At 47.2% G+C, this 144,179-nt stretch overlaps 2 protein-coding genes across 4 annotated transcripts; both read right to left on the bottom strand.

Annotated features, from left to right (window-relative positions):
• Positions 1-37,900: 37,900 nt before the first annotated feature.
• LOC144119221 (uncharacterized) lies at positions 37,901-42,712 on the bottom strand. The gene is made up of 2 exons (XM_077651896.1): positions 42,374-42,712; positions 37,901-39,842 (listed from the first exon to the last, which is right to left on the bottom strand). Exon 2 carries the CDS (start codon positions 39,504-39,506, stop codon positions 38,280-38,282), a length of 1,227 nt encoding a protein of 408 aa, XP_077508022.1. The 5' UTR covers positions 39,507-39,842; positions 42,374-42,712; the 3' UTR covers positions 37,901-38,279.
• Positions 42,713-46,753: 4,041 nt separating this feature from the next.
• Positions 46,754-107,815, bottom strand: LOC144121936 (uncharacterized). Of its 3 annotated transcripts, none has more exons than XM_077655389.1 (5): positions 107,708-107,815; positions 61,929-62,117; positions 59,560-59,703; positions 56,868-58,046; positions 46,754-47,999 (listed from the first exon to the last, which is right to left on the bottom strand). In XM_077655389.1, the coding sequence occupies exons 1-5, from the start codon at positions 107,799-107,801 to the stop codon at positions 47,854-47,856; spliced, it is 1,752 nt and encodes a 583-aa protein (XP_077511515.1). In that variant the 5' UTR covers positions 107,802-107,815; the 3' UTR covers positions 46,754-47,853. The 3 variants fall into 3 exon arrangements, with proteins under 3 accessions (XP_077511515.1, XP_077511517.1, XP_077511516.1); XM_077655391.1 differs by lacking the exon at positions 107,708-107,815 and adding an exon at positions 65,592-65,776 and having other exon boundaries at positions 61,929-61,998; XM_077655390.1 differs by lacking the exon at positions 107,708-107,815 and adding an exon at positions 65,592-65,741 and having other exon boundaries at positions 46,755-47,999.
• Positions 107,816-144,179: the final 36,364 nt, after the last annotated feature.

Below are 144,179 nucleotides of genomic sequence, written 5' to 3'. Positions count from 1 at the left end.
TGCAGCTGACATTTTACTGATGACGCTGGCGCTTCCGATGGTAGCTAGTGTCTTTACTGGCCTTCCCTTTTGTGTCCTTTTAGTAGCAGCACCTTTTCTTGTGCCTATCACTGCACTTTTTTCCGTGGCAAACTTCTTTCTCGTGCTTGCCTTTCGCCTTCTGGTGGTGGCAGGTATCTCGTGCTTACTTCCTCCTTTATGTGTCTGCTTGTGCACTTTTGTCCTCTTTTTTCCCTACAGTCTACAGTCCAGATGCTGTCAAGAAAGCTCTTTTCTACAATGTCGTCCGGCACCTCGGCTATCTTCATGGGCTGGTGAATGTATGTTCTCGCCTAATATGAACGAAATCTGGCAGCTCTCTCCATGCTTCTGACGCGTTTCAGCCAAATGCGAATGGTTGACACCCTTACTCCCAATCGCAACATTCCCGCTAGCGCTACTTCTTTTGGGGATGTGACTGAGCACGCAATGGTACGAAAGGTAGCGGCTTCACTCGCATCGCTGGCCGCAGTGCTCACAAGCGGATGTCTGCCCAGCGTCCTCATCCTCGATATGGGTCCGTTTTGTTAAGCCGAAGTTCTCGAGCTCCTCCATTTTCATTAGTGACCATTCAATCTCCTCCGTGTGATAATGTTCTGCTTCGTGCCCGTCAAAGGGGCCTTTTTACGTCACCCCGTTGCTTGCCTTTATCCCTCGCAAGCTGCAATTGACGCGCCTGCTGCTGATAACAAAATTCAAGCTACCCGTCCTGTCAGCTTCCCTGCATTTCCAACAAGCGAAACCTCTGTAACTTCAAATTCCAATGGTGCTTCATTCAAAGATGCTGCTGTTTCAGATATTAAATTCAAGGCGTAAATCAGTGAAACGGCTGTGGAGATACCGGAGACACCGTCCACAAGCGACGCGTCCTTTTATATTGCGTAATGACACAGTTTCTCCACTGGTGTGCACTCGGTCACATCGTCACGTTCGTCTGAAACTTCTCGCTCTTAGTCCATCCTGATATACTGGGGTCCAGCTCGCAGAAAATGTTAATTACGAATGGTGAATGTTCTTTTTGTACTGGTACTGTTTCGGAGATCCAGCAGTGACCACCGGCATCTTATCACTGAAAAAGCCTTCGAGCTCATCGCAGTTCTCCACGCCGCCATCTAACATTCGCTTGATCACGACAGACGTTTCGCTAGAAACAAGCGCTAACTTCTGCCCACAGCTACCTCTCTCGATGCAACTCTTCTGACAGTCGCGCTCAAATGACGCTAAATAGTTAGCCATATGCTGGGGCAATGGCGAAAGGTCACCGCCTGTCTTTCAAGCGCCGACAATTATCCCCTTGCCATTGACATAATGTTTCATGCATTTCCATACTCGTCTCATGGCTTTCAAGCTCCAGCTATGCCAATTTTCGTACGCGTGCAAACTCCTTTTCGTGCTGCTCCTGCCTCCACATGAGCTATTTCTTTACAATCTCGTCGAACAAGCAGCGCTCATGGCGTTGAAGCCTTTCGGCTTTTCCTTCATTTTTTCCAGTATGACTGTCATTCCAGGTGCTATAAGCCGCTAAAACCGTTACCCCCTGCGCTGGACGTTAAAAATGTCCTTCTATTTTCGCGACGTATTCTATTCATTCAATTTGCGAGACGTAGTAACGCCCCGCTCTTCACAAAAGTTGATAATCTCCGTCACCTTAAGTTTTTTCATTGTTCATAATAGCTCCTGCTGGTTGCCGCTTTTTAGAATTCACTTCCTATTTACTATTATCAAACTCCAAGCATACCACGCGCATGCAATTTGCTACATTGCCGTGTTTATTCTGCGAGGACCCTACATACTGCGCGGGTCCACGCGGGACGGAGAGGCCAAGGGGCACCGTTTGATCTAGAACAAAACAAGTATATTGGAGAAATACATGTTAATGAGGACATAATGCAGAGGCTGGGCTGTCCAAGCTTACATGCTGCTGCGTAGGGGCCGGAGGCTTCCTCAGAAGGAACGGAGGGGTTGCCGAGTGGGCAACCTCCCAGCCTGTGCTCCTCCTCTTCCGCCACCTTGTTTGTTCGCTCACACTTGTTTTCCGCCCCGAAGGCTTGGCCGCTTCGGTGTCAGAGGTCCGACTGCCAGCGGTCTTGTCTCGGACCTTCTCGTCACCCAGACTGACTGGCTATATTTTTCTCGTTTTTTTACGTCCATTTCGGCGATCCCTCTTTTCAGGCAGGAGCGTCTCCCTCGCCCTCCTCTCAGCACTGACAATTGCTGCATTTCCCGTCTTCCCCTGCATTTTCCCACCAGCCTGGGCCTTTCGTTCTCTGGCCGTCATCACTGCCACTCTTGCCGAGGGGAGGGGAGTGCTTGACCAGTTGAACGCTTAAATATGGCGGCCAGGCTGATCTATAATGAGCCTTGGCCCCCGACACCGGGAGATTTCAGGCGTGATACAGTCTGCTGTTCAAGAGGGTCCGGGGCCCCAGAAAGGGAAGATGTCGTCGGAGGTAGCGATCCTCCTGGGACGCGCAGCGCACTGTGACAACTCTGTCAGCGCCAGCTTTCGCTCCAAAGTGCTCCGACTTGGCTTGAAGGAAACAAAACCATCTCTAGAGCTTTACGCGTCCCTTCTCTTGTCTACGATATTGTGTGCTAGGGCAATATCAAGAATTGAGAGGAAATCATTACGTACTCACTGCGCCGAGGTGGCCGACGTGGATTGATCCCGCAGCTGCCATCTACTCATGCGTCTAGGCATGGCACTAATTTTGCGTGTGAACTCATGAACATACCATGAGAATGAACATGCATTAAGTTGGCAAATGCTGGCCTATGTGATGGCACAATATAGCGAACAAAACCTGGGCAAGAGGGCGCTGCCGACGCCAGTGAACAGCTCCCTGTCCGAGCGACTACTCGTAGTTGATCGGGCAGGACGACGAGCTCCCCTATTGACCTGCGCGTGTCTGCTCACAAAACGAACTTGTTTTACGCTCGCGCGCTCGTTGTTTCGGGCTCGCTCTTGACGCCGATATGAGAAACTTGCTTCGCGTACGGGCGCGCTTTGCCCTCTTCGAAGCCTTTATGAAAGAACAGCGCGCCCGCTCGAGCGTTCTTCTTGCGCTTGGACACTGTTGTCCAAAATTATTTTGCGCGCGCTCTCGTGCTTGCGGCGTCAGCTGGCGTGAGCGGCTTGAAGCAAACTGCCCAAAACAGCGTTGTTCTTCTCGCGCCTAGGGAAGCAGACGATGAAGTGACTCTAGACCAGAACGCCGGCCCTTCGCCTATTCAATTTTTTTATGTTTTACGACATTATAATGAAACCAGTGTTTCTTTTTTGGTGACGGTGATGGAAGTGAACGCTGTTGAACTTAAGTCCGGTCGGTCAGCTGCTGCCGCCCAGAGGCACGTCTTGGCCTCCCGAATGACGCAAGCAGCCAGGCCACCGTTTAGTACTCAGCCACCAGTGATGACTCTTCGGCTGACAACGACTTCATCAGAGTCCTAAGCAAGAAGGCCAAACGGAGATTTCGCAAAGGTAAGGACTGGTCGTCGTCGAGTACGTCCACGATAACTACGGAGCGAGGATCATCGGCACATACTATCCTACCTGTGCCAGAGACTCCCACCGACAATCTCAACCACAACAATAGGCAAGCCATGTCTGCGTTCCTGGAGGCTCGAGCCCCGGGAGCAATTAAAGATGTGATGTTGAATCGTTTTAGGAATGTCGTCGCCATTGATGTCATGAACCGGAACGCGCTTGAGAATTTGAGCAACATCAGAACGTTCGGCGGCATCAGTGTTCGTTCCCATGTCCTTCTGGGCAGTGGCACTACGGCAGGAGTCATTTACGACGTCGACGTAGCCATCCGCGACTCTGATCTGCCCGTTTTGATTCAACCAGCTACCGAGGGTGTAGCCATACTGCAAGCTGAGCGCCTTGGGAGGACAAAGTGCATGAAGTTGACCTTCCAAGGCGACTGCATTCCGAAGTACGTGAAGGTTGGGCACTTTCGGCATGCAGTTAGGCCTTTTGTCCCGAAGCCTCTCCAGTGCCGGAAATGCATGAAGATAGGACAGTGAGTAGCGTGCGCAATTTCTCCATCGTGTGCCCACGGTGCACTCAGCCACACAGCGGCGATTCTTGCCGGGCAACAGTCCTTACGTGTGCCAGTTGCCGCGGCCCTCATGACGCTGCCTCAAAAGATTGTCCTCGCCTGAAAAAGGAAAGGGCGATACTAAAATGACAAGAGACAATTCCACGCACAGAGAAGCTGCCGCTAAGGTGCGACGACGACGTCGCCCTCGTCACAGACCTTCTAAAAGTGTAGCAAGCATTGGAAAGGATCGTTCAAGAATTTCCGCAACTTGTCCTCCCCCTCCGCATACTACTTTAATGATTGGGAGCAATATGACTGGCGAGGCACAGACGGTTGTCGCGGACGGGCCTTGGCCATCCCTGGCTGAGCTACACATACCCGCAGTGACCAAGAAGGTATTGTATACTCAGAGTCCCGAGCCGATTGCAAATCAAGCACAACTCCCAACTCCTGTCCAAGACCGGGACCGCCAAGTGACTCGGCCATCGCTCCCGAAGCACCCAGAACACACCCCAGCACCGCGCACCCAATGTGTTGAGCCTACTGCTGGTCGGGTAGTAGGTCAGAACCCGGACCAGGTCGCAGACTAGCAAGTAATTTCAATGCTAAAGCCAATGGTGTATGCCATGCGTGCGCGGCTTTCCAGCATGCACATACCAGCTGCACAGAATGTACTGCGATGCTGGATTTGTTCAATCCAGTGCTTGGAGTTGTCCAATAGCTGGCACAACGCAACCCCCAGCCTCAGCCTTCCGAGAACTCCGATGCTTACGTTGTCGTCAACATTATCAGCCTCAATGGCAAGCAGCCTTTCTTGGCGCTGAAACGTCTGCGCTGCTTTGGGATGGAGGGCCCTCGATCTGTTCCACTCAGATCGCAGCAGTCGGAAGCCTTCAAGGTGTGCAGGCTACAGCTGCGGTGGCCTATGACTTACAGTGCCTGTGTCATTACCTGTCGTGCTTGCTACGGCCCGTCTTTTTCTACTTCTTATTCTTTTATGCCCCCTCATCCCTCTCCCCCAGTGCAGGGTAGCCAACCGGAACATTTTACTGGTTAACCTCTCTGCCTTTCTTCTACCACTTTTCTCTCTCTTGTCATGCCTAGTTCTCTGTCGAGAGTGAATAACCACATGATGTATGAAGCGAAAACTAAATTACAGCTGCGCTTCCTTCGAACGAAACTGCAGCAAGAATGCGGTAACGCTTTTTTTCATGTATTCTTATTGTGCTTGCTCAGCTCGCTCAGCTTTTGTGCTTGATGTGCTGGTCACGCCTTCCTGTATTTTTTTCTTTTGTCTTTGTGTGGAGTTTCAATAGCTTTGTCACTAGGATGCTCACCCTGATGTCGCAGGTCGGATCTCGCCGCACTTCGATTTGTGCGAAATGCGAAACCACATTTCGCTATGTGGGTGCGCGCTAATGAATCCATTTTAGGAAGTTAGTTTCAGCACGGGTGTACGACTGATATAACCAATATGGTAACGCACTGCCGTTTCTACCGTGTCGCACTTCACTAGCCGCTTCTGCCGTAGAGTCTTAGTTACCGTAAATGGCGTATTTATAATGAATATATGAAAAATATCTGTTCATCCGTAGCCATCAAAAACGGCTGTGCCGACAATCTACTACAGCCTTGGGTCATTAAACTGAAAAAAACCATTGGCACGACTCACCTTTGATGCGCACCGACAGGGCACGTAACGCTATTGCGCGGCAGCCTGAGGTCTACAGTCCGCGGACTAATCTGCAGAGCCACACTGCTACCGCATGCGTACGATACCATTCTAGTTAATATGTGGAAATGCGTCTGCCACCTTCGCCTTCGCAGTTGTACGCGCAGCCAATCTGTATGGTGTCGGCCGAATAAGTGCACATAAATTAATGGTCCACCAGCGCACCCTCCAGTACCCACAGGCGATTGATCACTAGTATTACTTTCTAATTAACACTGCACCGCCCTATACTGCACCAATAATTCACCTGAATTGAACGATTCCGGCCATGCCCGTACATTTTTGATGACAGCACATACACCTGCAAGCGAATTCGTCATTTAAGGCAAGCTGGCTTGTCATCTATAAAACTGGCCATAACTAAGCATAACCGGTGCACTGTGCAGCCGTCAAGCATCCGCTCACAATCGCAGCACCCGCGAGGAGACTAGCGTAAAACGGCAACTAGAAGAACACTTCCTAGCCGTACGCACGCAGCGCCTGTGCACCCAGGTCGTGCCGCGACGGGCGTCGAGGGGGGGGGGGGGGGAGGCATGTTCCTGGTTCTGACTCGCTCCCCTCCTCAACCCAGGGCGTCGAGGGGGGCCTGCTCATGGTGATGACTCGCTCCCCTTCTCAAGCCAGGGCGTCGAGGGGGGCATGCTCCTAGTGCTGACTCGCTCCCCTTCTCAAGCCAGGGCGTCGAGGGGGGCATGCTCCTGGTGCTGACTCGCTCCCCTTCTCAAGCCAGGGCGTCGAGGGAGCATGCTCTTAGTGCTGACTCGCTCCCCTCCTCAAGACAGGGCGTCGAGGGGGCATGCTCCTGCTGCTGACTCGCTCCCCTTCTCAAGCCAGGGCGTCGAGGGAGCATGCTCTTAGTGCTGACTCGCTCCCCTCCCCAAGACAGGGCGTCGAGGGGGGCATGCTCCTGGTGCTGACTCGCTCTCCTCCTTAAGCCGACTGAATGAATGTCGAGCCATTAACAGAAGTTGGGGAGCTGAAAGGATTCCAAGAAAAGTTGGGGGAACCTGAAAGACCCTTACAAAAATGCTGGTTGAAGACGTAATGAAGTTCCGAGCGGACTCTACATGCTATCTTGAATTCATGTTGAGACCAGGAAAGTGTTGCGTTGGTCGATTGTTGAGGCAGCGTAGAATGTCAACAGAAAAGTGGCCACTGTGCTAGAGTTGAGCATTCTCAGCACAATTTCTGCATTGCTGTCATGTTGAAATTACTGAGGTGATTAAACAAATTATTCTGAATCTCGGCTGTGGTAAACAAATTGTTAGGAATACATAGCATCAGATAGACAACCTACCGATGCAATTTTCGGCGGTATATTCACATTTATTGCGGCAATTTCGCGTTAACGTGACGCTGGCAGCCCCAGTCGTATATTGCTACACACACAAACAACACACGTGTGTGTGCTTGTATTTGTGCCTACATAAATAGATGCTTAAATAGGTGTATGTATTTATGCATACATAAATAAATACACTCTCGCCCATATAACCATCAGATAAAGAGCATGGAACAGTACTTCACACGAGGCTATGACATGAACTGACCATTAGTTCACAACTTCATCTTAGGCGCTATATCAGCGTCACCCTTATATACTCCTACACAGGGGTGTCCGTATCTGCGCAGGTTGTTGCCTTCTGATCAGCAAAGTTGTATTAGTTATTACTGTTACTATTTATCTATTTTAAGTGTAGCATAAGTAATCAACATCACATGGAACGTTCTGTTAACTGAAGACATTAATTGAAAATAAACAGAAATTAAGCACCCTTTTTATGAAAGCGCGTACCAATCCTCCAAAGAGGGCATACCTGAAAGAGCATGTGCACCACTGGCACTTTTTCCTGTGGAAGAAAATAGTCTGAGCGGTTTACCACATTCTTAACAGGTGCTGCATGCATTCTTAATATGCATAGTGATACAGGTTCTGTTTACACGATACAAGTCAAAGTTAGTCCTGATTTAATTTAGTTAGGCTTATGACTGCCACAATTCAACATATTTCAACATGAGTCAACAGAAAGCACACAATAAATTATGTGTTGACTACGTTCAAAAATAAATTTGTTAAAATCGCCATGACTATTGTCAATAGCCTGCTGGTTTTGCTCACTCGCTATTGTGATGCAGAAGGCGCTAAGAGAAATCGTGCAAGTAGATCATGCGTGATCTGCTTCATTTCCCTGGCGACCATAGAAAACGTTGTTATTCACATCGTCGTCATCATGAGCCAACCTCTGGTAATTTGCTGTTCACAGAGCCACCAAAAAAAGCCGAAAACAGAACTAAACCTGCAGTAGAACGTTCTTGCGAGCTAGTTGGTTCATTTCGAGGAAGGGTAAAACTGGGCGAGTAGGGCATGGAGAAGAGGCATGGAACACAATGCTAGCGCACGCGTGATGGTGTAATCGCTTCTTTTAATGTTGTCTTTTTCCTAATCACGCAGTCTTAGCTTAACTGAATTTAAAGTATCTAAGGCTTGTCAATACAATGTCTGAATAGCAGTTAGCTAGAAAAATACTAATGGGTGAGCTTCCGCAGGATTTCGAAAGCCGAGAACTATTATGCAAGAAACAAGATATTCTCTATCGAAGAAACCCGCTCGTTATGAACAGTTAGATGATGTCACGTGTTAACACAGAACATTGTCATGTTCCACAGTGCTTATAACTATCACAACATATTCAATTTACGCGTAGCTTGTTATTTATGTGAGATCGCCCCCTAATCTATTGAAATATGCAATGCAGAGGAGTACTTCTCCTATCAGAAACTCTTTGTAAGGAGTCCATTTCCACTTTTCAGCTTATGCACCTATGGACCTAAATATACGATTTGTATGTTCTGTAAGAACTTTTCAAGCTGAAATTAAACTTATTCTCCGATATGGACTACGTTTGTATAAACAACGAAATTTTTGTTTAGCAGATGCTGAGTAGGCTCAACATACATTGGGTTCATGTTGTTTTCCAGCTGATTAAACAAGAGGTCAACAAGGCGTGAACTGAAGTTCAAAAGTTATTTTGTGAGGGGTGCTTCAAGCCATAAAGAGTCGCAGAGAGCCCCGTGGTCGTCCGATTGTTTTTAACCGACCCGCACTTCCGATGCGCCAGGGCGCGTATAGCCCAAGCGCCAGACATATAGCGGAGAGATATCGGCTCGCGCATGCGCAGACCTACTCCGGCTGCCGCGTGCTGCTCGGCACAACGGCGCATGTGTCCATCGAGTTGGCACTTTCTTTCTGCACAGGGAGAGAGAAAGCTCGCGGACGCGCGCAAAACGGCCAGTGATCGCACCATGGCGCCGTAGCTCCCGATCAGCGGCTCAGAATTCCGCTCAACCGCTATAGGAGAAGCATAGCGCTGTGGTCGCGCAGCAAAACTTTAGTTTCGGTCACTGTATCCGGCACTCCGCAAAAAGAACTTGTGCTGAAGTTCCTGTTGTAGTGTTCTGATACAGATTTTGCTGAGAGCATCTGAAATCGCTCATTTAGGTGTCACCAACAGTTTTCCTCTCAGCTGAGAATTATGTGACTATATATATATATATATATATATATATATATATATATATATATATATATATATATATATATATATATATATATATATATATATATATATATATATATATATACAAGGTAAAGGCGCTGGTGAACATTCTTAAGGATCGCTTACACCCAAAAAACATAAATACCTACGAGCGCAGCAGATTGGACAGCCGTCGCCGTAGCTCAGTTGGTAGAGCACCAGACGCGATATTCGGAGGTCGTGGGTGCGGACCCCACCGGCGGCACGGTTGTTTTTCCTGCAGTTTATAAGTAATTTTCTTTAAGCGATAGATTAATTCAAGTATTATTATCCCCCTGCTTAATAACGCGGATTAAAAAAAAATAAACATTCCCCTATGCACCTTCGTTTCGGTGAATATATATATATATATATATATATATATATATATATATATATATATATATATATATATATATATATATATATATATATATATATGCGAAAATGGCTTTAGATGTGAATTTATAATGGATGTCGGATTGCTTTATGGTTACACATCATCGCTCCTTCTACCTTCCAAAGGCATGTTGAACAACACTACAGCCACTACGGTGGGAGCATTTAACGATTCCTGTTCCCTAGTGAACCTTCCCTGCGATTAAGTGTATTTTCCAGTATCCATGGCAGAGCATGATATGTCGCATTCCCATGTAGGATGCAAGGAGTTGCTCTGCCCTAGAACAGATTTTCATCGTTTAATTGGTAGCATTTCATCGCTTCTCCACACAGAACAAATCCCGAGTACTGCGACGTTGGCCGTACTACGCCGCAAACTGCTAGTGGACCATTGAAATGCGAAAAGCAAAAGTGCAGGATTTGAGAAAGTTGAGATCCGTGTAACTCGAAGATACAAGGCTCTAGAGTAGACAGGACAAAGGAAGAACGAACACGGACAAGGCGTTCTTCGTTCGTCCTGTCCACCCTTGCGCCTTGTATCTTCGAGTGATGCACCAACTCGCCCAACAGTCGATTCTTCGGATGTACGTATCTCCGGAAGAAATGCTAGCGCAAGAAAACAACACGCACGAAAATTCCAAGACAGACAAAGGACGACCGCTTTGATCTTTGCTGTTGTTGCAGTCGCGTAAGACACTGATAAGTGCACACTTGATTTGCATCCAGTTAGACCAAATTTCTTCTGTATTGCAACAAAGCAAGACGTACCGAAGCAGTCATTTCAACGCCCACGTGAAGAGTAACGTTTGCTACTATGCGTTTAGAAGATCTCAAGGTTTTGCTGGCGTCGCTAAAGTTATGCTTACCGGCCTCGATCATCCACTATTGCTTGTGTATAGTACGAGGTTCTATTAACGAAGTCACAATATCCATGCTTGCGTGGCCTAATAGGAATGGGTGTGCCATCATTCGCCACCGAAATTTGTGGCAGATAGAATTATTTTTCATAATGCTCTTGGATTGCTGCCGCCTCTTCTTGAGAACGTAGCGTAATAAATCATTTCAGTTAGTGCTGCACCAGTGCCCGACAAATTATGAACACACAATTTTTCAGGTTGCTCTTACAAACTCCGAACTGATTACCTAAGGCTCTGTATTCGCCACAGCTTGTCATTTGTACACAAATTTCAAATTTCTTCTTTCTTCTTGATTGGTGGTCCGACACAGTACAGTTTCAGCGAAATAAATCGTGCCATAAGTTTGACTAGTTCCTTGAACAAGGCGCAGTTCATTCTGAAGTTTTCTTTGCAATCACCATCGGTGAACTCTGTTGTGACGATACGATCTTATGTGTCCCCAGAACATGTCTTCATCGACAGGGTTTTCTTCTATCGGTTCATTTGAAATAATTCTTCCAAAGGACCGAGATGTGAACTACGAAAAAACGGAAAGTTCCCATACGTTTTTACATGCAGATTTTAGAGCGCTGCTCGTAAGCGTCCGTTCCTAGGTTCAGCTGCGTGGCCACTCTCGATGTAACCGAGCCAAAGCGTAAATAAATGAAAATAAGGATTGCCTCGACTGTGATTCCAACCCGCGGCGCAACGAACAGATCAGCTCGCTGAGCATTTTACGACACCAATACGCGATCGCCGCCGCCGATCACGCCTCGTGTTAGGATAAGATAGGATGGGATCACTTTATTAAAATGCCGGCAACCGATCGTTTAAAGGGTTGTGATGTTGGCCAAGCGTCGACCCGGGGTTATGCCCTACTACGCACTAACCCCGTTCGGCCCGTTTGTGGTGGGTCGTGAGGCTTGTGCTTTTCAAGCGCACTCCGAGCCTGCTGGACGGCCCTGCCATTGTGTTGTTGCCTTCGTGACATGACACACATCCACGACGGGCGGTTGGCCAGGGTTCTGTGAGTAGAGCCCAAAAAAGAGGGTAAACTGGTGCCAAGCTAATGATTGTTCTTTGGGTAAAATATCAGAGTAATTAAAAAGGAAAAGAAAAACAAAATATCGGGAGGGAATATCTGAGAATTCAATATATGAAAATTTCCAAACTATTTTTAAATGCGAAAATTTTGGAAACAATTAGCAAGGGAATCTGCCGGTACCTGTTATGTAATTGTGGAGCTATTCAGCACGTTCTCGCGCTGTCCATTGCACATCGTCGTCTTCTTTAACTAATACTGGTACCTGACTAATGCACGCATGCTGTCGCGCTGTGCTTTGCACATTGTCGTCTTCATCAATAATGCTACTATCGAACTAATATCGTCGCCAGACGTACTAACGACAGAGCAAAGAAAAACAGTCTGCAGAGACTGAAAAGACCAGGGTAATGCGGCAACCGATCACGCCTCGTGTTAAGGCCGTCGTACGATTGTTTTTGAGCGGATTCGGCACGCATACGGCTCGCACGTTTTCAGCCTGCGTGCGAGCGTGGGGCGGAAAGGAGTTGACGATCACTTTGCTACTTGCGAGTGTGCCGCACGGTTCCAGCGTTCTGACTGCCGCTCCTGGCACTCCTGGCAGTGCCATTCGTCTAATCGCGTGCGGCGGTATAGGCATAGGTGTTTGTAGCAAAGCACGCAGATATCTTGGGGCAGAAGTTGTCTGTATTGTTTGCGGTGTAATCGAGACATGTGTTGCGTCCTAGTTTTTTTTTCTTCAGGATTTTCGTCGAAGGTATTACAGTCTACGGCTGTGATGGTATGGATATCGATGCAGCCGACGCTGACTGCCGTGAATCAATTCGCGACAAAACTTTGCAACATCGCCGGCTAGCCTAATAATCTTAACCGATGAAGTGGGAAACGATACGTATCTGTACAATTTCTATCGAAGACACTGACAAAAAGCATCACAGCGCAATCGCGCATTTCTTCTCGTTTGATCGCCATATGTCCTCACAACAGTCTACAATGTCTGCCCCAAAATAACAGAAGGCCGCCTCCTCAGATAGTTACGCTGCCCCCACGATTTTTGAACGACCACACGATTGTTATTGTGAATTCTCGATCAGACCAGGCTACAGTACAAACTGCTAACAGCGGTTCGCAATTACAACCGAGATAATCAGTTTTTCTCATAGTTAAATTAGATACGTAAAATATTTAGTCAGTTATTTGAAATAGCACACTGGAGTGTTTTTGCATTATTGACAGAAAGAAAAATAATTCCACTCGTAAACTTTCCAATGCATTTCCACAGCAGTTGCCAATGGCCTCCTACTCACTGTTATTGCAAAAGACACTCACATATACTGAGTGTATAAGGTGTGTGCGTGTGTTTGTGTCTGAATTGTGAATCCAATAAAATTCACATTTAGCACAGTGCTGTCAAACACAAATGCAAATCCACATGAGAAATTGTTTCCAACCATTTGGAACATGTGAATAAAGTTGTAATTATTGCAGTTCTGCATTTCACATCGCAGTGACAATGCAACAATAGTGATTTATTGTTGTCACGTTCTTCAGGTCATTATGAAAGCCAAATAGAAATAGCACTTTGTGACTACAAAGAGCTTTAGACGTGCATCACTGTTAAGACGTGCATGACTTTATTCTACGCAGTGACAGCGGATGACCAGGTTGTCCTTTAGCATTTTTTCCTGAGCTCGTATTGCAGTTGCACAAGCCAGAATGCAGCGTTGAAAGCAAGTAAGCGAAGTTATGTTGAAGGCCATGTCATTGTTACCATGTACAAAACAAGCTAGCGTATACTCTGTGCAACTCAAAACAATTCTCAAATGTTGTTCTGAATGCAAATCAAAGGGGGTGCCTTTTTATTGCATGAAGTCTATACATGCCATTCTAATAATATAAGCATAATGAGAGGATGGAGCCAGTAAACTGGATGTAAGTAGAAGATGTGCAGGAACTAATATGGAGGGATTACTTGGCATCAACTGCTGTTTTAGGCTGAGAAAGAATAATTTGTATGGTCTCGTACACATGATACGATAGCCATATTATCTGTTCGTCTCGAGCAAGCACTAACATCTCAGGCAGAATTTTTAAAATTAGATTTTTCAGTATGAACGCTATCAAGTCGCACAGTACAATGAAATTAAAAATAAGAAATTTAAGTATGAGACGGGCATATATTCGTATGTTCTCTGATACACTTTAAAGCTACGTATAAGAGTTATTTTCACTCATCAGTAAATTGTAGCGTGATTGAACGAAAAGGTGGCCAATTCCCAAGCTATCAAGCGAACGTGGGCATTGCTACCCGGTGTTCGTGCAACTTAACATATGTTGAATTTTATAGTGTGCTATTAGTTGGCGACTATCAGCATCTTCAGGGCTGCAACCTGCTTCCTGTCTTGTTATTGCTTTCTGTTTCACAGAGCTTGATCCGAGTGTACTTTCGAGTGAACAGGTGAGAAGTTCGCATCTCGAACGAGCGCTAAGAGACGAGGACGACAGAGCAAGAATTGCTACCCTGTGCAGTGGTGTTGTTTCCCATCCTCTGTTCCTAAGGTAGTTTTACCAGTTTCACAGGGCTCATTTTGGAATCTGTTGTTCAAAAGTGGGGCAACAAAAAAGTTGTTCAATAAAAAACAAAAAAAGAACTTACATTATAGCCTCATAGTGTCTACACGCAGCCCACAATGCTAAGTTACCACATTTTAAATAGGGTACACTGCGAATGAAAAGAAAAATGTAATGCTCCGGTTTCAGGCATGCACGGTGAGCAAGAACAGAACTAGGCGGCATCGCAAGGAGGGAAATCTGCTAACGCAAGCAGCAACAACCATTTAATTCAGTCCCAGGAGTAACGGAATATGTTCAATTTTATTGTGGTCCCTGCTTCGAGAGGTCAACGCTTTCATTGATACTACAGGACTCTCAGAAGTGGGGAAACATGGTCATTGCAGAGCCAACCACCATGCACCAGCACTTAGCACATTTAAAAAAAACTGACATAAGACTTGTTATTCTCGCTCTGCAATGTGTGCTGCAATGGTGCGGTCGTAACAACAAAAATATGTCATTAGATAAGTGTGCCATGAAACGAAGCCGATCTCTGAGCAAGCTGCAAATATGAAGCTATATCTGAGCAAATAAATTTCTGCACGCGTAAAATGCAAGAAGGATTAAGGAAACCCGGGAAACGTTCTACACCGCCGACACACTGCTGATTGTGCCCACCATCACTTTCACTCAACACGTAAGTAATCATGTTCGTAGCAAGTCGTCTCCACATCAACTAGGACAACACAAGAAAGCGAGTCTCTCCTCGATCTGCTGATAAAGAACTCCTCCAAACCAATAGCTGACTCAGGTGTAATATCATGTGCACTCAGTGACCACCTTCCAATGTTTGTATGTGTATACAGGACTGGATCGGTAAAGTACCGAAAAGAAAAAGCTATGTATCAATATATAACTAATGTTACCATCACTTTATTTTACAATTCACTGGCACAAGTTAACTTAGATAGCGCTGACTAAATCAGAGACGTAAATGAGGCTTAAAATAAGTTTCTCCAAGTATTTACGCAACTATACCATTCATGCTTCCCATTAAAAGTGCGTGGAACAAACCGTAAAACTAGGAAACCCTGGATAACTTCTGAGTTACATCATGAAATTAAACTGAAAGGAAAGCTTTGCAGGATTTTTTTAAACACATCTTCTGCAGATGACTTGAGTAAGTTTAAGAAATATAGGATTAGGTTAACAAAAAAGGGGGTCTGGCACGCACAGAATACTACGCGACGCTTCTCGAATATAATAATGGTCGCCACGATTTGCTGTGGTCAAGATTAAATTGCTTACTAAGGCGCGAGCAGCCGTACCCTGCCCCACAGCACATTGATGATAAAGATATATCTGGAATAGAGCTAGCAGATGCCTTTAACCACTTTTTCACAACTCTCTCTTATACCAACCCATCACATGATTCCAATAGCAGCATTAGTTCCTACAATAATAGTACTTTATTTTTGAACACGGTTACGGCAGAAGTTATATCAGTCATACAGAACCTCAATAACAGCCACACCTGTGACATTGATGGCATTCAAATCAGGCCTATGAAGCATGCAGCAGTTATTGCCCCTGTTCTTGCGAATATATTTAATTTCTGTTTTACTACCGGTATATTTCCTTACAAAGTGCAAATATCCAAAATAACGGTTTTGTATAAGAAAGGTGACCGCCTCAATTTAGGAAATTAATCAAATTGTAGATGAGTATCTATACTCCCTACCTCTTTGAAGGCTTTTGAAAAAGTGCTACATACAATGTTGGCTCATTTCATTTTCAAGTGTAACCTTTTATCACCAAATCAATTTAGATTTTGTAAAAATTAATCAACCGAATTAGCGCCACTCGAGCTAAACGAATATATACTAACACAGTTTGAAAAGAAGGCCTTCGTTATTGGTGCCTTCGTAGACTTTTTGAAGGCATTTGATCAAGTGAACCACTGTACACTCCTAAAAAACTTAAGTGGTATGGTATTCGAGGACAGACCCAAATGCTTCTGAAGTCATATCTATCGCACAGAAACAAGCTGCGTGCATAAAAAATATGAAACCTTAACTAAAACGTATTACTTCTGGTGTCCCACAAGGCAGTATATTGGTACCCTTACTCTTTAATATGTATCGAAATGATATCTCTAACACTAACTCCGCTGCGAAATTTATTATCTACGCTGATGACACAAGCATTTATTTTTACTGGAAATGATCTTGATCTCCTAGTTCAGGAATGTAATGAAACCATGAATGAATTACAAAAATGGACTGAATCCAAATGCATGCGTATAAATGTTAATAAAACACAAGATGTTATTGTTCGTACAAAAAACAAAGCGCTTCCTTCCTCCACCGAGGTTAAACTAAGCTCACGGTGTATAAATTTGGTTGAACAATTCAGACGTCTTGGAGTAGTTTTTTTCTTGTAACAAGACATAGGATCACCATGTGGACCATATAGCAGTGAAGCTGGCCCAACTAACTGAGGTCATAAGTCGGCTGTGATATGTTATTCCAAGAAAAATAAAGTTACTCCTCTATAATTCCCTTTTCTGCTATTATTTAAACTACTGCCACATAGTCTGGGGTACAGCCACAGATAGCTGTCTTCAATGTATCTATATTCTACAGAAAAAGTTCCTTCGATTTATTTACAATGTCCCCTGGGACTCTCCAAGCGCGAATCTCTTTTTACAAAGTGGTGTGGTAAAAATTTACAACTTGTATAAATATCGTCTAAGTATCCAGTTTAAACGAGAAACACGTAGGAATGTAAGCTACATACGTAACCTTGCTGAATTACATACCCAAGAAGCCAGCTACACGACAAGGTATGCGAAGACTTGGGTAGTGCCGACTCCTCGAATAAATTCAGCTAGAGAACGCCCCCAATTCACTCTTCCTTCCCTGTTAAATGCATAGGCATATAAAAATTTTGATCTCTTTAGTTCGTCAAAAAAAATCTTTGCGTGCTATGTATGATGACATGTAGAATATGTTTATTCTTTTTCTTTGTTATCAATCTGTGCTTATCGAGCGTGAATGTCGATTCAATATTGTATAAAGCTGTTTCACTTTACTTTTTAGTTTCATTATTGTATACCTGTTAATACGTTGACCAATTGCCTTTGTTGTATAAGCCTTGCTGTCAAGTCGCTGCCCAGCGAAAGGTGGCTGCGGCTTTGTAAAGCTGTATCTTACAGCTTTTTCTGCGCCTCCGCTGTCTGTACCTTTTCAAGGCAGAAATAAATTTGATTTGATTAATGAGATATAAAGATAACAGATAGACGTGTGCATGTGCATTGGTGACATCTCCATCCCAAGACTTTGAGATTGACGCGGCTGGTGCGGCTGACCCAAGGAGTACTGCTGAACATCTGCTTAACATCAATAAAGCCGAGTTTGCGAGCAGCTCTGCAACAATAGCATTGTGAACACATCTTTCAGCTTTGTACCACTGATGTTCCAACCGAAACGGACCGAGAGGAAAATCAACGACAAACACTGTCATGGACTATGACGCGATTTAAGATCTCTGCAATTATTTGATTACCATGGAAACAAAGATCCCACTTCAACTTCATATTGCCAAGCCATTATCTGATATTCACTTAACACGGCTACGCAAAAATAAAAAAAAAACTGCAATCGCAAAGGTTTCTTTAATTTTTATTTTTGTTTTTCTTCAAGACTCATTATGCACAACTTGCTTTGAGGACAGTTTTGACTGGGTACCAAGTATATTAGTTGCTTGCATGCAGTAGCATAAGCTGCCGGCACCCGTTTTTTGTAACCTCAAGTGAAATTTTCGTGTATAACAGACACTTGAGTTGGCACATAATATGGCGCACGATATGGCACACTGTGAACCAGCTGTGATTTAACAACGGCAATGATTCTTGTTTGTAATCGCGTGATACCATGCTGTCACAACCTAAACCGAAATAAATAAAGGAAGTGTTCACTCACCCGTTCATCATGCAAATTTTTATTGCAGACATATATCCTCACAGGCGGCAGGAAATAATAATGAAACGACTCTCCCCAAGATACATTTCCACTGCACACCGATGTTTTCACCAAGGATTCACACTCAAGAGGCCTCATGAAGCACACAGCAAACCGAGAACCAACAGTTGTGACCAACCGGAAACGAGGCAGAAATGCGTGGTTACAGAAGTGCAGAAACAGTATAACCCCGCAGCCACGTACCCGGTTTCGGCGGTTTCCCGGCTGCTATGCCTTCATGAGCCAGTCCGATCCAAGCTTCCACAGAAACCTATGCAATACAGACTCGGTAGTTGCATCGCAATGAAGGCAGCGTTCCCACATGCTACATCGATGATGGCACTTCGCGACAGGGGTGAACCCTGTGCCGTCATGTGCCAAGCCTACACCTAGGACACGCAGAATAGCGATGGCACAGCAACCAAAGCGGGACTTTAGTATCATCGGCGATCCATCAGGCCGCCACCATGTGCAGAGGCTTTTGGAGCCTTGCTCAAAAAGCAAGGCTCCCGACACGAGCACGCATAGGGTCGGCGTGAATCTTGTGGCGCCTGTAGGTTCAGTTCCGTCGCCTCTGGGGCGCTGGCGCGAATAACTGCAAGCACGAAAATGAAACTATTGTCATTATGTATTGCGATACATATTGTTCATAAATTTTTGAAAAACTCACATCCCACATAAAACAAGGTATAAAATAATATGCAATGTATGGCCATCTGTCTAAACCACCTTTTCAGCAAGATTGTAGGGTATGATAAGCACTACAAAGACACTTACATATGGCACTTATTCTTATAGATAACATCTTATGAGCAACGTATGTTAAGACGTTGCGCACTTCCTGGACCTCTACCACACTTTAAATATAGATCCTGAGCGAGGAAGTAAAAAGAACATTTTTTGCAGGTACATGAGCGAGTGGAACTGAGGGCACAGAAAATTGTTTCTTTAAATATTGTGCAAATTAATTTTATTGAAAAAAACTATTAGTGTGCATATAGCTTTTTGTAAGTGCACTGTTCACAATCCTCTTGTGCTCTGCAACTGTTTGTTTTCTTTGTGCAGATGTGCTGGCACGCTTTGCTTTCATCGCTGTACAAACAGCATTTTCACCATTAAGGTGGGCGCCTTGGTCATCGTCGGCATGATGCCATATGCTGCATTTTCGGCACGTTAGCGCGGTTTGTGACCTTCGCATAGATGATTAGGCCAGACTGCGCTGTACAATGGTTTGTCACTCCAAAAGTCCTTCGCTTCCTGCTACTTGGCCAAACTCATTGTTTTCTGATGTGTGCTTTCATGACAACAATTTCAAAGTCATTGTGCAAGTTAGTAGAAGCCCAAAAAATTAATTTTCAAGTCCTCTGCACGTAACTTCACCGTCGCAAACGGTACAACGAATTTAGGCAAGATTCTTGCATCTGCGCTTCTACAAAACAAAGATTATGAAGGCATTCGGTAAATGCCTCTCGTAGTGCTCTTAAGTTTGCCAAATTAGTACTATTTGAGTTCAATAATTGTCGCTTCATTTTTCCAATCAACGTCACAAATTATTGATTGACGTTTCAAATCTCTTCAAGCAACGTAACAGGGTGCTAAAGGTAGTGCTGAGCAACACATTTTGAAGCTGAAAAAGGTAATTGAAAGTGTTGAAAGTGATTCAAGTTAACTTTCATTTCAGGAGGTACGCTTAGATGCTGACATTTTTACGCATTGTGTGTTTTCCTGCGTTTTATGGTACCTAAGCCGCTAAAGATACTATATGCCAAATACAGGGCTGCAATTTCTGTTAATTGAGTCCCCCAAATAGTCGATTCGCTCTCATATCAACAGACTATTTAATGTATTTTTTAGGAACCTAGGAATCCAAGAAAAATACACCAGGGTTTTTTCACCTAACAGCACCGTTGAATGAAAACGAATAGAGTTAACTTTTTTTGGCGTTCCGAGTTCAGGTAAAGAGAATAGAATTTGCTTTACTGTTAGCTCGTCTGCACGTGTTTCATATAGGGTTTTGTATTGATTTGCAACATGAAGTTACGTGTATGTTGTGCACGTCCTATTTAAAGACGGCGCAAAATCAGTTCCATGAAACGTTCCATTTTCTTAGTATGGGCTTAACCTGGGCTTTGTTGCTCGTTATTTCATGCAGAGTGCCATTTTTTTCCATCAAGGTGTGTTAACAAGACGGACCAAATCGCGGCCCGTCCTCGCGTATCGGTATGACGTGAAACTAAGCCATTGATTTCCATTGCTCTGACTAAGTACACAACTTCCGATTCACGATATGGCCAGAAAACCTTTTCACAGTTCACATCCTTAGGGGAGACTTCTGTATTACCAGTAATTCTTCTGAGTCTGGCTACGATCACGTTTCTAAAAATGAATCGAAGCCTCTTGTCGAATCGAAATAGGTGAATGGGAAAGGCGTGCTACTATTGCTATACCTAGTTCAGCATCAAGAGGTGTGTTGGGTATGTACTGCGCCTGTGAACACCCCTTATGGCTTATCATCTTTCCGCACTTTCTAACATCCGAAGCTGTAGTGTTACTGTGGCTCCAGGTTTACGCACAGCGCAATATTTCTTTACTTGCTCGTGAGGAGATCGAGATAGAGAAAAATAATTGGAAAAGAGCGACATATTAAGCGCCCAAATATCCTGGGCATAGAGCCCCAGAGCGTGGTGGTCGTCCGGTTTGTCCCACGCCAGCCCGGTAGTCAAGGTAGAAGGGCGGGAGAGAAGAAAAATGGAGTTCAGAGGGCTACTGCGAACTCAAACAGATATCACCAGATCAGCATAGGGTGAGAGATATTTGGGGCAGGAGGGTCACATCGCCTGTGAATGAGTTGCATGCGAGCTGGGTTGGGAAGGCTGTTGGTGTGAAGCTTGCGGAGAACTTCAGTCTCGACAACGCTGAGTTTAGGTTACGGTATTGGAGGCGTCTTAAAGGAGTCACGAAGCTCAGTGAAGAGTGCCTTCATGATGCGTTTGTAGGGGATAGCTTTGACATAAGCCAGATGATTGGACCAGGGAAGCGCTAGCGGCTGGGTAAGAGCGCCGCGGGCATCTTGCGAACCAGTTCCTTGCCTGCGAGCCCAGTATGGGCAAGGATCCACCTAACTGTAGCCGTGTCGGGGTAGGGAATATGAAGGGCTTCAGTGAGGTTGGCCTGGGGGGGGGGTGGGGGGGGGGGGGGAGTCTGCAGGCAGACTGCGTGAGTTTGAAGGGAAAAAACTTGTGCAAGGTTTTACCACTTGGAGGGATATACAGAGGCATTAGGGCGGAAAACTGGTCTAGTTCAAATAGATTCATATTAAAAGATTTGATAGTGGCCTAGCTCGGCTATGCCACGATATACGTAGCGAAAGCTGAAGCGTAGCTTGGTTAGCCTTGGTTAATCTTGATTGCGAGTCCAGGATAGTCTGGTTTTCTGAGTAGTTGTCATGTGGTTCCTCGCGCGGTTGGTCACGTGACTAATCACGTGTTTGGTCTCGTGGTGCGGTACGAGGACGGTCGAAATGCGAGCACCGTGAAACAGCGAGTTCGTGGCCAATGAAGCTTTCGCTACAAAAACGGCGCAAAAAACACGGACCAAAAGACCAGAGGACAAACACGGCGCTGTCCTCTAGTCTTCTGGTCCTCTAGTTTTTTAGTCCGTGTTTCTTACGCTGTTTTTTTCAATATCTACACGCAGGCTTGACTAGTAACACAAGGTTCAGAGTGCAGCGCTGTGGCTGTATAGTGGCTAAGGAATGCAGCTGAAGTACCCGGACTGGGGTGCATATACAGCCCGTTCATCTAAAAAACTCCAGCTAGTTTTTTTATCGTTTTCCTTCGGTGTTGTAGTCTGCTCACCAGTCGGTTGCAAGAAACAACGCGCATCGGAAGCGTTGGGCTGATATTATGTTCGCCTTTACCAGTATTTATAAACACTGTAGAAGTCTTGTCTCCAGCGCACCAGCAGTGTGTTTCTCGACAAAAGAAACAAAATCTTAGCGCCGATGCTCTGCTGGCGGCCCGGTGCTTTTTTCTTTCTCGTACGCGCATCTACGTGGCGGAGCCTGACAACGAACGTTGTCAGTCAAAAACACTAATAGTTTTAAATTTCGCTGCTGTGCTCAGCAGAACACAGCGAGAGGGTTGTACATGCCTGCTCACTTCGGTATATTGAAGCATGGTGTTTTGGCGCACAGTAATTGCATGTAAATAATACTTCGTGTAGTCGATGTCTTTGTATTAAGCAAAAGTTATACGTTACTGTGCTCCTCACTTGGGCGTCCTTTATTAATAAGAGGAGGACGTACAGGCTTGAGAACAACAGGTCGGAACCATAAATCGTGTTTAGCGTGCCGGAGATTTGTACACCAGCAAATAGAAAGTGCTTCACCGGATGACTTATGTGGCATCAACCAACATAATCGGCTAGGATATGCACACAAGCTTTTTGGCGAGGAATCCGAAGTAGTAAGATTACTGCTGGCTCATTATCCGCACAATATCAAAACATGTAAAGCTTTGTCAAGCGAAAAAAAAAATATTAATTTGCACAATATGTCTCCCAAAGTGTCAACTAACCGCCTGTTTGGTGGAACTAACCCCTTAAATTAGCTGACAAAGTTGTTTGGCTTTCACATCTTTCAATGAGATTAGGTTCTTTTCAAGGCTTGGGGTGCTAGCGCTTTGCTTTGCGTTTAGTACAGTGCACAATTGATAGGCCGTACTTCTGCAGTGTTATGCAGGAACCAGCTTCCATTTATTGTCGTGTTCTCCTTGAAATGAGCACTTATTTTTTTACGAGGCTAACCCTTCAAATGCACAGCAGTAGTAGCACTTCGTAAGTTTATGTGCTCTCGTAGCTACCAAGCGAAAATATTTTGGCGCGTTCTTCGTGTCAGCCTTAAAAACAGATATCTCATTCTCAGACATGCAGCGAGCAGATTAGCAGATCATTCACCTTGTGCAGCCATGAGTTGAGCAGCAAATCCTCCAGAAGTTGCACTAAATAGCGCTTCAACAGACTAAACACGAAAAGATATTCAGATGGGCGTAGAATAACTTCTCGTCTAGCACATTCAATCATAGGAACTAACTTTATTCTGTCGCAACGAAATAACTAATTTCTTCCTGCCCAGAGAGGTTTTTTGCGGGCCGAAGGGAAAATTTAATAGTTGCTTCAACAATTTTGCACTTGTTGCTTAAGAAATGCTTTTTGTGCCGCCTATAGTGAGGTTTTAAAGGCATCCTCTGGGAATTACAGAAGTGGACGCAATATCGGAAAGGACAGTGATCGGCCAGCAATTATTTCTTCGTCTCTAATTGTTTTGCAGGCTGTTTTATAAAACCTTTAAAAAATTACATTTTGCTCGCTGCGGCGTCTTTCTGTGGTGAGTCCGTGTAACCTGGCTTCCTGTTTTTCAAATGGAAGAATGCTGTAGCTCTGAGATGCAGCTGTGAGGTTCACTTCATTTCATTCTGGTCTGCAAGTTTATACGCCCGTAGGACAAATGTGCGCTATTCACTCGTGTAAATATAAAAAAGTGGCCAACTTTAAAAATTCTTTCTTGGGCTAGGCGCTCATCGCCTCGACAAAAAAAAATCTTGGATACGTGGATGCCGATGCAGGTTGGCAAAAGTGTTTTCGTTGATAATAACATCCATAGACAGACTTCTAAGCACGATCAGGTACAGCTCAGCTAATTTGATATTGCATGTACCCAGTTAGGGTACATCCAAAACTAGTTATGAGACAGCGGTAGTGCTTGTGATTTTGCTTTTGTTCCTTGTCTTTACGGGCTGTATTTGTCAAACAAGCAAACTTGTAACTGTCCTGTGATCTATTTATAATCGGTGTATCAATATAATGCTTAACTATTACTAATGGTTACCTATGGAATGGGTACTATTACGAATTCTAGCCATTGTGTGGGATTGGAAAAGTTGGCGGCTCTGGAAAGTACACAGTTACACCAACAAGCAGGTGTCACGCGTTGACGCACGCTTCACGTGGCCTTGTATAGGTCCAGCCGGGCTGGGGAGCTGGAGCGGTGGTTCGGGTGGGACAGAAGGTCACGTGAAAAGTTCGCTGCTCTTCGCAGTGCTAAATCCTATTCTTGAACTAGCAAATATCGCAGTTAATCTCTTGGCATTTGTTGCGATACCGCGTTTTTCGGAAGAGTTTTCTACAATATTTAAAAATAGGCTTTTATTTTAATTAGAAGAGCACTTTTCCGGAACAGTTTTGTAAACGTTGTAAAAACTAAGACATGCTAACTAGTAACCTGGTTAACTGATGTGGAAGAATGAACGTATCCCACCCTAGGTAATATGCATATCAGTTTCTAGAATTTCAATAATGGAGTTGCCATCGGCGCTGTGACCCACCAATTTTGGCTTTTTCGATGCTGTACAAGTTCTGGAGAGGTTCATTTGCTTGAAGGTTTTTAAAATCACATGCATTTTATCGCGATGTAAGCAGACTTTGTTTGACGAAGCGCCGAGCTAACTGCGGTCTCGAGACGAGCTACGGCGCTGACAATTTGCTATGACGAAAAAGCGCTCTCTAACTCAGGAACCTTAATTTCAAAATTGCTGGACATCTGACGTGAAAGGCCCGGTAGATTGCGTACGCAGTGGATAAATTTTAACAAGAAACTTAGCTTGCAATTTATCTCTACTACTAATGAGGCAATAACAGGGTAGCATCTGTTTAAGAGGAAAAGGGAGAACTCGTTGCACGGCGTGGAATACATGCTGTTCGAGAAATTGACTGTCGCGATTGTTTTTTTTTACGGAGGTTGCATACATATCTTCCAAATGTTTCACCACCTCGGCCTTTATTCTATGTGCGAAATTTTTCTGTTGTCGTGGCTGCAGGTTCCAGTGGTGGCGTCGAAGGTGAATGTGTTGCAGACACAAAAGTTTAACCGTAGGCAAGTGCCTGCCGAGCAGTCATTAGAAGGGCATCGGTTTGGGCCGCGTTGATGCCCCTTATTACCAGCGCAAAGTAGAAAACACGGACAGGAAACGCAACAAGGACACAGCGCAGTCTTACACCGAAATTGTATTCAATACACGCAGACCTATGTACGAACCAATTGAGCAGATAGCGCGCAGTTAACTCACAATAATAATAATTGTTTTTTGGGGAAACGAAATGGCGCAGTATCTCTCTCATATATCGATGGACACCTGAGCTACGCCGTAAGGGAAGGGATAAAGGAGGGAGTTAACGAAGAAAGGAAGAGTGAGGTCCCGTAGTTGAGGGCTCCGAAATAAATTCGACCACCAGGGGATCATTAACGTGCACTGACATTGCACAGCACACGGACGCCTTAGCGTTTTTCATCTATAAAAACGCAGCCGCCGCGGTCGGGTCCGAACCTGGGTACTCCGGATTAGTAGTCGAGTGTCCTAACCACTGAGCTACCGAGGCGCGCAGTTAACTCACAACTGGGATCACATATCGGGGAGGCCGAACACGAGCAAAAAAAAAGAATAAGAGGGTACCATAAAAAAAGAAGCACAGACAGTGTAAAGAAGAAAATCCAGCAGGCATAAGATCACATGACCTTAGTTTTAGTAATGCAATCACTTGGCGCCCCAGAATATATACACTAGCTGTGTACTTCATGCGACGCGCGAGCAGGGGTTGGGGTCACTAAAGTGGAGCCAGCCTCACAGTTACCGCTGCTTGTATACTTTCTTTCGCTGGTGGCCTGACCACCGTTTCTGCTAATTAACAGGTATTCCTTGGATAGAGCCACGTCACTATTCACAATGAAAGGCAATTAAGGTGCCTAGCTGTGCCAGCGAGCACGCTCTGTTCCTGCAGGTCTCATTTGGGCAGTGTGTCGTCTCGCCAAAGTACAGGCGGTCCCAACTTTAGATGGAACGGATAATTTGCCCACAGAAACGATTTGTGCAGTGTTGTTCAAAATACATTGTGGACCTTATCCGTACAGAGCAAATTCATACCCTTTCAAATTGGATCTGCCAGTACCATCCTGGTGCACGAATTCTCGGCTGTGATTGTTTCGCATACTTCTCTTGCGGCGCTTGACCAATACCTCTGCTTGCATAATCGTGTTATTTTGTTTGGGGCAGTGAACACGACACTTATGTTGGCGCCGTGGCCGTATTCTGTGGGGGGGCATCAAGGACGCCACTGACGGAGCCGCATTTTCTCATTGGTATACTGTCTGTTGCTGCTATGTTGTCGCTTGCGCTGCAACCTAATTTAATACAAGAATAATAAGTCGACTGACCACGCGTCATACCAAAAGCCATAAACTGAGTGAAAGCGGGAATAGATAAGGCAGCACTGTCGACTGTATAGGGTGTGCGTGGCTGGGCTTTTGCAGGAAATGTTGCGCAGTGGCCTTGTACTTACGCGTCCATACCGAACAAAAAAATAAATTAAAAGCTTACGTAGCACACACTCGTGCTTTTTTTTTTTACCTTGACTCGTGCCGCTGATGTCCCTGATTTTTCAAAACGCTGGGGAAGAACAGCTGCTGTTTGTGACGCAGTGCGCTGATTGTTGGCGAGCGGCTGGCATGCAAGAGGCGTTGTTATAGCGAAGTGTACACTTCACGACCAAATTTCAAAGCCGTACCATCGCTGAAGAGTTACCTCAACTTTGACTTTCAATAAATGAATAAATATTGCCGCGACGAGGACTCGAACCCGTGGTGGCGCGAACAGATCAACTTCACTGGCCGCTGCATGCGAGCACTATGCTCTAACTGCAGCCGATCACGCCTCTTGTTAAACTGCTAAACAATCTCGCGCTTTGCATTGCACATCGTCATCTTCATCGTCTTCCATCTGCGGTACGAGCACACCACATCAACTTAACCTCGATCAGAGCTTAACCTGAGCCTAACACCGTCTCAAGCCGTGCCCACGGTTCAGCAAAGCCTAAACACATGCTTTCACACGTCTACTCGGTTTAATCACGTTAAATCGCTACCATTTTTATAGTATGAAATGGGTTCGTCTTTCATTCTCGGCAATTTAAGGTGAATAATGTCTAGAAAAGAAGGTAAACCTGATACCCAGCGTGAAGCCTAACGCTTCTAAAACCTATCTGAAAAGTTTCGTCTTAATGTTATCCAGCGGAACAAAATTACGTGACGATCAGACCGTTGACGGGCCTACCGACCGACCGACCGACCGACCGACCGACTGACTCACTCACTCACTCACTCACTCACTCACTCACTCACTCACTCACTCACTCACTCACTCACTCACTCACTCACTCACTCACTCACTCACTCACTCATTCACTCACTCACTCACACTCTCACTCACTCACTCACCCACTCCCTCACTCAGTCACTCAGTCACTCACTCACTAACTCACTAGCTCACTCACTTGCTCACTCACTGTAAGTTATGGCGATTGAATATCTCGCCTCAAACACTGCAACAAACAGAATATGTGGTAGTGCAGACGGAGGAAAGTCTCACGCTCCACTAATGTAACGCGACTGGTGAAGGAGCCAATTTTACACCATCGTTATCATCAGCCTGACTACGCTCAGTGCAGAGAAAAGGTATCTCTCCAATTGACCCTGTCCAAATTTGCCGGCTGCGCCCATGGTATGCCCGCAAACTTCATCTCCTCTGCCCACCTTACTTTCTCCCATCCCTGCTACGCTTTCCTTCGCTTGGAATCCACTTCGTTACCCTTAAAGGGGCTCTGAAAAAAAAAAGATGGAGGGTTGAGGTTTGCTACAAAATGGTTTCATTAAGTAGTGTGCAGACCACTGAGCGTTCATGCCACGTGCGATGCCTCAGAAGCGAGCTGATAATTTACAATACATTTTAAAAGATTCACGATTTCGCACCTCGCGGCGGCCAGCGGTGGCGGCTTTCGAGCGAAATCTGGCAGACGACGTCACATATTGCAGATGACGTCAGGAGCCGGGGGTTCCCATTGGTTCGCCATGCCGACGTGAACAAACGCCAGACCCCGCAATTACCGAAATAAAAACGCTGGATACTTAAAATTTTTGCTTTTTCGGAAACGTTCCTAATCTAAGACAGGAAAGTAGTCGTTTATACGCCTGTTTACGCCGTTATTGTGTGTGCAGCATCAAAACTTAGTGCTGCACTTCCGGTTTTCAATACTGTCGCTTGTTCGTAGCACTTGCGTCACTCCGCCGCCGCCGCTGTTAAATCGGGAACTATGCCCAACGTCTTTCCAACGTGCTAGAAGGAGACGCACTACGGTCGCCTAATATAGACACGAAAAGTACGCTCGCTAACAAACGTAGTAGAATTCTGAATTTTAGAAACGCTGCTAGTGCTAACGTTCCAGCGATATCGGTCGCGACCTCCGTCGCATGCGCGACCAGAATGGATGGGCCGCGCTGTGTTGTCGGTTGTAGAGTTAGGGACCGGCAAGGTGTTACCATTCGGCACGCTCTGCCGAAAGATGAAGGCACGCGAGCTGTCTGGCTCCAGCGCATCGGACTCTCCCAGTCCGACAAGCGCAAGAGTGTCTGTGGTCGGCATTTCTCGCCTGAACACTACTGCTACAACCCAGAGTTCGTGCGGCGAACAGGTGTGAATGTGAAGAAGCTGAGGCTAAAGCCGAGAGCTCTGCCGACGTTATTTCTTCCAACGACGAAAGTAAGTATTCCTGTGTGCAAAACTGCAGTGTGGCACTTTAAAAGTTAACGTACGATGCAGTGCGTGAGTCACAACAACAACAGCACGTACCGTATCTATATATATATATATATATATATATATATATATATATATATATATATATATATATATTAACTGCCTAGCGGACAGGTGAAATGCACCTGGCACTATAATAAACATACGTGTGCCCGTCGTGCGATTTCCGTGCAGGATCAACTGTGCCGTACGTACGCGTACATGCTTGATTTGGCCGCAGGCCGCTGTCCTCGCGACAGCAAAAACATTTCAGAAGTAGTGGTACCGCAAAAAAATGCAACAGTGCCTTTCGAAGCTTTCGTCAGCATGCATTTTGTTTGGAAGGAAAATGCGCGTATAGCCTGCCAGTTATGGGAGAATTTTTCTGTCCGCAAAAATTTCATGCGTGCAGAGACATGCCGGCCATTGTAAGGAGGTCGGGAAAAGCAATGCTATAAAGTCAGTTCCCCACTCAAAAGCGCTATAACAATTAAGCAGATACTGAAAACAGCTGGGTCTACTATTTTTGCGTTTGTTTGCTTTTGTAATTATCAGTTCACTGAATAAACTGTCTAATGAAATAGATTTCTCTTTGTGGCACTAATTGATAACTTCGTTTTCAGTATTCAGTAAACAGAAAAGGCTTCTTTATATAGCACTGTGCAAAATAGAGCAAGTTATTTACTTAAATAACAAGTAAATTTGCATGTTCTTCATAATATAAGCCAAATGAACAACACTGCATCAAAAGGAAAATTTCTTCTTGCATTTGAGTGCTGGTTCACCTTGAGTTTTCTTGATATTGTGCTTTATCCTGCCCCGCAGTTTGTTTCTTACATAAGAAAAATCAGGTAGCTCAGCCTTGTTTAATATACACATCGTAGAGTATAAAACTTTTGCTTCCTTATGATGCGGTAAGACCCTCCATTTGGTTTCAGCGTCAAGTTCTAACAGAGGCTGTGGTAGAAAACAGGGAAACAACTGGAGCATCTACCAGCCAGCTAAGAACTGCAGTAAGTTGTAGCCCAAGTTGGCTGCCGGTGACACTTGTCTTAGTTCTTTTACAAGCTACGAACTGTTATCAGTTACTGTGCAAGAGCTCCACTTATTAGCATGATTTATGACATAACACGTGCCTTACACACAACCATATGTAAACTTTTCAATGCTGCTGTGCTGTGGACATTCGTTTCATGGCATAATGGAAAATCAGTGCTGTCCCACTGATTCGACGCTCCCAAGGCACCCCATTCTGACTCTTTGTTTGCGATTGCCGTCGTTTGCTTCCTACACATGGCAGACAACGGCATACACCGAGCAGATGATGTTCACAAAAGTTAGCTGTACAACTCACAGCGCTGCTTGTTTGTGGCTGTTACGATGTTAAGCTTAAGAGAGGCCTTCCTTTGCTCTGCAAGAGCATCAACATGCTTAAGAAAATGGAAGGAGTACTGCTATACACACCAGTCTAGTGAGCATGCCATAAGTTCACGACCTTCAGATAATTATCTTCCTTTTTAGGAGCCACTTCGTAACTGCACGTGCCCTGCAATAAGGAACACGGTGGGAGCACAGACCACAGAGCAGTGGCCTGATGTGCCCAGCACACCGCTGCGAGTTTCTTCTGGTAAGTAGGATGCACTCCGCAACATGGTAGGGGCTTCCAGCCTGAAAAAACTGGAAACCACTACTAGTCAGGTAATAAGTGCACTATTCAGGTAATAAGTGCAGAAAAGTGCTGCAGCTACAAAGGTAAACATCAGCATCAAACCTCTTGTTGCGGCCAGGACACAGCCGAGCCAACTGCAATGCTGCCTTCCCCGCTGTCGCCCCTACCAACCAGCTTCAGAGCGCAGGGTGCGCCAACGCCACAGAAGCAAAAGGAAGCGAGTGTGGTGTCGGAGAAATTTTACAGTTTTGATTAGGATTGAGGTGAACAGCGAGCTACAGAGCTCGACACCACATACATGCCTTCATTTCATACAAGTGTAGGCAGGTATGTGAAGTGTATGGTTAATACTGTAACACTTACACCAGCATCTGCTCCTGTCACAGCAACCTTATGGTCACTGTTTGGTAGCTCAGCCTGAGACTGTGTGGTTAATTCTTGCCCTTAGTGAACAATTTTTGATGCATGCAAAATGCTGAAGGCATCCATATGCCGAGAAATGTGAGATCATATTTAAGAGCTCCATTTAACTGCAATAATTCAAAGCCCTCAACTATGGTGCCTTTTTCTTTCCCGTTTTTCACTCCTTCCCTCATACGGCATGAGTAATATCCGTTCAAAACGACACACGAACGGTGCTTTCCTTTTTGCTCATAGCCAATTTATATGTGCATGTGCTGAAGTGCACTCTGAAATAGGGTATATGCAGTGTTTGATGTAGGGTAGCATGTCAATTACTTCAATAGGTGTTGAAGTCATAATAACCTCAGCGTTAGCGCCAAACGGGCCTATGAAACGTGAAATCCACCAGGAATGTTTACTTTGACAACATTCATTTTGCATTGTAGGAGGGCACTTGTGGAAACATCGGACAAGGGAAGCTCAGTAAAAGGTCCAACGTTTTGTATTGCAAGGAAAAAAATATATGATGAGTGCATGGCAACTGGAATGCAGTGAAATGCTATTTATTTTCAGTTCACGTGCAGATGTACCTGTTCAAGGTGAACGAAAGTTCATTGCATTTGTGAGGTGCCTGCAAGAGCTAGTGGGCATCTGCCGCACTTGCTGTCATCCCTGCCTCAGTCACTTCACTGTGGAGGGCACACTTCTCACAGCGCAGGCTGTGTGTGCACTAGGCCATAGTTACACCTGGGACAGCCAGCCACATGTGGGTGATAAGGCAGCTGGCAACCTACTAGCTGCGGCAATACTGTTCTCCGGATACCCTGTGGCCGCATCACTGCATTTTTTGTTGAGGTCCATCAATGTAAAGACCATCTGCGAGAGAACATTCCACAATTATCAGCGGGCCTACTTGCTGCCCGCTGTAAAGAAGGTAACGACTGCATGCTGTACAAAGCTCTGTGCAACTTCATAGCCCGGAAGGAGCTCCAGTTTCATCAGAGAAAGAAAACATACAAAAGCAATAAATCAGTCAGTAATGATGCAGGCCTAGTTCGTTTGTTTTCTGGAAGGAATTTGATGCAAGTAGTATCTTAAAGTTGTAAGGATACATGATGTGTATAGCTGCAAGTGAGGCTTGGCCATGTACAGGTTCCAATGAGCTTTTACAGTTAGTATGGCAGACCATTTTTCAAATGAAAATATGCGTTGGAGCTGGCACTGTGAACCTTGGCTAGTGGCTGTCGGATTCATACTCTGTACAATGTTTCGAGATTTAAAACGTCCTACTTTCATTGTTTCATCAATGCAAAAACATGTTTTCTTTACAGATTTTAAATATTGACAAGTTGGCACTGAATTTAGAAGAAAATTGAAATTATCCCTTCTTAGAGCTGCCTTTTCAAGCATTATTTACCAGCATATAGCCTTTACTGAGGCCCTTAACTTTCCGCGGTAGAAAATTAAAAACCATGCTAACTGAGAACAATGAATTGTGATTTTACGTGGGAGGTACCAAGTAATGCTTCAGAATACATACTACAGTGTGAACTGTTTTCAAGCTTTTCCTGGTAGCTAAAGTGATTTTCGTCATGAGGCTTGAGAGCAGCTTTTTGCCGGCCTTGGGGCAAAGTACTATGCGCAAGTGCAGAAAAGGCGGCTATGGATGAAGAAAGAAAGTACGGTGGATCGCAGCGACAGAGAAGGCCCTAAAAGAGTTGAGCAGAGTAGGAGAAGAAAGGGCAAACAGGTGCCGGCCTGGCAGCTTTCAAAACCGAGCAGTGGCAGCAAGGTAGTGATGTCCACTGCTGCCGCATCAGCGGCGGCTACATGTCTTAAATGTATTGCAGGCTTCACTTCCCTCTATTGTGGCATCCAAATCTTAAGAATCGCCTCCTTGGTAGCATGTCATCTGCATTTTTTGGAGGCTCTCGGCAATGGTTGGCCAGCCGTGACATAACAAGGTTACGTAACCTAAAATGTAACAGGCGGATGCAAGCATGAACCATTAATGGATATATAGCCTTAAGATAAATCATTGATTTTTTTTATCATACTGCCATACCAGCTGATCTACTGTCGAAACAATAGCACTAAAAAGAGAATGTGGCTGCTAACAAATTTGCGAAAAATGCATGTCTGTGATTTTTCAAGGAACCGCAACAAACCAGGGGCCTTAGTCATGAGTGTAAAACCCTAAAATATGGAGTCTATATCATGTACTGAAATATGGGGCTCATATATGTCCCACAAGTGAGCTGTTTATTGATTGAGGAACGAAATGTAAAGTATGTGTTGTCTTGCATGAAGCTTTTCCAGGAGCAGCAGGCAACGCTGACAGAAGAACTGCAAGGCGTACATCTTGAACTGGCTGGTTACGGTCGCTGTGACTCACCAGAATACAGCACCAAATACCTGACGTACAGCCTGCTCGCCGTTAAAGTGGGCAAAATTGTCTGAATGGAACAAGTTGAGTTTAATGAGGCGAGTTTTCATTAGCTGCGAGCAAAGAGCAAAGAGCAATGCAATCACGTCACAATGCTGACACAAAGATTGATCACCTGACTTGTTTGTAAAAGTCCCTTGGTTTAAATTCTACTGCCACCGAAAAAAAGAATCGCGGCTACATTAGAAAACCCATTCCATTTAGTTAAAATACCATCAGTCATGCAAGCAATGAAAAACCAGAAATTAAAAGAGGATTATGTAAAGGTTTCAGAGAAGGCCTGCAGACTGCACAGTAATTATGCTCCTTTACGCGAAAAGTTCAAGTAGTAATCAGAAACATACAAAACTGACAAAATTCTTGCACTGCTCACTGCATGTTTACATGAGGAATGAAAACTTGTTATAAAAGCTAATGAACAGCACCGTGGCAACATTGATTTGCTAATGACAGTGCTCTGTAAGTAATTCAGGGGAGGTAACACAGGACGTGAACATGTCAAGGGCAATGGTACGACTGAAAGCGATGAAGATAAAACTAAATTAAAAGTAAATACAGTTTAAAGCGAGTAATTAGGTATCAAAAGTAGAAAAAACATCTGTCTTTGTCAAGTAGCAACTGCTCACCAGGCACACAAGAAGGAAGCCACCATGAAAATAATATTACTATAGGGCACTTGAGAGACCCCTGAAGTAAAACCGCACCTTCCTAATATTTCTCAGCTGAAGCCGAGATGAAGAGGAGGAAATGGTAGAGAACAGGTAACTGACAGTCCCTTAGCATAATGAACAGGATTCTAAGAGAAAACAAACACAGCTGGGTGAAACAGAGTCAAAGAAGCAGGTGACATGGGGAAATTTGCAAGCCGCAGCTGGCACTGGACAGGGTTAGTTGGAAGTAACGGACACAGCTGAGCTGATAATTGTAAGGAATGAAAGAAGCTGCTCAATGAATCAGCATGTTGTAACTTTTTGTTTCTTTCACAGTCACGTGCAGTGCCAGACAGTGTGGTGATGGAAAAGGAAGGTCTCGGAAAGTGCCTGGAGACCCTTGAGAATGCAGGTGTCACCGTATGCTCTCTGACCACAGGAAACACTCTAGGGTTCTGTACATTGCTACGGCATGAAAAGGCGACGTGTCATGCATTGCTAATACCCTTGTCACATGGGCACTTCCAACTGGCCAGTGAGCTCAGACGCAATGGCCTCATGGCAGGGACGAAGTTGCGCAGAAACCAGCAAGCTACGCTGGGTGTGGAATATTGCAGTTGCTCAGTCGATGATCGTGAGTGTAATCTTTGAAGGAGCTTGTCTGCTTTCCATAGCTGGTGGGATGATGCACTGGAGGCCCTGCAGGAAGTCGATCAGTTCTTGCCCAGAGCGTGTCACCAAGATTGTCAATAGCCACTGAGCTGTTAAAAATGTGCCGCTGCCACACGACAAGCTCGAGCACTGCTGGAAGATTCCATTTTTCCCCACAAACTTTTGTGGCACCATTGCACCACCAATATTTTTTGGCTTGCAAACAATCAGCCTGCAAATTTTTTACCTTGAAAAGGCTTAAACTGGAATGGTTATTGTTAGAGCAATAATTTCCCCAAAAATGAGAATTGTTTTCAGCGAGCTGTAGTAGTATTTATGCAATTTCGAGCAAGCCAATTTGGATGTTTTTGTAAGTCTGGAAACTGACATTGTTACCTGTAGTGTTTTGTGGTTGCCCAATTTTTTTCTCTGCAAAATAAGCTGTATTTTTTAATTGCAGTAAATTTCCCCGCTTTTACTACTATGAATTCACTCATTTGAGCCTGGCTGTGGTTCCCGCCTCTGCTTAAAGCCCTTTCAAATCTCACCACATTTCTCCACTCCTCTGTTCGTTGAATGGCGATTACAGCTGCCCATGTAGCAGCGTCCAATAGACCTTTGAGTTGATAGACCATCAGTTAAGGGGATTTCAAAATGGAACTCTGACCGGGATATGCGTAAGCCCTGATTTTGTGCTGCTTGTGCAGACAAATATTGTTCACCGCAATTACAGTGCCTGGCTAGTTATTGTAGTCCATTTTCTGACAGACATCCCGGTGGCAGGCGTTTTTGCCGGTTGGAGAAGCCAGGCATCAAGCATTGGTTTGATGTATGGCATGGTGCTAAAGGTAATTAAGGCATCGTGTTGTTAGTGCGAGAGGCCCAGTATATGCTTTGCAAGCAGGGTAATTTTATCTTTGTTCTAAGCCTCAAGAAAAATCTCCAGGCATGCAGCCGCACACACAAAATTTTTGAGGGATGGATTGTGAGCATTATTTACCACCTCTACTGGGTGGCTGCTATGGGCCGCGGAGATAAGGACATCGTGGTCAGCATGTAGAAGAGCTTGCTGAACCATGTCTGCCGCAAGCACAGCGGCCATGAGGGACCCTACCAAAATTAGATACATGGCCCTCATGAAAAACGCCAGTGGATGAAGCGAAGTAAGAGCTGGTGCCGAATGCTGTTACATTAATACTTGGTCAGTGATGAATTTTAGGCTCAGCTAAAGATAATAAAGCAGCGTTTGACCAAATATCTTTTCTTCCAGACTCATAAGCCGTCCAAGAGCTAAAGAAAATTGTGAGCTCCCCTTTGTTGCTGCCTGACATCCGTCAGCTGTCTCCTGACGTGCAAACGTTTTCGTTAGAGTCGTGCCACAGCCTGCATATACCTTTCGCTCCCAAGGCAAACGCCTTCTCGGAGGAAGGAATGCAAGCAAGGTACATGCGCACTTTTACCTGTGGCATGCAAGCAGATGAGATGACAATTTCTCTTCATTCAGGACTCAGCTGGCTGTGATGCACTACAACGAGAACTTTACGAAAGTGCAAGTGGAAACAGCTCATGGTGAACATTGGTGGAAGGTGAAAACATCCAAGGCGAGAAAGGGGCACTTCACTCTCTGCCCACTGAGACCACATACAGTAAGCAGACAATTGCTATAACTCGGGTAGCAGTATTTCACCGCAGCCACCAGTTGTTATAGGCGGGTAGCATGGGCGGTTGTTGTAATGCAAGGTAGCGTGTTTGGGCCGGACAAGGGATGAGGAAGGATGGAAACTGACATTTGGGAACGACGAAAACACAAACAGGTCTACTGGTAGGAAACTTAATTACATATTTTACGAAAGAAAGAATAAACAATCAAGTATTAAGAGTTAATAGCGTCGAGCGGCTGGATCAGCCTTATCACCAAGGCCCAGAGCCTTCGTTCCTACTCAGGATGCTCGTTAAGTACACTAAGGTTTCGCCCTTTCACCAGGCGTTATCCAATTGAACACGAGGCACAGATCGGAAGAGTCACCCCACAGAGCACGCGGAGCCCCGTGGGAATGGGCGAGGAGGATGCGGAGGTCCACTGCTACTTCGCCCGAAGCTGTACGTCCATTCAAACACAGGCACTTGTGAGCCACGGGTAATTTCCTGAAGGCACTGTTCCCTTCTTCCCCTGTTTTCTGACCTCCGTCCGGAAACAGACAAAGGGAAGGTCATCTCTTCCTTCCTGAAGAGCGTGGTAAAGATTTCGCAGGCAGGTTCCCAGCACATACTTTTTCGTGGGGTCCTCGCGGGGTCAAATCACCTTTAGAAGTTACCGCTACCGCGTGGTCATCCCAGCCGATTGAATATTCGCTTTGATCTTCAGCTGGCGCGCATCCCGTTCATAACACAATATATACCTTAAATATCTGTAATATTGTGGCAGTGAAATCAATTTTCTGGAATTGTAGCCTTTCCATATGGCTCATTAGATTTGCAGTAATACCAAAGGAGTTACTAGCTTATCATTCAGTGGAAACACACATGCTGAATAATCAGCAACTCGATGCTAAATGCACAAACTTGGGTAGATTCTTCGCCTAATACCGCTGTTCTGTACTCAAACAACATCCAATTCGGTGTTTTTCTCCGCAGGCTATGTTAATAACCTCTTGCTCAGTGTTGTCGAAAGTTGCGAGGGCTCCTCCTACAAGCAAAACTTTCTGAGAATTGAGCCACCAACTCTACACCACATGACAAGCCACTAGAACAGGACCAAAAAGCAAGACCTCATTTCTAAAAGACATTCCCGATTTTCAAAATCCCTACCAGACCCGCTCTCACTACCTGCCCTACCATCGGCATTATCATCGTGAGCAACACCTCTCAGCACAACCTGGCAGAGTCCTCCAGTCTGGCCCACAGAGAAAGCATTCGACCGTTTAATATCTTGGCAACATTCACCCTGCCCTGTGTTTGGACACTACATAGACTATATCACTGCCATCTTGCTGATCTCGCACTCCTATTCCTGTGTGCCAAACTACCCCCCTCTCTTCAAGTACAGTATGCCTTTGTGGAAGGTGATCAATATTTATTGGAGGTCCCAGCAGCCGCGGCTGGTGAGCAGGCGGAACAGGCTGTCGATGTTGCTGGCCAGGCCGGTTGCCGAATGTGTTCTATTCTGCGCGAGCCAGGTCACGCTCCCAGCTTCATCTTCATCAGCGCTGCTGGCCATGCCCCCGCCGCTACAGTTGCTCTTCCCCTACTGCGATGCGCGAAGAAAGAAAAGTAAATACGATATTTACAAGTTTCTTCATGCCAGTGAAGTTCGTGTGAGAGTTCGTGATGGTCGCCGGCAGAAGAAACGAACTCGGGCTGACGAGCCTGGCTGCATTGCAAAGAGCGAGGGGGCCAAAGGATGAGAATGATGACGCAATGAACAGGCTGAAAAAATCGAGGAATTCGAGGCGAGCTAGGCGTGTTTCAGTCGTAAGGTCTACTGGTGGTGCCGCCAGTTGGGTTGATGTTGGCCGGGAAATTTCCATACAGGAAATGCAGCCACGTGGGGATTTACAGGAGGGATGCGGTGTTCGCTGGCCCAGTCGTTGCGGACGAAGGTATGGCGGGGGGAAGCCACAGCGGTGGAAATGAAGACGATTCCTTGGCTGCTGGCGACAGAGAAACGACGGTGCACGACACTGGGCTGGAGATCTGCTGCGTGGGGCTTAGGCTGCCATTTAGGGAAGTGGACGAAGCGGTCGACAGGATGGACCGGCTGTCTGCAAAAGCGAGCCCACTGTGGCATTGGACCGCTTGCTCGAAACAGAGGGCAAAAGTCCGTGATGTAGAGGTCAGAATGGGAAGGAAGCAGTGGTGCTGAGTTCATTTGCGGTAGTGGATGGGGCGCGCTGTAATGTGTTGGAAGCATGGAACCACCTTCAGTGTCTTTCTCGTCTGTTTCGGAGGCACAGTCACTGGTGAAGGCGTCAGGTGGGCAGGAATCTGTGGCAGCCGGTTCGGGTGGCGTGTTATGCGTATCAATTATCTGTTGTGGCGTGCATGCATGCCCCGCGACAGGAAGGACACATGGGCTCACTGTGGTTGGGCAAGAGGTAACAGGCGAACAGGCGACTAGAAGCGAGTTGGGGCCCGGGTCGGGAAAAAGCTCTTCTGGTGATGGTCCAAGGGCAGGCATCACGGTTGGCAAGCAGGGCTGGGCAGGAGCCGCTGCGGGACGGGAACTCGCAGGTGGATGGCCGTCCATAAGGGCCAGTGGAGCAAACTTGGGAGAGACCGGGATGGGGAGCGGCTCCGATGTAGTAGCTGGCAGAGGGAAAACCGAAACCGCTATGAGGAGGGATTCGACCAGTCGTCGCAAGTTGAGTGGCGGCACTGCTTCTGAGCCCGGCACAGCAGCGCAGAGAGTCGGCGGGAGCTCCAAGCCAAAATACGTCGTCAGGCCGTCCTTGAACTCGACGTAAATATCGGGGCCAAGAGGTGGCCACTGTTGCTTTGCCAGCAGACTGGGTGGGAGTTCTCGGCTGGCATGGTTATAGCGCAGCAGCTCGCTGGACACGTGGTTGATGTGAAAGTATAAGTCCAGCAGCACCAGCCAAAAAACGAGGTCCCTGGCATAAAACGCAGGCAGTCCAAGCATCCGAGGAAGGAAGAAGCGCTGATACAGCTGGAGGAACTCACCGGATGTGATCGCAGGCGTGTACATGGCGGCGAGAAGTAGTTGCCGAAAACCAGGCGCGAACAACGGGCATGCAGCGGGAAGGCCAAGTGGAGGGACAGTACGAGCAGGAGCGCAGAGCCGGTGGGGGAGGCGTTGCGTGCATCGAAGCTGTCGTCCAGACGAGTCACCAGATGTGGAAGGTGATCCACATTTATTGGATGGTACCGGTAGCCGCGGCTGGTGAGCCGGCGGAGCGGGCTGTCGACGTTGCTGGCCAGGCCGGTTGCCGAATGTGTTCTGTTCTGAGCGAGCCAGGTCGCACTCCCAGCTTCATCAGTATTGCTGGCGATGCCAGCCCCGCTACACCTTCAATGATTCCAGCTGCGCAGAGTGAAGGAATCCAATGTGTATCAATCCCAGTGCATCCACCTTTTCAGCTGACCTGTGCTGTTATCTTCAGCTGTGCTAACACTGAGAAACTTTTCCCCTGGCGCCATCAGCCCCCACTATACGCTCACTACAGGTGACTTGTGGGGTCTGACGTCCCCAAAAAATTCAGACTATTGTCAAATCTAGAATGGGAATGGGTGCACAGTTTTTGAATTGTTTGTTTTTATTTAGTTTTTGTGTGGTTGATTTATCGCATTGTATTGCATTTCCTTTTTCTTCTTCCAAGTTAATTTGCAACCTAGAGTTTATTTTTATTATGATTTGTTATTGCTTTTTTTTCATGTCTGCAGTAATCTGACTGTAAACGTTTTTCATGTGTGTATACAATTTATCCCTGACCTGCAAAAGCCTCCACTATGAGGCTATCAGTATGTTGTAAACAAATTGAATAAAATGAGGGAGGGCCGCGAATAAATTTCTGCTAACTAGGGTTCCTTAACATGCACTGACATCGCACAGTTCACAGGCGTTCGCATTTTACCTCCATCAATATGTGGCCAACAAGCTCAGGATCAAACCCGCATACCAGGGTCAGCAGCTGAGTCGCGTAACTATTGAGTCGGCAGAAAGGTTGAAGATGTTCTTTCCTCACTTGATGTGAACAGGAAGGTCCAAATTTTTACAATATTGTAAAGGCTATGTTCGAAGCCCATTTCATACCACATGTCATGCGAATATGATCTACGAAAGTGCAAAATGCGATATGAGGAAGAAAGCCCAGCAAACTGGTGGAGGCTTTCATAACAGCACTGCCCAGATTGGCAGATACATGCAGACACACAAACAGAAGAGAGAGTGAGAAACTGCAGGTTGATGCTAAGCTCACCCTGCAGGGTGCTGTCATTTTCTAGCGTGTCCCACTGCTGGGCTACCTACGAATGTACTGAAGCCCTTCATCTGCTCACTTTACCACCATTTTCAGCTGCATCCTGAGCGGCCTGTTTCGGAAGCTGGTGCATGTTGCTTAGCTGGGCCCCAGCATTGGTGAGACTAAGGGTGATGAAGAATCTTAATGGTATACATGACTAGGCACCAGATGATGTGATATCCAAAGGGACAATAAATAAGGTAGTTTCCTAGAATACAAGTTAGGAATTGAAGTGCAAAACACCACTTTTCTGTAAGCAGTGCACACCACCAAAATTGCAGAAAAAACCGCAGTCCTGTTCTTGCCCATTGTAGACCACTAGTAAACTGGCGACCGCCACAGTGGCGCAGTGGTTATAGCGCTCGGCTGCTGGCCCGAAAGACGCGTTTTCTATCCCGGCCGTGGCGGCCAAATTTCGATAGAGGCGAAATTCTAGAGACCAGTGTACTGTGCGATGTCAGTGTACGTTAAAGAACCCCAGGTGGTCGAAATTTCTGAAGCTCCTCACTATTTATTTATTTATTTATTTATTTATTTATTTATTTATTTATTTATTTATTTATTTATTTATTGATACTGTCAGCCGTAAGGCCGTTACAGGGTGGATGCATACAATTGAATACGTACACACAGCCACAAGTACACAAAGCCACAAGTACAAAATTTATACAACTTAAAATCATCAATTATTTTGCCAGCAGATAAAGCCTTCCTCATAGCCTGAGTTTCTTTGGGACGTTAAATCCCGATAAACCAGTAACATTACATGACGGCCAATATAAGAGCCCTATCTACTGCAGAACTGGTTCAGGTAAAAATAAATATTTAGTGGCAGACAGAACCTGCAATGCACAAATGATGGTGACACACAAAGGAAGGAGGAATGATTAGAGTAGATGTAAAAAAAACGAGATGACTACTGTGTCCTTTCCTAATAAAAACTCACAGCTGCCATACATCTAAATACTGCACCCATGGAAAGCAGCCCAGTCGCATCTACCCTTTGACCATTCGTGTCCTCGTGACATCCAAAATCTATTCAATGTTTTCCAGCAGGCACGAGTTGCACTTTGTGCTGCATGCTGTAATCCTACTACATTGGGGAGAAAAAAAAAGTGGTGTATTCACGATACCGCCTGCACCGATAAAGCTATGCACAAAAGATTAAACCCATAAAGCGCATGTATCTGTAGGCTCTAGAAGGGCCTATATAAACTTGTTGCTGCTTCGCCGAAGGAATGCCTCTGGTCAACAGTATCAAAACTGTTAACGACAAACATGAGCCAACGGCGACACTAAGCAGCAAATAGACAGTAATCTGCAGTTAATGGAAAATGTGAACATCATGGCATTAGTGGACCATTACCTGCGCTATTGGGCAGGGTGCCGAAAGCCCATGTAGCTGGCTGAGGGAAATTACCTCCGAAAGCTGCACACGACGCAGGCTGGCAGCACCACACGGTTGGCTCTGCCGAGCGTCCCCCATATTCATTGGGTGAATGCCCGGTACGCAAGGAACCGGTTAGATCTCAAACAACCAATGGTTATGGTGAACATATAACTGTGTTTCAGTTGTAAGACACTTTTGGCTTACCTGTGCAGCTCCTCGTCCTCTTCCAGGTGGGCGCCGTTCTCCCGCATCGCCCAATAGACCAACCTGAGAACCTCTAGGGTGCAGCATACGCTCTGGAATGCGCGATGCTGTGTGACGCACCCTTCCTCGCACTCCGCAACTACTGCCGGAACGTCGAGGCAGCAAACTTGCTCCAGGGGTGTCGGCATTAAACCGCAGAAGCCGCAACTGTACCTGCGCTAGCCCTGAATGTTTATCTGCAGAACATAGCTCGACGGGCGACAGCTCAAAATATTGATGAAAGCAAGCACTCACGCTAGCTATTATTTACCATTTTGTATGACTTACATTACTTGTACAACTAAGAATATGCGTACGATCATTACCAGACGCATCACTTACCCGCCAACAGCATCACCACCTCCATCGTCGGGAGAGTCTGGTGAACCCGCCGACGAATCGTTTTCGTCGTCGTCAAAATTCAACGCCGGCTTTTCAACGGCGTATTCTTGTATGGCTCGAAGCTCATCTCGGCACTTATCTGTATGAAGCGTTGCTTGAGATCGGGGTCCATAAAACGACAAATAAGCAAATCTCGTCGATGGCAGACGATGCGATGATGCGCCAGGCGTGAAGCGAGCGAGCGAGAGCGGCTACCAGAAGTAAACAATGATGACGTATTCGTAGGCGGAGAGTCGCGCCAGCATGTAGTTTTTATTTTTTATGGCTCCCTTTGGCGTATGAGTTGAGAGGGAAAAGGCGGACTGTCATTTTTAATCACCTGCATCTCTGGTGTTGCCAGAAATACGTGGAAAATTTTTGCGGTAGAAAGATGGGCGGTTCAGTATTTATCAGTGTTCTGGCTTTTCTTACACTCGGTACAAACCCCTTTCTGGGTCCGTTTAAGGACGAGCGGTTATCTTGCCTTCACATTACATGACCTGCCCAAGGCCATTTCTTCCTCATGATTTCCACTAGGATGTCATTAACCCAAGTTAGTTTCCTCACCCAGTCTCGCTTCTAGTCTCTGAATGTTACACCTATCGTTTTTCTTGCAATAGGTCGCTGCGTTGCCCTTAATTGAAGCTAAACCCTTTTCGTCAGCCTCCACATTTCTGCCCCGTACGTGAACACTGGTAAGTTACAGCTGTTGTATACTTTTCTATTCACACATATTGGTAAACTGCCATTCATGACCTGAGAGAGCCCCATTCTTATTCTTCTAGTTATTTACATCTCATGATCCGGATCAGCGGTCACTACCAGACCTAAGTAGACATCTTTAGGACTTCCAGCACCTCGCTACCAGTTGTGAACTTTTGTTCCCTTGCCAGACTGTTAAACATTACTTTTGTTTTCTGCATGCTAACTTTTAGACCTACCATCCTGCTCTGCTTAACTCATTGCTCATCATCATCATCATCATCATCATCAGCCTTACTACTCCCACTGCAGGGCAAAGGCCTCTCCAATGTCTCTCCAACTAACCCTATCCTTTGCCAGCTGCATCCACCCTTTGCCTGCAAACTTCTTAATCTCATCCGCGCACCTAACCTTCTGCCGCCCCCTGCTGCGCTTACTTTCTCTTGGAATCCACTCCGTTACTCTTAAGGACCAGCGGTGATCTTGCCTTCGCATTACATGCCCTGCCCAAGCCCATTTCTTTCTCTTGATTTCGACTAGGATGTCATTAACCTGTATTTGTTCCCTCACCCACTCTGCCCGCTTCTCGTCTCTTAACGTTACACCTATCATTTTTCTTTCCATGGCTCGCTGCGTTGTCCATAACTTAAGCTGAACTCTTTTCGTTAGCCTCCGCGTTTCTGCCCTGTAGGTGAGTACCGGTAATATTAAGCTGTTGTACAGTTTCCTCTTCAGGGAAATTGCTTCATTGCTCATGCTTTGCAATAAATCTCATGAGTGACTCAGCAAGGTGATGTCATCAGCGAATCGAAGATTATTTAGGTATTTTTCATTAACTCTTATCCCCAACTGTTAACAATTCAGGCCTCGGGATACCTCCTGTGAACAGGCGGTGAATAGCTTTGGCGAGATCGTGTCTTCCTGCCTGACGCCCTTTCTTATTGGAATTTTATTGCTGACTTTATGGAGGACTGTGGAAGCTGTCCAGTTCCCATATATATCATCCAGTATTCACACATAAGGCTCCCCTACACCGTCATTCCGCAATGCCCGCATGACTGCCGAGGTTTCCACTGAGTCAAATGCTTTCTCGTAATCAATAAAGGCTATATATAGGGGTTCATTATAATCTGCGCGTTTCTCTATCACCTGGTTGATAGTTTTAATATGGTCTATTGTGGAATATCCATTACGAAAGCCTGCCTGATCATTTAGTTGATTAAAGTCTAAGGTTACCCTGACTCTATTAGCGATTACCTTAGTGAATATCTCGTAGGCAACAGACAGTAAGCTGATCGGCCTGTAATTTTTCATGTCTTTGGCGTGTCCTTTGCCCTGCAGTGCGCGTAGTGAGGGTGATGATGATGAGAGTACTCTATAGTACCAATAACAATGATTGCAGCGAGAGAAAACAAATGTGAATACGAGGACCGGAAATAGGGAGTGGAAAAAGGAAGGAAAGTCAATGCCCACAGACGCCGCCATTTTCGCACTGTGAAAAAGTACTCCTTACGGAGTTAGAATACTTTTTACCGCTGTTCCAAGCGAAGCCAAATGGTAAGCTCGGTTTGCCGATGCCTTGTGGCGTATTACAACTGGCGATTCGAAGCAGATCCCCGATTCTTTGAAGGAATACAAAATCCGTCTTTGCCAATAATAATCTAGAATTTGAATCGAAGTCACCATTTTATGCATGTTTTTCATTTTTTCGGAGCAAGAAAATGTGCTCGGGATCGCCCATGGAACACATCATTAGACCCTTAAGTCTTCACCGCCACCCCTTGCGCTATGTATTTGCCGTGCTTTTGGTGTTCTGGTCACTAGTACGTGACGCTGCTGTTGTACATCAACGTCTTAATCTTTCTGCCGTTAGTTATGCGCTGTCAAATTCTCTACTGCTATAGTATTGCCCTCGTAGCCATGCAATAGAGCCGGCCGAATCAAGAAATAGAAGTGCTCGTCGATGTCGCCAACTGTAGCTTTATGTAGCCGCACACCGAACTGACAGGGCAGTCTGAGCGGCTTAACACATCAGTATGGACGAATAGTGGTAGGCGAGTCTTGTGGCACGTCAAGCGCCGAGAGCGGCCCAGAGACAATGAGCTCACCGCCTCGCACGGAAGTGAGAAGGGCCAAATAGAGGCAAGGAACTCCTAGTGCGCCAGCAGCCTGGAAAGTAAGCGTCAGAGGGCGGCGCGATCTCAAGGCGCTAAAGCAGCCTTGCACACCAAGAGCGCTGCAAATCTCCAAGATAATGGACGTTTTTAGCTTACAGAGACGTACTACTGGAGACATGTGCACCGGTATACCGAATGCCTTCCGCGTACGCGCATTGACATGCGTGCGGCCAGGCGGGGCCATTGCGCGTACGCGGAAGGCTTCCGGTTAACCGGTGCACGTCTCCGGTAGTACGCCTCCGGTATGCTAACAGGTCTAATAAGAGGGAGAAGGCGGCGTCACGGGCAGTAATCATAGGACATGGCTGATAAACATGTGCGGTTACGACCTATTATGAGTCGTCTGAGAAACCAACCCGGCTTTAATGCAATGCATTGCATGTTAGAACCTCTCGATGTATGGAAGCTTGTATGGCCCGTTCTGTTTCGTGCTGTCACCCGAGCAGCTGGATAAGTGTACTTAGGGCTGCAATCCTGGGTGGTGCTATAAGACGGCTAGCTTTAAATACTGCATTGCAAAAACTCAATCCCGGCTAGCTTAGTCGGGCGGATTTCAGAGTCGTGGGCTGCAGCCCACGTTGGGCGTGTATGTACAGGGTTGGTCAAACGTTTCCAGGCCACAGGATCTGCTTTTGGGCGGCAAATCCTGCCAAATATAATAGCAATAAGCCTATCAACGTCCTCACAGGTGAGAATGACAGTTCTCCTATCCTGTATAGAGACCCTGTAAAGCTGACCCTCTTACCTGGGAACTTTTGACCGACCATCTTACACAAAGAAAGAGCGCCTGCCCATACTCTGCGCGGAAATAAGTTAGCCTTCATCTTAGGGTCAGTCTTCCTGCTGCTGCCCTATATTTAGCCTTTTAAACTGCTAGAATTGATTTCGTTTCATTCATAGCATGAAGGCTGAAATGCTACAAATTAAATGTGCCTAATTTATAGGGAAACGCATCGGCTTTGAGACATACCTGTATAGAAGATGTGTTTATAAAATGCGTTTACTTAGCTGCTTTGACACAAACGTTGCGCATAAAATATTAAATGCTTGAAGACTACCGTAGGCTGATTATACTTGCGCCCTCTTTCATGTAGGTGAATTACCTTAAATGTAACTGTCGGTAGCACGGGCTGTAGACTTAGCGCAGATAAAGCAACCATCCACTTACCATGATAGTGCTGATACCAGATCATCTGCGTAGGCGACTCTTACTATATTGAACTGAAAGCAAATAACACGTGCTCAGTGCACAAAATTCTCATCAAACATGGAAGAAGGTCATAAAAGGAAACCCCTAGGCGCACGTGAATATTGTGTTGTGCATTTAAATCGAAAACATGGCTCACATTCAGAAGTCAAGTCCAACAGCATCTGTTTCTTTGTGTAGAGAAGTTTTGAAGACCTGCAGCTTTAGTTAACAGATACAAATTTATTGCAAACCAAGTAAGAGACACAAAGTTAGGTTTGTCATTTCTTTTAATATGCAGCCCTGCAGAATTTTCAAGTAACAAGATTTATGCCCCGAAATTATGCAGGCGTGTTCGAAATTTGTTCCGTCCCCACTAAACTGATAAACGCAAGCTGTACGCAGCCAGATGAGGGCCGAAGTGAGCGTCATAGTTCAGGTGCCACCCCACCCCCCTTACTCCGTCTTCTCCCATCCTTTTTCTTGGAGTTCGTGCTCTGCTGTGCCCTGCGAATTTCCATCCCCACCCACTTTTGCAAAATACACTACTTTGTCCTCTTCCCGTGCTGGAAACAATTATTCGTACATGTAAAAGATGCCCTAGAAATATATCCAGGGAAGAAAGCACTATCGTCTTTTAAAACTAGTAAGGTTTCAGTGGATTTGTCTTTCGGTCTTTTACGCAGAACCTTCCTGTGTGAATTTTCACATGTAGTATTTTAAAGATTTCCATCTATGACTAAGAATTTACACGTTTTAAATTTCAGTTCTCATGCCTCGCATTCTTATGACAAATAAACGATATGTCTAGAGGTTATCAAGCGCCTAGCTGGCTGTTGAGTACTTTAGCCAAGCTCCACACAACATCATGCGACAAAACGGCGTCCTCAATCAGACACACCGGCCTTCGTGCTGAAGGCTTTAGCCGCATGAACGGCGCTATTAGCTGCCGCTGTTAAAAAGACACCAGCTTTAACAGAACTCGCAAGCAGCAGCTAGGCCCTGCACTTATGCGCCCGTTCTTTCCTTGTTTTTCTATCCAGAAAGGACAAAATCCCGAAGAGGCATCCGACGCAGCAGTGAATGGCAGCTTGGAGCTGGTACAGTCCGTCGTAGCTCCCCATGGTGTCTCGGAAAAAACCTGAAGAAAGAGATCCAACTTTACACCACCAACAACTAGTGTTTCACTGTGAGAGACACTGTGGGGAAAAATTTGTTTGCTTGTATAGCAGACCGCACACCGTATCGACTGGAAATGTAAGCATGTCTTCAACCACTGACTGTGCTCTGGCTCTTCATATAGACAAATATGATTTTTTTTGTTGAAATCGTGACCTTAAAAGCGCCAAGAAACTTCATTGAGTTTTTCAACCAACGGCACAGGTATGTAGCTTATTGAATTTTACAAAGCTTGGAATACCTTAGGAACACTCATTCTAATATTGTTTCGTTCCATATTCCTCATCTTCTGTTTGTTAATGATCTAGAATGTCGACTCAACAAGAAATTGAATACACCAAATATTTAATGTAACTCCTCCTCAGTGCAAAAATACCGTGAACAAGTCGTAAATTGTGAATGATCAGTAATTTTTTGAAGCCTTCGTGGTTTCGCAAGAAAAAATGGCGCGCCAAAAAGAGGGCTTTTGAAGAATAACAACAAGCGCGTTATTTTTCCATCGTCAATCCACCAACCATCTCAAGTAGCCACGCTTAAATAAATTACGTTGCCGTGAATATATCAACGAAGTAACACGTTTTACCGCGCCAAATATATTCTCTGTCGCATCTTACAGAAGCTTTTCGCATGGTTTATGCTTTCATGGAGCAGCTACCAGAGTGACGTCTTAGGTCATTCATTATTGGTGTGCCAGCGCCACACACGAAATAATGGCACGATGGATACTAAGTGAAACGGCGAAGTACGCTATCTTTATAAGCGGGGCGTCGCTTTTGTTGGTTCACTTGATTCGAGGAAGAACAGAGGCGATCATTTCAGGCATCCTGCAATATCCTATTACTGTACACTTTTCGCCACTCTCAGTTTAGCAGTAGTCGGACCCGGATACATCATGAAATAGTTCAATATATCGCTTATTCGATATATAGAAATGCAACCAGAAGCGCTTCTCTGTGACGTAGAACCGAAGAAACACAGCGCCCACACTAGTGACGCGCTTCTTGAAGAGACGTGCCTACTGCCCGCTAGCTAGTCGTGCAGCACTCACCGGGCGTTGCTAGGTCTAGCCTGCTTGGCATCGAATCCGCTGAGGACGACACTTTAAAAATGATAAACTGCCTGTCAAAAGATGTGTAATCCGGTTGCTTGTGCCCTGTAAGTTGAATGTTCGTTTGTTCTAATTAATGCGGGGTTTAGGTTCAGGTCATTTCAGAATTTATTGAATATGCAATTGTCTCGGTGAAGAGGGTTGAAGGTAACGCAAAAGGTCCACTGATTACGCCCTGTTGCCAGCGTTTGGTCATTTCAAGCGCCTGCGGAACAGTGCGAATGGGCACAGGAAGTACAGAAACAACGGAGAGCGTTCCGCGACGCCATCGGCACCGAAGCATGCCAGGCGAGGGCCACCGTTGGGCCTTAGTTAGGTTGGCTTCGAAGCATGATAGCGATGCGGCGTAGCAAATGTGTACTCCAAGCCGAAGGCCAACCCCAAACACACCCCATTTTCAACCCATCATGCGGTTAACACAGCGAGCGCTGGTAGCATGCAGGTGACCAAGGCCGCGCAGCCGACCCGTCTCTGCACATGGAAAGTCTTCTAAAAGCGACGTTAGGAGAGGCACTACATTCGGGACCACCTCCCGCAGTTTGATAAATCGAGCGAGTAGCAAAATAGCAATTCGACGTACAGGGTGACAATTCTTCGCTTTTAGGCAGAATTTTCAAGGGCATAATCTGTGTGTTCTGTATAGCCGATATTTTGAAATATGCGGACACGACTGTACTTCTTTCATAGTGACCTCCTATCCCATTTGTTATATCTGAGTGTGATGGTAAAAGGCGCTGCAGAACTCGTTAAGAAATATTTTCGGGCGCTCCTCTCTGACTGTTTTCTACGGTCTACATCATGACACACGTACTCCCACTGCCGCTGCATTAAAAAATCGTGCTCACTTATAAGATTTATCTCACCGCCGTAAACTTTCCCAAGACGCGCTCTTAAAAAACGCTTAATCAGTATCCTTCACTTCCGCCCGACCATCCCGTCAGCTTTCTTTTCATGTTTCGGTCGTGTGCCGTGACAGTCAAGTGCATCGCGTGTCGTTCTTCCGCACTTCTTATGTCCTTCATACCGCACACTATCATTGAGTGCAACAGCTTACTAGCGTACAAAGACATTGAACCTAACGCAACAAGATTTCATGATCTAATACGCAGGGACGTTCATATTTAAATACTTTTTCGCCTTATTTGTTCCCTGTTGTTTTAAAATTGCATCATTTTTGGTGCCTAAAAACTTTTGTTATATTTTTCGTTTCTTCTACGCCGTTATTAATTTTTCCTGCGTGGGATTTTTTTAAATAATTTTCTGTTTTGTGTACTTGTGAACTTAGTATCAGGAGTAAGTTATACTACTATGTTTTATAACTAACCTAGTGATTGTACCTTTTTCTAGATCTTGAAGTTCCTAATAATACATTGCACATTACCCCCATTGCTCTGGAATACGCTGAAAATAGGGACTTCAGGAGTATCTTCAATAAAGAAATACAAATGTCCCACGAACGTGGAAGAACCTATATAGATATCTCGCAACAAAAAGCGCAATTCGATTGGCCGCGCTTAATTCTAATGTAATAGACACCGCTTTTTTAAAGGCTACTTCGGTAGTTTCTCAATATGCAAGTATTTCAGTTAATTATTTACTGTAGGTTCGGCCTATTGTCTTCATAATTCTCGCCAAGTCCAGCAGCCGTGCTATATTTCTTCCCTGCATGTCAGTTTTGAAATTTGCTTAATTATAGGAAAAAACAGCGCAGCACATTCAAACACAAAACGAGAATCGGAACACGAGACACAAGAGCTGACTGTGAACTGAAATTTATTGACTGAAGGTGGACATCTTATGAATGCGCGGAACAGATAGGAAAATGAAGGGAACGAAACAGTCGGGGAAAATTATACAGCGTCGAAGAATACACGCGCGAGGATTCAATAAAATTCAGTTTACAGCCAGCGCTTCTGTCAAGTGTTTTTTTCTGTAGTTCTGTTGTTTTATGTGTTAGCGCTGATATTTTTTCTAGAATCAGGATACACGCACTCGCCAAAAAAGCAGCTTTAATTGATATTTACGCTTTGCGCGGTGTCTCTTGGCCTGAATTCATGGCATGAGCAGGAACGTGTTTGCGACGTTATTAATATTACCCGCACGTTTATGAGTGCTGTGCACTCTCTAAGGCTCCGTTTACGCTTGTTTCAGGTCCTCTGCGGAATTTAAATACGGCACTTCGGTTTGCTGTTCTTGTCGTTTTCAAATAGTACCAATCTGTATTTGAAGAAAAAAAAGAAACGACGTTGGGCCAGAGAGGGGAGACTAAAAGGAATTCGGTGTAATTTCAACTCAAATTTCGCAAAGAAACCCTGGAGCTGCGATTTGTGACAAACTCACACATGCGGACATGAGATTACATTGCCGCTTAAGGTGGTTTGAAGGAAGTAATGCTTCGTGCGAGTATTTTACGTAGCCGTCCTCATGGATTTCTTTCTATTGATGGGCAGCTTCGGTAACCCATGTGAAAAAGCAACTCCACAGTTGGGGAACGCTAAAAACATTTATTGATCGCTGACATTACAATGGCCACTGCTGCTTCTCCAGCCACGCGTACCAAACGAGACCGTCCTCGTTTACTCCGAGGACATGGCGAAGCTCTTCCGCCGGGCTGATCCCAACACGTCCGAAGAGAAGAAGCTGCGCTTTCTTATGAGGGGCATCAAGGAGCAGATCTTAGTTTGAAGCCCGCTCCGAACAGTCGGCGAATTTGTTTCCGAAGCCAATTCGATGGGGAAGATGCTCGACACCCGATCCAGACAGTACGAGCGTGCGCCGTCGCTGATGGCTACCAGCGGTGTCGATGCTTCTAGCCAGGACGTCCTTCGGGATATCACTGATCACAAGAGACAGCGACGGGCTTCGACGAGCCTCTTCAGATCACAGCTCAAGATCGCTGTCACTTCCTCTTTTTAGGCGGCGCGTGCTTCAGGTCAGCGCTAAGCGAACATGCGGAATGCACTGTGTGGCCTCGTGGTGCTTCGGCCCCCGAAGCACCATACTACTGGGCCCGGTCGCCGTCACCACGACGTTCTTCCGCCGACATTACGCGCGGAAGGTCTCCTAGACCACGTCGGTAAAACTAGAAGCGGCAACCTTTGGGGGAAGGTTGCTCCCCGTACGACGCACCGACGATCACCAGCCCGATAGCACGCCTCGACGCATCAATTCTCCGCCGCAACAAAACCGCCTGGCGCCGCTCCGCAGTCGTGACCTGACTCCGCGACGCTCCCGTACATCTACGGCTACAACTGCTGATCTGAACACTTCAATCGACGGTACCGAAGTCACCGCACTCGTGGACACCGGCGCCGACTACTCGGTAGTCAGTGGACCTTTTGCCGCGACTCTGAAAAAGCAGCCACACCCTGGACGTGCCCATAGCTTCGTACTACTGGGGGCCATTTGATCACCCGAGCTTGCAAGTGGACGTCACGAGTGACCATCGAAGAGGACACGTACCTGGCCGCCTTCGTCGTACTCGACCAGTGTTCCCGGGACGTAATCCTCGGAATGGATTTTATGACAGAAAATGGCACGGTCTTTGACCTTAAATCGAAGCCAGTGACCAAGACCACAATCCACAGTGCTTCCGAACGTCCCGCGGCTCTTTACATCCTTGATGACGTCACCATTCCACCCCTTTCGAGCGCTGTGGTGTCTGTCGGCGCGGAGGCGCTGCGGAAGCTTGAAGGTGTCGTAGAAAGCAAACAAATTATGCTTTTCGACCGCTGCCTGGCTGTCGCCAGAGGGTCCGCTTGCCTCGAAAACTGAGAAACCGAAGTGCCTACGAATTTTGGAGGTGAGCACCGACATGTCAGCCTTGGGACCACTGTGGTCCGCATTCATGGTATCGCCGACATTCGACGAGCGCCCAACCTTGCCATGGTGTCGTCAACTGAAGTTCCCACCGGTGTTCACAACTTCCAGTACGACATTAACCCCGCGCTTTCGCCGCAGCAGCGAGGCCAAATAGATAATCTCCTTCAGCGCTACGGTGATAACTTCTCGACTTCTTCCAGCGTTGGAAGAACACACTTGGCAAAGCATCGGATAATTACGGATGACACCGTGACCCTATTAGATAGTCACCTTACCGTGTGTCTTCCACTGAACGCGCTGAAATCAGCCGTAAAATTAAGGAGATGCTTCGAGACGACGTCATTCGGCCCTCTCGTAGTGTCTGGGCAGCAGCTGTCATCCTCGGGAAGAAAAAAGATGGTACATTGCTGTTTTGTGTTGACTACCGTCACCTAAACAAAGTAACTAACAAAGATGTTTATTTCCTTCCTCGAATTGACGATGCTCTCGGCCACCTCTGCTATGCAATATATTACTCATCCGTGGACCCCAACTCCGGATAATGGCAAATCGAGGTAGATGAACGGGACCGAGAAGAAAAGCATTTATTGCTCCGGACGGGTTCTGTGAGTTTAAGGCGATAGCATTTGGTTTGTGCTCTGCACCCGCAACGTTCCAACGGCTGATGGACAAAGTTCTGGCAGACTTGAAGTGGCAGACATTCCTCGTCTACCTTGATGACGTGGTTGTGTTCGCCCCAACGTTTGAGGAGCACCTTCGGCGCCTCGAAGTTGTACTCCAAGCCCTAAAGTATTCTGGGCTAATAACGTTAAAAAAATGAGAAATTCCACTTTGCTTACACTGAGCTAACGTTCTTCGGTCACGTAGTCAGATACGATGGAGTTCGGCCGGACCCAGACAAAACCAAAGCTATTGCCAATTTCTGTCCACCGCAGGACCCAAAGGCAGTCCGCCGCTTTCTAGGATTATGTGCTACTACCGTCGCTTTGTGAAAGGTTTCGCTTGAATTTCCGAGCCCCTGACGAGTTTGACGAGGACAGACACGCCTTTCGCGTGGGATGCCCCTCAAGCACAATTTCCGAGCCCCTGACGAGTTTGACGAGGACAGACACGCCTTTCGCGTGGGAAGCCCCTCAAGCACAAGCATTCAAAACGCTTCAGCGCTACCTGCAAGCACCTCCAGTTCTGGCTCTCTTCGAAGAAAGCAAAGATGCTGAGCTTCATACTGACGCAAGCAACGTAGGCCTGGGTGCCGTTCTGCTCAAATCCACAGCAGTCGAGAACGAGTCATCGCTCACGCCAGCCGCTCTTTGTCTCACGCTGAAGCTAACTACTCGGCAACTGAGAAAGAGTGTGTCGCGATAGTGTGGGCGGCGTCGAAATTTCGACCCTACCTTTATGAAAAACGTTTTACTGTAGTTACGGACTGCCTTGCGTTGGCTCGTGACCCTCGAAGATCCGTCAGCCCGCCTTGTCAGATGGAGTCTGCGCCTCCAAAAATACTACATGGAAGTGGCGTACAAGCCCTGCCGGAAGCACTCGGACGGCGATTGCCTCTCGCGCGCCCCAGTCGAATCCCCAGCGGAGGACGGCAACTACGACGACGACATCCCCTTAAATGCGATCAGTGGAACAGCATCGCTGAAAAGTAATGCTCCGAACCGGAACTTCGGGACCTCATGGAATTTCTTAGCGGTAGCCGCCCGACTGGCCCGAAGGCTTTTAAGCGCTCGGTAGCGTCACTCTGCGTTCGCCATGGTGTGTTCGTGAAGAAAAATTTCGCCGCAAATATTCAGCAATACCTTAATGTCATACCTACGAGCATTTGTGACGAAATTCTTCTAGTTCACATAACAAACCGGCTTCTAGACATTTGGGAGTAGCACCCACGTTTGCAAGGTAAAAAAGAACTATTACTAGCCCCGCCTTCAGTCGGACGTTGCGCACTACGTCAGAACGTGCCGAGGCTGTCAGCGTCGCAAAGTGCCCTCAATAAAACCAGCTGCATTCGTGAAGCCTATAGCACCACCATCGCGGCCTTTCCAGCAGATCGGGATCGACATGTTGGGCCTATTCCCTCTTTCTCATTCAGGAAACAAGTGGGTTATCGGGGCAATCGTTGCAACTGACTTCCTGACACGATACGCGGAAGCATCAGCTCTGCCAAGCGCCACAGCCCTTGACGTGGCAAAATTTTTCATCCATCAGATCATTTTGCGTCACATTGTACCGGAGATCCTAATCACCGACAGGGGTACAGAATTCATGGTTGACCTCCTACAGCATATTTTACGCCAAAGTCATACAGACCACCGAAGGCGACATCCTACCACCCTCATACGAACGGTTTAACAGAACGATTAAACAAAATGCTAGGTGACACGCTCTCAATGTATGTCGACGTTCAGCACAGAACTTGGGACGAAGTACTCCCATAGTCACCTTTTCATACAATACAGCCGCACAGGAAACGATAAACATGCCACCGTTCGGTCTAGTTTACAGCTGCGGCTTGATAACAATGCTCGACGTCATGTTACCGCACATGGACGACATCGACAAGAATGCGAATCTTCCCACCTTCCTGCACCTCGCTGAAGAGGCTCGTCAGCTGTCCAGAGAGCGGATTCTCGAACAACAATGCCGAGATTCTCAATACTATAACCTCCAACACAGTGATGTTCGGTACACATCAGGAGACCGTGTGTGGGTTTGGTTTGCCATTCGCCGACGCGGACTTAGCGAAAAGCTCTTCTGTCGGTATTTCGGTCCCTACAAATTGACCAGGCCAATAGGAGCCCTCAACTATGAGGTTGTTCCTGACGGCTTTCAGAAATATCGGCGATCTCTGCACACTGAGGTGGCACACGTTGTCCATCTCAAGTCTCACTACGGGCGGTAGCGGTAGAGCTGGATTTTCGCGCGCACATCATGCTTCCCCTAGTGAAGTTTTATAAACACAGAGGCTACGTATCGGGACAATGATATTTCTTTCCGGGGGCAAATGACACAGTGCATTTCTCGTGTTCGCTTAGCGCTGGCCTGCAGCACCCGCCAACTCAAAAAGAGGAAGTGGAAGTGACAGCGATCTGGGGCTGTGATTTGAAGACTTTCGTCGAAGCCCACCGCTCTCTCTTGTGATCAGTGATCTCCCGCATTCACGCATGACACTATGCGCACCGATTTTAAATAATTGAACAATGACTCTATGAGTATTTAGAGAAAAGTAAAATTTATGTTTACAAGTTTCTTTGTGGGCAGTTTGTGGCCATAGGCAAGGTTGCACAAACTTTGCCTAGTCCGCGAGTATATTTTTTTGCTGGAGCACCACGTAATTGCTTATTCAAAATCGTATTAACGACTCTTTAGAAGCGGCACTCTTTACGTCCAAGCTTGGCACATGCACCAAGGATCATTACACGGCAATATGCTTCCACACTAGTTGTAAGGTACAAAAAGTTAATGGTTTTTACTTTCGACCAATTTATGCACTATTCCGCCTTCATATCATATTGCGTTTATCAGTGTAGAGAAGCCAATATGTCGCGCTTACTTTCGCTCTTCGTTCCTGCAAAGTCTGATAGAAGTCTTCTTATCAGAACGTACTGTGGTGCGCTAGAGATTTATTTGCTTAAGTAACACCAAAAGTTGGGCGAGTTTGTTTAAGCTCATATTTTAAAAATGCGCAAACAACTGACGAGAAAAACACAGGACGAAACGGCGATCAGCGCCTGTGTTATCGTGTCGCCCTGTGTTTTCCCCGTCAGCTGTTCGCGCTTTTTTCAAATATGAACTTATTCCATTATCCATTCTCCGTCTCCTGCTTGAACATACAGTACGCACTATAAAATAAATAAAATAAATTTAGAGCTCTTAGAAATGAAAGAAACAAGTTCTCACCTATAATGGATGGATTGCACAGGAGCAGAGGCAGTAGAGTCACTCCAGCGAATCCCCAACTTGCAGCGACACTCTGTATTCCAAAATAATCGGCAATCACAACGGGCTTCATACTCATTAGGCATCCTACGAGCATCGTGGCGCATGCGCAGACAAGAATGTACGACAGAAAGGAACTTGTGACCGGCAGGGCGAACATTGACGCAGCTAGCAGGAAGAAAGTCGCCGACACTAGTGTGGTCCTGCTGACCACCCTGCAGTCGCCCACCAGGGGCAATGCGATACGCCCTACTAATTCCGCTGGAGCACAGTACATCACAGATAGGTCGGCGTGGCGACGGGCAGATCCCTTGTCGAGCGCGTAGTCTACAATTGTCGTCGGAAACACGGCCACCGTGTAATCAAGCGCAACAATACCCAGCACGACAATGTAGAACCTTGGCTTTGATAACATCTGGGCAATGTGACGGAAAACCGAAGGTGAATCGACATTACTAGCACAGCAGCCGACCTGTTGTGAAGCAGCGCCGCAAAAACATTTTTTGCTGTTGTGAGCCATGGAAGTTTGATCTGTGTTTCTCGGACACGGCTTCCTTGCGTCGCTACTCTGGTCATGAAGGGTCTTCGTCGCGTGCGACATCGCTTCTGGTGGGAGATGAGGTGTGCCACTTGGGGCTGTTTCACGATACACACCTGCTGACGACTTACATGGTTTCCCAATGCTACAATTACTTTCTATGGCGTCGTTTATTGGTGTGAGGGAAGGCTTCTTTGAGTATTTCGAGTAGTAAGTTGGTCGCTGCAAAGGGCGACCAGAACTTAGAGCTTGCACTGGCAAGGTTTTGCTTGAAATTGTTGCAATTCCGTTCGCCTCTTCAGGACTCGCGTCGGTTTCGCTAGCTGTGGGTTTCTTTTCATTATTCTTCCGGCCACTTTTGTGCCATGGCGGCTCCTTGAGAAGCATTGTGAGTGCCGTGACGTTCATGGTAAGGGCGGCGTACACAAGCAGAGTTCCCCTGACACCGTACGTTTCCTTTAAAGAGGTCAGTATCACTGGGTAAACAAGGGAGCATAGCGTGTATCCCGCGAACTTGAGGCCGCTGGCTATACCGCGGTATTTGTCAAAGTACATCATGACCACGATGATGAGAGTCACGCAGACGATCCCGACGCCAGCCCCTTGGAAGGAAGAGAAAAATAGATAAGGTAGTGAACACGCACACTTTTCTGGGACAATTTGGCCGCGTTTAACGTGGTATACAGCTAATAGGTGGCGAATGGTCATTCAGTGGTCTTTGCCTATCCGATGATGATAACCTCTCTGCTATGGTGCTTATATGGTTTGTGAATGTGGGCCCCGTTGCACACATTCGGTGGCAGTGCTCACAGAAACTCAGCCTCCCCTGCTACCGGCCCGCGTTCTAGGAACTTTTGACCAGCCTTGTAGATTTTTCAGCCTTAGCGCGGATTGCATATATGCTTCTGACTTCCCCGTCCAGGAGTAACTCGGGTCATTCTTTCTATTGTATGCTGGAAGGGGTCTCTTATATTAATTAGGGGGGCACTTCACATTACAGTTACCCTTCCTTATACTAACATAGTTTAGCACGACGTAGCTGGTGCAGAATACCAGTAATTTCTCTTGACGACCACGATACAGGCATGAAAATCTATTCGTCTGTTGAAAAAGAACAAAATCTAGCAAGGAAATAGTACCCTTAAAATGTATGGCCCTGAATGCGCCGCGTTTCCCAGCACTGCTCGCATAGTCAGCCGGCATCACAATTGCAATCTATGCGGGGCAAGAGGCCCTGAGCGCGTTATCCTTTCCTTGTTCATGACGCTACTAAGTGTTGACATTGGCTTTAATCATAGCTGCTGGAACTGTATCTTAATAACCTCAACCTTCTGATACCGCCTTGAAGGGCCTTTTCACCCTCTAATCTTTAATGCTTATCACTTCGAAATAGTAGGCAGCGTTTGTAGCAGCACATTCCGCGAGACGCGGCCATTACAAGCTGCGAATATTGAAATTTTGTCTTAGATTTCCTGTCGCATAGACAGCACGTAGGTAATATCTGCTTTGTCAGTTTGTAAGCAGATCGCAAGGTATAATATTTCCATGAGCCAAGAATTTAATGCCACCATTATTTGCATTAAATATATTCATTGCCCTTAAATTGGAGTGAGGTTCAAGATTATGGGGGATTATACCTCAATTCGGCTCAAACAATAATGACTCCTTGGACACCCCACGCTGCATTGTGTGGACATGCGGTTGCTGGTCGACCAAAATTGTAATGGCGTGTTTGCTGCCCAAAGCGATAGTGCGCAGCCGACCAGCAGCGGGGGCGGTTAGGCGCAGTCTATCAGTCCCAGAGGAACGCTGAACTAAGACTGGCTGAAATTCTTTAGCCTCTCAAACAGGTTGGCATTGAATTCGTTCACGCCTATATCAAGTGGGATTTTTTTTAAACCGATCAACGAAGCAATGCATCACTATTTGAAGAGCTAATAGAACGAAAAATTGTATATAGACTTCGTTTACTGTCTTTTTTTCTTTTGAGGTTTCTACTTTGCCGCGCTGCCTATTTTAAGCCGACCATCAACGAGTGTCATCGCCATTTTAAACTACTACTCTCTTGCTCCCACGAGAACATCGCGTGCGCTTCTGAAATTCTTGGAAGCTCACCATGCACGGCACCCATCTTCACTGTCATCCAGGTCATATTCGGGGCGAAAACAGCGCCCAGTATGCCTGCCCACAAGCAGATGCTGCCAGCCAGTCCCATGTGGAAGACGGACAGGCGCCGTTGACAGAAGGATAAGAGAAGACCTGTGCACGAAGTGAGGAACGGCGGTAGGGCAAGCATATTCGTTCAATAATTTTGATGATGATATATTTCTACGGCACAAGGGCATCAATGGACAAAAGACGGCCATGACACAAGGCGTCTCTCTTTACTCAAGGTTGGGTCAAAAACCCAATTTCCAAGCATGTCCCCGGATAAGCCGAGCACCAGGCCAGGGGAATGTTTGCACGCATTTTATCGCCGTCGAGTACCCGGCGACACTGTGGATCACACTGTGCAAAAATTGTCTTCCGGTACCCTCAAACACAGATTAACCCGTCTTTAAAAAAAACTGCTGATTAGAGTAATGTGAAACGTGCACTAGAACAGTGCAACTATTTGTTGCGCGTTTAAAACCCTACATATGACCTATCCTGTTGTCATCCAGTGACAATCGACAGGAAATATTTCTCAGAGAGTAGCGGCTGAAAACCGTCACACTGCGCAAGTAGGCCAGAAACGAGAGCCATCCGCACAGCGTGAAAGCGAAGCCTAGTGTTTGCGAAACATTGAGAGATCTCGCGGTTCGCAACCGCGAAATGCACCTGGCTCAGGGTTAGTCAACTTTCCGGCTCGCAGTCTGGCGAGAGACTTCGTTCCGTATATTGCCCTGCTGCTTGCCGCAGTTAACAGATATAAAAAGAGAGGTAGCGCAGTTAAACATCTTTTTCTTTTCGTTTCGCACCTGATCTGACACAGCTGATGCCTGCCGGCTCTGCTCGCTGCCGTCACGAGTGTATCGTTTCATCTTTACACTAAGCACGGCCATGCTGCGCAGGGCGACGTTGAGTGCACGGTGCCGCTACGATGACGAGCCGTTGGCTTCCCTCGCCACTTCCCTGCCAGACAATATATAATAAATACTTAAACCTGTGAAGCGAAATTCTGCGTATCCCTTACGAGCACCACGCTACTTCATGCCAGGTATGTTGTGAAAGGCGTTGTATACACATTCTCAGTTGGCTATTTCTCTGAGGCCTCTAATCTTAAAGAAACCTAGTGGGCCCTAATTTTTGGAGCACTTCACTACGGATTCCCTCATAGCCTTAGTTAATTTGGGACGTTATACCCCGATAAACCAAACCAAACCTTTCTTGAAGCAGCAGTCTTGGCCTGTGTGCTCCTGTTCACAAAGAACCTTATCAGATTCTTTTACGCTCGCCAACTTGGATTACAGAAGTCTACAGTGCGAGGACGCGAAGACGACGGTGGCAAGTGAAGAGCGGCGCCGTCGCTCAAAATCCTTTTCCCTGTGTTGCTTGCATCGCCGCTCGGACCTGCACCCACAGAAATCTTCACTGGTCGCCCAAAAGTCCTCCCGCGATTAGCGAATAAGACCCCCACTGGCCATTTCCGATTTGTTACAGAGCTCCTGTTGTGTGCGTCTTTGTCTCTTGTCCCGTTTTGCGCTGCACTCACATACAATGGGTCCTCCCCTGAGATCTGTATTCGCCTCAACAAGCACCTCGTTTGCCACGTCTGCGGCTGCCGCGAGCCGCAGGTATTATTTTCTCTTATCAAGCATCGTCTCCAGAAACAAATGGGCGTCTTTACTTCCGGAAGGCCAAAAAATCTCTTAAAGTGTACTTTTGAGTTGCTAATCTCAATTTTGCCTTTGTCTAAACATCTTGCCAGTGTCATCATCATCGCCATCATCATCAGCCCTGACTACAACCACTGTAGGGCAAAGGCCGCTTGCATGTCTCTCCCACCGTACTCAAGAGCATTGCCAGCCAGGACCTGAGCAAGCTAAAAAAGAGGTTGACAAAAACGCGATTCCGCATTTACGAAGCTAGGTAATAGTTGCGTGACAGAACCGGTGAAACCAGCGTACTTGAATGGGTTCTTATCAAGGCGGTTTTGGTTGGCAAAGATTTCATTACGAACGATGATACATAAGTCATTGTTACGTAATACGTATCGCAAAGTACGTCCAGACATTAGTGGAAACGCAGAAAAGACCGAAGAAGGAAGATTTAGGGAACTTGCGGTGCGTTAAAAGGCACGTGTACTTACTTTGCCTGGTCGTAAGCTGCAGCTACAGCAACGTACACACAAAAGAAGAGATATCAATGAAACATTATGCCGTTCTTTTCTTTTCAAGTTTGGCTTTCACTCGAGAGTGAACAGCAGGTTATAATTCCCCTCGGTATGTGGCAACCATACCTTAGACCGAATTTTGTTCTTAATTAGATAGAGTGTTTCTCACCGAACGAGTGTGAGACGCCCGACATGACGCTGGCAGGCCACGATGCAGTCTCCCTGTTGACATCAAACTCCTCCATGAAAGACACGTAAAAGAATCCCGAGTTCATCATCATCGTCACGGTGAAGAATGCTGTCAGACTGGCTGCAGCGGCCACAGTCCAACCGTGGTCCATTTGGAATCCTCGTGTGGCTGCGGTAAGAATTAATAGTGCGCATTCCTAAACATTGCTGCTTCTTGTGTATGCTGTCTGAGTATTGATACGCTGAACCTAAAGCCACTAAAAAGTGGTTACGCATTCACAAAGTTAGTTCGTATAGCACGTGACGTCGTGATGCAGCTAAACAGTACTAAAATAATGCCTAAAGGACAGTCAACAGGGTAACATGTCTGCATCTAGAAGGCACCACATTACAACTACAAAGTAGGAAATTAGGAAGACGAAATGCGTCAAGCGAGTTACAAAACAGCTCGCGATCTATGCCTACCGTGGAAGTCTACGCTCCAAAGCACCTCAGCAGCTAGGATTAAGAAAGCACCCATGTAAAGCCTGTAAAAAAGTTGCGCATCCTAAATCATGACAAAAAATAAGAAAAATAGGAATTTTGTTATCGTCGTTTCCAAAAAAGCGAAAGCAGCGCATGCAACGCTCAACTTTTGGAGGACAGATGCAATGCATTTTTCCGCCGTATAGGCGCATATGTGTAAATAAAAGGCACTGAAAAAACATTATTTAAAACACGCCATCATTAGAAGGTCACTACGCTTTTGACAGAATTTAAAAACATGATATCTCATCGTCTTGAAGCTGCATCTGATGGCATTGCGGCCACGCAGGGCAGCGGCTACATTTTTTTAGAAGCGTAAACGTCTAGGCGAGTCGAACACGCGTGCTTCAGCACCAACTAGCTAAGAGGGAAACGACACGCACAGTCGCGACCATACAATACAGAACTTGATACATGTGCGAGAAATCTCTCCGCTGCGCTCGCTTCTCAGCCGAAACAACCGTTAAACTTCTTTTGCACAAAGCGTGGTAAACGTTTAACCGCCGAAGAGTGCTCGGTTATATTTGTATTTAGCCTGCACATGGACGAGGAGCTTGTGTGTGTCACGTTCGTGCAATGCGCGTCGTTTCCCACTGCGTCAGCTGTCACTGTTGTAGTGTGTGTTTTCTAAACAAGCTACCGGGGACCTGTGCTACCTTCCGTGGTGCTGTATATGTTGATGTAAAAAAATAGATTTGATCGAAAATCTGACAGAATACTGCCTGTCGGGGGAACCGTACACACACAGAGTAAAGAAGGAGAAGGGGTTAAGCCTCAGGATACTTGCTACAGCTTCGACAAGAGGACAGGTATAAGTAATAATACATATTGGCCGCAAAACGAATATCTCTAACATTGAAGTTTTAGTACCAACAGAATTCCCTTGTTGAGAATGAAGTAGGTTGGTTTGAGCCCGCATATCAGGAGTGCGTGCGACGGCCAGATGAGGGGACGTGGACAGCACAGTTTTCGCTGTTTCTCCTGGTAGCTATTCGTTGCTTGCTAGCATATAAAACATTCCTAAATCAAATGTGATTATTATTCCAGTCAATGGCGTACCCTTTGCCTTGCGCATGTGATCAGCGTTTTGATAGACGTGTGCCCTTAGGTGACGTCTTCCTCGTGGCAGTGTATAGTTAGAAGTTTTCCGCCATAAGTTAATAAAATGAGAAAATTTTTTCCCGGTTTTAACCGCATGATTTTTTTTGGCTATGTGCGGTTTTTCTCCCCCTTTTATTCTTTTCACAAAAAGTATTAGCGGCTTAACAACGTTTTGGCGTAGCTAAAATGCCCGCCGAGAGTTGTCAGTGGTCATAAATGTGACGCGGAGGCGGCGGCTGGTTTAGCGCTGACGTTTCGTACACACCTACTACTGCACGACCTTCCTAATATGAACCTCGTCCGAGAGGGCAGTTCAGGGTGCGATCCCATGGAAGAAAAAATCGGGGTCTGTGCGTGTGCGTGTGTGTGTGTATGTGTGTACAATTTGGAACCGATGATAGCTCGTGTAGGTGGCAGGTGAAACTGCTGGAATATGGCGATGGTGGACTGGCACCAAGCCCATCGCCCTTAGGAGAACGCAGGAGATTGCAGTAGCTATCGGGCCCGCAAGTGCAGCCACCGAATGCACTAACCCTGCGATTGCTGAATGTCAAAAAACCTACAAAATTACGCGTACCACGGTTACACCAAGGCCCAGGGCTGGCTCTGTTTATCGGCACTCGCCACAAAAAGACTTGGGTACTCATGGGCATAAAAAAAAGCAGCCGCACGAGAGAAAATTGGGCTTCCCAGAAATTCTGCACTGCCCCGAGCCAGGAAAAGAATGACCCTGACCCGTTTGGAAATTGAGCATTTGATTGTAGTAGGCGAGCACAGAGCAGGGATTAAAACGTCGTTACCAAAGAGCCGTGTTAAGAACTCAAAGCTACAGAAACGCAGCATGATGAATGAAAAACTGCCTGAGAAACGTATAAAAGTTACGTACAGGCGTGATTAAATTTGGAAGCCGGGAAAATATGACTGGATTGATTGTCGGCGCTATCTTACGGGAAGTGCTTGTTGTCGGGGTGTGCGCTGTGCTTGCTCACTAATATGTTGATCTGTTCGCACACGCATTGCCATCAGTTCTGGCTTTTTCGACAGAAAAGCCGCAGGAGACGCTCTTCACTTTCGCGGTGCCATGCTGCCTCAGCAAGGAAGTCTGAGCGCACCAGCCATTTTTTCAGTAAATCTCTATCGTAAGTCTATCGCAGCAAACCTTGGCACGCAGGCTAAGCGAAGAATGCCTTTAAGCTCTATGTAGCATCTTGCATGATGACCTGAAGGAATGGTCGTCTTTCGTTGACTGGCGCAGGCGGTGACCGTCATAGGATACACAGCTTGGCAGGAGAAATTAGCTGGTATGACATTCACACAGCAGCATGGACAAGTGGGAACAACCACCGTTGATTCGAAGCAGGGCATTGTTTTAGAGAGCACGGCGAACTAACCCACGAAGTTGTGCTGTGAAAGCGGTTTACGAAAGAGATTGCTCGTTAAATGGCTCGCTCAGTGACTCGCTTGCCGAGACAGTATGCCACCGCGGAAGCGAAGAGCGGCCCTTGGCGGCTTCTGTCTCGAAAAAGCCGTGTCTAACTGAAATGTCAGGGCGAACACGCCAGCACAATAATAAGGGTGCGCTGCGCATATCTACACAAGCACGCACCAGCAGATAGCACTGCCAAGCAGTTCTGCCATCGCTTCCATGATCTCTTCACTTCAGCTTCAGCCTGTAAGCCGGAAGACGTACAGACTTGATCTGAAGCCCCACGATCAGAAAGATGTATCTGGGGGCTAGAGCTGCTGCCGCTGTCAGTGCCGAATTTGACTAGCGACGTCACTTCAATTACCGCCACATCATTGATGTTCACTTGCTCTCGTGATCTCCTATGTGTTCGCGAGTTTGATACCCAGAAATAAGAATATTTCAATGCAGTGCATCAATCGGTTCGTCAACAAGCAATAGGTGCGCTGTCGCTCACCTGAATTGAATTGAATTGTCGCTCACTCCTGCGGTCACAAAACACGCCGCGGAATACGCGTGAAATTCGCAACAGTGCAAGGGGAAAAAACTTACGTTTTTCAGTTTGGAACGCCGCCTGAAGCAAATAGAAAAGCCTTCGTGCATTTACTGGCGAAGACTGACAAAGCACGAAACTAAGACTGCCACTGGAGCTCCGAAAGTCAACTGCTGTCCTGTGATACGCCCGCTGCAACACGTGTAAACACGGCCTCTCGCCCCAAGCATACAGGTGTTTTAACGCTGACGACGCCAGCATGCCTGCGCGGGGGGTGCACCTGCGTGAATATGAAGCAGCGGGCCAGACATCCGGGGACGTGCCTCGTAGTGCGACTGCTCACGCAAAGCGGATTTCCGCGCGACAAACGGAAATTTAAAAAAATAACACACAGCTGGCTTAAATAAACGGTGAGGAGCCATACCTTCGAAGTTGTTATATCGGAGGGGCTTGCTTTGTGCGGCTATTCAACTTGCACTAGCCGTCGTTGACTGCTACGTTAAGTAAGTGTTTCGGGAGGCACCTGTACCCGCAGCAGGTTCCCAACGCAATGACACTTTCGCCGTCGCGCCGGTCTGCGCAGTTGCGAAATGCTGCGTAGGGGTGAGGACTTGGGCGCCGCGGTACGTGATAGCGGGAACAAAAGCGGCGGAAAGCACACAGATGAACACCGAGGAAGGGCTTGGTTCATAGCTGTGTTTTTGCCTTCGGACGGCGCACGCAAATAAACCATTCAACACTGACTCTGCACTTGCGCAAAACACTATCGAGAAGTTAACAAGGAAACAAATAGAAAATAAACCTGCGCCCTATACAAAGATTATCCCACATACACCAGACCGTGCTACTGGCATATTTGCAAAAGGTAGCGCTCTTAAAGCCGAAGCCTTTCCCTACCGCACCCTATGCCTATCTTTAGTTCGCTAACGATGAAACCCAAAGCAAATTTCAGCCGCCGCGGTGGCTCAGTGGTTACGGCGCTCGGCTGCCGGCCCGAAAGACGCGGGTTCGATCCCGGCCGCGGCGGTCGAATTTCGATGGAGGCGAAATTCTATATGCCCGTGTGCTGTGCGATGCCAGTGCACGTTAAGGAACCGCAGGTGGTCGAAATTTCCGGAGTCTATCACTACGGCGTCCCTCATAGCCTGAGTCACTTTGGGATGTTAAACCACCATAAACCAAACCAATCCAAAGCAAATTTTAAACGTTTCGAAGCCATTCGTGAAGACGCTGCGCAATCAGACTCGGTGCTGGAAAACTAGAGTTTAACTTTCTTTTTAGCTCGTTTTCCTTTCCCGAGTGGCGGGATGTTTAGAGCGTTAAGCTATACTTCTCGCATTTCGGGTCCTAGCGGTATGCGTTATAACGCAAATCGTCAACCAGTGGTTGCCATGCTAACCGAGGTGGTTACATAGTACATTAGAATAACAGGCGGCAGCGCCATGCGTGGGGCACTTAGTCCTTACATTCGTATAAAATCTGTGTGTCAACCGTTTGCCGCAGAATATTCCGTATGGTGTCATACAATTCAACTTTCGGGCAGCATAAACTTGCTAGTTAAGTTAGAGCCTAGCTCGCGGCAAGGATTCGAACTGGCAACCTATGTACCGCCCATTCCACGTCTTTACGAGTCTTCACATGAGCACTGTGGCTCAACCATTTGGGCGTTTATTGCGCAGTATTCGGGGTGGTAGCATACGTTTTCGCGTTCCGTGCAAGATAAATTTATAGTTAAGCTAGTACGTCTCTAGCTTGAGGTAGGGATTCGAACAGCGACCTATGTTAGTTGTACTAACGATCGATATTCGATCGCTGCCTTAGCTCATTTTTGAAACGCTTGTTGAAACAGCAGAGAGTATACTCTCTGCTGTGTGTTGAGAGTATACTCTCTGCTGCGTCTATAGACGCAGAGAATGTCCGCCGCGGCTAGCGTGGGACATGCCCTGACAAGAGACAAATCTGATATTAGGCTGTGTCCAGTTTGCACACGAGCTGGAAAGCAGTGACTGTGAGGATCATCCGACTTTAGATCGGACTGCGAAGAGGACCCCAGCAATCAGCTCGAAGCATCGATGGCAGCACCTGGGTTGTTTTCTTATTCGGGCCTTTTTTGACTCAATGGTTGCGTTGAAAAGAATATTGACATTACCGATGCTTTGGTCCCGTTCGTAAGGTTGTCACAATATTTCGGCAGGATTAGATAATGCCTGTGAAGCATAGGACTCGGCCGGCTTTTTCGCCCAATTGCCTGCATAAGTAAGGCCCGGAAGCGATTCGATTGTTTTCTAGGCAGAAAATTGTAGCACCTCGAACTATGTTTATTTTTTAAGTATTTACTATTACACAGTCGTATGTTTTTGCATGCTTGTAAATAATTTAGCTTGGTCAACTCGAGTGGGTATCAATTAGTAATTACTTTTTTTTATTTTTAGCTTAGATGCAAGTTTATTTTTACATATTTTGTTCAAATATTATGCCATAAGTTTTGTTCCGCAATAAAATATGGTAAGAACAATAATTGACGAAGCTCGTAATATCAAGAGTAATAACGCATTAAACATTGATCGTGATATTTCTTGGGTGTAAAATATTAAAAGAAAACCACCCAAAATATGGCCACTTTTTCTAAGGCAGTGAAAAGGGTACAAATATTATTTATGCGTTCCGCAGAATCACTGCAGCACCTCTAATACTTTTAGCCAATCTTACGTTCTTGACCTTGCCGCAAAGATTTCATTTTTCTTCATACTGAAGGAGCCGTCTCGCTGCTTTATCGCTTTCCTACTGCCGAGAGATGCTGCCAGATTTATCTGGAAATTTTATAGCAAACTGAAATTGGTTCTACACCTTTAGAGGTTGTGGGATGCGATTTCCTTGCCTTTTCTCGAAAGCTCTTCGTCGGCTGTAAACTGAGCACCGCGGAGAGCGGCGGTAATTTTTTTCCGCGACGACCGCTAAGCACGTGTATTGCTATCAAGAACGCCGCGAGATGAGTTCTTTGGGGGCCCAAAACGGACCAATAAATTGTTTTGTTTAGAAACCATTCGCCCTCTTCCTGACTTCCCAACGGTCGTCACCACTACGTCACTTCTGCAGGGACAAATACTGGCAAACCCAGTGAAACCGGCCAGACCGAACAGCAACCTGGAACAGCCGTCATCTCCCAGGACGGTCCACTGAGCACTGAGACCTTCAAGTGGGAGCTAGTGAAGATGTTCACGAGCGTCGTCTAGAAAGAGATGGCCCAGATACAACCGGAACCACGCATCTAGCAGCCAAATGAGGCAGTGGCGATGACGGAGGAAAAGAAAGTAAGGCTTTTGATATAAGAACTCAAAGCGCAACTCTTTCCTGGCCTCGTAGGCAACGCGCCAAAAACCGCCACAGAATTCAAGACGCGCACGCCATACAAAAAAACTTCGACGCATGAGTCTTCCAATAGAACCGTCGAGCCCAAGTCTCCCTTTCTTAGGGCCGTTTCAAATGCTGTGACTGGACAGAAAATAGTCGGCCTTGTCGGTGACGCAGCAGTGCTATTTTCGGTCAGTGCGTTCACACGCAACGCGTGCACCGAATTTTGTCGCAGTTACGCGCACGGTTGCTTGACATTTACATAGGCAGCTCATGCCTGAACGCAACATTAACACATTGGCAACTGTTTTATTGTTGCTGTAATTATAATTCCTCTTAAGTGAAAGAAGCCGCCGCGGTGGCTGAGTGGTTACGGCGCTCGGCTGCTGGCCCGTAAGACGCTGGTTCGATCCCGGCCGCGGCGGTCGAATTTCAATGGAGGCGAAATTCTAGAGGTCTGTGTACTGTTCGATGTCAGTGCACGTTAAAGAACCCCAGGTGGTGGAAATTCCAGGAGCCCTTCACTACGGTGTCTCTCATAGCCTGAGTCGCTTTGGGACGTTATATCCCCGTGAAACAAATCAATCTTAGATGAAAGTGAATATTTCACCATCAGCACGATGCACCACGCGAGATGCGACCTATGTTGCGAACTCCGTTGTGCTACGACAATGTTCGTGGTAATTGATCTTGGGCTTGGATTTCCTTAATGAGAATGACGCGATCATCGACCTGCGATCCAAGCTGATCACGCTTTCGGCGCACGAGACCATCACTTCGGTCAAAACTCTTTGAAATTAAGTTGCCGTGAGTGTCCTGGAAGACGAAGTGATCGTCCCACCCCGTTCAAGCGTCATCGTTACCGTTGGCGCAAGGAATGCCAAAAACACTCAAGCTATCATTGAAGGGAATGTGCAGTTGCTTCTAGACCGAGGAATCAGCATCGCACATCTCTGCAATGGCCAAACCGAAGTACGGCTAACTAACTTCAGCTAAAACTGGCACACTAACAGAGGAACGACGATTGCTTTCTTCGACGAGATGTCCGACGTGCGAGACTCTTACGCCAGCTCCGACCCATCCGCAAAAGATTCCTCTAACCAGATCGTTGTGAAACGCTTTCAGTCAGTCTCCAGCTTTTTTCGGTGTTTTTGCGTGTACACTGCGGGAATGCCGTCCACCGTCAGACGGCGATGAATCTGAACCCTCCTGTGCAACCTAATGGCCTGGCGGCCTCCTCCTCGAGCTCGTCGAGGAAGCGATGCAGTCGTCCGAGCGACCCCGACAGCGATGACACCATCGAGTACATCAACGAGACCAGCAGTGAGGACGGCTTTGAGACTTACCTCAGCAGTAACACCAAGAGAAGACTTCTAAGAACCGGATCGTCATCCAGTGAGTCCTCTGTAAAAACAAGTGGCAACACACCGGCACACACTATCTTCGTCCTTGCTGTGCAGCCAACCGACAAAATGAGGCGGCTTGACAGGCAAGTCGTCTCTGTAGAGCTCGAGACCCTCGTGCCTAACGAAATCAAAGACGTTCGAGTGAATGCGCGAAACATTTTAGCTGTTGATGTCAACAATGCGGCTGCTCTGGAACCACTGCGGGCCATAACTCAGCTCGGCGGTTTATCCGTACGTACTGTTATCCTCCTCGGCGGGGATGAGTCATCTTCCGGCGTAATCTATTATGTCGACGAGGCTATTACGCGAGATGATTTGCTCATAATCGTGAGGCCGGCAAACAAAGGCACCGTAATTCTACGTGTATCACTTCTGGGCAATTCCCGCTGTGTGATGATTTTGCTCCAAGGCGACAGCCTTCCTTCACACGTGAAGGTGGGCCATTTTCGTCATGCCGTGCGGCCATTTATTCCAAAACCCATTCAATGCCACAAATGTTTGAAACCGGGTCATGTGAGCGGGGTCTGCGACAACACGAGAGTGTGCTTTCGATGTGCCAGGGCTCACAGCGCGGAGTCCTGTAATGCACAAGTGCTTAAGTGTTCCAACTGCAACGGGCCACATGACGCCTCATCTAAGATTTCGTTGCAATAGCGCAAAAAGGACAAGGGACCAAGACGAGTAGACACACACAGCGCTGACTTCCAACAACTTTTTTGGGAAAGAACACATCAATTTATACATGCACATATTGCCGTGTCATCACAATGCATGCGCAAAACTCAGTGTGAACGTAGGTAGGCCAGTTCTTTTTTCGATAGTTTGACTGAAGGAGTGCTAACACAAGAACTTCCTAATCTAGCTATCTTTTCTGCTTCTCTATTCTCACGAGTGCGCTTTTCCTTACTTTTTCCTACTAAAAAACACTTGTCTAGTAACGGCCTGCACTTATCACAGGCGTTGCAATGGTTGACTAGCTCTCCGTCATTTTCGTTTTTGTTGCGTACATTGCGATTATGCTCACGGAGGCGGTCGTTGAGGCAGCGACCAATTTGACTTACATATTGGCGCCCACACAAGAGTGGAATCTGGTACAGTACCCCAACCTTGCATTCAACAAATGGAATTTGATGCTTCTTCGCGCATTGATTGGACACAGGACGAGCACAGTTGTTAACCTTGCATAGGCTGTTTAGCTTTTCAGGGGCAGGGAAAACAACTGACACATCGATACGATTAGCAATGCGCTTAAGATCGTGAGAGATGGTATGCAAGTATGGAATAACGGAAATTGTTTTTTCTCTTTCTCTCCATGGGCACATGCGCACCAGGTTGCAGCTCAGTGTTCAGCTTTCTGAGCAAACTTTCCGCTACTGAAATCTTAAGAAGACCGGGATAGCCAGCATGCGATAGCCAACTGCACTGTTGTTGCAAACTTATATACATCAAATGCGGACAGGATTTTTGGAGGGCATTTTGAAAGCACAGGTTCGCTGTCGCTCGTTTTACCAGTTTAGAGTGGGCAGATTTGAAGGGCAGGAGAGGCTTGCTATTGCGGGGTTCATAAGACCAGCAGGTATGACCAGGGTGAAAGATCATGCTAATGTCAAGGAATCTTACCTTGTCATTAGAGGGCAGTTCAAAAGTTAGAGCAAGCGGTTTAAAACTTTGAGCATAGTTAGAATGTTAAGGGCCTTGGATTCAAGAGTCATGGTCACTGTCAATAAAAATCAGGAAATCGTCAACGTATCTAAAAACTTTGGCAACCTGCATATTGTCAAGACTCGGTAGAACTCCGAGGAGAGCTGAAGGTAAAACGGTTTACTGGTTAACCAGAAAAAGTCCCTGCGCACTTCAGCTTCTTCTTGCCTCGCGCTCGTAGACCAAGTCTTCATCTTTGGCGTCTTCTTGCATGCGGAATTTGCCCCCTCCTCAGGAAGCATCGTCTCGATGGTAAGAAAAGGAAGTAGGAGGTCAAGGTCTGTCCGGGTAGTACGGCTTCATACGTACAACATGGACGCCGTCGACTTGTTGCTGGCGTCGCTTGGATGTCGATAACCCGTCCGGCACCACCTCAGACGTGACGTCGCTTAAGCGTCGCAGCACAACATAGTGCCCGAAGTACCGCCGTAATAATTTTTCGGAGTGTCCACGACGGCGAATAGGCATCCAGACTCACACTTTGTCGCCAGGTTCATACATGACATGTCTGTGGCGAAGATTGCAGCGTCGTGCGTCAGCCTCCTGCTGAGTTCTGATGCGCACACGCGCTAGTTGGTGAGCTTCCTCTGCGCGCTGTGCGAATTCCTCGGCGTCCTGATCGATATCGTCGCCGTCGGCATTCGGGAGCAGCATGGCATCTAGCATAGTTGTCACTGGTCGGCCATGAAGAAGGCTGAAAGGCGTCATGTAAGTGGTGTCTTGTTGCGCCGTACTGTAGGCGAACGTGACGTAGGGAAGAATTTCGTCTCAATTCTTGTGGTCTACGTCCACGTTCATATAGAGCATGTCTGCGATTGCCTTATTGAGGCGTTCTGCCAATCTATTGGTTTGGGGGTGATAGGCCGTCGCTTTACGATGACTGGTACCGCTGAGACGGAGTACGGTTTCTAAAAGCTCGGACGTAAAGGCAGTTCCTCGGTCAGTTATAATGAGTGCCGGAGCGCCATGCCTGAAGACAATGTTCTCAACGAAGAACCGAGCTGCTTCGGCGGCGGTACACCTGGGCAGAGCCTTTGTCTCCGCGTAGCGAGTTAGATAATCGGTGGCGACAATTATCCATTTATTCCCAGCAGTAGACGTCGAAAATGGTCCCAGGAGGTCCATGCCAATTTGCTTGAAAGGTGTCTTTGGCACTTGAAGAGGGTGGAGTAGACCAGCTGGTTTTTCAGGGAGTGATTTACGACGTTGGCAGTCTACGCACGTCCGTACATAGTGCTTCACTTTCGCCGGTAATTTCGGCCAGTAGTATCCGCGCTGTACTCTAGCCAATGTGCGGGTGCAGCCTAGGTGGCCGGCGGTTGGCTCGTCGTGACATGCTTGCAAGATTTCTGTGCGAAGAGCTGTTGGGACGACGAGTAGATGACTGTTCCCCCAAGACGGAAGTTCTTGTAAATTACGTCGTTGCGAAGAAAGAATGACGAGAGGCTGCGGGCGAAAATCTTAGGCGCATTCGTAGTTCGCTTCTCCAAGAAACCAATAAGAGGGAGCAATTTCTGGTCCTCTCTCTGCTGTTGGGCAAGAGTTGCGTCATCTATGACTCCTAAAAAAACAGTGTCTTCATCGGTCATTGGGGAGGGTCTGACTGGTGCTCGCGAAATGCAGTCAGCATCCGCATGCTTCTTTCCGGATTTGTAAATAACCGTCATGTCGAACTCTTGTAACCGAAGGCTCCAACGCGCGAGTCTCACTGAAGGGTCCTTTAAGTTCGTCAGCCAACAGAGAGAGTGATGGTCGCTAACGACTTGAAAGGGGCGAGCGTACAAGTAAGGGCGGAATTTATTAACCGCCCATACAACTGGAAGGCATTCTTTTTCTGTTGCCGAGTAGTTCGCTTCAGCTTTAGACAGAGTCCTTCTGGCATAAGCAATCACTTTTTCCACACCATCCTGGCGCTGCACCAATACAGCACCTAAACCCACATTGCTTGCATCGGTATGAAGCAGGGTAGGGGCGTCGTCATCAAAGTGCGCCAGGACAGGTGGCGTCTGTAGTTGTCTCCGGAGTTCATTAAAAGTTTGGTGCTCTTCTTCACCCCAGCTTAAGACAGCGTTGTCGCGTGTCAGTGAAGTTAATGGCCAGGCAATTCGTGAGAAGCCAGCAATAAATCGACGGTAATAGGCGCGAAGCCCCAGGAAGCGCCTAAGCGCGTTTTTGTCCGTAGGTGTTGGGAACTTGGCGACTGTGGAGAGCTTTTCGGGATCAGGCCGGACACCTTCTTGGCTAACAACGTGCCCTAAGAATTGCAGCTCCTCGTAACCAAAGTGGCACTTCTCGGGTTTTAATGTGAGGCCCGCAGATCGTATGGCCTGAAAAACAGCTACTAAACGCGTAGATGCTCCTCGAAGGTAGCCGAAAACACGATCACGTCGTCAAGATACACCAGGCATGTTTGCCACTTGAGTCCTGAGAGCACAGTGTCCATCAGCCTCTGAAATGTTGCTGGTGCGAGCATAAACCCAATGAAAGAATCTTAAACTCATACAATCCGTCAGGAGTGATGAATGCTGTCTTCTCCCGATCCTTCTCATCTACTTCAATTTGCCAATATCCACTTTTCAAATTCATTGAAGAGAAGTAACGTGCATTTCGTAGCCGATCAAGGGAATCATTGATGCGAGGGAAGGGGTACACCTCTTTTTTGGTCACTTCATTGAGCTTGCGGTAGTCAATGCAAAATCGTAAGCTGCCGTCCTTTTTTTTAAAACAAGTACCACGGGGGAAGCTCAGCGACTGTGACGGCTGGATAACGTCCTCTCGAAGCATTTCGGCCACCTGACGCTGAATATCCTCGCGCTCTTTCGGAGCCACACGGTAAGGATTTTGTCGAATCGGGCGAATCGCGTCATCCGTGATAATGAGGTGTTTGGTCAAAGGTATTTGGCCAACCCGCGATTCTGAAGCACAACAGTCTCGAAAGTGATCTATGAGGTCCAAAAGACGTTCCCGTTCTGAAGACGACCGATTAGGGCTCACATCGACTAATGGTGGGGGCGCCTTGCTCACTCATCATTAGAGATGCAGCACGAAATAGTCTTAGTCACTTGGGACGCTATCGAAAAAGGCCACAGTTGTGCCTGTCGGAATTTGCCGATGCTCGTCGCTGAAGTTTGTCAGCAGCACTTCGGCGTGCCCATTGGCCAAACTGACTAGTCCTCGAGCTATAGACACCTCGGCTGAGTATCAGGGTGACGGCCCGTTCGGCGACGCCATCGCCGGTATGCGCCACGTCACGCTTCACTTCAACAAGAGAGCACTATCGCGGAGGTAATGTCACCCCCTCATTGGCAACTCGTAAGGGCATCAGTGGTACTTGCGCATAACCAAGGTCTCCATGATTTTTGGTGAAGGCAACGACGTTGTCCCGAAAGCTCTTCGCAGCCTCATTAAGGCGCAGAAAGTCCATGCCCAAGATGAGCTCTTTGCAACAGTCTGAGAGGATAACGAAGCTACCAACGAACATTGAGTTTCCAATTCCTATGCGGGCAGTGCACTTCCCAGTCGGTGCCAGTAGCTGACCCCCAGCACTTCTTATTACTGGCCCAGTCCATTCGGTTTTTACTTTGCGCAGCTTGTCAGCCAGTTTTTGACTAATCATTGAAAAATCCGCCCCGGTATCCACCAGAGCGTGTACCTCCAGCCCATCAATGCAAACGGCAGAGGTCAGCGCTAACGTCGTCTGGGTTGCTCGTCTCTCTCGGCATTTGCGGCGGAAGTGCGGTAAGGTCGACGCTGTCATTCTCGTCGTCGGGGCTGCTTATCTGGTTCGGCATTTTCGGCGCTAATGTAGGCGGCATTTTTGGTGCTAGTGCGGCAGGGTCCATGTGAACAGAGGCGTCACAGTCATGTGTTGCTGTCGGCAGTTGCGGCGGTAGTGAGGGCTTTGAAACTTTTCGACAGGTTCCAACCTCCCGTCGCGAAGTTGCGGCGGTTAGTTTCCCCGGCGAGGGCTAGGGGTCCGCCGTCCGCTAACGTCAGCATCGCTACGACACGTCGGTGAAGAATACCGCCGTGGAGATGGGGAGCGGCGGCGGAAACCCGGTGAGTCGGCTTCCCTGCTGAGCGGCGGGTCCTCGAGTTGGGCACGGCCAGCGTCGAAATGGCGTCGAGCATAACCTGGCGGAAAGGCCTGCCCCTCTTGGAGGTAGCGGCAGTACCAATACACATGGCCAGGTTGTCCGCAGAAGAAGCAGAGTGGTCGGCTGTCATAAGAGCGCCACAGGTCAGTTCGGCGCGGCTGAGGGCGGCCGGGACGTGCCCACTGATGGTCCTGGAAGAACCGCGTCTGCTGACGGTTCGCTGAGCTCGGTGGGGCGTGGTCTGGCGACGGACGACGAACTTCCGCATAGCTCGCGGGTTGCGGCTCCGGCTCATAGGACGGCGCCGTGTTGACGGCCGTGTTGCTTTTGGGTTTGGGCACTTGGTATGGTTCGCAAACGGCTGCTGCGCTGTCAATTGAATGAGACTCGTGGTATGGTGTAGACGGTGACAGAGCATGCCGGAGCTCTTTCCTAACGGTTGCTGCGACGGCCTCTGGTGACTGAACGCTCGTAGCAGTAATTCGCTGCAGCTCCTCAAGGACAATTTCTCGAATGAGGTCTCGAAGAGTGTTCGCATCGGTTGTAGTGTGTGCCGCCGCAGTCGGTGGAACACCGGTTAATTGTCGGTCGTACTGGTGGCACCCTTTTTGGAGGGCTCGCTCTATAGCTCTTGACGTCTTCCGGCAAGATGTGATTCCGAATGCAGAACGAAAGGGTCCCGGCACGGCATGTGACCAAGCCAATAAACGTGACAGTCATAGAAGGATCCAGGGAAGCACATTGAAGACGTCAAGAGGCTTCTTGGTGACTTCCTTCCTTCAGCTGGTCACATAGCAAGAGTGTGCAAGATCATGAAAGCCGAGTACAACAGACAAGCCAGGCTCTACAGACAACTGTTGGCTGCTCAGCTGTTCGACCTTCATGCCGCCTCGGAAGCTTCTCGCCGACTCCAGCAATTCCTCCGCGTCGCTGCTCGCACCACCGAGTTCATCTGGAGCACGCAGTTGAACCAGCGTCGGAATGCAGTCGAGCTGTAGCAGCAGTCAGCTAAAAACCAAATTCACGCCCTAGAACCGCTGGACCTTCCTCCCGTTGTCTCTCGTGTCCTCTCCCTGAGGCCCAAGTTCGCAGTTCAGCCTCAGCGGTCGCCACCGGAACTCCTCTCGTTTGTGCACAACATATCTCGGAATGCACCCCCCAGTGAGCATGATCGCTGCATCTCAGAAGGCGTTGACGTTCTTTCCCGCTCCAATTCTGCCCTATCCAGACAACCGGTCAAGCAGGTTCGAACCTTCATCATGGAGAGTGGCCTCACGGTGATTCCCGCTGATAAAGAAGGTGGATTTGCAATTTTATCCTCAGAACTTTTTAAGTCAAAAGGTGATAGTGCTGTCTCTCCCGTGTTCGCTTGCCATGAGGGCATTAAGGTAGCTAAAATTAAGAAGCAAGCGTTACAATTGTGTAACAAGGTCAACTTGTGTAGCCTCTCTAAGAGAATTTCAGACGCAATACAAGAGTTCCTTCATTGTTTTTTCAGTAGAAAAACCCATAAGCCTGAGAGGCCTTTTAGATCAATCGTGTCTGAACAAGGCACGTGGCAAAGACAGCTGTCTCGTTTCTTGCAATGTAAGCTCAGCCTGCTAAAAACAGAGGATCCATTTTTAGTAAAACATTCAAGCGAAGTTCTTGATTTTATGCAGTCGGGTAAATGTGATAACCTTCGCGCTTTTTCTGTCGACATCAAAGACCTGCGCAATTCACTGCCGCTTGATAAGTTACTAAAATGTGTTGAGTGTATAGACCAGCTTGGAATCGTTGCTTTTCAAATCTCAGCAGGTATTAGCACTAGCAGCTTTCTAGAACTTTTATATTTTTATCTGAGGTCCACCTTTATCCTGTGGAATGATAAGCCCCATCTTCAAAAAGAAGGAATTTGTATTGGCTCCTGTATAGCCCCGATTTTAAGTTACCTCTTTTTGACCGAACTTGACTAAGCCGTCAAAGACAGATTAGACAATATGCAGGTTGCCAAAGTTTTTAGATACGTTGACGATTTCTTATTTTTTTATTGACAGTGAGCATCACTTCTTTGAATCCAAGGCCCTTAACATTCTAACTATGCTCAGACAAAGTTTTAAACCGCTTGTTCCAACTTTTGAACTGCCCTCTAATGACAAGCTAATATTCCTTGACATTAGCATCATCTTTCACCCTGGTCATACCTGCTAGTCAAACATTGTAACGCATGTGATAAGTGCAGGCCGCTACTAGACAAGTGTTTTTTAGTAGGAAAAAGTAAGGACAAGCGCACTCGTGGGATTATAGAAGCAGAAAAGAGCTAGATTAGGAAGTTCTTGTGTTAGCACTCCTTCAGACAAACTATCGAAAAAAGAACTGGCCTACCTACGTTCACACTGAGTTTTGCGCATGCATTGTGATGACACGGCAATATGTGCATGTAATAATTGATGTGTTCTTCCCAATAAAGTTGTTGGAATTCAGCGCTGTGTGTGTCTGCTCGTCTTTGTCCCTTGTCCTGTTTGCGCTATTGCCATGAAATATGAACCAACAAGCCCAAATTTCCAAGTTGCTCATCTAAGAATTGTCCGCGCATAAAAAACGAGCGTGCCGTTCTAAAGCAAATGGTTCGGGACAAATCCACGCACCGTGAAGCTGCCGCGACTTTTCTGAAAAGATGTTCTCACCGCAAGAAGAACTCAAGAAAGTCTATTGCAAAAAGCAACCACACTGACGCGCCTATGGCACCTACTTCTCAACCTCCTCCCTTGCCGCCACGTCCGAGTGTGTCCAGTAAGCGAAATATCGTCAACGATAAACAGACCGCTTCGTGTGCGGATGCTTGGCCAGCGCTTCCGCCCTTACGTCCTGCTGAGCTTCCTCAGCGCAAGCTTCCTTCGCCGAGCTCACCTGTCGTTAGAGAAGGGCTCCCAAAGCAAGATCGCCAAGCCCTCGTGATTCTTAAGACGGCGGTCTACGCCATTCGCCCTCTGATACAGGCCCCGCAATCGTCAACCGCCCGAAGGGTCTTACTGGTGCCGGACTCTGGTTTCAGCACTACAAGATCTTTAAAACAGGATGGCTGGCCAGCTTCCCACGTCCACTTCCCGATATTAGTCACCTGCGAACCTAACTTATCACAAGCAATCAGGCCTTCCGGGAACCAGGTGTTCTTTGCTCCGACATGCCGGGAGTGCAGCAAAGTTGTGATTTACATCCGCAGCGACATAACGTTCGTTTGCTGCCCAGTTCAATCCCACAATGACATTCAGTACGTGTGTTTCATAGTCAAAAAAGGACCCATAGAGTTCACACTGATTGCTGCGTATGTCTCCCCCTCCTCTCAATTGGACTGCGAGCGGTTGAAGACAATTATGGCGGCAACCCGGGCTCCTTACATTATTAGCCGAGATTTCAACGCCCACCACCAACTGTGGGGAAGTCCTATAGCCAACGCCAGAGGTAGGAATCTTTCCTTATTTGCTTCAGAAAATGAACTTTACGTAACGAATGACGGCAGCCCGACATACCTGAGAGGCAGTTCATACAGCAGCTGCCTCGACCTATCAGCTGCCTCGACCTGACGCTAGTTTCGCAGTCTCTGCTCCGGCGTGTCCAGTGGTTTTGTAATGTGGAGACCCACGGGAGTGATCACATACTCACCTACCTCAAGATTCCAGGTCTTGGGGCGTCCGGCCCAGCTAAACACGCGCATATTGAACAGCGTTTAAAACTGGATCTGCTGACCTATCAAAGGCAGGCAGATTTAGCGACCCACGTTGCGAATCCAAACTCCTCAACGCCTCGGCTCCTTCATGTGGACAATTTTACCTTCCTTTCATCACGTAAGGAACTCCTCCGGCACCGCACACGTGCTCTCATCCCTCCGTGTGTGGTAACCCTCCCCCGCGGTCTCACCCGTGCTTAGGTGGCTGCGCTTAGGAGGATCCGGGTCGGGGTTGCCCTCACACCCGCCATCACTCGGAAGTGGCCTCATTACCGAGAATTGTTTCCTCGCCAGGTTGTCCTGTATGTAAACACGAGGACATTGAGGCCGACATTCATCACTTACTGTGGGACTGCCCAGCTCTCAAGCCTACAAGGATCCGGCACCTGACGGTAGCAGGTCTTTCACCAAGCAACCCTTCTTCATACATTGCCTGGACGCAGGGACCGTACCATCGTTCTCTACTGGACTTCATCAAATCAGCTAACCTTTTTCCATTCATTTAGATCATTCATCACATCTTCACCCATCATTGATGAGCTGGGGCAATAAATTTCGCTTTAAAAAAACTGGAATGGAAGAAGCGTGCAAAGAAACCCTCACTTTCAGTTTGGAGGACTTTAAATCAACAGCAATGAAGGTTGCTGGAGGCTTCCTCACGTCAACAAGAGTGCGCACCGAATTTTATGTCGAATTAGACCACCTACGTGCTATTCGTCGGCGTGCAGAAACACGTTACAGACGGAGCAAATGCGTAAGGGACCTGAGAGAGGCGTATCGTGTGGAGAGGAAAATCAAGCGACGAATGGACACGCTGGCAAAACAGCGCTGGAAGTCTTTCTGTCAATATCTGGATACTCGAAATCCCATGTCCCTAACTTGGCGGACAGTGCAGGCTTCGAACGATTCCACAGCAAAGACAGCCTTCCTATGCGTTAGCTCTGCATCAAAACCATCACCATATTGAAGTTGCAACTGACTTCTGCAGGACAGCCGCGGTGCAGTGAACACCTCGGGTTCCCAGCGTGTTCCTCCTGCATCACAAGATTCAGCGATGGATGTTGTCTTTACTCGTGAGGAACTTGATACTGTCGTTGCAGAAAGTAAGCGTTTGTCTGCACCAGGTGCAGACGGCATTGCATATGCGGCGCTGTTCCACATTGGCCACGACGCACGTATAGTGCTACTCAGCCTTTACAACCACTCGTGGCAAGACGGAATTGTCCCTCCCCAGTGGAAATCCAGCCGCATGATACCATTACTAAAACCACGGAAATTACCGCTTGATCTCTGATCATACAGGCCAATAGCTTTGGCGAGTTGTGTGGAAAAAGTCAGAAAAAATACTTCTGGCTCGTCTTGAGTGGTACCTTGAGCACAACAGCATGTATCCTAATGCCTTCGCGGGTTTTCGACGGGGTCGCTCCTCTGTAGACAACGTCATTGATATCGTGTCTACAGTCCAAAATCAGAAACGCCAGAAGCGCATGTGCGCTGAACTTTTTATTGATATCAAAGGTTCATACGATAACGTGACACATGAGGGCATCCTTGATGCTCTAAAGGCTGTTGGAATCGGTGCACGGATATATTTATTTATTTATTTCAGTATACTGCAAGCCAGAGTTGGCCCAAGCAGGAGGGGCATACAACTAAAAAAAATTTCTAAAAGAGCACCAGCTACAAAACTGCGAGTCAGTAAACAGGACACAAAACCAGAGTCATCAAACAAGATACTGGGAGCCATACAATAAGTTCTTGAGCTCCTTCTCAAAATTCCTAGACTTACATAGACCCGAAGGAAGGCCATTCCACTCCGCGACCAAAAGGGCGGTTTTTTATTATGTGCGAAGATGGCTCCACTCTCGTGCTTTACACCTACCGGGGCGTGCCCTAGGGCGGAGAGCTCAGTCTTACTTTGTTTAATCTAACAATTATAAATCTTTAGGAGTACCTACCTAATACCGTTCATATCTCTATGTACGCCGACGACATCTGCATCTGGGCCTCCTCTTAGAAACAGGGCTGAAAACTGAGCTAGTTGGTATACGTTCATGATGATAAATTCAGATGCTGTGTCCCCTCTGTCTCCTCTGTGACGCGTCTCCAGGTGCGAGGAAGAGTTCAGAGGGCAGAAACCATAAGTTCATCTTATCTCCGAGAGCAAGGTCTGAGCGTGTCAGCCGAGAAGTGCGCAATAGTGGCATTTACGCGAAAAATTATGACACGTTATCCGCTAACTACACACGGTCATGCCATTGCCTATTGTGCATCTCATCGTTTATTAGGAAACGTTATAGATCAGAGTTTATCATGGAGCCCGCATTGCAGCTTTGTAAAGAAAAAGCTAATCTGTATTACACACCTGCTCAGATATCTTAGCGGAAAATCATGGGGCTTATCGATTCTATCAAAGATGCAACTGTACAGAGCACTCTTTTTCGAATGTTTGCTGTATAGTGCAGCAATGCTTTCAAGCTCATGCAAGACGAATTTGCCTGCCCTCCAAACTATACAAGGTTAGGCATTTTGCCCATGCCTGGGTCTCCCTCGCAGCGCATCAACAGTTACTACCATTGCAATCGCCTAAGACTGCCCACTCTCGACGCATATAACCCTTGACACCCTGCGGATTCACATACGGCATCTAACAAGGATTTCCAGCACCACCTTGTGTCAGTGGCGGATCAAAGAACACACGCAGCGTTTTCAAAGGTTATAGCAGCCCACCAGTCTACCATCCCAACACAGCTCACCCCGGCAGCACGGCATTCCTCTGCGCTGGGGTGTCCGCGGAAGCAATAATAATAATAATAATAATAATAATAATAATAATAATAATAATAATAATAATAATAATAATAATAATAATAATAATATTAATAATAATAATAATAATAATAATAATAATAATAATTGGTTTTGGGGGAAAGGAAATGGCGCAGTATCTGTCTCATATATCGTTGGACTCCTGAACTGCGCCGTAAGGGAAGGGATAAAGGAGGGAGTGAAAGAAGAAAGGAAGAAGAGGTGCCGCAGTGGAGGGCTCCGGAATAATTTCGACCACCTGGGTATCATTAACGTGCACTGACATCGCACAGCACACGGGCGCCTTGGCGTTTTGCCTCCATAAAAACGCTGCCGCCGCGGTCGGGTTCGAACCCGGGAACTCCGGATCAGTATTCGAGCGCCCTAACCACTGAGCCACCGCGGCGGGGACTGGAAGCCATGCGTGCGCCTTACGATTCCGGGCATAACGAAAAAATCGAACTTATCGACACCGGCTATTAAACAGTTGACACTCTACCTACTCCACGCTGCATATAGTGACCGAACTCATGTGTATACAGATGTTTCGGCCTTAGCTACAAGTTCAACCTACGCCGTGGTCATTCCTGCGAGAGAGACCAGTATTATCCAGCAAACTTCGCATCGGACAACCTCCACCGAATCAGAATTGGCCGCTCTCCGTGCGGCTGTGCAGTAAATTGTTGCACAAACACCCCGCAAATGGGCTGTGTTCTGCGACTCAAAAGCAGCCCTACATTGTCTTAATTCTGCTTTACGCCATAGCGACCACGAACAGCTCGTAGCTGAATTGAGACATCATCAACGCCAGGCACAGGAAGAGGGTCCTGACATCGTCATCCAGTGGATACCGGTACACTGAAGCATTGTCGGAAACGACGCAGCTGACGCTGAAGCTCCAACTGCTCACTGCAGTGCCTAGTATTGACCAGATACCGTTTACAAGAGCCGACGCAGCAAGAAATCTGCAAATGCTTGGCCGAAAAGAGATTTTAGTTTCAGGGTCTTCTGCTCGCAACTCCACATGCCGTCTGTACCTCCTAGACCCCTCACTTCAACTTAGTCCTCCGTCCGGCCTCTCCCGCTGCGTTGCTACGCTTTTGTGTCGCTTGTGGATGGGAGTGGTGTTCACAAAAACCTAATCCCACTTATTCGGATTGGCAGACCCTCCTGCGTGTGAGATCTGTGGGTGCGACGAGACTATAGAACACCTCCTTTGTAACTGACCTCGGTTTCAGCGTGAGCGTGCACTTATGGCTGCAACACTCCACCGTTTAGATACTCTTCCCCTTACTGAAGCGGAGATTCTGGGTCCTTGGAGTAAGCCTTCATCGCAGAGGACAGCTTTGAAGGCACTTTTAAAAGTCTGTAGAAGGATTAAGGACTGAGTGCAAGGTTGTGAACTATCAGTGTGCGCCCTACGTACCCTGCAAATAATAACCAACGAAAATGTGGAAAAGTGATCATCTCCCTTTGTTCTCTCCTTTGTCTATCTCTCCTTCTGTTCCCCTTTTCACCTGTAGGGTTCCATACCGGGCGCTGCCTAGTAAACCTCCCTGCCTTTACGTTTGTCTTTCTCTCTCTCTCTCTCTTCGTCTGACCAAGAGAACTCGCCCACTTTAGACATCAACCCAGCGCTGCCCCGGGATAGGCACGACCAGATCCTCAATCTGCTTCGAAGCTACAGCGAGTTTCTTTCGTCAACGCCGAAGGTAAAACAAACGCTGATTGCCAAGCATCGCATATAACCGACCATTACGCCCTACCTCCCCGCCAAAGCCCCTACTGTGTGTCACCGCTAGAACGAGAAGCTATCGGGGACCAATGCAAGAAATGCTTCGCGATGACTTCATCCAGCCTTCAAAGAGCACATAGGCGGCACTGTGTGTTCTAGTGGGAAAGTAAGACGCGCACTTCGAATCTGCGTTAATCACCGCGGCTTGAGAACTGCGTTGATTACCGCGCCTTGAGATCATAACAAAGGACGTCTAATCCCTCCCCCGCATCGACGACACACTTGACCGGCTCTGCAATGCCAAGTATTTCTCATCGATGGAGCTCAAGAGCGGCTACTGAGAAATTGAGGTCGGTGAAAGAGATCGCAAGGAGCCGTCATTCATCACTCCGGATGGCCTCTTCAAGTTAAGGGTGATGCCATTCGGTCTCTCTTCCGCACCAGCGACGTTTCAGCGATCAATGGATACAGTGCTGGCAGTCCTGAAGTGGCAAATTTGTTTGTTATATTTGAATGACTTTTTTGCCTTCGACAGAAACTGTTAAGAGTATCTGAAAAGGGTTCTAACAGTGGTAGATGCCATCAAGTTGTCCGGCTGAACCTTGAAAGCAGAGAAGTTACACTTTCATATGAAGAGCTGCTGTTTCTAGGCCACATCTTTGGCATCGTTAATAAGCATAGACCCGCAGAAAACAGCTGCTATTCAACAGTTTTCACCACCGGACGATAGGGAAGCAGTACGCAGGCTCTTCGGACTGTGCGTAGGTTACCGTCGATTTGTCAAGAAATTTTCGCTCATCGCCGAGCCTCTGACCGACCTGTGAAGCGCCGAATGTGAAGCACTCAATCTGAAGCGCAGCAACAGGAAGCCTTCATAGAACATCAGCATCGATTACAGTCCCCACCGGTTGTTGCGCACTTTGATGAAAATGCCGAGACTGAAATTGATACCGACGGGAGCAGCGTGGGCCTAGGCGCCATCCTCCTTCAGAAAATGACGAACTGGAGAGAGTAGCATACGCTAGCCGTTCACTGTCCAAGGCCGAGGCTAACGATTCGTAAACTGAGAAAGAGTGCCTAATTGTGTCACATATAATAGGCAGTTTGAAATAGAAGTATGAACGAAAGAGGTTTGAAGAAGACGACAAGGATGGCGATAAGAATTACGTGTATTAACCAAAGAATAAAGAAGATGAACTATTCGGTGAGGTGGAAAGAGGTGATTGGTGGAGAAGAGAAGAGAAGAGGACTACGGCAAGGATGACGCGTACCAACGCCAAGGTTATAAAAGCCCAAAGGAGAGCGTGGCACGGGGGGTGGGATAGAACAGAGAAGCGGAGGTTCCGGTCCGTCAGGAACACTTCGGCTAGAAGAGAGCAACACCGGCTACTGCTCCGGTGATCTCAAGTTCAACGGCGCCGCACGGTGGACTTCCTGCCGTTCCTGAGCCCATTCCGGGGAGTCAACGGATTACGCTACCATGTGCTACGGCCAGGGGTGCCTCCAGCGCTGTTGCCACACATCAGGGTGGTGCCCCCAATGCCAACATCACAAGCATCACCTCCGCAGGCACTTGGACCGGGAGATCATACGACGCCGCCAATGACGCTGCCAGCGATGCCAGCCTGAGCACTTCGAACGCAACCTCACGCCGGCTTCTGGACCCATGCAACGCTGCACCAGCACCGAATTATGAGCACGAACGCCGATCGCTATTAGTGGACGCTAGTAGCAGTGTTCCCGGGTCGTGTGTGTTGGTAGTCTGTATTTTGTTTTAGTTAGTTTTGTGTGCTAATTTGTGTCACGTAGGGTGTATTAAATGTGCGTCTGTGTGGGTACACCTGTCGCCTAATCCACTCTTTCGGTCCGAGTGTTCTCCGGTGGATCCGTGACAAAGTTAAGCGACGAGCCTGTGCCAGGATTCAATGCCTTGTTTTTTTGTTTTGTCTCTGATCTTTCCCATCTCTCGACGGCAGAAAGTATGGATTTGGCAAAAACGTTACAACTGTTGCTCAAGCTAGGGTTAAGCAACGAATAGCCGATGCGTCTGTAATACGAGGAGGCAGAAAGGCAGAGAGAGGAGGCAGATAGGCAGAGAGAGGGAAGGGCTCAAGCACGCGCAGACACTCGCGAGTCAGAACAACGGGAGGCTAAATAAGCTCGCGAAGCAGAAGAGCGGGAGGTCAGAAGAGTTCGCGGGGCAGAAGATTGGGTGGTTGGAAGAGGTTGCGAGGCAGAAGTACAGGAGGAAAGGTTCAAGGTTGGTTCAAGGTTGCAAGAGGAGGAAGCATACTTTGGATGAGTGCCGATTTAGAACGCAGGACCGAGCTGCATGCGTTGTCGACTCTCGGGCAGAACTTGTCGGGGCACCTGAAGTTCCGCAGCTAAAAGGAGAGCAAGCGCCGCTGGAAAATGAGGCGGTGAGTAAAACACCCAAGTCGAAAGCAGCAATGCCGGTGGTGGTTGGGCAAATAGGGCACCGTCCTATATTGGTGATTAGAGACAGCGGAGCCAACACTATATTGGCTCGGAGAAGTCTGGTGAAGGACGAGGATCTTACAGGGGAAGCGTCAGCCGTCACTCTTGTAGATAGCACCGTAAGGTACCTTCCTGAATCCATGATTCTTGTTTCCACGCCATATTGTACTGGACAGGTAGTGGGAAAATGCGTTGAGCAGCCCGTCTACGACGTCATCATGGGAAATACTACAGATGCAAGAATTGTCGAGGACCCCAATCCCGAGTGGAGGATGCTTAACGATGAAGAACACCCAAAGGAGCAAAGCCCCACGACAACTCAGGCGGGTGAAATGCAGTCAGTTTTTCGTCGGCAGTGGAGACAAGAGCTCAAGTAACAGCCCGAGCAACGCAGCGTCCGCTTTCTACTCCCGTTACGATATGTCTGATCGTAACAGCGGGGGAAATTGCCATTAGGCATATAGAAGACCCGAGCTTGAAAGCCAGCTGCGAAAGAGTTGGGGAAAAGGTTAAAAGAAAGAGGAGTCGTCCGTCGTCCGAATATCAATTGGTAAACAGTACTCTGCACAGGGAATGCATATTTAGTTCAGGAAGGGGGGTTCAACAGCTGGTGCTACCAAAAGATATGAGAGAAACAGTGTTACGCTTAGGACATAACGCCATCATGACCGTACACCAGCGTGTTATTCGAAAAACGGTGTCTAGAATCACCGAAGAGTTCTTCTGGCCAGATGACGATAAACGCTTTGTTCGCTCATGTGACGTGTGCCACCGCACAGTTCCGAAGAAAAGATGTTGGTCCTGTACCTCTGGGCAAGATGCCATCCATAGACATACCGTTTCAAAGAGTGGCTGTTGACAATGTGGGGCGTATCTCTCCAGTATCCGCCAGAGGCAATAGATATGTGATTACTCTGGTTGACGTGGCGAGTCGTTATCCTGACTCTATTCCATTGAAGACTATTGACAGTATCCTTGTGGTGGAGGGTCTTGTGAAAATGTACTTGCGGTATGGGTTCCCGACGGAAATTTTCAGTGACCGCGGCTCGAACTTCACTTCGGAACTGATGAAGGAAGTTAACCGCCTTTTGTCAGTAAGGCAGTTACTAAAAACGCCATACCATCCCATGTGTGATGGGCTTGTAGAACGGTTCAACAGCACCCTCATTAATATGACCAGGAAAATGTGCCAGGAGAGACCTACTGATTGGGATAGATACATCCCAGCTCTTTTGTTCGCTTACCGCGAAGTACCGCAAATGAGTCTTGGTTTCTGACCCTTCGAGATGTTGTAATGGAGAGCCGTTACAGCTCCACTTACAATACTCAAGGAGCTATGGGCCGATAAAGAGATTGCGTAAGATCTCAAGACAACATACAAATACGTTCTTGAGTTGCAGGACAAGTTGGAGGAAACATGCAGGTTTGCACATCAAGGCTTGGAAAGGGCGCGCGAACGCTTTAAGGGTTATTATGACAAGAAAACCACTCACCTAAATGTAGAATACGGGCGACAGGGTTCTCATCCTCTACACACGGATCATAATAAGTTGCTCATGCAATGGAGGAGCCTTTACCTCGTGACGCAGAAGAAAAATGACATGGATTATAAATTTTTGATAAATAACACCAAGAGGGTTTTCCATGCAAATATGTTGAAAAAGTACGAAGAAAGTTTCCGTATGGTACGCCCCCAAAGTAGCATGCTCGTTAGTGGCAGAGGAGACAGATGATGTTGCTGTGGTGCCCACATGCAGTGGGAAGAATAGTGTACGATAGAGTAAGGTTCTAATAAACGTTAATTTGAATAGTGACAGAAGATCGCAGATCAAGGCCCTGCTCCTCAAGCAAGGGGGATGTGTTTTAGGATGTGCCTTGTAAAACAGATGTCACATGGCTCAGATTACGTCTCTCTACAGATAGACAAATCACTGTGAAACAATACGCATTTCCTTTAGTATTTCAAGAATCAATTGAAAACGAGGTGGAGAATATGTTGTAATTTGGCGTGATTGAGAGGTCGTGGTCAGCATACAATGAGCCTCTCGTGGTTGTCAAAAAGCCCGATGGTACTAACCGGTTTTGTGTAGATTTTCATCGGCTAATGACATCATAGTACCCGATGCCGAACATATACCAAGAACAGACGTGTTGTTCGCTAAGGTGGCTCACAAAAAGTTTTTTTCTAAACTTCATTTACCTAAAGGGTATTAGCAAATACCAATGGATGATCCGTCGAAAGAGAAGACTGCCTTTTCTTGCTCAGCAATTTATTTCAGTTTAAATTATGCCTTTTCGGTTTAAAGACAGCATCCCCAATATTCATGACGCTGATGAGGAATGTTGCGGACGGGCTTTAAAATGTGGAGCACTATATTGATAACATCCTGGTGGCAACAGATACGTCTGAAGAGCATGTAATTCCGCTGGAAAAACCGTTTGATAGAATTCAGCAAGCCAGGTTGACCATAAAACCGACGAAATGTGAGGCAGGCTTTGAAGCCCTTTCTTTTCTCGGACAAAAGCTGGGGATGGGCCGCATCGCGACGAAAGACATCTTGGTCAAAATACAGCAAGTCCAGACACCGACGGCCAAGAATGACGTGCAGTCGTTCCTGGGTTTAACGGGACACTACAGCGACTTTATTCCCGAATATGTTAGCATAACCGATCCTCTTGTCGAGCTCACTAAGAAGGGTGCAAGAAATAAGCTGAATTGTACTGCTGAACATGAGACCGCATTGGTGTTAAAATGACGTATGAAAAACCGCCCGATCTGCTTGCTCCGAATTTGTATAAAGATTTTGGCTTCGCAATGATGCATTAGACCGAGCATTAGGAGCCGTAATTTTGCACGAAGAGAATCGCTTGCTACAGCAGGTGTTTTTTGAAAGACGTTATCGGCTAGTGAACGCTACTACTCCACTGTTGAAAAGCAATGCTTGGCGATGGTGTGGGTGGTAACGAAATTTCAAATTTATCTTCATGGGAGACATTTCAGATTTCGAACGGATCATCAGCCGCTTGAGCACTTAGCCAAAGCCAAAATGAACAATAGTAAAGTCATGCGATGAATTTTGGCCTTGCAAGAATACTCATTTCAGGTAATATATATTAAAGGCAGAGATAACGTTGTAGCGGACTTCATTAGCAGAGCCAATTGAACAGCTCTAACTATCTCTGGAATGTATCTTGTTGTTGCTGTTGTTATGTGCTTATACAAGAGAGTGTGTTGTGGACATTAACATGTTCATTAAGGGCTCCGTACGGACAACGGCAGTGGTGTGTTAATGTTCCGAAAATGCAATTTTGGTGTGCTGTGTTAGTGGTGTGCTTTTGATGTGTGCTCGACATCTGCGGTGTGCTGTGTGGTGGATCCAGAATCGCCACAAAAGATAGTCGGTTGGCTGGAAGGCTGGAGGATGAGGATGATGTGAACAACTTTTTATGGAAAAAAATTCTTGAGAGAAAGGGCCCCTTGTCACATATAATAGGGATTTTGAAATAGAAGTATGAACGAAAGAGGTTTGAAGAAGACGACAAGGATGGCGATAAGAATGACGTATATTAACCGAAGAATACAAATGAAGACGTATTCGGTGAGGTGGAAAGAGATGGTTGGTGAAAAAGAGAAGACGACGACGACAAGGATGACGTGTACCAACGCAAAGGTTATAAAAGCGCGAGGAATGGCGTGGCATGGGGGGGAAGAACAGAGAAGTGGAGGTTCTGGCGGGTCAGGAGCACCTCAACTCGAAGAGAGCAACGCTGGCTACTGCTCCGGTGATCTCAAGATCTATGGCGCCTAACGTGGACTTCCTGTCATTCTTGAATCCGTTCCGGGGAGTCAACGGTTGACGCTACCACCTGCTACGGCCAGGGGTGCCTCCAGCGCTGTTCCCACCCATCCGGGTGGTGCCCCCAACGCCAATATCAACAGCAGCACCTCCACGGGCACTTGGACTGGGAGATCGTACGACGCCGCCAACCACGCTGCCAGCGATGCCAGCCTGAGCACATCGAAAGCGACCTCACGCCTGCTTCTGCGCCCATGCAACGCTGCATCAGCACCGAACCGTGAGCAGGAACGCCGATCGCTAGTTGCGTACGCTAGTAGCAGTGTTCCCGCGCCAAGTGTATTGGTAGTATTGGTGTTTTGTGTTAGTTTTGTGTGCTAGTGTGTGTCACGTAGGGTGTATTAAGTGTGCGTCTTTGTGGGTACACCTGTTGCCTAGTCCATTCTTTTGGTCCCAGTGTTCTCTGGGGTGATCCCTGACACCTTGCCATCATCTGGCAAACGTCGAAAGTTCGCCCCTACCTGTAAAGACAACCGCTCACTGTGTTATGGAAACAATGAATAACTGCGCAAAAAGGACGAGACAAAGAGAAGAATCACACGAGACAAGCGCTTCTTCTCTCTTGTCCTGTCCTTTTTGTGCAGTTATTTATTGTTTGTATAATGCCGTACCAAATAGCCCCTCACCGCACTCTTTTAGCGCTTACTGTGGTCAGCGATCATCACGCACTGTGCTGGCTAGCCAGTTTGAATGATCCCGCCGGCCGCCTTGCTCGGTGGAGCCAGGACTTTGACGTCACTGTCATTTACAAGTCCGGACGTGACGCCGACTGCCTCTCACAAATATCTATAGATGCACCGCCGCCAGACGACGATGAGGAAGCCTTTCTGGGAGGAGTTCTAGCTGTATAGCACAGCAGCAATGCTTGGACCCTGGCCTAAAACGCCTCATCGAGTACTTAGAAGGTAATCTTTCTTCACCCCCCGCCTCGTTCAAGTGAGGATTGTTTTAGTTGTGCGCACAGAATGATATCCTCGTGAAGAATTTCACAGCGAACAAAGCAGTCTAAGTACGTGTACTTTGCAAGTCTGCGCGAAGAAACTCTTCAGGTTTCAGACGACGAGCCGTCAGCTGGACATCGTCAGTTTTCTCGTACCCTCCGCAGAATTCAAGACAAGTATTTTTGGCTCCGTCTCTGTGCCGATGACGCACTATATGTGAAAAACTGCCGAGATTGTCAGCGACGAAAGACCTCTCCCAGCCTAGCAGTAGGATTTTTGAACGCCATTGAACCCCTCTGAAAGCCATTTCAGCATATCGGCATGGACTTGCTTGACCCTTTCGTGAAGTAAAGATGTGGAAATATGCAGATTATCATAGCGGCCAATACCTGACCCGCTACGGCGAGGAAAACGCCCTTCCGAACGGAACAGCAGCAGAAGTCGGCAAGTTTTTCTTTAGAGTGCATTCTGGTGCAACACGGAGCCCGTGATATGCTCATTACGGACAGCGGGACAGGCTTCACAGCGAAACTGACGCAAACCATCCTGCTTTACAGCCAAACCAGCCATTAGAGGACAACTGCATGCCATCCGTAGACCAATGGACTCACCTAGCGCCTGAACAAAAGCATCGCTGATATGCTCGCCATGTATGTCGATGCCGCATCTAAGACCTGAGAAGTCATCCTGCCTTACGTCGTCTTCGCCTACAACACCGCAGTGCAGGAGACCGCCCAAATGACGCCTTCTAGGCTCGTCCATGGTAGGGAGGCCACGACCACGCTAGAAGCCATGCTACCTAACGTTACCGAAGAGAACGTGGACGTCGCCGCCTACCTTCAGCGCGCAAAGGAAGCCCGAAGACACTTGCCCGAATACGGATTAAAGACCAGCCGTGAAATGACGCCAGGCGCTATAACCTACAAAGACAACGCGGAATACAAGCCAGGAGACACAGTGTGGGTTTGCACGCCCATTCGACGCCTAGATTGAGTGAAAACCTTTTGCACCACTCTTTCGGCCCGTACAAAGTTTTTCGAAAGCAAGGTGAACTGGACTATGAAGTCGTCCCGGACGAAATGACTGCATCCCAGCGACTTCATGTACGACCAGAAGTTGTCCATGTCGTCCATCTAAAGCCCTATTATGCGCGCTACAAAACTAAGGAAGCTGCGTTTCAACGTTCGTTATTTATTTTGCACAATCCGTTTTTTTCTAGTTGCCTTATGATTTAAAGCATCGGGTCGATGCTTTGAGAGGAATTAATGCTCCGATTCTGCATAGTGTTTGTTCATTCCTCAAAGTTGCAGCCACGCCACTTTATCACTTTGTGAATGCATTATACGACCAGATTTATCTCGATTGATCGCATCTAGGCGGACTCGATTCTACCTCAATCCGAAATGTTCTAGTAATGTTGCGGGTTTTATCCAGAAAGTTCGCAATCAACGGCGGACATTCAGTTTGACGACCACCGAGAACGCTGGTGTCTACGCCGCCGTCGAATGATTCAGTCCATAAAGAGTTTTGTTTAGACGCTGCCTTCGCTGTCTTTCCGCTCTCTGGATTGCAGTAACCCCCACGTGACAATATTCTAACCGGATATACGCTAGAGCAAGTTGCTTCAGTGCACAGACTGCCATCATGCATTTCTTTAGTATTCCGGAAACATGCAAACATACCGAAGGCTCATCCATCAGGCACGGTGGCTTGACGGGATGGTATGGAAGGGCATACATAGCCTGATGGTGTTTGGGGCTGATGGCAGTGGAGTGCACTTGAAAAACTTCTCTCCGGCCGCTCATGCAAAATCTTTCTCAGTGGGTGACAATGGTGTCAGGTAAGTAAGCGTAAATACACTCGAAGGGCTTCATGTGACAAATATGTCGACATTAGGCAGGCACGTGGTTCCTCAATCGTGCCTTCGTTAGAGTTGCACCGAGGCAATCCAAGGCATGCCCTGAGCGCCTGCGCTAGAACGCCTTATGAAGACCGCAAGCACGAAATGCCCATATAGAGAGAATTGGGAGGCTGTATCGGATGTAGCCTAGGAACAGAATCCGGTGTAGTCGTAGTACAGAGCGCCCCGTTGAACCCCATTTCATGCCAGCTACAAAGCGAAGGACACGACAAAACCTAATCTGCCTTTTCTTTAACATATTGATGTGCCTCGACCAAGGCACACCGCGGTCAATAATAAAATCCAGGAATTTGTGGTGGGAGACATAATGTATCTCAGCTTCGTGTTTTGTTATCGGGTAGCGGATAACAGATTTGCGCGTGAATGCGACCGCAGCACAATTTTTTGGTGCTAAGAATAAATCTTGACGCCGTAGGAGTCTGGTTGCCGATGTTATAGCTCGCTGCAATCTCGCACGCATTTGTGAGTGTGTCGAACCAGAGACCCAGATGCAGATGTCATCGCCATATGCACTGATATGAATGTTAACTGGCATCTCACTCCATTTGCAGGCCGTCCATTTCTTTATAAGATACCTGCATCGCCTTGTGACATTACAGCAAGGAAGTGGGGCCACAAAATGTGATGCGGAATTCAAAATAATGCACACAAACTAAATAATCACGTTTCACAATCTGATGATACAAACAAATCGTGTAAAATAAATAACTGCTGTTAATAGCAACAATTTCGGGAAGCATTCTGCTCCATTTCCAAACCGATCCAGTCAGTGCAACAATAAATAAGGTTGGGCTGAGGGCTCCTCTTTGTGGAACTCCGCGGTAGGCATGTAAACTGAGCAGCCGCTGAGGTAGCTCACAAACCACAGGTAGAGCCGGCCGCCAACACCCGAGTCGTCAAGTGCATCAATAATGGATTCATGGAGAACATTGTCGTAAGCTTTTTTGATGCCAGAGAAGACAGGCACTAAGAGTCTGCGACGATGTTTTGTGTACTACTGTCTCACCAAGGTTGAAGACGCTGTCTATTGAAGATCGTCCTCGCCCAATCCCGGCCATTATGTCCAGATAAAGGGACTTGCTATCTAGATAGCTCTCAAGCCTTACCTTACACCATTAACTGCATAACTTTTCCAATAAAGCTTGCAAGGGCAACTGGCCGATATGAGTTAAGCTCATAAGCAGGCTTTCCAGGCTTCAAGGGAGTAACCAGGCGGGTGATCTTCCAGTGTTCTAGAACATTTCCGGAACCCACGTTTCTTTGTAGTAATTAAGCAGCGCAGATTGGCCATGCACAGCGAGGTAAGAGAGAGGTGAGTAAATAGCGCCACCAGGACCAGATGCACATGATTGCCTGCACGACGCAAGAGTGGCGTCTAATTTGGGAATCGTGAAGAGCAAGTCCGTCCGTCCGTCCGTCCAACCATCCAGCCAGCCACACTGTATTCCTTTAGGCCCAACAGCTTGAAAATCACCAAATTATCTAAAGAACAGGGGCTTGTCGCTTATACCTCAACGCGTGGGCGAGAGCGTGCAAAACAAAAGCGAACCGCTCCAAGTTAGAGCCAGCTATCACGTCGAAAAATGTGGTCGCGACATGTATTTATCCGAAACGGGCGAGCAGCGCGCCTCCGGCTCGTGAACGCATTTCGTAACGTGCATGTAGCGCACACACGCTATGGTTTGTAGCGTGCGTACGCCCGCAAGACGCATGTAGATAGGTAGTGTTCTGCGCATGCGCTCTAGTAAAGAGCAGAGTCGCACGTCAGCTGACTGCGTACATGCGAAAAAAAAAGTATTTATTACACGAAAGCCTGTCGAGATTGTAAGGGATGAAATACACTACCGATTCGAGCAGCAGGACTCCTGAACCCTACTGAGCCACGTCAAGGCTTTCTATCACATCGCTATGGCTCTCTTGAGCCCTTTACCGAAGTCAGTGTGTTCAACTAAGTGTATTGTCCTTGCGAGCGGACACGCTACTCCGAAGCCGAAGCCTTGTGGAATGGCACAGCAGCAGTAGTTGGGAACCTTTTCATGGAGTGCAGCTTCCTGCGTCGAGGTGTACCGGAAATGCGCATCAAGGATATACGAGTAGTTTTCAAGGAAGACCTGACGCAAGCCACTCTGCACAACTGCTAGACCAGCCACCGGTCGCAACCGCGGATCATCAGCAGGAAAACTGTCACATGGAGCGCCTGAACAGGGCCATCGCAGGCATGCTGGCCATGTATGCCGACGCGGAACGCAATACGTGAGATATAGTCCCATCATGAGAGGGTAATAACTAGAAGGATAAGAATGGGGTGGAGCGCATATGGCAGGTTTCCTGAAATAATGAATAGCAGGTTACCATTATTCCTAAAGACAAAAGTGTACAACAGCTGTATCTTTACCGGTACTCACCTACGGAGAATATACATGGATGCTAACGAAAAGGGTTCAGATTAAGTTAAGCACAACGCAGCGAGCCATGAAAAGAAAAGTGATAGGTGTAAGCAGGCAGAGTGGGTGAGGAAACAAACGCGTGTTAATGACATCCTAGTCGAAATCAAGAGGAAGAAATGGGCTTGGGCAGGGCATGTAATGCGAAGGCAAGATAACCCCTCGTCCTTATGTATGACAGAGTGGATTCCAAGAAAAGGGGAGCGTAGCAGGGGCGGTAGAAGGTTAGGTGAGCGGATGAGATTAGTAAGTTTACAGGCATAGAGTGGGCGCAGCTAGCAAAGGACAGGGTTAATTGGAGCGACATGGAAGAGACCTTTACCCTGCAGTGGGTGCAGTCAGGCTGATGATGCTAGCGATGACTCCCGTACGTCGTGCTTGCCTACTACACCGAAGTGCAGGAAACCACGCAGACGACGCCTTTTAGGCTAATCCACTATGACTGACGCCATGATACCGAACGTCAGCGACGAAGACAACCTCGACGACATGGCCTAGCTGCAGCGCGCAGCCGAAGTTTGTTGGTATGTCAAGTATGCATTAAGGATCAACTGCGCACCGACGCCCGACGCAAATATCTACCCCGATACCGTATCAACGAGACACAAGCCAGATAATAAAGTGCGGATGTGGACGGACATTCGCCGCCGCGGGCTAAGCGAAAAACTTTTGCGTCTCTACTTCCGCCCATGCAAGATCGTTGTTCGAATCAAAGCGCTTGACTACGAAAACGTTCCCAAAGCAGTCACATCATCCCAATAGCACCGCGCATGGCCAGATGTTGTGCGTACTATGTGCCTAAATCCTCATTTTGAGCAATAAAGAACGCCCTGTGCTTGAAATTTCCGTGTTTTGTTTTTGTCCCCTCTGTTTTCGTCGTAAACATTCGGGTTGATTACTCTTTAAGAGAAGGGCAATGCCGAGAAACTTTGTAATGTTTATTTGTTCATTCTCGAAGTCACCTGCGAGTTGCTTTATCACTGTTTCTGACGACAGATGCGGCTGCATTCATCTGGAATGTTTATAGACGCATGGAATTGTTTGCGCGTTTATCGAAATTGTGTCGGGAGATTACCAAACATTATATCCAAAGTTCCTCGTCGAATTTGAAATTAGCACGTCCGAGAGCGGCGATAATTCTGTCTTTCGACGACCACCGAGTGCGTTTGACGCTATTAACGCCGCCCAGTACATTTCTGTCTCGGTGCAAGTATAAATTGTTTATTTCAGAAGCTTTTCTCTGTCTTCCTGACAGCCGGAATTCGATCCCCAATACGCGTCAATATTGAGAGGGGCCCTTTCAAATTGGCGCCTGCCGTTTATTGTTTTCTTCTAGGAAACGACATCTATAAAAGAGTAGACGAGATGCATACCCGGAGCAGCCGAGCTGTTGTGTACACCAGGTGGGGAAACGAATGCTCTGAGCGTGCCTTCCACCTTTTATTATACGTGTGTCTAGATGTTATTTTAGATCACTGCCATATCCTTAATAGTTAACAGTCAGGGGTCGCCGCTTTCTTTTATAAATTTTTAATAAAGCTACCTTCTTGAAACTCGCCGGCCCTGCCATCCCCACTACAGCCTTCTTCTTCCTCTTAAAACATGGCACATACCCACTGCAGCGTTATACTCTGCATTTCTACCTCTCTTTCTCTGACCGCATTCACGGCTTTGTGGAGCCAGCATGAAACTTGGGAAGTGGTGCTTTCAAATCCGCGTGTAGCCACTCAAGCACTTTTTAACATAACAGAGTTAAGCGCCCCGTGTCGCAGAAAAGGCGGTGTCATCGGTGCCGGCGGTGCTGGCCTTGAGCGAAAAATGGCGCAGTGTATGTCACATATCGGTGGACACCTGAACCGCGCCGTAAGGAAAGGGATTTTCCTTCCCTTACGGCGCGTTACGGGTGTCCAGCGAGAATTGTGAGATAGGCGCCATTTCCTTTCCTTAAAACCAATTGTTATTTCACTTTCCTTCCCTTACGGCCCGGTTCGGGTGTGCACCGAGATATGTGAGACAGGCGTCCTCTCCTTAAATTGTCCAACGGGCCACGTGTCGCGCCAAACGGGCGGTGGTGTTCCGTGAACTCCTTGGCAACGCTGCAACACGCTGCCGCGTCTCACTCTTAAAGACGAAGCTTAAGCGTTCTCCAAATTTTTTTTATAGACTGTGAAGCCATCCTACTACTGCATACCGTTTGCATAAAATAGTCGGTGTTCTGCACAGCGGGCGGCGCTAGTAGCCTCGACACCGTCTCTCGCATTCTAAGCCGCCGTTCAAAACACACTGAACATAATGCTAACTCAAGATGCAAAGTTCATCCAGCATGTCCAGCCTATTTGTAACCATTGTCTATGTTGTCTACTTTTGAATTTCCGAGTAAAGGGCAGGAAATCGTTGGTGTGATAAATGGTTACCGAGCGCAAAAAAATACGAAGACGCAGAGAACAAGACTACAACACCACACAAATGTGATTGGTTGGCGGACGAGTGTGCGTTAAAGACCTTTTTACAAAGCACTTTCTGGAGGTCGTCGCATTTCTTGAAGCACCTAGCGCAAGCATGGAGAAGCCGGAACAACGATTTTCCGGCACCAGTTATTTCCAGGCGAAGGATAAGAATTTCTCATCTATGCATTTTCTGTAAATCGGTCTGTACGGGCCACTTGTTTCAACGGAGGCTATCGTTTTCTGAAGGGGAGCGTCTGAAAAAGAACGCGATATGTTGTGGCGGGAAACAAAATAATAGCAGAAAGATAAACGAGACTGTCGACATAAGTCAGCAACTGCAGTAACCGCGAGAACGAGCCGGTAATCTTGCGGTCATTAAATGCAGCATAAGTATACCTTTATATTAGTTCTGTCACATCTGCGTAGCAGTGTTCCTTTTCAACGGGCCTTCTGATGTGACAAAACATTCGAATTGCTTCGGGAAAGAAAGGATGAGGGGTGAAAAGTAATCCCGCACATGCTTTTATTCTTGGCTACTTCGACAGCATTCTTGCAATGCAACTAATAATTAGTACGTTCATGATGAAGAATATGCATGCATCTCTGAGGAGTTAATTTCCAATAATTTGATTTTGCATTGTAAAGCTTAATCAAGCTCGCTATATCTGCCACACCTGAACACTGTGTGACCTTTTCAGTCTTACTTTATTCCACAGTCTAATCAGACGGTTCTGAGTACATAGCGCCATTTTTGATAGCCTACAAACATTGGGAGACTGAATGATATTTGACGATAAAAAAACCATCGCAAACACGGGCAAGTTCAATTCAAAGGTTTTATACCCCTTACAGCGCGGTTAGAATAAACATAGTGCGTCTTTCACATATCACACGTACGAGAACTCGACACCACAAAGCCCTGACTTCAACAACGTTTATTCCTGCGCGCAGCATATACATATAGTGCACAGCGCGCATGCGCAGCAAGAAAAAGAAAACGCCAAGAGGCATGCCAGAACTTGCAGTTGCGCCGAACTGCACGAGGATACACGCTTCATCGGTATAAGAAAGTAAACATGAAGCTGAAACCTAAACAGCAAAATATTAGGAGGTAAACTACATCAACATGAATTTTAATTAAAAATTCACAAGATACGATGCTCTTTCTTGCTCAACAACACCGATGGTGTGCTGAAACTGCTGAAACAGTTTTTTTCTCGCCATTTCAGCAGCCTCAGGTGTCTCTCTTGCTGATTTTTTGACATACTTGTGACATATCGTGGTTCTTCCCAAAAAAGAACCACGTTCTTTGCACTGCATACATTGAGATGGCGAGATGCCCTGATGACGCCGTTGTGTTCGATGAGGCTCTCGTTGAGACATCTTCCCGTTTGGCCAATGTAGGCGCGGCCACAGGGCAAATGTACCGATTCAACCGCGTTTTTTGCGCACTCTACAAACGATTGCCGGCTTCTACCAGAGCAATTATTGCTCACAGTAACGGTGCAATTCACCTTTTTACACAGTTTTGATAGTGCAGGAGACACCACATGCACACCTGCTATTTTTCCTATTTTTTGAGACTTTGGGCGATGGCGTGCAACTTAAGTATTACTGCCACAATTTTTCTCCGATCTGTGTGTCAGCCACACCTTTTTTTGGAACCACATTCTTGCTTTCTCTGAGCATGCTCTCGGCAACTGACAAGATTGTACAAGGGTAGTCAGCACCGCTCAACCGGGTTTCCTGAATAGAGAACGCAGAATCGAGTCTATGCTTACAAGGTTTCGCGAGAACATTACGAAAGCAAGACTTTACAATTTCTCGTTTAACTACTTTTGGAGTGTGCCAAAATAATTATGGGTTGCTGTCCTTGCGGTTCGTGGGCTCAACACAAATGGTGACCACAAAAATAAATACCCAGGTCAAGACATTTCATGATGTTCACAGCAACTTCATGTGTCAAGCTTAGTGGTTGAAACCATTCTGAAAACACTGACATGATAGAGAACAATGCTGCGTGATCGCACATATCTTGTGTGTTTGTTATAACGAGAAAATCATCAACATACTGAAAATGCCTGCAAAACTGGACCCTTCACTTCTACGTTTTAGTTGTCGGTCCCGCTTCGCTAGGAAAATATCGCTCAACCATTGAGCAATGCAGGAGCCAATACATATTTCTCTTTTTTTTTTGTGATACAATGATGCCTTCCCAAACTGTGAAAGTTGATTTCGGGAATGTTGCAACCAATTCGAGGAAGTTGCCTGCAGACAAACCACTAGTCTTTTGAAAAAACATAACCCTATGTCTGTCTAAGCTGTTTCTAGCACTGGTCAACAGATCTTCCTGTGAAATAGAGTAGTAAAGGACTTTATTGTCGACTGAGAAAGCCGACAAATTAGCCTTGGTTCTTTAATTAAGAAACCGGATCACCTTGTCCTAGTTCTTTACTTTGACAGTGTCGTCCATGCTAAGCCAACTGAAATTTCGCTACAGGAACCTTCCATGTTCCATTTTTCAGAGATAATTACCGGCATACGGCAATCTATTTTATGAGTTTTTGCAGCAAAGAAAAGTTCCAAGCCGATCTTTTCCGTCTTTTATACGGGCTTTACAAGCTTATCTAAATTCATGATGTTACATGACCTTATTGTCGAATTTCTTACGGGCTCTAAGTCTCCAAGGCTCATTTCTTCTGTTGAACACCGAGAGCACAGCTTGTTTTACTTTTACCTTATACGCGACATCGAAAAACGCCACAGAGCCTCCTTTTTTTCGGCAGGAAAAGACGCTGAAGTTATCCCGCAAATACAATACAGTTCTCTGGATGAGTAGTCTTAGAGCCTGAACCTTACAACGAGAGAAAACGCCTGCACCCTCAGAAAGGCATATCCCACTCTCTGAGCCAGGCGCCAGACTTTACACCTGCCTCACCTTCGCAATCGTTGTGCGGCTGTCTTCTATGGCTCCACGGCGAACGTGGGTCCGCAGCTGAGTACCTGTCGCACATATGACCGCAGCTGGACATTACCGACGATTTGGACATTCTTTCGATGTACCGGTATCTTCAACGGAAGCATCCGATGAAGCGTAGGAAGCGCTTGATGCCAAAAGAATTCCGTTGCCCTGTCAACTTCACGGGAAAATTCCCGTCAACGGAAAGCAGCGCTCGCAAGACTCATGCCTGAGCCGGCCCACAGCCGAAGGGTATCTTTAAGGAGACGGCATTGTCGTCACCGCTACGAGCGCAAGAGTTTGCACATCCTAGTACTATAGTATTCGGTGGTACCAGGCCACCACACTGTGCCAAAAGATGGGCAGGGGTTATCCTGTGGCAAATGCAGAAGCCGAGTGGCCTGGCCTTGCACGAGGCCACTGCTACCATAGATACAATGTTACATCGATCGCTGAGAGTGATAGAGCCCTGAGAAGAAATGAACTTGTTCAGTATCAGTTGTTGGCGAGTTGGTGTTTCACGCTTTCATTCACATAGCAAAAAAGACGATCACAAAAAACGTGGACATTTCTCCTAGCTCTCATACTTCTGAGCTCAGGAAAGCATGCTATATGGCTACAAAGTTTAGTAAACTTCTCTAGAGCGCCACAGCTTGGCTGTATTGAGCAAAGGAAGCGAGATAGTTACGCAGGTAGTCATTTTCCGCACAATGCAAGTGCTTCACTGCAGCTACATAGACTTAAAACCTACAAACTAAGTGCACTAGTATCATGTCCTTTATTTAGCGGCTGGGCTAAAATTTCGCACTGTTTATCGCGCCGCTCACCACTCAGGAGCTTAATAAATAAGTTTTCTGATGTCGGTACTAATAAATTCAGAACCTTGACAACTTCCACTGTACGCCATGAGATTTACGTTACGTAAAGAGGTAAAAATCGCTCAGCTGGCTCATCGGTTAAGTGACACACTTTGGCAAAACAAAACAGGGGATTACATTTTAATTCGATACCATTTAGGCAGTCGTGTCACACAAAATTCTGATTTCTCCTTAACGAAATTCGGCGATTGGTCCATTTGTTGATGCCATCAACAAGGAGACGCGACTCCAATTCTCCAGTCAGAGAGCACCGCGACATTCTCTGATTAGTTGACAGAAGTCGGCACGTCCCCTTGTGAAGTCAAAGCAACCTGCCGACCGCTGAAGCTGCTATCGGATTTGAAATAACTTGCGGTTATTTGGCAAGAGAAGATGAAGTGTCACTACAGTAGGTTTGGCAGCTCTCGAGGCGGTGGTGTTTAGGGCTTATAAAAGCAGCGGATCCCCAATCATTAGGTTATTACTGCATCCGTGTAAAGGATAGAGCCTTCAAGTCTTGTAGATGGAGCTGGCGGTAATGGTCGTGAGGAAAAAGCCGACTTCATAATGCGAGCCGGCTTGTTTGAAGTAATGTGGCAGTAGTCCTGAACGTGGTACGAATGAAAGTGTTGCTTGCTGTTTTGGTTTGTCCCTGGGTAATTAATTCTGCATGTGTTTTTTTGAGCTGGGCAAACTCCTTGAGCAGACAGATGGGAGTTGCTTCATGTAAGCCACTTATGGCTCGCATAGATTCGTAGTTGAGTGCTCCAAGTTTGGACCATTTTCGTTTTGTATGTTGTTAAAATTTAGCCTAGTATAGCAGCTGAGGTTAAAAGACACAAAGAGCAAGTCGGAAAGCTGAATCTCAGCGACCATCTCCAGAAAGGCTTGCTATTCTGCGTATGGGGCCAAGTGTATTTATAGCGCTCTTGAGCATAATTTAAGATCAGGCTGTGGGTTTTCCTGAAGAATGAATAACCACGCGAAAACATTGGTATGTTCCACTTTGGGAATTGGTGCATTATTAGTAGTGAGTACGAACGGAGTGGCTTAGAAAATTCGGCGGGCCATCTTTATTTCCCACATGAACATAGCAGTTTTTGAAGTTGTTTAGGGAGAGGCCGGTTTCGGCAATAATTTGGAAGATTTAAGGCATTTTCCAGGAAGTCTTGCTGCACCTGATCTGAGCGGTTTGTAGACCAGAGAGTGATGTCATCTGCATGCGCAAAAGCTTGAGCATTAGGAATGGCAGAGGGACCGTGTATTTGAGGAATGTATGCGATGTTAAATAAAGATGGAGCTACAAATCACGCCTGCTGTCTTCACGATTAGAAGTAAAGTGTCCGGTGGGCGTAGCATTTGCGTGGGTAGCAAATGTTCAATGTGCAAGAAAAACATGAATTCCTCAACAGAAGTGCAATGGCATGGCAAATTATTAGATTGTATTGAGAATGGCTGTGTGGAGACTGTTTTCGTAGGGCTTCGTGATATCTGTTCCTAAGGCTGTGCTTCCGAGACGATTATGAGGAGACCAACATACTACATCAGCGGTAAAACGGTCTTCAGAATGGTCAGATCTGTAATATGATCAGAAGCCAGTTTGGAAGACGAATATTTCTTATGATGGTCGATATATCAGGAGAATCCAGTGGCAAGCAGTTTTGCTTATAACTTGCACATAGTTGGGGCAAGATATATTAGACGTAGTGCACCAAGAGGAGGTGGAACCAGCGAAAATGCACGCAGGACAGAATTACGACGTACAGGCACAACGCTACCGATAAAGGAGGCCCAGCATGTGCGTGCCTTCTATTTCTTGTCCTACGTCTATTTCCGCTGATTTGACCTTCAGTGCGTAATGAACCAACCAGCCCAGCAATTAGGTCTCTTGCGCCAAGAGTTATGGGTAATTTGCCAGGTTTTGCTAATGGGACAATCATTGAATGCTTCCAATCTGATGGCATTTTACTGGAAATGCAGATTTCGTTGAAATTCTTAGAACTGAAATCAATGCTTCATTGTCCAGAGTGCGCATTAGGGCATAGCGTACACCAACATGGTCAGGAGCAGTGATATGTCGGGTGTCTTCAATGGCAACTGTATGCTCAGGCATGGGGACCGGGCATGTGACCTTATGCTGCCTCATGTTTCGAAAGAATGACTATAACAGGTTCAGGGGGCAGTCCTAATTCGGAAAAAAACTGATGGGCCGCATGCGCCGCAAGGTCGTCTGGTGTAAGATGAATGGTAAAGCAAACGCTCTTGGCGTAGTCTTTGAAGGAGTGCTTGTGTTTCATGGGATCAAATACAAGCAATAGGTGGCGGTTCCCCACATGAGCGCTGAGGAGAGAACACCACTTTGTCCAGCGCTTGTCGAGAAGGTGCTTAGAATACGGACACGCTTTAGGCGTTACTCTTTGAAGTTCCGCTTTGCCATTTTGAACAAACGGATACTAGGTGACGTATACATCTATTTGCTTGCGGAGTGCCCAGAGATTAAGGGGGTGAGGGCAAGAATGTAGTTGGTCTTAGTTTATCGTTGAAGAAATTGCGTTCTGATTTAGGACAAGGAGGTTAAGTTACTTGGGAGTCCGAAAGTGCATAACCTCACTGTTGACGAACAGATAAGGGCGAAAGAGGCCGCTGGGGTGGCTGAGTGTAAATGGCGCTAGGCTACTGACCCGAAAGACGTGGGTTCCACCCCGGTCCTCGCGGTCGCGTTTGGATAGAGCCAGAATGCTAGAGGCTCGTTTACAGTGCGATGTCAGTGCACGTTAAAGAGTTCAAGGTGGCCAAAACTATCCGGACTCCAACACTACGATATACGTCATAGCCTGAGTCGCTTTGGGACGTTAAGCCTCATAAACTGGACCTGATCAGATAGGCGCGCTAGTGATGTGACACTAATGTGAGGCTGAGGTTCCAGTGCACGAAATTTCCTTTTAGGCATGGAGAAGGATGCGAATACAACCGTATTTTACTTGCATGGTACCACCCCTAAGTGACTCGTTCAGGAGCCAGGTGGGAACACGCCACGCTTGAGTAGCGAAGAGAGGGTCTGCTGGGTGGCAAGGTAGTATGTCCGCTTGGAGACACTGTGCCGCACGGTAGTACGCAAAAAAGGTTCCATCACTGCCTATTGCCCCAGGCCACTCCAATTTTCTCACAAAAATGCACGCCTACTGGGACTAACTGAACACTCCGGCTGGCATCGGCATTTCGTGCTACTTCTGCGGTGGGATTAATTGTATTAGCACGGGCGTAAACATCCTGTAAATTTTTTGACTGTCGAGAAATTAGATAAATATGTATAATTAATATGTAAATTTGTAATACTCAAGTTTTGTACAAGTCTTCTTTGAAAATTATTTGAGGTCGTGCAGAAACGATTTGATTGTCGGAAATCCTCACTGTGAAGTCGATTTATACTAGCAAGCAACTACTCATTAGTATATTTTAGCAGCGTAGCTACGGCATCACACCTTTCTTTTAGCGCTCAATGAAAGCCTGAAAATGAACAATAAAAACATCTGACTTGGATCTTGCGACACCATCTCGCAACGCTGTGTGTTGTGCTTTCAATGGAAGAAGCTTCTGACCTGACGAAAAGTTTTTACTCGTTTGTTCTATAAAAATGAATACTAACGCTTCCTTGCAAAGCGAGATGTAGAGAATTTTTCATCCCGTTTGTTTTGCCAGTGTGCTGAAGCCGTGAAAGCAAATTCGTCTCAATCGCCTTGCTGCCACCCGCATACCGTCAGAGATGGAGGTGCACGCATGATATATTCCTGATGAAGGTGCATGCTCACGCACTTTCAGGCCAATGATGACAGCGACGGCCGCTGCGGCGACTAGTTAAGCGCACCGCCTTCATTAGTTCCAAGCTAATGCGAAAAAAGGGCACGAAAACAACGGGATAAGAAGAGGCGCTAAGACGCACACAAAAAGCGCAGAACAGAGCTTTTGTAGAGGAGAGGGGACTTACATTCCGTAGAAGGCAGTCCACGCTTTCACTCACTGCGCGTTCCTTCGTCTGATTGGAGGCGTGTGAGCCGACGCGTGGCACCGTGGCAAGAAACTCCGAGCAACCAGTTGGAGGTTCGAAGCAAACCTTCAGCCCCTTTAGTAGCGCCCCTTTAACAGACTCTCTCCTCAAGTCGCCTTATGCCTCTTTCCTACAAAAGCCCCGGTTCTGCGCTTTCTCTGTGCGTCTTTGTCCCTCTTCTTGTCCCATCTTCTTCTCGCAGTTCCTTTTTTTTCCCATTCACAATGTATCGACTAGCCCATCATCAAGTCTTACTTCAAATAATTCAAAGCGCATTTGAGACCATAACGTTAGATGCGCAGTCGAGTGGTTTCTCTTGTACTTAGCGGGATTTTAAAATCCCCATAAAAAACGTGTAATAGGTTTAGTGCAACAGTAAACTGAATTTCTGTTCCTGAATTTCCTCTAAAACACAGCTAACTACGTTTGGGCGTAGAATAAATACGAAAAATTCTGCCTAATTTGTCTTAATTTACGTTGTTTAAAAATTTGGCACAGTAAAAAAATACCCGAGGTTTCTCAACAGGACCGCAAACTAAATGTGGTTGGTTTCACTCTTGAGCGGTGTGCCATATTTTCGACTTTTTCTCAAGCTACATAAAGACACACTCTGTAGGTACTCAGTGTATAAATAGAAATCACCATTGTCCTGATCGGTAACAAAAACACAGTGCATTCCGGAGTACATTTTAATAATACAGGCCTGCTTTTCAGTTGATAAAGTGCAACGGTTCTTCTATTCTAACAGCATTTACCACAATATCTCTTGTGCAAAAAGCAATAGGCTGATCTGCGCGGCCCAAACCATCATGCATTTCTTCACGCTTCTGATATCAGCTTAATTTTAATCAATACAATGCTAACATGTTTCCATGATGGTGGACTTGAGTGACCCAGGCGTCATGCATACAGTCTTAAATGCTTTACTACCAAACTATTTCCGACTTTCATCAGAAGGTCACCAGAATCTACCGAATGACTTGGTGGCTCAAGTTGTTTTAAAAATTATTTCTCATTTATAAGGAAAGGTTGCCCTTTAAGTTGTATGTCTAAAAGAATCTAAGCAAACGTTTCACGACAGCGCTGCCTGGCTACTATAGCGAACACGCTTACACAAGGCACCCTGGATTTTAACATAGTTTAGAGAATGCGTAGCTGAGAGGAGATTATTCTTGTTCTAATAAAGGCTGCGCCCTCGGAAAAAGCACATACAAGTGGGCATGTCTCTGGGCTTTGTCTCGAGCTGGGTGAACAAAATAAAAGTCTTACTATTGCCTGCACTGGGCCACTAAAAGACTTTCTGCCGTTGCTGAAAATCGTAAATACATTGAAAATTACAGCAAGAAAACATTGATAAGTGCCCAAACCCCATTATTCGAAAAGGAACGTCGGGCACATTCAAAGCTGACTATAAATGTTTACCTTTTTTGCTTCTACGCCCCTTCAGGTCTTTGGCAAAGCTGACTGATGTGTCACATAGATGAGCGAATTTTCCTGCAGGCACACTTTCCGTCATGAGCACTTACTTCTAAGACGGAGGGCTGCCTTCTTCCCTCGAATGCGTTGCTTTACGCACAGACATTCTACTGTGTCGGGTATATTTCCTGATAGCGCCTGACTGCTCACCTGCGGCCATTCGTGTACTTTATGGCGTCAGCAAGGATTTTTTTACGCGGTAAAAGAATGCCGCCAGCGGCGATAAGAAGACCATAATTTTGCCTATGGGCAACCTGCGCTGAAGTTTGCAGTGTCGATTACAGTGTCATAACACACTGCCCAGCGAGAAGAGCAAGCACTTTTTGGCGCACTCTCAGTGCATTTCCGCACGCCACCTGCATGCGCCTATTGTCGTGAGCCTCCACGCTCTATCGAAGCCACACGAGCCACGCGTCAGCTATTTGGGCTACGCCGAGAGAAGCTAGGCAATGAATGCTATCATACAAACGCGGGTATCTAATCCTGCAGATTATGTTCTCGCGTTTGCAGCGGCCCAAGGGGCTGACAATAGCAGTTTTCAGTCGCTGAATGGAACAATTGCAGTGCCATTTGGGCAGCGCAGGTTCCCTATAGCATCAGAAACATTTGAGCTGGCTTTATGTGCGCAGCCGCAGTGCGTCAAATACGCCCTTGTGTTATTTGTCACAAGGCTAGCCGAAAAGTTGTTTCTGGGCAACTTTGGCCAATGCCTGCCGTGGTCCAGCTCGCTTACGGCTCGGAAACCAGACAGACCCCTATAACGGGTTTCGCTACTTGAAGTAAGACTCCGTTACCGCCCTATGATCACGTTTGTTAGACAAGCCTGCGTGGAGGATGATCCCTGAGCCCATCTTTTGAAGCAATAAGCTTTACAACGTCAGCTTTTGCAGCCGTCAGAGGGGCCGCAAGTTTGACCTTGAAAACTGGTAAAGGTTAGCGGGGCCGGAAGTTTCACCTTGAATGTAGCTAGAGGTCAAACCATCAGCGTAACTGGTGGTAGGCAGGTTCGAAACATGACGTCAGCTGCAGCAGCAACACCAGCGGCTGTTAGGCGAAGTATCTCGACTTTCACATTTGACCATGACATTCGGTCAAGCGGGAAAGCATCTGCAAGCATCGCATGCGCAGGTCATGAAAGTCTGTCCTGCATAAAACGCCGGTGCACTTTGATGCATTAAGCCTAACGCTAGGTGTATGTGATGAAACGCCTACCGTGGAGACCGCCAGTCGCTCCACCGGAAACGTAGTCAGGGAGATGAAGTTATTTGCTTTCGACAAGGGATAACGAGGGCTAAAGCACTAGCAATTCTTTCCTATCTATTCCATTGTTTCCTTCTTCGTTAGAAGGAATCATGTTTTTATCACATCAAACATTTATTACCAAATGTGCTGCAAAGGAGATGATAACTCCAAAATCAAGTTACAGAAATATTTAACAGCTTTTTTTGTATTTCTGAACTTAATAAATAGCGCAAGCAGAGACCTTCTTCTTTAATGACTGTGTTGCGATCTTTTAAAATAGCTTCATGATAGGCGTGCACAGTTCTCTGCATAAAATGGTTAGATGGCAAATTTATGATAGCAGCCATTGCCTAAATCTGCACACGCTCTCAGTGCCTTAATAAGAGTCAGAATTGTAGGCTCCATGTGCTGGTGTTTAAGAGAGCACGCGTCGCTCTTGTGACGGAAGCAATTAAGAATACAGCGAGGCCCTACCTGTACACGAAATTTTGCCCAGACTGAAGGAAATTGGCGAAGAGTTCGTAGTCAAGACTGACTTCTTTGATGTTTCGGGCCGAGGTGCTTGTCATGTTTCACGTTTGGTGCGTTGCTCAACGCAGATATTTTATAAGATCCCATTTTCAATCTGCATGTCGTATGTGGTGCAAACTGGATGTTGCCTGATTTCTTGGCTTTTAGAGGAGGGAAGGAAATTTACGCTCCTTGCAGTCTGAAGGAAACTTGGCCAATCAGAGTTTAAAACAGATCCTATGTTTGAAAAGGCTATAGTTTTGGAACGGTCAAACGAAAGGACAAAACAGGGGTCATTGAGATTTTAAATATCGTATCATAGAAAGTGGTTAGGTGTAAGCTCTCCTTCTATTGCCCCATCAAACCACCCTGACGAGTGTATTAGTTTGGACAGGGGAGACGTGGTGTTGCCAAGAATTTCATCCTAGCTTCATAAATGTTTTCCTTGCTCTTTTTGCTGCCAGTACACAATATTTCTGTGGTTTCTCTACTGCCATTTTTTTATTACTAAACCAATGTTACGTATATTTGTTTTTTTTCCATTAACTGAATAAAACGCGTTGGTAGACCGTACTTAACACCTCCTGCCAGCCTTCGCAAACTACGCCCATACCAATCCAAACAACGCAGGTCTTGTAAAAGTGTATTTGGAGGGATGCGTTCTCTACGCCGCACACAACCCGTGTAGTACGTTATAGGCCGGAGGACAACGGCTGCGTACACTTAATTTTGTGCTTCAATTCACTGTCATCCCAACTGGTCGTGCAAATCTCGATGGCGGATGGCAGATTTGAGTTGATGCGGTGCGCCATTAGTAGTTCTGCTAGATAGTACCTACCACTGCCCGCGTGGCTCTGTGTGACAGATATTTTCACTGAATGCTGCGAGATTTTTTCAGGAGTTGCTTAGCTGTCCTCTGAGCTCAGCCATGTTGTTTGTGGGAAAAGTACATTATTAAATCACGTGGTTTTAACTCTAATGTTTTACCAGTTGCTTGAACTAGAACGAGAAACAGGGTTAGTTTTGTTCGTTCTAGTTGCCGTGTGCACTAAAGCGTGGAATTATTGGTTCGAGGACACTAATAATGCACTTTACATTAGTACCATTCAACTCTTTTATGTAGAAGAACCTAGAACAGTAGTGGAATGTCGCTGTTTAGCCGCCGCGGTGGTTCACTGTTGATTTTATTTGGCTGATTGTATAGCAGCTCTTCAACAAAATCGCTCGTGAATTGGCGGCCTCAGTCACTGATTATCACTCGTGGTATTCCATGCCGCAAAAGGACAGAGTTCAGGAAGAATAGTGACACTTGATGCACAATAGGGGATGGCAGACCAGCCGTTTCACAATAACGTGTGAGTTAGTCCACACGTTCCACAATCCAGCGATTGCCAATTGGAGATTTGGGAAAATGTGCAAGCATTTCAATTCCAATATGCTCGAGCTGGCTGCTAGGAGCGGAGGTAGGGCGTTTTAAGGCGCTGACACCGCGTGCATTTTTGGCCAGTAAATCCGTTCTTGAGCTCGACGGAGTGTACGAGTCGATCTCAGATGTCTGGAGGTGGGGTCGTGCTGCATGACACGCAAAATGGAGCAGAACAGAGCCGTTGGAACAACGAGACAACGAGCAGGTATTGTGGGCCAGCAGGGAAGTACTTTTTTATAACAGACGGTCGCGGATAAAAAACTGCAAGAAACTCCCTGGTTGCGCGCGGCGGCATAGAGGGGTTGTAAAGGCGGATCTTCACGCTGCTCAGTTTTCAACACTTCAATTTCAAGAAACTATACAACAATAGATGAGATGTAATGGCCGAAATTGGAACCGCCACACTCAGTTGAGGGCAGCGGCATTCGCGAATGACAGTCTGCATGGCGTGTCGCCGGCAGCTCTTGTATACGACATTGAAGTCACACTACTGGTGACGGACTGCCTAGGCCGTGAGGCGAATGATTGAATCTCGAAGATTAACGAGCCAGCCGAAGGCATGATGATCAGTCGTGATGGTGAATGGGCGTCCATGCAGGTATAAACGGAGCCACTGCACGGGCGAAGATCACATGAAGGCATTCTCGTTCGGTGACTGTGAAGTTGCAAGCTGGCGTGCTGAAGGAGCGGCTTGACTTTGCAATAACGTGTTCCCAATCATCGTGGCCTTTAACCAGAACAGCGCCTAGGCCATCATTACTAGCATCAGTGTGAACTTGTTTTCATGCGGAGGGCTCGAAATGCCAGAGAACAGGATGTGAGGTCGAGAGATACTTCAGCTGGCGGAATGAGCCATCGCACTCAAAAGTCCATTCAAATGAAGCTCCTTTGTTGAGAACGTACGTCAGTGGATACGCAATGCCGGCAATACGGTGGATAAAACGCTGGAATTTTGCAACGTAATCGCAAGAAACTGCAGGCTCCTTTGACTGTCCGTAGTGCTTAAATTCACCCCACAGCCGCCGTTTTCTTGGGATCTGACCTCACGCCCTGTTCATAGACCAGATGGCATAGCACTAACGCTTGACGCTCAGCAAAGCGGCGCTGCTCTGAAATGAGGGTCAGGCCGGTGTTATGCAAGCAGTCCAACACACGAGCTAAGCGCTCGTTATGCTCATGGAACGTTTTACCAATCATGACGATGTTATAAATATAGCATATACAAATATCTCATTGCATGCCGCATAATTCCCTGTCCACAAACCTCTCAAAACTCGCAGGAGGTACATTGCAAAGCTTAAACGGAATCACATTAAATTAAATGACACCATCCTGCGTTACAACTGCCGTTTTTTCTTTGTTGGCCGGAGGCACTGTAATCAGCTTCATCGCAGATCTATGCAGGAAAAGCAAGGAGCGCCAGAGAGGCAGCCTATGGCGCCACCAATGCGAGAGATTGGGTACAAATCCTTTTTGGTGATGGCATTTCAACGGCGGAGACCCACTCAAAATCGCCATGTGCCGTCTTTCTTGTTTAGCTGCCCAAGGGCTCGACGACGCCTGATTGACATCCTTGTCGAGCATTTCTTTGACTTGCCCGTCAATTACTTTGCACTCCGGCGACAACACACGATAAGGCTTTTGACGGATCGGGCGAAGCGATCCGGTATCTACAGTGTGACGGGTGCGAGACGTGGGAGTAGAAGGTAGTCCACGGGGCTGGGAGAAGTCGAAGACAGCCGTGCACTTCAGCAGAACAAATAACAGCCAGCGCCGTTGAGCGGTGCTGAGCGTTTCGTTGATCATGCCAAGAATTGGGCGTTCAGCGCTGGACTCTAAGACACGTTAAACTGGGACACCCGCGACCGACGCTAGAGCTGCAGGCGCATCGGGTTAACACAAAGCGCGTTTTAAGCCCCTTAGCAAAACAACGGTTTGAGAAGATGAATTAGTTCTCCGCAATCCTGGGCTCCCCATATACCAACGAATAACAGGCAGTTGAAAATGCGCTTTTAGCCCGTCGACTGTACTGGTTCCACTAGATTTTCAAACATTTAACGGCTGGTATGTGCAACGAACACCGGAACGCGCGCTACAGTCCACGAAGACACGACTGTATCTTGGAATACACAGAACACCTTGGCGGCGTCACACGCACTTTCCATGAGGCTGGGCACAATCGATATAAACCTCGCCAATTGCATAGTCCACTGTTGCTCCACACAGTATCAGAATGTACATTCCGAAAATGACGTCATCACTACAGCTAATGATAACGACAAATTCCGCTTGAAAAACGACTCCACCCAACTCAACTTGCAGATCGTACACTACCAGAGGACAAAACGGCTCGCCACTTAAGCCACAAAACGTTGAGGTTTCAACTCAAACGTTACAGTTTGTCCCCACAAGCATTTAAATATTCTACTTATCACAGAAACAGTTGCACCTGTACCAGCGAGAGGTAATGTAGGCACGCATTTTATGGTCACACAGACTTTGTTCTTAAGCACTGAAACAGGAGGAGGAATATCAGAACAGAGACGACGTCCAGCGACCTCCCCTCCGTAGCTCTCTTCTCCCACAAACAACCCTCCGTCCTTCTACTACATCATTTTTTAAGGGATGTTTGATGCCTCAGTGCATAAAAACTATGAAGTGCGAAATGAGTAAGATGCTTAAATAAATGAAAAAAGGTGGGCTGATTTGATGAAATCAAGAAGTGAACGACGATATGGACCCTGTGTCCAGGCAATATAGCAATCCAGATTTTCCGGTGAGAGTCCCACTGCCGCCAGGTGGCGAATTCTCGTCGGCTTCAGCGCCGGGCAGTCCCACAGCAGGTGGTGGATATCCGCCTCACAGTCTCTCGTATTGCAGACTGGACACCCCCGGGCGGGATATAAATCTTTGAAATGTGGCCACTTGCGTATAACAGCTGCAGTTAGGGCAACCCCGGCCCGTATCTTCTGAAGCGCAACCTCCTCTGCACGGGTAAGGCCACGGCGGAGGGTTACCGCACACGGAGGGATTAGAGCACGTGTGCGGTGCCGTAGGTGTTCTTTTCTTGTTAAAAGGAGGGTGGTGTCATCCAGAGTGAGGACTCGTGGCAAAGACGAGGTCGGGGTCGAAAGGCAGGTCGTCGAATCTGTGCGGCTTTGTGCGCTCAGGAGGCAATGCGGAACCCACTCAACACGGATTTGCTGCGGGATGCGTGCGGCTGGACGATGGATGTCTTGGCAGATTTCTGGGGTGCGACTGACTGGACGTATTAGGCGTCTGACGTGAAGGGCGTTGGTGCGAATGACAATGCGGGCCGTGGGTAGCATGAGAAAGGCGGCCACGGAGCAAAGTGCCTCTTGAACCGCAAGCGTCTCCGCACAGAAGGAGGAAGGAGGTTCTGAGAGGCGAAACCTTGACGTTTTGTTCAGAGCAGGCTTGCAACGACAGTAAACTGCCGTTGTTGTTTCAAAGCCTGGATGCTTGCGTCAACGTAAATAACGATGGAGCCATGCGGCAGATTGGCGTCTTGCTCTGTAATTCTGTCGCGAAACGATGATGCCGCGCGTGTAGATGATGGACGACGTAGATCAGTTGGCTTGTTGTCGCTTAGCTGCACAAAACGCCAAGGAGGAAGAACTGGCGGGGGCGGCTGTAGAATGGAGTGCGATGAAGCATATGCCCTGAGTGCACACGTTGTGTGTGTTAGGCTTGACTTTAGGCGGCGAGCATCGCGTCGTTGCTGCCCCAGCTCATCTAATGTATTAAGCTACGCATGTTCTTGGAGCGCCACGATCGGGGTAATGCGCGGAAGGCAAGAGATGACCCTCATTGCCTCTCGATTAATAGCTTCAAGACGATCCCATTGAGCCCTCGTAAAATGCTGGAATTGGGCTTGGGAAACGAGGCGCGGTTGCACAACCGCCCGCAGCAACTGTCGTGCAACATGACAGCAGGTTCCGCCTGTTTCAGGAGCAATGCGTCTAATCAGACCCAACGCCTGAATTGCTTGCTTTTTAGCCCGGGAAAGCCAAGCAGTGCTTGTTCCTGACTCGCGTATTGTCAAGCCCAAAATTTTTACGGTTGAACTTTCTTGAATTGGAGCTCCTGATAGATGAAGACGAATTGGTGCTGCAGCCAGTTTACGGCGCCCCCAGTGGTTGGCGACTGACACGAACGTGGTTTTGCTCACTGAAAGCTGCAGACAAATTGAAGAAGCAAAAGTCGACGTAATATCTATGGCTGATTGTAGGCCTGCTGCTTGAGTCATCCGGTCATTGTGAGTGCTCCACACCGTCATACCATCAGCCTAAAATAAGAACTTAATCTCAGAGACATCATGTAAGCGCCAAGCAAGGGAGATAAAATAAATGTTAAATAATGGTGACGATAACACCGATCCCAAGGGTAGGCCGCGAAAATTCACAAATGATCCAACGGCCTCACCACCGAGGCGTATGGTAAAGGGTCGGCCTTCAAGGAAGGATTTAACAAAATTGCGCACCCTAACGGGGAAATGCAGCATGTCAAGCTATTCCAGGATGGCAGCATGACTGATATCGCACGTCTTTTCAACGTCCATGGCCAGTACAGTACGTACATAGTGGCTGCGAGTTGAGGCCAGAACTGCTGAAGCCAAGACAGCCAGTCCATCTTCTATGCCTATGGACGTACGAAAGCCAATTTGGGCGGGATGGTAGAAACCATGGTGCTCAAGCCACCACGACAGTCGTGTGGCATGCATTTTTCGGTAAGTTTGCATAATGTTGGCGCAAGCGATATAGGCCGGAAATTTCCGACGCCTGTTGGCAGCTTCCCCAGCTTTGGTATGGGGATCACAATAGCCGATTTCCAGGTTTCTGGTACGACGCCTTCTATCCATACCTTGTTAATGGTGGCGAGGAGTTGAGGCAGTACAGCGGAACTTAAGTTCTTGTAAACGTCGTACGGAATGAAGTCCGGTCCGGGCGCAGTCTTCCGACGGGCCTCGTCTATTGCTGAAAACAACTCGGGCATTGAAAATGGGCTTGCAATTCCCTCGGCGTCGGCTGTATATGGGAGCTTATCGACGTATGCTGGAAAGGCAGTCAACTCGGCTCATATGACCCTTGGAGGAAACACATCATACTTGGGGAAAAACTTCCGCGCTGCCTCTCTGGCGAAATCATGCGGAGCTAAGTTAGCTGCAAAGCATGCTGTGGCCGCGGCGTCAGGACGACGGGAACCATGTTCCATTGCAGCAAACGTTCGCCAGAGAGCAGCATTCGATGACTTTGTCGAGAACTACTCACACCACGCATGCCACTGCCGTCGCGAGAGATCGCGTTCATATCTGCGAGCGTTGGCAGTAAGGTAATTCAGCCTTGTCCGTGCTTGCGCAGAAGTCGGGCCTCGGGAAGCTGTCATCTCCGCTTCTCGGCGAGCAGCCCACTGTTTAAGCAGACCCACATCCGGCGCCGGGCGATTCACGTCCGTCCAGGTGACAGCAGTAGCCTTATTCGGCGCAGTTTGTATGCAGTCCACAAGTAGTGTAGGTGATTGCATAGAGAGGTCTTCGACGGTGGTGCGAAACGTGTCCCAATTGACCACAGTACATCTACGGCGTAGTCGGCGGGCCCTTGATGGATGAAGACCGATGATGATAGGATGGTGGTCACTACCCCAGCAGTGTGGCTCCAGGTGCCACGATGGAGTCCCGGGTCCTGACCACCACGTAAGGTCCGGAGCATGAGTGGGACTGCGAGCATGGCGCAACGTCCGCGTTGCTGAATCTGGATGGTTGAGTAAAACAAACAGCGCCTCCGCGAATGCGTCCCGCACACGCCTACCACGGGGGCTTGAAGTGGGGTACCCCCAGTCCGAATGAGGGACGTTAAAGTAACCACCGACTAAACAGGCCACCCTGGGTGCTGTCGTCGTAGAGTTAATAACCACCCCAGATTAATGCGGGAGGGAGCTCCACCGGCGAGTCTTACATACTATGACACGACCACAACAGTTGCCTTGGGAAGATTCACAGCCACTGCGACTACCTCTTGATATGAGGTGCACCAGTTTTCTAGTGACAGGCGAAATTGAGGTAAACGCGCATCAACGTACACCGCCACCTTTCCCGGAGGGGCAACAGTGTGCACACGACGGTCGTTCATTGAAGGAGATATATATTCATTTAAGCCCGGAATGGATGGCAAGGCATTGGTCTCCTGCAGTATCAGGGCCCACACCTGGAGATTGTTCATGCGAAGCCGAGATTTGAGCTCTCCCAGCTTTGTGGAGAGGCCTCTGCAGTTTCATTGGAGAACACCAGAACTACGTGTACTCGCCATTTTCGATTAGGCTTCCAAGCGTTGGAACAGAACTGATGTAAGGTTAGATAACTGGTTTACCACAAATCGGAGGAGGGATGTTGAGTTATCCTGCAGTGCTGCAGAAGACCTCGTAGAGTTTGCGAAAAACGCATGAGGGCTGGACGTAGTCGAAGGCGCTGCAGCATTGACTGGCGTGGAGTGGGATTCCACAGGTTAAGTCTTTGCAAAGTCCGGACCTGTAAGACAGTGTGCTTTGTGGCCGAGCCTCATCTTGCGTTGCAAAAGGGCATGATCGGCGCATGTGGCCAGGTCTGAAACAGCTGTAGCAATAGACAGCAGTCGGTTTGTAAGGGTGAGGCCGCAGAATACAGCCATAGTGGTAAAGTACGTCGTACTGGGAGAGTTTGTTGGCCCTGTAGTGTGACGATGCACGAGCGCCCCTTTCCCATATACCGCGCTTGGATGACACGGTCGGTTGGACAGTACAGCTCACGCTGCAGGGTCGTCTGGTCTTCGGCAACGTCGACTTTGCAAACAACACAGCGCTGTAGGTCCGAACCTTCTACTAAGTACACCTGGACGGGCACCGAGATCTCGCTTGTAGTCGATATGCACTTGAGAGTTTGCAGACGCTGGACAGCAGCCAAAGTCGGGAGCCACAGAGCGACGGTACTACATTTCGTTCTAGACATGACGCCACGAAAACCTTTGGTCCCAAGACAAGCGTCCAGATTCGCCTGAAGAATCCTGTTCGGAATGTCTGTAAGGCTTTTGGCTGCCACAGCTTTAATGGCCAGTTTATACGATACCGATCCCGATGTCGGCAGAGCCACCTGATTGGCATACGCTGGCAGGAACGCTTGCCTTGTGAGCTGCAGTCGGCAGAAGATGAATCATATGCAGTGTCCCCTGATGGGCGCTTTTGAGAACTGCGGGAAGCCGGTGGCACGGATGGAGGTTATGAAGACAGGTCCATTGGAGACCTCTCCTCCTAACGCTGTACGGTTGAAGCCCCATCCAGCCGTGGAGGCTGGGCAGGCATTGCCGAGTTCCGCCCAGAGGGCAGATCGCTCACGAGCTGAGGTGCATATGGAGAAGGCGGGATGTGCGCTGCCGCTGATGGACCGGGAGCAGGGACCGACGCCGACGAAGCCACTACTGCCAGCGCGTCACCGGTGGCCCTAGGCTGTAACATTCGCGGTGCCGGTCGCACTCTCCGTTGTAATCTACAGATAAGATTGTCCCGCTTGGCACAATATATTCATTTCTTTTGCCACTCCCTGATTGGCTGCTTAGCGCTCAAAAAGCGCGTCGCCGAACGAATAAAGGTCATTGTCTTCCTGGCGCTGCGTGGGTCGTCTGTTCCTTGGGCCGGTCGTCCTGCCGCCCTCGGCGTCTAGCCGTCGAATACGTAACAAGGCCTAGCCTCGGAGCCCAGTCCAGCGGCCGGGATCACTGAAGGGCATTTGCTTACTGCCACCCAGTCACACTGCTCATAAGCCCCGGGAGCTTCCTCAGATGGTGCGAAGTCAGTTCTCTTGATATAAGGAACGTATTTATGCGGATGGCAAGATTTTTCCCTGGAGCGACGTACAGCCACCTTAGCAGGGACACTTCGTCTTATTCACTCGTTCGTGCCAATATTATTATATGAACATAATTATGTGCCTAACATCACTGTGAATTACACATTCTATCAAGCAAATCTGACATTGCATTAAAGACGACGCGATCTTTGCAACTTGGGGGACTTAGGGTCTCAGTAAGACGCTGAGGTGAGAGGCAGCTCAATCTGCCATTTTGCAACAGTTTGCAGTAATTACTTGCCGTGACACGTGCAACGCTAAAATCCACACGCCAGCGCGTAGCGTGCATTCCCAACTGCGTTAAAATCCAGCACGCCTGCTGCCAGATCACGTGGCAGGACTGTTCATTGTTCAAGCTTGGTCGTGATTGTAGGCTGCGTGTACGTGTGTTTTTTTAACGTCACTATCGACCCACAGCGGAATGCCTTTAGCGTGTGCTCCTCGGCCTGTTTATCTTTGTGTTATCCGCAGCGCGTGTATATTTTGGTACAGTGATTCGATGCGGGATTACACCAGCTCGTAATACCACTCGCCACTCCACCCACACTACCGGGGGATGTCGCGTCAACGTTGTTTCGCATGCACGCGACGGAGCGAATCGAGTGACGCGTTGCAGCTATACCGCAAAAAAGAAACTGTCTGCTCTATCACCTGCGTTATATTGGTAACATTGGCTGCAGCTCAAAATTTTTAGTGGCAGCCGGCCGTAAAGAAAAATCATTGCCAAATGCTGACGAACAACAAACCCTTGGATAGGAGTGCTTTGGAGCCGTTTAATATAACCATTTCAATTATATGGTTTCCAAGAACCCAAGCTGTGTAGAACTTATCGTAAAAACTAGTGTGAGCAAATATCAATATGTGTTTAAAGCATGGTCGGTCTAAACATTGCCTTTTGTGTGTGTCAAATGTGAACAATGCAAACAATTGCCAGCAAGTGCCAGACATTGTGGGTGCAAGAATACAAAGCTCGAAATCATGTTATGTAGGTGAAGTGCCTGCTGTTCAGTAGTGAAGAGGTCCGAAAAGAGCTTCGTTGGAGAGGATGCCTCCACTGTCCATATGAGGGGCGCTTTTCTTGCCTATGCCCGTTCAGCGTTTGTATAAGAACACAAGTATGTATTGAGGTTTCTAAAATATGTTTATTAGACCTCTGTGCAGTGATCAGTGTGTTTGTTTCGATGTCTGCTTTTAACCAGAACGTTGATGGCATGTAATGGCATTCCCCTATTCAATGCAATGTGTATACCATCTTTGCGAAACGTAACCGAGCAGCGGATACTTCAGCGGGACCAGGCTCTCCGTCGAGCGGCAGCGCTTCGGCGCTGGCCTCTGCTTCTCGGCTCCAAGCGTAAACTTAATGGCGTAAGCCCGCGTTCTCACCCTCCTCTTTTAACGATAAGAAGTAAGCAGGTAGTGTGCGCGGTGAGCAATTCCGCGCCTTTCGTGTGCAGTCACTGAGCAAGGGCGCAGGCTTACTCAGCCAGTTTACACTCGCAGCCACGGAGCAGCAACCAGCGCTGAAGATAGCAGCGCCGTTGCTCGGCTGTGAGCCCGCTCCGGCCGCCGGCACGCTGCTCGGTTATTTTTCGTAAGGACTGTACCTCTCTTCTCATTACGTCATCATAAATTATTGCCACTTTCATGGTGAGTATGACTAAGCGCATAAATTCATAGAGGTTTAGGGTGGATTCACTGCCTCTACCGATATTGACAAGGAATCTGAGATTCCCGTAGTAGATCGTTTCTCTCGCTGGCCATCGAGGCACCCCAGGCATAGCGCTCTAAGAGCACTATGCTTAGGCCAGCATATAGGGTGCCTGCTGTCCATCGAGGCACAATACCTAAAGCTTCGGCGTGGCAGCGCACCGCGGACATCAAGGTACCCTGCGCTGGCTTCGGTGGCCACACGTAGCGGTGTTTAATTTGGAAGTTGATGACCGTGTGCCACTCTACCATGTACCTGAGTTAAAAGACACCTTTAGCATACCGTGCACAGTGCTACCGTTAACGGAATAACGGGAGGCTGTGCGCAGCCAATGCGTATGGGCAAATCATTTTGACGGCGCCACATGGCGCCACGTACAGGCAGCTGCACCATCGGGACAAATCAGCGCGTGCTCAACGGCCTGGTCCATGTCGAGGACGAAGTGGTCCCTGATGCGCAATCGAGATTTTTGATACGGATGAAGGAGTCCAATGCACTGCCTCTCGCCCTGCGTTATAAGTGAACGTTGAAAACCCTTCGTGGTTCAAATTATTCCACAATCCTCCACTACATCATTCTTTCTTATATACTTTAAGAAAATTTGTACTTCTGCAAACATATTCATGATTTAGGCCCAAGCAAAGTGCGCCTTGCTGTCCTCCCCGCATTGCCGTGGTGGATGATAGGGACTGTATGAATCCGAAGCAAGCATCCACATTTTTCTTTTTCTCAATGGTGGTCGGAACATTTCTTCTGTCATTTCTAAAATTTTGCAGTGATTTTTACCAAGAATCATTACCCCGTTTTCTAAAACCCGCGACGAAGAAAAATGCAAGATGACAGGACAACAGAAAGGGTGGGAGAAAAAAGGGAAACCCGTGCCCTCACACAGCGAGTCAGTCCAAAACTCGGCGCTCTGCTCCAAGTCTGCATAAGGACAACGAACACACTGGCATGGTGTCAGCTCAGCCGCTTTCTATCTCTGCCTCTTTGTTACCCTGCCCACCGGTTCTCTAATAGCTAAGACCCCTTCGATGAAGCAGCGCATTACGAAACATCGGTATGAAGTGATGGGCTACAGGGCAGTATCCTAAGCTATTATAGCAGGAGGACAACGTTGTTATCCGATTGCACTAATACCCATGTCACATGGCACCCGTCATAGAAAATTATAGCAAAAAGATATCCATGTCATCATTCTATAGCAAAGCCGGTGTCACGTGGAACTCTTCAGAGACTGCTTTAGCAAAGGCGCCGTATTTCACTTGGTCAAAATATGAAGGGTGTTATATAGTGCAGCTAAGATTGCTCCTTAAACATGAAACATTAATTGAACTTTCAGCCTTACTCAGACTGTCTTTACTGACAACTTCTCTTGTAATCAGGCAAAGATTTTATTCTACCCTCTATTGCCTCTCACACTAATTGCAATATTCCTACAGCCTCTAGATTTGAGGGCAAAATAAGGACCATCTACTCCAAAATACTTCCGACTGTTCACATATAGTCACTGTACAAAAATCTGAAAATGCTAAATGAAACAAGCTGCATGCTTACTAGTCTTATTTGCATCACTATATTCGCCATAAAACATTAGGTCGGTGATTATCTCGGTCAGTTTTGGTGTTTGTTGCCATTTAACTTGCTTGGTGACGACACTGTGTGAGTTCAGTGAATATACTTGGTCTACTACATTTATAGGATATAATAAGCTTGTCGTGGGGCCTGGGTAACTCAGCCTTCCGGCAGGCTGCATAACGACTGAGTTAAATAAAGCTCAAAAAGAACAGCATACAAGATATTGATGCGTGCTGAACTTACAGTAGTTTACATTATGAGTTCGCCAAAATATATGGCTGGAATTGCACACACCAAAAACTAGAAAAGACAAAATACATATGACCGGAAGCCGAAAAAAGACACGCTAAACGTGACGCATTTGTTCATCGGCAGAACCAAAAACTGAGAGAGTTGGTGCATACTGAAAAAGTAAAAAGCAGCGCAGCAACGATGGACAAGAACGAAGGATGAAAAACAAGCGCTGAATAACAATTGAGGTTGATGGAAAATACGCAGGTATTAATACTCGCCGAAAAACAATAAGGACACATGCTTCTCTGCAAATGCTTCTGATCATATAAATCAAGATACTTAATCTCACAATCATGAAGAAGCATCTAAGCTGTGCTTACACACGTGTTACCATTCACATGGAGGTGATACGCCTCACACAAATACCTTGTTAATTTTTCCCTATACCTGCAAATAACTCTTGTCTCATGTAAAAGAGGTGAGCACATTTTCTTTTCTGGGGAACCCGGCATATTATACAGAGAACAATCTCTGTTAAGTAACTCACGGTTGGACGATGGGGGGTCCTTTAGCGATCATGCACCTAGGTACAGTGGTTGTAGTGAAAAATCGCATATTAATAAAGACGCATTCGACGACTTGCAAAATGCACACCTTTGAAAGCACCAGATCGTAGGGGACATACACCACGCTTTGCTGTGTCGTCATATATGGCTGTGCATCTTGCACAGACTAAGCCCATCATAGAAGGCATAAGGCCGCTGCATTCTGAAGGCCATTGCATCATAGTGCTGGTTGTAGTATTACTGTTTTTACTTCTATCTTCTAGTGTGCCATCAATTTAAGTAACGGTTCATGCTCTAAGTTGCTTAGTCATCTGTAGATACTGGATATTTGCTTGCGTCTTTCAAATTATGCCTTAGACACTAATATATATGTATCCCCCTTGATATTCGCCTATGACTGGTAAATATTTTAGAATTGTCTTTCTCCTTCAGGTTGCTTAAGTTTCATCCGAACGATGGCTGAGGCGTGTACTTCGTGTTTAGTTCGTGTGCAAAATGAAAACAGGCAATATAACTGCTGAATCGACGTTTATTGTCATTTCAGCGATGGAAGCAAGCTGTTTTAATAGTTGTAGTGAATTAAAGCTACACATTAAACTTTACATTGCAGTTTCCCGGGTGCCTTACATCACCTTAAGGCCAACTAGGCATCACAGTTATTCTTCGGCTCATCAAATCGAAACGATATGAGAGAATTAAATGCAATAATAAATTATTTAATGGTCGTAGGCGATTACTCTGGTGTGGTCCATGCATCATTTAACGTCTAACGCAGAATTAAAAAACATGCAGATAAAATTGCCTGTTAAGAGTCCTTTAAACTAATTTTCTAGGTGTGGCACATTTTATTGTTTTCAATTAGCAGAGGTAGCCCTGTTGAGCGCTGCTTGCGTTCTTTTTAGTGGTGTCATCACGTAGTGAATCCTTCCATTTTTTCATTACTCCATCCCTTCTCTTCCGTCCTTTTATTTTCTAGCGGTCCTAATGGCAGCTGACAGCTTTTCTTTCTTTTCTCACTTCTGTGCCAGTGCTCATGTTTCTAAAACAAGTATAGTTTACTTAAGGGTTGAATTCTAAATTCTAAAGCATCATTAACGTGCCCGCTTTCTTTTTTAGCAGATGCCATGAGTGATGATGCCTACTGCTGCCAAGAATCTTTCATTGGCATAAATAGGTTCACAAGTGCAGGACACGGCTTGCTCGCATAAGCGCACATTGTTGGATTGTAGTTTGCTCATGCTCTCATGGTAACTGCCAGAATGGCCTCCCTAGGTGACTTATGTATTATTGTGCGGAAGTGGAAATTCTTATGCTACTACTGATGAGCGGTTACAGGGTGCTTATTATGCCTTCTTCCACAGTCATAACTTTTTGGGGCTTCAATTATTATACTGACGTTCACTTGAGCAAACATCTTGCTCCAAAATGCCGTTAGAACTTCTTGTCATTTGTCAGTTTTTTTACGAAGTGCATAACTTCAGGTAGAAATCAGTTTCAGGTCTGAGTGCTCATTCATTTGCTTTTGCTTTTCAATGTTAGGTTTTCGACGATAGTTTCAGCCACAGCCTTCACTATTTAAGTAGTGTCGCACAATGTATCAGTCATCGCAACTGGTCATTAAAACTGAGCACTCCAACCTCGCTTTATGCGCGCACTAAAGCTGAAATTTGAAGGCAACTTTGACGATAATTGACAACTGAATTGGTCGTTTTACGGGCGTAATGTTACAGGCCACTTGAAGTCCGGAACGAGCTTAGTAACGTGCCAAATGGCTACTCCAACTGCATCAATATTGCAGCGGGTAGACGACGACGACGACGACATTGAGCGAGTGAACGAGTGGACGAGGAAGAAGACGAGAACTCATCTCTGGCTGTGTTCTGATTGCCGCCCGTAGCTGTTCATTCGTTTTTGTAAATAGCTGAAAATATATTCTTTCCCGCAACATATTTGGTGGAGGTGCGGCTTTCGTCTACGCCTACCGAAGACGGAGCTCCGCAGCGGCCGCCAGCTGACTTCGCTCACCATGACCCAAGACGCCTCCCAGCAAACATCACAATCGGCAATGCCATCGCTCATTCTTTCTTCCCCTCGTGACCCTGGGACATTTTCTGGCACCGACAACGTTGACGTGGACGACTGGATCAACATGTATGAACGCGTGAGTACGTACAACCGCTGGGATCCGACTCTTATGCTCGCGAATGTCATCTTCTATCTAAAAGACACCGCCCGCGTCTGGTACGAGACTCACGAAAATGATTTGACCAGCTGGGACGTCTGCAAGCAGAAACTGCGCGAGCTGTTTGGACGGCCGCTCGGCCGAACACTCGCCGCTAAGAGGGAGCTTGCGTGCATAGCTCAAACGTCTACGGAATCCTGTTTCCTACATTCAGGACGTGTTGGCCCTCTGCCACAAAGTTGACAATAACATGCCCGAATCTGGCAAAGTGGGTCACGTGTTGAAGGGGATCGCCGACGACGCCTTCAACCTGCTCGTCTGCAAGAACTGCACTACAGTCGACGGCATTATTAGGGAATGTCGCCGCTTCGAGGAAGCTAAAAGCAGACGTATTAGTCAGCCGTACACACGCCTCCCCAACACGGCTGCGACTTCCTCATGTGAATACCTGCTGCACCGGCAAACTCCTGCGCCTCCAGAAAATGTGATCCGCATCATTCGACGCGAACTCGAAGCTATGTCCCCTGCCTCCCTGCCTCTACGTGATGGCGACAACCACTTGCCCACCATCTCGATGGTACAAGCCGTCGTCCGTCAAGAGCTTGCAAACCTTGGTCTCCAGCCCGTCAGCCCTGTGCGTCCTTCATCACCACTCGAAATCACTGCGATTCCTCCTGAACGACCTTCCTACTTCGCTCCACGTTGCCGTAACCCTAACGACTGGCGGACACCCGACGACCGACCCATTTGTTTCCTCTGCCACCGCATTGGTCACATCTCCCGTCACTGTCGCAGTTATTGGTCTCGTCGTAGCACATACAGTCATCTAAGCTCTCACCGCAACGATGGCCAGCCCCGCCACTTCACGCCCCCTCCAGCCCAGCAGAGTGCTACCGTTGACGGCCAGATTTCCCGCTCCAGCCGCTCCTGCTGCCGAGACTGCGTCGGCAGTCTCGTTCGCCCCTACGCCGTCGCTCCTCTCCTGGCCCCTACGGACGCTCGTAAGCGGAAAAACTAGACGACATCTTCGACTTTGATGCCCGTGTTTTGACTCGTACCTCTGTGGTGACGCATCGGATAAACACCGGTGATGCCGCTCCTCTTCACAGACGTCCGTACCGCGTGTCCAGCGCTGAACGCACCGTCATAAATCAAGAGGTCAATAAGATGCTCGCAAAAGACATCATCGAGCCCTCGTCAAGCCCTTGGGCTTCTCCAGTTGTCCTGGCAAAAAAGAAGGACGGCAGCTGGCGCTTCTGCGTTGATTACCGGCACCTAAACCGCATCACAAAAAAAGACTTGTATCCTCTCCCGAGGACAGATGATGCATTAGATTGCCTCCACGGCGCCAAATATTTCTCTTCAATTGATCTTCGATCGGGGTACTGGCAAATTGCCGTAGATGAAAATGACCGTGAAAAGACCGCCTTCGTGACGCCTGATGGCTTATACCAATTTAAAGTCATGCCATTCGGACTCTGTAACGCGCCGGCTACCTTTGAACAAATGATGGCCTCCCTTCTTCGCGGCTTTAAGTGGTCTACCTGCCTCTGCTACCTAGACGATGTTGTGGTTTTCTCGCCTACTTTTGCCACGCGCCTCGAAAGCCTCTCCAGTATTTTGAGTGTTTCGTAACGCCGGACTCCAGCTGAACTCATCGGAATGCAAATTCGGTCGCCGCCAACTCACTATTCTCGGACACCTGGTTGATGCTTCTGGTGTACGCCCAGATCCAGTCAAAATTCAAGCCGTGAAGGAGTTTCCTCTTCCTAGGTCGTCGAAAGATGTGCGCAGCTTTGTCGGCTTGTGCTCGTATTTTCGACGTTTTATCAAAGATTTCGCCGGCATCGCTCGCCCCCTGACCGACCTTCTTAGGAACGACACCCCCTTTATCTGGGGCCCTGCTCAAGAAAACTCATTTTCCTCCCTCGTTCATTTGCTAACCTCTCCGCCCATCTTAGCCCATTTTGACCCGTCGTCTCCCACAGAGATTCGCACCGACGCCTCCGGATATGGGATCAGTGCCGTGCTAGCCCAACGTCAACAGGGCCAAGATCGCGTCATCGCTTATGCCAGCCGCCTACATTCCGCCGCAAAGCAAAATTACTCCATTACTGAGCGCGAGTGTCTCGCCCTTGTCTGGGCTGTCGCTAAATTCCGCCCGTACCTGTTCGGCCGCTCATTCACTGTCGTCGCTGATCACCACGCTCTCTGTTGGCTGTCTTCACTAAAAGATCCCACCGGTCGCCTTGGTCGCTGGGCTTTGCGCCTTCAAGAGTATTCATACTCCGTCGTGTACAAGTCCGGTCGTCACCACCAGGATGCTGACTGTTTATCCCGATACCCTGTGGAGCCACCTGACCTCGAAGACGCTGAGACCCTACCCTGCCTCTTAGCTATCACTGCTCTCACCGATATCGCCAACGAACAGCGCAACGACTCATCTTTACAACCTATCTTTGATGGCCTCCGCTCTGCAAACCGATCTCCGTCTCTGCAACTTTATGTGCTCCAGAATGACATTTTGTATCGCCGCAACCTACGCTCCGACGGTCCTCCGCTGCTCCTCGTCATACCTCAACATCTACGTTCTTCTGTCCTTAAGGAATTGCACGATCTGCCGACAGCCGGCCACCTTGGCGTGTCCCGCACGTACGCTCGAGTGTGGCACCGCTTATTTTGGCCTGGTCTGCATCGTTCCGTCAAGCGTTACGTTGCCGCTTGCGACCTGTGTCAACGCCGGAAAAGGCCCTCCACTTTGCCTGCCGGTCTTCTACAACCCATCGACGTACCTCCGGAACCTTTTCACCGTGTTGGCCTCGACCTTCTTGGCCCTTTTCCCACGTCCCTCTCCGGTAACAAGTGGATCGCTGTCGCAACTGATTATACGACTCGGTACGCCATCACGCGTGCTTTGCCCACCAGCTGCGCTACCGATGTCGCCGATTTTCTTCTCCAAGACGTAATTCTTCACCATGGCGCCCCTCGTCAACTGCTCACCGACCGCGGTCGTTATTTTCTGTCCAGAGTGATTGATGACATTCTTCGTTCATGTGCCACGCAGCACCAGCTCGCGACAGCTTACCATCCACAAACCAACGGGCTTATGGAACGGTTCAAACGCACGCTTACCGATATGTTAGCAATGTACGTCTCACCGGACCACCGCGATTGGGACGCAGCCTTGCCTTATGTGACATTTGCGCACAACTCTTCACGGCATGACACAACAGGCTATTCGTCTTTCTACATTTTGTTTGGTAGGCACCCCCTATTGCCTTTGGACACACTCATGCTGCCCTCTTCGGTCCCCACCACTGCTTACGCTCAGGACGCCATCGCCCAGGCCACGCTGGCTAGCCAAATAGCCCGTAGTCGGCTCCGTGCCTCTCAAGCTTCTCAGAAGTCCGCCTACGACCGCCGGCACCGGGCCGTCGAATATCACCCCGGATCACTCATCCTTCTCTGAACGCCGTCGAGCAGCGTCGGTCTCTCAGAGAAGCTCTTTTCTCACTACCGTGGCCCTTACCGTGTGGTGCGCCGAGTCACCGACGTGAACTATGAAATTGCTCCCCTTGCGTCCTCGCCATCGTCCTCTGGCCCCTCTACCGACGTCGTCCATGTATGCCGCCTCAAACCTTATCACGACGCTCCTACGCCACCACTCTAACGCCGAGACGGCGTTTCATCAGCCGGGGTTCCTGCAGCGGGTAGACGACGACGACGACATTGAGCGAGTGAACGAGTGGACGAGGAAGAAGACGAGAACTCATCTCTGGCTGTGTTCTGAGTGCCACCCGTAGCTGTTCATTCGTTTTTGTAAATAACTGTAAATATTTTCTTTCCCGCAACAATATGTTTTGTGTTTATGTGGAACGAAATAAACATTACTTTCACATGGTTTCTGGCGTCCTTTTTTTCAAATGCCACTTCTGAACAAAGGCACAGCTGCTTGATGGCTGGTGAGAGCAGTCGCAAGCTAGATTGTTTTCACAATTTACTAGAACAAAGATAAAGTTTCCGCGCATATGCAATAACAAACCACAGAGAAAAATATACTGCACCATTTTGGTGCCGATCACAACCGCGCATAGCAATAGCTAGCATTCAAACTGCGCACGCCCAAAACAAACAGATGCCATTCCAGTCGCTTTGTGCGCTAGTCAACTGAGCCACTGGGCCCAATGGGAGTGTCCGCTCATCGAGACATTTTCTTCGTACGTCTGGCGTGCGATCAGTGCGGTGATTACTAGATAAGGGCCGCAAAAGCAGCGCAGGCTAGATTCCGTCGGGAGCGCTGTAGGGGCGCGGTCACGCTGTTGGCAGCTAGCGCGAGCTGTGGCTTTGTACAGGTAGAATCAATATGAACAGGAACACGAGAGCGCGTGGCCGCCACGCTTCACAAAGCGCTGCCGCCAACAGGCGCAGTGAATAGGCTGCACCAGGCAAATGTGCGGGAAGAGCTGATCGTCCTTACTGCGCATGCGCCTTTGTGCGGATTACCTTTGACTCTCGTCGACAGCGCATGCTGAGGAGGGGCGGCCGCGCGCTCGTGTATTCCCTTTGATATTGATTGTACCTGTGCATGTGCGACGAGGCTGTACCTTATCTGTATGAAGACAGAAGTCGGCAACAACTGCGCCAAAGACGGAAAAACTGGTTTGCGGGTGCGGCTGCTCTGGGAGCAGCCTGCCACTTTCACGTTTTTGCGGCGTTGTAGTTTTGCCACGTTCAGATGCTAACGGCCTTTTTACTATGACCTTATCATTGCCCGCTCGAGAGCCTATGCGACCTTTTGTGCTCGCCGCCTCGTTTCATGCTTTGTCGTGCCGCAACTTCGTCCCGAGAAAAAAAAACGGCGTCTTCTATGCTGACTGCAGCTGTGTTCCTTTTCGGGCGAGACCATGGCTCCCGACTTCGTTCGCGGGAAGGCGACGCTTTCATTTGGCGGTGAGTTGTTTTTACATTAGCATTGGTTTGCTCCCTGAGTGCGACGGATTGGTACTAGTCTTCCGGGGTTGCTTCTTTCTCGCTTACCAATATTGGGCACTTCAAAGGCACGGTATCATCTTACGGGAAATCTACTCAAACCTCGCCTTCTCTCCTCGATATAGGCACCTTATACAGGGATTATAACGGACGGGAAAAGTTGTCAGTGAGAAGGTATGAGAGGTGCGGAGACGATAAGTAGAACAACCAGAGTTGATGGCAACTCTGGACAGCGCTTTGCGTACACGTATGCCATCTTTGGCATTAGATTGTTCAGCCTTAACTTCAAGTTATGCAAAGCTGCCGTTCTCAATAAAGCAATATTTCGTGGAGCGCTTTCAAAACAAGTTCCACAAGCCTGACGGCGCCTTCCGCATAAATTCCGCGCTTTGTTTCGGTTGCAATACGTAAGTAAGCGCCTGCTTGAGTTTCTCGAGCTTCCAGCCATTTCAAGAGGGTAGGGGTCACAAGCGTACCTGAGATTGCAGAGGTACTTCATGCCATACACCATTGCCATCCAATGCTGAGCTCTGTCACGATGCCGCACTTTCAGGACATCAACGACGTGGTGAAAGAAGCGTCCCGAATTGAGGCCTTCTTCCTGGCAGAGCTCCACTACAAGTCACCTCACGCTGTTGAGGCCTCCCTTGAGCCGCCTTGGGCATGGCTTATATCCTCGGTTGCGTTCTACCCGGCGATCCCGCCCACCGACGATTTCCCGTCTAGGGACACACCCGCCAACCGGAACCCAGTTTGATTTCCACTCTGCTTCTATTGCGTGCGCTATGGGCCCACCAAGGCTCCGTGCTAAAGACCGGCACCGAGTCCGCCTCCTGCCGCAGCGCACCGAAGAAACCGAATCGGCCTCCTCTGGCAGCTGACCGAAAATATGGCTTCGCAGGCGAAACGTGTCAGCCTCCTTCAAAAGTGTGGTGAAGATACAGTGTGGTAGGCGCAACGAGGACCGCAGGGAGCATGTTGTTTTGGTTGTCACAAATCTGTTGCCATGAAGCAGGGGCCCGGACAGCCTTCTGCAAAGCGTCAGAGGCGGAGATGAAGAAAAAGATCGCCCCCTCCTGCCCGGATCACCTTCGGCATCAATGGTGTTGGCCTGTTCATCGTGAAATGCTTCGTGGCCTGAATCACGGCCTCATCATTAGCGCGTAAAAGCGGTAAGGGTTTTGCTGTCGGCTTTTCAACTTACATTGTGCCCGCCTTGAAAATGCGGCGCTGGTTGCAGTCAGAATGACCGGAATGGTAATGCCCGCTCCTTTAGACACATGCTCTGGTGTTTACATTCTCTGCGATCTCGTCAAAAACGCTCGCGAGACTAAGCGACTACATAAGCAAAATGGAAACATCAGTCTTCCGATGGTATCTGCTCAGGTGGCATTCGCAACGCCAGCAGCCCGCTTAACGGTTACCATAAATGCGCGAAAGTTAACACAGCGCTTCTTCCAACTTGGCGGACTTTTCTGCGCAGTGATCTTGCGCTGTAACTCCGTAGCTAAGCAAGAATCGTCGTCGATCTAATTCGGGCTCCTATCTCTATGGCATCAATGCCATAGAGTAAGGAGCCACTGCTTGTAACCAATTCCGGGTCAGCGCGACAAGAAGTGGCATTGTCACTGTTCTGACCTACTTTGCACGATCACTTGCAGAGAGGCCAGAAATCTGGGCGGCACTTAAGCCTTTCACCGCAATGCTCACGGAGGCCCGTGCAACTGCTAACGTGCTGACTCACAGGATCGACAATGGCTGCGGCCACCCGATCAATTTCAACCTTTGTCGTCTGAGCATCCACCAGCCAGAGCTTACTGCGAAGTTCTCGGCGAAATGGTGGTCACGGCTGCAGTAAGAACTTCGAAAGGTCCTCGGGCTTTTCTCTATGTTCTAGCACCGAGAACTAAATGGCGCGGCACGATTGTATGTCGACTATCGGCGGTTGAATGCTGTGCCAGCCCAATACTCGTAGCCTTTTCCATCGATCGACTGTTTTATCTACTCCGCTTAGCGAAGTCTTTCATTATGCTAAATATTAACAAGGGTATCTACAAATAGATATAGACCACGGTAACGCCAACAAGAGTGCACTCAATTGCCGTCGAGTGCTGTTAGAATTTGTACGATTGCCCTATGGTGCAATGGATATCGGTTTTTGGGATGGTAAATCAACTACACGATCGAATACATGGATGAGCTGGTAGTCTTTTCGGAAACCTAAAGGGTGACATCATCCATATAACAACTGTTTTGCAACGAGTGCAGGAGGCAGACATCATCATAAACCCCCGAAATGTTCAGTTGGAATCGAGTAGGATAAACCTCCTTGGTTTCATTGGTGAACAAGGCATGATCCGGCCAGACGAGGAAAATCTCCGGGTCACGCTGTAGCTCACAGCCCCAACAGGCATCAAAAGCCTCTAGCAATTTTTAGGCACAATTGCCTCCTATCGACACTTCAACCCTAACTGCGCTGACCTAGCAATTCTCCTCAGCAGCACCCCGAAGGTGCCAGTTGGTCCTGGAATGCCACGGAACATGTATCGTTCGGGAGCTGTCAATGACTATCGCTGGCAACACACGTCTTCGACTCCTCGGCCTTAACTTGCCCGTTCCCATCCACACTGATGGAAGTGAGTGTGGCATCGACGTTTGTGTGCATAAGGAGTATCAAGGAAGCTGTGACCTCTAGCGTTTGCAAGTCACACTGTGACGCGAACAGAAGAGATCTATTCTCTAGCAAAGAAATAGCTTGCCATTTGTATTTGCACTCAGGAAGTAGACATATATTTGGATAAAGCTCAGTTTATTACTCAGACTGGTTGTCAGGCATCTTTGTGGTTGTCAAAACTGCAAAATAGTCAGGCACTTTTGCTGCTGGTCGCTTGCTCTCCTGAAGTATAATGATAGGGTGGTAAAACGGTGGGGCAACTTAAGCAATTCTTAAGAGGATATGCGATAGCATTAGGGTGTTTTCTTTGATTCGAGCATGATGGGACGAGCATGACGCCGTATCTCTACCGAGAGCAGCTTACCACTGCGCTCAATCGCGCTCAAATCCGGTATTCTCCGGATTTGAGTGCCATCCTAAATTTTCGGTTCTAAATTTTAGAGGGGCCAAATTGTCTCTTTTTCGGAATCAGGACATTTTTAGACATCCGGCAGGGGGCTCTCTTGTGACAGAGCCGCTTGCGACTGTCTCTCGCACCAGCACGCTGCCTCTATAGCAGATTTTGCGGCATTATCCTGTCTAGTACGGATTTTCTCTCAGCCTTAGATTGGGGATCCTAAATTTTGAGAAATGCGCAAAGTTTTTTTTTATTCCTTAAATGAAATTGTGTACAATACTATTCTCCAATTATTGAATGAGAGCATATGCTGGTATCCGGTGGACAGAGTTCAATTGACGACAGGTGTAATACTGTCGCGGTATTTACAAAAAAAGATTCTCCAGGGCATTAGCTGATTCCCTGTCCCGAGCTCCACTAAATGCGGATGGCGAGTTGACACCCCACGTCGTGGCTGTTGGAATGCCCGCATATGGCTGGGGCAGACTGGTCTGCCGTCAACAGCTACTCAACGCCGTGCTTATTGACGACCAGAGCCAATATGCCAATGCCTGAACAGCACCTGCACCGACCAGAGCGTTGCACCTACCGGCAGCTACATCTGCTACAAAAAAAGCAACGAATGCCTCGTTTTGTGGTGTATGCCTCCTGCCGACACGAACAGTGGTGAGTGCCCATACCGTCTTGTCATTTTTTAAGATCCTCCGCAAGCCTTTTGTAGCAAGAAATCTGTCATGTTGTGCCGTGTCTCGACATGGCCGCACACGAGGATGGACTTCCTGAAACGATCGCTCGCATCTGTTAAACCAGCGGGCCTCATGCAACCTGTGTACACCCGATACACGTGGGACATTGCCGCCGGCGATGTGATGGATTCGAAGTCTAGAACAACAGAATGGAAACGCTCCCCGCTCGTAACTAATCACTTGTCTAAATCATAGTTTCGTAACCATTGCGCAAGCCCGACACAAAGGACAAGCCTTTAGAGACATTCAGTGGCTTTTGCTTTGTGGCACATCTCATCACGGTCAGCGCTACTTATTTCACGAGCAGATTATTCGTTCATACTTGAGAGACTTTAGGTTTACGGCGCAAAAAGGCAATGCCCTATCATCCTGAAGCCAATATTGCAGAAAGCGTTAACAAGACTTTCACGGAGCGGCATGAGGGTAGGGACGCCTGACTACAGGAAATGGCCTTGCCACAAGGACAACAGTAAACCGTCCAGTTGGTTTTATGGTGGCGTCTAGCCTTATCAGTCGCGAGCTCCGCGTTTTATTGAGAATGTTTTTTCTGTGTGCAAACTAGCGCGATATGAAGATAATTACTTTCGTTCCAGCTAAAAATATTTTTGTGTCGTGATGGCAACTTACACCGAGAGAGACATGCCGATGGAGGATAGACAAATACTTAAGCTAGCTGAGCTGATGTATTTCTTGCAGCCCTCTTGAAGAAATAACCAGTATTAGAGGACATTGATGCAAGTGGGTGAACCCTGAAGCATTCTCCTTCAAATCTTTTTAGGCTCTACACTCATGATCTTTGTAGCTGCCCGGCTGGAACCCTTACGGAGGCTAGAGATAACTAGGAAATCGCCCTTCTAGAACACTGCCACCAGTACAGCATGGGCAGCCGATCACTGGAGCTTAGTGATAAAGCAAATAGGTTTGCAGCCTCCCTTAATTCCCCAAGGTAATCTGGCCCATGCGGGACCGCAAAACGTTTGTCTCGGCTGTCTTACATGCGTTCTAATACAAAGGAAGGCGGGCAGACTGGGTCAGACAATCTGACCGACCTCAGAGCGTGCCTTTAGAGAAATCTGTGAGAAGCGCGTATACCCTGCGTTAAATCAGAAAGGAAGACAAGACTGGAATTTTTTAATGGGCTGCGTTCGGGATCACTAGTGATTAGTAACCTTGCTTTAAGGTTCATATAATTAGTGCCTGTTGCGGCACTGTTTTGCTTTCATACCGTCATTTTATATGTGCTTTCGGAGCATCTGTTGCGCGACCTGTTACTATTTCGGTGCTGGCCTGGCTATGCTAGATTGCGCCGCAGTGGAGCCGTCTCAAGCCATGATATATTTTTTTGTATAATGAGAAGTACTAAGTAACATGCAGGCGATATTTCGACCGAAATATACGCTACTAAAAGGGCCTGCACGTTTACGCGAGGCGAAAGGTAGGTAAGCAAAGAAATTATCAGCAATATTTCGCATTAACACTTCTCTGTCGAACAATCAATATGACAATTTTGTCGCCCGGCCGCTGTTATGATTTAAAAAAATACTTTTGAGTGCATGCGGCATTACTTTTGCGGCATGTGTGGCAGAAACAGTAATGAGCGCCGAGTAATGAGCAGCGAGTGCTCACATCTTGTGGATGACTGAAAATGGAAAGCTTCACTCAGTTCACCCCTCGCAGCATTAATTACACCGGACAGAATGCTGGTAAAGCAGCTTCATGAAGCAGGGTGAGTGAAACCTACCGCGACCTTTCCTACAATACAAGCTCCTTAAGAAGAACTTGACGGCAACTAAATGGCGCTTCTGCAGGTGGCGCAATGGTTAGACTATTAAAATTCTCGCGATGCCAACTTAAACTGATCTATAGGGGCAAGAAGCTAAACTCCAGCTTCCTCTATGAGTGGCTTGTACACGCTCATTGTCTGGGCAGTTATTTTTTCTGGTTGGGCGAAATCCAGTGCCTTCTACTCGATAGACCTGTCACAGCATATGGCGGTGATAAAACCTGCATACATGCAGTGAATATCCGTGGGGCACAACATTGGTGTACACTGGTAAACACTGCTATAGTCGGTTGCAGCTTAGGAGCGAAGGGGGTTTTCACCGTCAAAGCACCCTTTCCAGCCAACGGCATTGTCCAATTCTCATGGCCATACAGTTGTGACAATGCGGGCAGCGGCGCTATAATGCTTGGAGGGGACGGTCTGTGACCATGAAGGGAGGCAACCATCCCATTTTATCTGGCACTGCCTGCGCTGTCACGTCAACGGGGTCACGAGAACCGGCCGACGCAATTGGCTGGAAGGGGACCCTTTGACGAGGAAAACCCGCTTCGTTCTTGAGTTTTATGAGACTCTAGCCGCATCTACGCATTCTCCTTTCTGTGAAATCTAAAGGAAGATGTTTTGCATTCAATGTCTGCAGACATCATGGCAGCGCACAGACGTACCGACAAGTGCAGCAAATAAAATCAACAAATCTGAAAGCAAGTTATCCCTCAAAACCGCATTATTTATGCTTTAAAACGTTGATTTATTTGTCTTTCGTTGCAAGGATCTCAGACTGCAGGAGCCTTTGATGACTTCATCGAACGAAAGCGATTCTTGGATATGCAGGTAGGTTGCGATAATACGAGCCCATTAGAATCCTGTAAAAAAGTTGATAGCTCAGGTGAGTAAACATTCTAAGGACATTAGGATAACTCAAGAAAAACAGATGAGGGACACCACCTTGACAATGGTGAACTCGACAATGAGCGTGATCATGGCAGCGCATTCCCGAAAGCCTCGAACCCTAAAGGTGGCGTTACGCGGCGCCGCTTTCATAAAAAAATGTGGAAAGGGGGATGTGTCCTTCGCCTTTCCGCAAGCAGGCAAACCAGCATTAACCCTTCCACCACGTTGCGGAAAGCAGGACTAAGGTATCGCCACAAGTAGCGCTCGAGGCTATCGGCAATGCGCTGCCGTGTTCACGCTCTTAAATTTCATGACAGCACGTTTGCTTTATATACGTGATTACCAATTCACAGGCAGCTCGTTATGAAAGGGCTTAGAATTTATTTTTGTGTCGTCGCTTGTCCGCACTGTTTTCGTCATGTTTAGAAGAATTTATTGATTTTTTAAAGCTGAACAAGCTACTATGCTTGCGAGAGCTCTGCGACATAAACGTTCAGCATTAGTACCAGTTCATGTATAATTTTCAGGCCGAAATGCGTCCGCTGAATGAAGACAACAGGTAATTAATACTATGTGCGTAGAAAATTCAAGGTTAACTAAAAGAAAGAACTTCATTAGTGCATCGTAATGTCATCTGTTGATTTATTGAAACACGGTAACTTCTCACGAAATGTCCCAATTATTTATTAATTCCTGGCCGTGCGTAATAAATTTAATTATCTTGAAAATGATAGCTGAAACTGATTTGTCCAGCAATCCACTTCGACAATTAGCACAGGCCGTTTTTATAGAATGTTTGGCTTGATGGGGTTTTATGGGGTTGCATTTCAAATCCATCGAAATGCTACCGCCAAGGCCGGGATCAAATCCGAGTCTCTCTGGTCAGCAGCCAAGCACCATAATCCCTCAGTGACCGCGATGAATTTTATAGAATATTTGTCGTCAAGCCCAGAATAAAAAGAGGCAGTTTTTCAGCATAGATCATTTGTATATCTTTCAATCTGTCCCTCGCGAGAACTCTATAAAACATCTAAAATTTAAAGATCTAAAAGAAAACACCTCAAATAAATACTATATTCAAAGCTTTCATATGACTGTAATGTTCCCGCTATATTACGAACCTGGAAGCTGCACCACACAACTAAAGAAATTTTTTTCCATTCTGCGCATGCGTTTCTTTTGCACTCAGGAATCTTAATAAAAAGTTATAAATACCACGTTACGAATGTGCGCGTGGGGCCAAGTCCCGGCATTATTTCTTGTATTTATTTGTTCAAGCTAAAGGCCAAGGCTTCACCGATGGCCAAGCATTTGCAGCTTTTGTAGTGAAGTTGTGGTTTTACTGTAACTTTGTTCAACTGCGCCAACTAACGGGCACAATACATGCGAGGAATACGATCTGAGGACAGAAAGCCATGCGACATCTCAGTGAGAAATGCTTAAAGCACACACTTCTGAATACTCCCAAGGTTTGGAAATGCATCTGCACACATTTTTGCACAGCACGCTCTTATGCATATTCGATTAAATGTAATTGCTGCACTCAAGCTTGACGCCAAGTTCCAGCGCAAAAAAAATATTTGCGTACGATGGCTCACCTAACATGACTGCATCAGTAAATTAGCAAGTGAAAAAAAATTGCTTTAAATAATAAAGGTTTTATAATCAAAAAGGTAATTCTGAAAGTCTAATTACCAACGTTTGATACATCGGAGATGCAGATAGCGAGTGATGCCCATTTTAATCTTGCGCCGTCAGCACAAATTTTGCAATAAAATGTTCGCATTTCATTCGTAAAATTCTACATCAGAAGCAATCATATCTAACTGCACTTACCGTTTCCTCCGCCCAATGATTCCTCAGCCCGGCCAGTGTCAATTCCGCTGTTTCCTCCTGCGTGGATATTATTAAGTGTTTCAGGCAACCATAGGGTGATAAAGAATACCGTATATACTAATGTGCTCGGAACAACCGACGCTCACACGGATTTGAAACAGATGACATTAGTTTTATAATCACGACGGAGATGCATCGAGAGTGATGCCCATTTTAATCGCGCGCCGTGGCCGCAGATTTTCCAATCAAATGTGCGCATTTCTTTCGTAAATACATAGATCAGAACCAATCATATCTAACTGCACTTACCTACTCCACCACCCAATGATTGTTCAACCCGGCCAGTGTTATTCCGCTCTTTACTCGTGCATGGAAATTAGTAACTGTTTCAGGCGACCATAGGATGATAAAGAATACCGTATATACTAATGTGCTCGGAACAACCGACGCTGACACGGATTTGAAACAGATGACATTAGTTTTAAATTACAACGGAGATGCATCGAGAGTGATGCCCATTTTAATCGCGCGCCGTGGCCGCAGATTTTTCAATCAAATGTGCGCATTTCTTTCGTAAATACATAGATCAGAACCAATCATATCTAACTGCACTTACCTACTCCACCACCCAATGATCGCTCAACCCGGCCAGTGTCAATTCCGCTGTTTCCACCTGCATGGATATTAGTAAGTGTTTCAGGCAGCCATAGGGATAAAAAGAATACGGTATACACTAAATTGCTAGGAACAACCTGCGGTGACACAGATTTGAAACTGAAGACGTTAATTTGATAATCACTTCGGATATACATCGAGAGTTATGCCAAAATTAGTCGTGCGCCGTGAGCGCAGATTTTTCAATCAAATATGCGCATTTTTTCGTAAAATATAAGATCCGAACCAATCATATCTAACTGCACTTACCTACTCCTCCGCCCAATGATCGCTCAGCCCGGCCAGTGTCAATTCCGCTGTTTCCTCCGGCATGGATATTATGAATAGTTTCAGGCAACCATAAGGTGATCAGGAATAAGGTTTACACTAAAAGTGCTTTGAACAACCTACGCTGGCGCGGATTTGAAACGGACGACGTTAGTTTGATAATCACGACGGAGATACACCGCTAATGGTGCCCATTTTATTCGTGTTCCGTGAGCCCAAATTTTTCAGTATAATGTACGCAATTCTTTCGTAAAATTCTAGATCCGAACCAATCATATCTAACTTCACTTACCTACTCCTCCGCCCAATGATCGCTCAGCCCGGCCAGTGTCAATTCCGCTGTTTCCTCCTGCATGGATATTATGAAGTGTTTCAGGCAACCCTAAGGTGATAAAGAATAAGATATACACTAAAGTGCTTTGAACAACCTACGATTGCGCGTATTTGAAACTGACGACGTTAGTTTGATAATCACGACGGAGATACATCGCGAATGGGGCCCATTTTATTCGTGCTCCGTGAGCCGAAATTTTTCAATATAATGTACGCAATTCTTTCGTAAAGTTCTAATTCCGAACCAATCATATATAACTTCACACACCTACTCCTCCGCCCAATGATCGCTCAGCCATGCCAGTGTCAATTCCGCTGTTTCCTCCTGCATGGATATTATGAAGAGTTTCAGGCAACCATAAGGTGATCAAGAATAACGTTTACACTAAAGTGCTTGGAACAACCTACGCTGGCGCGGATTTGAAACGGACGACGTTAGTTTGATAATCACGACGGAGATACACCGTGAACGGTGCCCATTTTATTCGTGTTCCGTGAGCCCAAATATTTCAGTATAATGTACGCAATTCTTTCGTAAAATTCTAAATCCGAACCAATCATATCTAACTTCACTTACCTACTCCTCCGCCCAATGATCGCTCAGCCCGGCCGGTGTCAATTCCGCTGTTTCCTCCTGCATGGATATTATGAAGAGTTTCAGGCAACCATAAGGTGATCAAGAATAAGGTTTACACTAAAGTGCTTGGAACAACCTACGCTTGCGCGGATTTGAAACGGACGACGTTAGTTTGATAATCACGACGGAGATACACCGCGAATGGTGCCCATTTTATTCGTGTTCCGTGAGCCCAAATTTTTCAGTATAATGTACCCCATTCTTGCGTAAAATTCTAGATCCGAACCAATCATATCTAACTTCACTTACCTACTCCTCCGCCCAATGATCGCTCAGCCCGGCCAGTGTCAATTCCGCTGTTTCCTCCTGCATGGATATTATGAAGAGTTTCAGGCAACCATAAGCTGATCAAGAATAAGGTTTACACTAAAGTGCTTGGAACAACCTACGCTGGCGCGGATTTTAAACGACGTTAGTTTGATAATCACGACGGAGATACACCGCTAATGGTGCCCATTTTATTCGTGTTCCGTGAGCCCAAATTTTTCAGTATAATATACGCAATTCTTTCGTAAAATTCTAGATCCGAACCAATCATATCTAACTTCACTTACCTACTCCTCCGCCCAATGATCGCTCAGCCCGGCCAGTGTCAATTCCGCTGTTTCCTCCTGCATGGATATTATGAAGAGTTTCAGGCAGCCATAAGGTGATCAAGAATAAGGTTTACACTAAAGTGCTTGGAACAACCTACGCTGGCGCGGATTTGAAACGGACGATGTTAGTTTGATAATCACGACGGAGATACACCGCTAATGGTGCCCATTTTATTCGTGTTCCGTGAGCCCAAATTTTTCAGTATAATGTACGCAATTCTTTCGTAAAATTCTAGATCCGAACCAATCATATCTAACTTCACTTACCTACTCCTCCGCCCAATGATCGCTCAGCCCGGCCAGTGTCAATTCCGCTGTTTCCTCCGGCATGGATATTATGAATAGTTTCAGGCAACCATAAGGTGATCAGGAATAAGGTTTACACTAAAAGTGCTTTGAACAACCTACGCTGGCGCGGATTTGAAACGGACGACGTTAGTTTGATAATCACGACGGAGATACACCGCTAATGGTGCCCATTTTATTCGTGTTCCGTGAGCCCGAATTTTTCAGTATAATGTACGCAATTCTTTCGTTAAATTCTAGATCCGAACCAATCATATCTAACTTCACTTACCTACTCCTCCGCCCAATGATCGCTCAGCCCGGCCAGTGTCAATTCCGCTGTTTCCTCCTGCATGGATATTATGAAGTGTTTCAGGCAACCCTAAGGTGATAAAGAATAAGGTTTACACTAAAGTGCTTGGAACAACCTACGCTGGCGCGGATTTGAAACGGACGATGTTAGTTTGATAATCACGACGGAGATACACCGCTAATGGTGCCCATTTTATTCGTGTTCCGTGAGCCCAAATTTTTCAGTATAATGTACGCAATTCTTTCGTAAAATTCTAGATCCGAACCAATCATATCTAACTTCACTTACCTACTCCTCCGCCCAATGATCGCTCAGCCCGGCCAGTGTCAATTCCGCTGTTTCCTCCGGCATGGATATTATGAATAGTTTCAGGCAACCATAAGGTGATCAGGAATAAGGTTTACACTAAAAGTGCTTTGAACAACCTACGCTGGCGCGGATTTGAAACGGACGACGTTAGTTTGATAATCACGACGGAGATACACCGCTAATGGTGCCCATTTTATTCGTGTTCCGTGAGCCCGAATTTTTCAGTATAATGTACGCAATTCTTTCGTTAAATTCTAGATCCGAACCAATCATATCTAACTTCACTTACCTACTCCTCCGCCCAATGATCGCTCAGCCATGCCAGTGTCAATTCCGCTGTTTCCTCCTGCATGGATATTATGAAGAGTTTCAGGCAACCATAAGGTGATCAAGAATAACGTTTACACTAAAGTGCTTGGAACAACCTACGCTGGCGCGGATTTGAAACGGACGACGTTAGTTTAATAATCACGACGGAGATACACCGTGAATGGTGCCCATTTTATTCGTGTTCCGTGAGCCCAAATATTTCAGTATAATGTACGCAATTCTTTCGTAAAATTCTAGATCCGAACCAATCATATCTAACTTCACTTACCTACTCCTCCGCCCAATGATCGCTCAGCCCGGCGGGTGTCAATTCCGCTGTTTCCTCCTGCATGGATTTTATGAAGAGTTTCAGGCAACCATAAGGTGATCAAGAATAAGGTTTACACTAAAGTGCTTGGAACAACCTACGCTTGCGCGGATTTGAAACGGACGACGTTAGTTTGATAATCACGACGGAGATACACCGCGAATGGTGCCCATTTTATTCGTGTTCCGTGAGCCCAAATTTTTCAGTATAATGTACCCCATTCTTTCGTAAAATTCTAGATCCGAACCAATCATATCTAACTTCACTTACCTACTCCTCCGCCCAATGATCGCTCAGCCCGGCCAGTGTCAATTCCGCTGTTTCCTCCTGCATGGATATTATGAAGAGTTTCAGGCAACCATAAGGTGATCAAGAATAAGGTTTACACTAAAGTGCTTGGAACAACCTACGCTGGCGCGGATTTGAAACGGACGACGTTAGTTTGATAATCACGACGGAGATACACCGCTAATGGTGCCCATTTTATTCGTGTTCCGTGAGCCCGAATTTTTCAGTATAATGTACGCAATTCTTTCGTAAAATTCTAGATCCGAACCAATCATATCTAACTTCACTTACCTACTCCTCCGCCCAATGATCGCTCAGCCCGGCCAGTGTCAATTCCGCTGTTTCCTCCTGCATGGATATTATGAAGAGTTTCAGGCAACCATAAGCTGATCAAGAATAAGGTTTACACTAAAGTGCTTGGAACAACCTACGCTGGCGCGGATTTTAAACGACGTTAGTTTGATAATCACGACGGAGATACACCGCTAATGGTGCCCATTTTATTCGTGTTCCGTGAGCCCAAATTTTTCAGTATAATATACGCAATTCTTTCGTAAAATTCTAGATCCGAACCAATCATATCTAACTTCACTTACCTACTCCTCCGCCCAATGATCGCTCAGCCCGGCCAGTGTCAATTCCGCTGTTTCCTCCTGCATGGATATTATGAAGAGTTTCAGGCAGCCATAAGGTGATCAAGAATAAGGTTTACACTAAAGTGCTTGGAACAACCTTCGCTTGCGCGTATTTGAAACGGACGACGTTAGTTTGATAATCACGACAGAGATACACCGCGAATGGTGCCCATTTTATTCGTGTTCCGTGAGCCCAAATTTTTCAGTATAATGTACCCAATTCTTTCGTAAAATTCTAGATCCGAACCAATCATATCTAACTTCACTTACCTACTCCTCCGCCCAATGATCGCTCAGCCCGGCCAGTGTCAATTCCGCTGTTTCCTCCTGCATGGATATTAGTAAATGTTTCAGGTGATAAAGAATACGGTATACACTAAAGTGCTTGGAACAACCTACGCTGGCGCGGATTTGAAACTGACGACGTTTGTTTTATAATCTCGACGGAGATACACTGCGAATGGTGCCTCTTTTATTCTAGCTCCGTGAGCACAAATTTTCTAATAAAATGCGCTTAATTCTTTCTTAAAAATGTACATCAGAAGCAATCATATCTAACTACGATTACCTACTCCTCTGCCCAATGACCCTTCAGCCTGGCCAGTGTCAAATCCGCTGTTTGCTCCAGCATGAATATCATTTAGTGTTTCAGGCGATTAATTGCTAACAAGAAAACGTGTACACTAAATTTCTAGGAACGACGTTAAGCAAAGATATGAAGCTGATCACGTGCCCCTGCAAGACTTTAAGCACTGTCAACATGCGTATTTTTAAAGCATTTTGTGTC

The sequence above is a fragment of the Amblyomma americanum genome, chromosome 2, assembly GCF_052857255.1.
Source record: "Amblyomma americanum isolate KBUSLIRL-KWMA chromosome 2, ASM5285725v1, whole genome shotgun sequence".
In the NCBI taxonomy this organism is placed as follows: Eukaryota; Metazoa; Arthropoda; class Arachnida; order Ixodida; family Ixodidae; genus Amblyomma; species Amblyomma americanum.
This window is presented reverse-complemented; position numbering and strand designations above follow the sequence as displayed.

What these genes read in the sequence shown, in the direction of transcription:
- LOC144121936 (XM_077655389.1), bottom strand. Translation starts at nt 107,801, where the DNA reads ATGACGGAAAGTGTGCCTGCAGGAAAATTCGCTCATCTATGTGACACA. An exon ending in GGGCGTCTCACACTCGTTCG is followed by an intron (nt 59,704 to 61,928) that starts GTGAGAAACACT and finishes CTTCGTGCACAG; the next exon opens with GTCTTCTCTTATCCTTCTGT. An exon ending in GAAGATGGGTGCCGTGCATG is followed by an intron (nt 58,047 to 59,559) that starts GTGAGCTTCCAA and finishes CTTCCTTCCAAG; the next exon opens with GGGCTGGCGTCGGGATCGTC.
- LOC144119221 (XM_077651896.1), bottom strand. Translation starts at nt 39,506, where the DNA reads ATGTACACGCCTGCGATCACATCCGGTGAGTTCCTCCAGCTGTATCAG.